The sequence below is a fragment of the Bidens hawaiensis genome, unplaced genomic scaffold (genome assembly GCF_021521415.1).
Source record: "Bidens hawaiensis isolate Kalapana, Puna unplaced genomic scaffold, B.hawaiensis_p1.1 tig00009686_1, whole genome shotgun sequence".
NCBI lineage: Eukaryota > Viridiplantae > Streptophyta > Magnoliopsida > Asterales > Asteraceae > Bidens > Bidens hawaiensis.
The window spans coordinates 365,036-509,214 of NW_027491726.1; the positions used below are offsets into that span (position 1 = coordinate 365,036).

General features: G+C 37.2%; 4 protein-coding genes and 2 pseudogenes across 8 annotated transcripts; 5 read left to right on the forward strand and 1 right to left on the reverse strand.

The window, feature by feature from the left end:
- Positions 1 to 26,859: 26,859 nt before the first annotated feature.
- On the forward strand, positions 26,860 to 31,507 carry LOC143533397 (uncharacterized). The gene is made up of 7 exons (XM_077028200.1): positions 26,860 to 26,943; positions 27,048 to 27,134; positions 29,314 to 29,722; positions 29,922 to 30,223; positions 30,277 to 30,396; positions 30,499 to 30,620; positions 30,880 to 31,507. The coding sequence occupies exons 1-7, from the start codon at positions 26,860 to 26,862 to the stop codon at positions 31,505 to 31,507; spliced, it is 1,752 nt and encodes a 583-aa protein (XP_076884315.1).
- Positions 31,508 to 66,950: 35,443 nt separating this feature from the next.
- On the forward strand, positions 66,951 to 70,222 carry LOC143533407 (uncharacterized; annotated as a pseudogene). Its single transcript, XR_013135350.1, has 9 exons — positions 66,951 to 67,086; positions 67,794 to 67,903; positions 67,995 to 68,063; positions 68,139 to 68,254; positions 68,328 to 68,382; positions 68,457 to 68,576; positions 69,289 to 69,336; positions 69,556 to 69,650; positions 69,732 to 70,222. The product of XR_013135350.1 is annotated as an uncharacterized LOC143533407 (transcript).
- Positions 70,223 to 72,537: 2,315 nt separating this feature from the next.
- Positions 72,538 to 81,234, forward strand: LOC143533406 (dol-P-Man:Man(7)GlcNAc(2)-PP-Dol alpha-1,6-mannosyltransferase-like). Of its 2 annotated transcripts, XM_077028207.1 has the most exons (20): positions 72,538 to 72,638; positions 72,748 to 72,833; positions 77,713 to 77,754; positions 77,847 to 77,892; positions 78,033 to 78,119; positions 78,196 to 78,251; positions 78,340 to 78,457; positions 78,563 to 78,621; positions 78,729 to 78,800; positions 78,882 to 78,945; positions 79,010 to 79,113; positions 79,203 to 79,274; positions 79,351 to 79,437; positions 79,526 to 79,593; positions 79,667 to 79,735; positions 79,824 to 79,906; positions 79,982 to 80,081; positions 80,184 to 80,249; positions 80,363 to 80,456; positions 80,977 to 81,234. In XM_077028207.1, the coding sequence occupies exons 1-20, from the start codon at positions 72,596 to 72,598 to the stop codon at positions 81,055 to 81,057; spliced, it is 1,497 nt and encodes a 498-aa protein (XP_076884322.1). In that variant the 5' UTR covers positions 72,538 to 72,595; the 3' UTR covers positions 81,058 to 81,234. The 2 variants fall into 2 exon arrangements, 1 of the variants encoding a protein (XP_076884322.1); XR_013135349.1 differs by lacking the exon at positions 80,977 to 81,234 and having other exon boundaries at positions 79,824 to 79,902; positions 80,363 to 80,432.
- Positions 81,235 to 81,290: 56 nt separating this feature from the next.
- LOC143533398 (pentatricopeptide repeat-containing protein At1g02150 pseudogene) lies at positions 81,291 to 94,940 on the forward strand (annotated as a pseudogene). The gene is made up of 3 exons (XR_013135346.1): positions 81,291 to 81,353; positions 91,975 to 92,274; positions 93,569 to 94,940. The product of XR_013135346.1 is annotated as a pentatricopeptide repeat-containing protein At1g02150 pseudogene (transcript).
- A 4,165-nt stretch (positions 94,941 to 99,105) lies between these two features.
- On the forward strand, positions 99,106 to 103,566 carry LOC143533412 (uncharacterized). Its single transcript, XM_077028210.1, has 7 exons — positions 99,106 to 99,195; positions 100,450 to 100,627; positions 101,422 to 101,501; positions 101,587 to 101,742; positions 102,630 to 102,740; positions 102,913 to 102,979; positions 103,109 to 103,566. Exons 2-7 carry the CDS (start codon positions 100,507 to 100,509, stop codon positions 103,393 to 103,395), a joined length of 822 nt encoding a protein of 273 aa, XP_076884325.1. The 5' UTR covers positions 99,106 to 99,195; positions 100,450 to 100,506; the 3' UTR covers positions 103,396 to 103,566.
- Positions 103,567 to 129,533: 25,967 nt separating this feature from the next.
- On the reverse strand, positions 129,534 to 143,811 carry LOC143533414 (eukaryotic translation initiation factor 4G-like). Of its 2 annotated transcripts, XM_077028211.1 has the most exons (11): positions 143,616 to 143,811; positions 143,337 to 143,492; positions 143,135 to 143,253; positions 142,890 to 143,036; positions 142,718 to 142,791; positions 142,573 to 142,629; positions 135,771 to 136,523; positions 134,260 to 134,511; positions 131,509 to 134,171; positions 131,219 to 131,413; positions 129,534 to 129,928 (listed from the first exon to the last, which is right to left on the reverse strand). In XM_077028211.1, the coding sequence occupies exons 2-11, from the start codon at positions 143,450 to 143,452 to the stop codon at positions 129,601 to 129,603; spliced, it is 4,704 nt and encodes a 1,567-aa protein (XP_076884326.1). In that variant the 5' UTR covers positions 143,453 to 143,492; positions 143,616 to 143,811; the 3' UTR covers positions 129,534 to 129,600. The 2 variants fall into 2 exon arrangements, with proteins under 2 accessions (XP_076884326.1, XP_076884327.1); XM_077028212.1 differs by lacking the exon at positions 143,616 to 143,811 and having other exon boundaries at positions 143,337 to 143,581.
- Between the last annotated feature and the right edge of the window lie 368 nt (positions 143,812 to 144,179).

Consider the following 144,179-nt stretch of genomic DNA (forward strand, 5'->3'; position numbering starts at 1 on the left):
AGATCCGAACAGGAATCATACTAATTACGTGACTGTCACACAGATCCGTGTTTAGCTGTATTATGACATAAAGAAACAGGTTGTGAGCATGTAAATAACTTAAAATGGTTTTCATCGTTTCTGTGATACGAGTTAGGTTCAATTGTGTCTCAAAATTTAAGTGGGTAACAACTCAGAGATTATGATGCCTCCTATCTATTCTCAAAGCGTATTTGGCTTTCCCCAAGTCACCCCGAATTGACCTTGACCCATAGTGTCTGATTAAGGTTGTAAGTGTCTTCATCTGCTTCCCGTTTTCTTTCTTACTCCATGATTGAGAAGTCTTGACATTGTTAACTCTAGAATGTTTCAATCACTCATAAGGTAAAAAATTTTTATTTTTATTATTTTTTTTTTTTATTATTTTTTTTTTTTTTGAATGTTACATAGACTTCAGAGTAGTAAACAATTGCAAGTCCCGAATCTGGATCACTGCAGTTTCTTCACACACTATCTTTACGGGAATCAGAACACTTATGGGCTCGTGTATGACTGGGTAATCGCTTTTCTGCCTATCATTCGGAAAGATATATATGAAGACATACAAAACTCTTAAGGAGTTTCCACGTAAAATCGAGTAGATTTAGTTTGTATCACATCTACTTTTACGCACCATAAAAAGCTACCATGACACACAATGACCGTTCTAAAGCCTTTTAAGCCTAATAACTTCACTAGTTAAGCTCACAGAATCAGTGTATCTATCATTTTCCAAGGTTGGATCAATTTCTCATTTTCTGAATATATATGAATGTCCTTTTTTTTTTTTTTTTTTAAAAATAACGTTTAAATTATTTCGCCCCGATCAAGTCAAAGTCTTCAGGTAAACGGCTATCCTGAAGATCCAATGGATCAACTGGACCGACCACATACGAGTATGTGTCCTTCTAACTAAGTATAACCGACTATTTTTCAGCGAAAGAATAAAAAACCCATCAAAACCCGCCCCGATCACTTTCAGTCATCTGGTTAATGGCTATCCTCATAATCTACTAGTAGAAGTAAGGACCAAAACACATCCGAAAATGTGTCCATCAAACTGAGGTAACCGACATAATTTTAAGCGATAGTGATGTATAAAAATTTAATATAAGAAAAATGAAAATAAGCTGTACAGAAATAACAAATCTTTTTGATGTCTCAGTATGATAGCGTCTGTGTACTATCACCTTTCTTGTAACAAGATCAACTTCTCAAAATTTTGAAATTTTTTTAATGTTTTTGGGTTTTTGTATTTTATATTGTTTTTGGTTTTTCTTGAAACCTTTCTCCCCCTAGAATTTATAAAAAACAAAATCTTTTTGGATTTTTCAAATTTTTAAGAAAAGAAAAAATGAAAACAATTTAAATGATATCTTCAGGAACATCATCTGATATACGTTTAACGCCGTTGATCTCTAGTAAATATAAAAACCGTGGTTTATCAAATGCTTTAGTGAAGAGATCAGCGCGTTGTTCCTGAGTGGGGATTTTTATCACATCGATTAACTTCTTTTCGTAGCAGTCACGAAGGAAGTGATATCGAATTTCGATGTGCTTCGTTTTGCTAAAATGGACCGGATTTTTGGTAATTGAAATTGCAGCAGAATTATCAATATATATGGGAGTAGTAGAACATTCAATACCGTAGTCACGCATTTGTTGCTGAATCCAAATAACTTGAGAACAGCAACTGGCAGCCGCAATATATTCCGCCTCAGCTGTTGAAGTGGAGACTGACGTCTGCTTTTTGCATTGCCACGTTACTAAACGACTTCCAAAGAACTGACATCCTGCTGTTGTTGATTTGTAATCGAGTTTACAACCACCATAATCCGAATCACTATACGCATGAAGATCGAAGTTGTCATCATAAGGATACCAAAGACCCCAATCTGGAGTACCCTTCAGATAACGCAAAATTCTTTTGACTGCAATCAGATGGGAGACCTTCGGCTTTGACTGGTAACGTGCACAGAGACACGTAGCAAACATTATGTCTGGCCGAGAAGCAGTCAGGTACATTAGAGATCCGATGATCCCTCTATAGTGAGTTGGATTGATCAATTCACCCTTCTCGTCAGGATTAATCCCGTGATTAACCTCTAAAGGAGTTCCCTGTGAAGAAGAACTCAACATCTCAAACCGTTTCAAGATGTCATTGACGTATTTTGTCTGGTGAATGAAGATACCGGAATCTTTTTGATCAACTTGAAGTCCTAAGAAGAACTTCATCTCACCCATGGAGCTCATTTCAAATTTTTCTTTCATCACTTGTTCGAACTCCTTACAAAGTGTTTTATTCGTGGACCCGAAGATGATGTCGTCCACGTACACTTGTACCATAATTAGATCTCCTTCTTTTTCTTTTGAGAATAGCGTGCAGTCAATGGTTCCCCTTCTAAACCCGTTGTTCAGAAGGTGTTTGGATAGTTCTTTATACCAAGCTCTCGGGGCTTGGTGAAGACCGTACAAAGCCTTGTTGAGCAGATAGGCTTTGTCCTTGTGATATGGGTCTTCAAAACCTGGAGGTTGTGCCACATATACGGTCTCTTCGATGTGACCGTACAAAAAGGCACTCTTGACGTCCATCTGATATACTTTGAATTTCTTGAAAGATGCATACCCCAAGAACATCCGGATTGCCTCCAAACGAGCAACCGGAGCATATACCTCATTGTAGTCTAGGCCCTCGATTTGCCTAAACCCTTGGACCACCAGGCGGGCTTTGTTGCGAACAATCACTCCACGATCGTCACGTTTACATTTTAGTACCCACTTAGTGCCAATTTTCTTCTGTCCTTTGGGGAGATCCACCAGCTTCCACACACCAAGTCTTTTAAACTGCAATAATTCCTCTTGCATGGCTGAGACCCAGTTGGGATCTTTCAGCGCATCGGTGGTGCTGTGTGGTTCTTCTTGTGCTAAGAAGCATTCATGGGCATTAAGAGCAACTGATCCTGACTCCATCATTTCTGTGTAGAGACCAAAATTCAGCTGTCGACGAGTTTTGACACCCTGTTGAATGTCCCCTATAATGTTGTCTTGTGGATGATCACGTTCAGTCCTAACAACCGGATTGTCAGGAACGACAACATTTTGTTCCAAGTTAGTTAAGTTCGGCTCAGGAACTGGAGCGGATTGTGGTGCCTCTGAAGTAGACGTTAGAGGCTGATCTGCATTCGACACTTCTTGATTTGACGATGAAGGTTGTGAAGTAACCTGAGTTGGTGCCGATTGTACATCATCTGCTGGAGATTCATCTTCAGATTCAGATTCGGAAGATTCTTGAACTTGATCGCTAGACTCTGTGGAGGAAGATGATGACGGACCAGGATGAGTTGAAGATTGCAAAGATTCATCAGGAGGTGCATTTTGCGCCTCATACATCATTTGAATAGCAATCTCATACAGATTGAAAGACTTGAACAATTTGTCATAATCAAACAACCAGTCTTCTCCTGTCCCCTTGGCTGGTTCTGTGTAGCGTTGAACATCGACATGGTACCATTCTTCAACTAATTTTGTTGTTCTGTTGAAGACCCTTTTGAGAGGTACGCTGTAACCCAGAAAATAACCCTTGATAATCTTCTCCTCGAACTTATTATCAACGTGCCTTTTAAGTAACGTGCAAAGAGCTCCGAATGGTTCCAGGTGCTCTAAGTTAGGCCTTCGTCGTTGAAGAAGCTCGAAACTTGTCTTGCCGTGGCGCTTGACAATGCCTACCCGATTTAATGTGAAACAGGCGTTGGCAATTGCCTCACTCCAAAACGTAACAGGTAACACTGAGTCGGCTAACATTGTTCTTGCTGTCTCGATTAACGTACGATTTTTCCTTTCAGCAACCCCGTTCATTTGTGGAACATATGGAGCACTGAACTCCTGAACGATCCCTTTTTCTTTGCAGAAATTTTCAACATTCGCATTTTTAAATTCTGTACCGTTATCTGACCGCATTCTTCGAACCTTCAGATTGTATTGAGACTCAATAGTTGTAACCAGCAGTTGTATACATCCAAACGTTTCTGATTTTACTTTCAAGAAAAACACCCAAGAGAATCTAGAATATTCATCAGTAACCACTAGACAGTATGAGTGCCCAGAGATACTTTTGACGCTTATTGGGCCAAAAAGATCCATATGAAGGAGTTCCAACGGAATATCAATCGAGTGGAAACTCTTAGACTTGTGGGACCTTTTTATTTGCTTTCCTGCTTTGCACTGCACACACGAATCAGGGAGACGAAAGCTTCTCAGATTAACTCCCTCAACTAGTCTGTTGTGCACAAGCTTGTTCATGTTCCTGACATTTATGTGTCCCATCCGTCTATGCCATAAGACAGTATCACGTTCGGATGCCTTGGACACAAAACATGTCGCCGTTGGAGACGATGACCCTGCCTTAGCCATATCCAGAATGTAGAGATCACTCTGGCGTGCAGCTGACATTAAAACCTTGTCTTCAGGAAAGTTGAAATCCTTAGCCAAGATGTGGCAATCTCGGTCGTCAAACATAACTTTGAAACCTTTGTCGCAGATTTGACTTATCGACAACAGGTTGTTCTCCAACTCTTTGATGAAATTAACTTTCTCAAACGAAATTCGCCCATTAGAGACAATTCCTTGGGCCGTGATATAACCTCCTTGATTTCCTGCAAAGGAAACTGCACCTCCTTTTATTTGTCTGACACTTGAAAGGAGATTCATGTTTCCAGTCATGTGCCTGGAAGCTCCTGAGTCTATGATCCACATGTTGAATCTTGGATCATATAGAGCAACCTGCACACAAAAACAAAAGGGTTTAAATATCATTGGAAACCCAAGCCCTTATGGTCTTGGGTTTTCCATTTTCATCACGAATGTACAATTCAATCCATTTACCCTCATTAACACTGTTTTCTGGTTTGACATTGTTGTCAACAGTGTTAGTTTTCTTTGGTTTCCAAAAGTCAGTCTTCTTCTCAACATGTTTGAGATAGATGGTTGAAGACTGAGTTTCACTTGTCGAAGTGGAAACATTTGGATCTGAGGGGTTTGGGGATTGGTGTGGTGAGGTTGGCTGAGGTTTCCGAGGAGAAACCGACCTCGGTGTGTGAAACCGTTCTTGACCTTGAACGTCAATGGTCGGTCGCCTCCTAGGAGGTGACTTGGCATACCTCGGATCCGGAGTCGATATGTACTGCTTAGGATCCATGTACTTATAGCAAAATCTTGCTATATGCCCTACCTCTCCACACGAAAAACAGTAGTTTCTCCCCCTTTGACTTGGTGGAGAGAAATAACTCTGGTTTTGTCTGTTATCATAGTACCCCCTGGATTTGACATTTTGGGGTGTAGTTTGTCTAGGAGGGTGTTTTGGGAAATTATGTTTTTCATTAACGTTACCCTCCTTTACAAACTGGGTACTATGTTCCACATAGACTTTCTCAGATTTAGGATTAAACTTTTTCTTCTGAGAATTTCTTGTTGTTGTTGCCTTTGACTTAGATGGTGGTGGGCCCGACTTAGTTGTGGAACCTAAGTCTGTGGCAACAACATTTTGTTTGGACTCAAGAGCCGGGTCAATGACTTCTTTTCCCTTAGACTTAGAAATTTGGTTTGTGTCCTCGGGTATATAATCATTTGATTCATCATCCGGCACAGCTCCTGGTGTGCTTGCAAATTGATTCAGGATCGGGGGTGGGACATAGTTATATCCCACGCCTTTTTCCTTTTTGCCTCGGAACTCGGGAATGATGTGTTCTAATAAATAAGATGAATTTGAGTAACTTTTTAATTTGAAATTCAATGATTCAAAATCAGCTTTCAAGTTTTCCAATTCTTTTTTCAAAACATTATTCTTATTTATGTGAAAATTGATAGAATCTTGTTGATTCAGAACACATATTTCAAGTTCCTTGTTCTGACGCTTAAGGCTATCAATCTTTTCTTTAAAAGCAGACTCTTTCTGCTTCCAAGCCTTATTCTGTGCAAGCGCGTCAGTCAGTTCCATTAAAGATCTTGAGGCTGCTTGTTTGTAAGCCTCGAGATCTTCAATTCTCTCTTTTAGAGATTGAATTTCTTGTTCATACAATTCACATTTTAAACATTTAACATTTTCTGGTTTGGGAGTTGATGGGTTAGAACTTACCTTGGCATTTGATGTCTCTGCCATGAATGCAAAGCAAAGATTCCCAGCTTTTTCCAGAAACGATGCAGAAGTTGCTTTAGACTCTACTTCGTTGACTTCTTCAACTTTAGCAGCCTCTGCGGGAATTGTCGAACATGGAGATATTTGAGGAACATTTGACTCTTTATCGTGATCCTCCTTAATCTCCAAAGATACCACTTCAACCTCAGGTTCTTCTTCATGGACTTCAGCAGCTGGTTCATCGACAATATATTCTTCATTGGTCGAGGAAACAACAGACTCGGTTTCAGAGTTTCCATCTACTATTGTGACATCAGCCATGTTGATGCTGAAGTTCCATGTCTCGCCTTCATCCCCTTGAACTGCAAGAGCAGTTTCATTGTTGATGTTGACGTTGTTTGCTGCGGTTTGATTTTGAGGTACCAGTTGTCTCTCAAGGTTGACAGTTGCAACAGCTTCAGCAGGAGTGGATGATGATGCAGTGGTTCGGAAGGGATATTGGTGACCTTCCCTTCTTGGCTTCGAACACTCCTTGGCAAAGTGACCAAGTTCGCCACAGTTGTAGCATTTTACTTTGTTTTTATCAAAGCCGAACTTGGATTTGTTGTTTATTGAGAGGGCCTGACCTGTTTTCTTCGTCCACTTTCTGGCCCTTCGGAACGCACTGCCAAGAGCCCACATAATGTCTATGCGTTCCATATCATCTTCGTCAAGCTGTTCATAGTCATCACTGTCCAGATGACTATTTCCTAGCTTACCCGCCACCATTAAACTGTAGGACTCAATTATCGTGCCTAGAGTTGCCATGTGTTCTTTGGCAACCTCCACTGTTACTGTTCCCAAACCTTCAGTATTCAACGTTGCTTTCTCCGTTGACTTGGGTCCGGAGTTAGTACTTGAATTTCCAGAAGTTGATGATGGGACGGAAGATCTCGTTTCAGTCCCCTTTGATTGATTTGACGTTGAGGAGACAAAAGCGGTCTTCATCGGAGCATGATCAGTTGAATCTGACATAGGAGGTTTTGACATGTAGAGTGATTTGTCAGAAGTTGATCTCGGTTTTCTGGAGGAGGCTCTTAGTTCAGCCTCTTCTTGTCTGATTTCTTTAATAAAATCAGACAGGAGAATCGTCTCCAGCTGATGACTTCTTCTCATTACTGTCAGGAAGGTGTTCCAGCTGGTTGGAAGTCCTTGAGCAAGACATCTAACCTTTTCAGTCCCTGTTGTTTTGACATTATAGGACTTGAGTTCTGACATTAGATGATAGAATCTCGACAGTAACGATTCAATGTCTTCTCCCGATTCTGGACCAAACAAATCAAATTCACGCTTGAGCTCCCGTGCGTGAATTTCTCTAAGTGAGTCAGATCCTTCACATCGTTCAACCAGTGCGTTCCAAAGAGTTGACGCTGTTGTAAACTGGTTAAACTGATGGAAGAGATCGCTTGAAAGTGCTTGTGACAGTAACGAGAAGGCTTTCTTCTCAGCATCAAAGGCTATCCTTTGATCTTCAGACAGCCTAAAGTAACTCAAAGTCTCACCATCATCATTTGTCGGATGCACCCAAGTTGTCTGAACAGCTTCCCAAAGTCCAGGATTCACACCTGTTATATGAATTTGAAATCTTGTCTTCCAGGTTGTAAAATCGTTTAAAGTCATTAGCTTTGGTGGCTTGTTATAGCTTCCCGATTCAGAATCACTTTCGAGAATCGATTGAATCCTCTTGTTGGTACTCGAACTTGCAGCCATCTTTGTTTCTTTGCTTTAACGTTGAACTGTTGATCGAATGGGTTTGATTCGATCGGATGAGTATTCGATCGAATGTGTTCTGGTTCGATCGAATGTCTCTCTGAAATACTGATCTGATCTTCTGAAAGTTATTCGATCGAATGTGAATCTGGTTCGATCGAATGGGTTGAGAGGTTCGATCGAAAGAGTTTCTGGTTCAATCGAACGGGTTCTGACAGTCGAATAAGACAAAGATCGAATCGGCGGATCGAATAAAAGACTTATTCGATCGAATGGTGACTAATTCGATCGAATGAACAAATCTGGTTCGATCGAATGAACTAGGAGTAATTCTCGGCGGGAAAAACTGATTCGGTCAAAGTTCAAACTTGTTCGATCGAACAGGAAGGCTATTCGATCGAATGAGTTCCAAAAATAGACTGGTTCGATCGAAATTTCTGGAAATTCTAAAATTAGAAGATTTTGACGGATTTTCGAATTTTGAATCAAAAACACGAATTTTGAAAGATCAAGAGGCAAATTAAGATCGAAATATGACTTTTAACACAAAAACAACTTAAGACCAACCAAAAAACGGATCAAAACCACCAAAAATACGAAGAACACGAAGAACGCGAAGAACGTTCTTGACAAAACTCGAACTTTTAACACACAATTCTAAGATCAAAACACCAAAATATGACAATTTTAACAGTTTTTGACAAGAACACGACGAACACCAAGATCAAAAACACCAAAAATTCGGAATTTTCCGGCAAAAATTACGATTTTCGCGAGAAAAACACGAATTTCACCACGAATCTAACGTGAATCAAGAACCAAAGGCTCTGATACCACTTTGTCGGACCGGTGCGGGACACGGTTTCCCAACGATTCACGGGGCAACGTGTTAGAGTGCGGAATCCTCTAACACGGGGATTCGGTGGTGATCAACAACACACGGTTACGATTCCTAAGACGGTTTGACACCTAGGGACGGAGGAAAAGACCGACACGACGAAGATTGGCAGAGAGGATTTTCGGCAGTAGCAGGTTCGTGACTGTGTGTAATGTGTGCTCTCTCTTGTGAAATTTCCTAAGTTTCGTTTATATATCGTATACTGATTCGATCGAATGAGTATCTCATTCGATCGAATGAGTCCTGGTTCGATCGAATCAGTCACTGATTCGATCGAATCAGTTTCTTTTGACATTTTCAGTCCGTTAACTTGATTTCACGATCGTTATTTTCATATCGAACCATCCTGATAGAACTGGGGACATACACATGACATTTCATGTCCTAACATTATTTAAACGAGAATGCTACCTTAACTATAGTAAAACCTAACCATGGATCTAATGCGTCTAATTACATGGTTATCGACTGCCCGAATAAGTTAGTTTTGAACTCCAGTACCCGTGTGAATCCTTGTAACCAGTTTGATGGTCCTACATCCGGTTTTAAGTTTTACTCATTCAAGTCAGTTATTGACAAAGAAATCCCGTTGAAAGCTACTATAGGTATTATTTACATAGTTTCCTGTTTTTATTATTTATGAAAATTTTATGTATTTCTAATTGTTTAATCGGATGTCTTCCAGATATAATTGGACATGTTGTTCATGTTTTTAAAGATAACAATTCCAATCTGAGATATGTCAAAAGAAATGCAAGATTAACTATGGAGGTTTCTAATATCAGGTACATGTTTTTCATAATTTTATATGGCTGTTTATTTTATTCTTTCTTAATATTTGAACACTATAAAATTTTAGTTCTAATATTAGTTATTTTTATAGCGGTGACAGTGTTTACGTCACTCTTTGGGGGGATTACGTATCACAGTTCTCTAAGTATGTTGTTGAGCATTTTGATGAATCACATATGATTATCCCCATGCAATTTGGTAGAGTTAAATACCATAAAGGTTTGTTTTAATATTTTTTATATGTAATTCCTTTTTTCTAAGACTTGATTATTTGAATATCATAATGGCTGTCTTGTGTTTTTTAGAGAAACCCTATGTGTCTAATTCCTACGGTTTTGACGTTACTCGTGTGTTCATCAATGATAATATTTCTGAGATTGAAGATTATAAGACACGGTATTATTATTATTAAATGTCCTGATTGTTTCTTCAATTATTATTTTCCTTGAATTTCTGTATTTATATACTTTTAAAATTCTTTTGCAGTTTGTTTGAGTTTTTGGACTTCAATGTTGATGGTCCTGTTCGTAGGCCGATTCTTGTAAAATTGATGTCTACTCTTGATGAAGAGTTTCTGATGGCTACATCATTTTTCAACATTTGTGAAATTTGCACTATATTGCATGTACTTTTTGACGTTTATGAATGCAAGAATCAGAGTTGTAACACTTTGGGTGTTACACCTACTCCTAGGTATATTGTATAAATAAATATTTTAGATAATAACTGTTGACATGTTGATTAAAAAAATTACTTTAGGTATAAGATTAAGCTAAGAGTTCAAGACAGCAGTGGTGTTGTTTCGTTAACACTTTTTGATCGCGATGCCTAACTTCTTATCAACAAAACAACATCTGAATTGCTTACTATTAAAGATCATGTTATGTTATTATGTAATCATATTCAACTTCTTAGTCTGTTATTTATATGAAACACTATTTCTATAACACATGCTTTTCTTTCAAATATTTTAGGATGATGTCGCTGATAGTGGATTTCCCATTGAGTTGAACTCTTTGTTGGAAAAGAAGTTTGCTTTTAAAGTTGAGATTGCCGATTTCAATTTTAGGAATAATGTAGAGGTATACGGTATATCAAAGCTAACATATGATCAAAAAATTATATATGCGATTGAGAAAAGACTAATGCTTGAGTTTTTAGTGGTAAATTCATATGCATTTAATTTGTATCAACTACATTATAGCCTTATATTCTAATTTTTTGTATTATATTTGTAGCCTTCTGATTCCGGATCTCTAACATTTGGAAATTCTTTAACTGATTTTCAATACACAAGCTGTGCTTCTTTAAAGGTTTTTTCCACTTCTTTCTATTTTACATTATTTTGTTTTTTTGGTTTGTTTTTATATTTGTTTTTAAACCTTTTTTTTTTTACAGATTTCTGAGAATGAGGATAACAAAAATCCAATTTCTTATCGTTTGGTTGATGAGGAGGTGAATGAGATCAAGTTGTCAAGTAGTGATTCCGATGACAAACTGAAGCGTAAACTTGTGGATGTTTTTGATGATGATCAACCATCGGAATTTTCTTCTACTAAGTCGAAGACAAGCGATGTTCAAGGTGATTCTGAGTTGGTTAGCGTTGTTAGAACAAGCAAGGACGGTGTTAAACTTCTTACTCCTAAGGTCGAGAAGTGACTTCAATATTTCTTTCAAATTTTAATAATAAATACACCTGAGTCTGTTCGGTGTTATTTTTATTTTAATACTTCAATTTGGTGGTGTTTTTATTCAGTTGATTGTTGGGTTTTTATTTTGTTCACATACATTTCTTATTTATCATGATGGTTTTTAATTTATTTATATTATCATTAACCTTGTTTGTGTCTATTGTTTATTGCAACTCACAAATTTTAGTTGTATTGTTTTATGTTAGGTTTTCTAAATTTTAATTCTATAAATTTGGGATAACATAATTAAATATTGAATGTCAAAAATGTAGTTACCTTCTCCCAATATTAAAATTTAATATAAATATAAATATCATAGATATGCTATTTAGGTTATATTATTTTAAATATATTCCAATAATTAAATGTGATGATTATATTCTCAAGAAACCCATTTACCATATAATGAGCCTGGTTAAAAACCGACTTTTTGTATAATTTATAACCAATTTTAAATTGTTTTTAATCTATTTCTCCCATCCGATCAAAATCATCATCAGTCTTTGATTCTTCTTCCATGTTTTGAAGGTAAGTTCGTCCTTTCAACCCTAATTAGTGCTTGATTTTGTCCGAAATAATCCATATTTTTTTTATTTATCTTCATTATTTCACATATTGTTCATCATTAATGTCAATTTCATATTTTTGTATTACTTACCATAAACCTATTTAGCATTGATATTTGCTAAGCAGATGTATTATCCTTCATTAGCTGCGTTTAATCAACCATCCCTGGAAGATATGGTGAGCATCTACCAATTATAAGTAGTCGTTATTATCATGTACTTCAATTTTTTAGGTTAATATATGCTAATAGAGTTTCTGTTAAATTTATAGAAAATTCCGAAAGATTGTTTTAAGATTCTTTTTCCACATGAGTCTATCCATGAGACTGTTACCATTACGCGTCTAAATCAAGAATGGAGGGTTGATATTGATTTTAGCATTGATAAGTATGTATTTGGCAATGGATGGTTCCCATTTGTCATAGACAACGGTTTTGGATTTGGTGATGTTTTTGTTTTCTGTCCCACTCACCCACACGAGTGGAGATTGTTATATGTTTCAGATTATCCGGATTGGCAGCATAAGGTTTTTGATGTCTATGTCTCTTATCCAACAATGAATAAGTTGGTATGTTAAACCGTATTATTATTCGGACGTTTTTATAAATTTTAAATTTTTTAATATTTATTTGTTTAATTCTTAAAATTGACCTTTTACAATTTTTTATATTAATAATGTTTATTAAACTTGTATATCAGCAATTAAGGGACGATCAGCTTGTACGTTACCTTCCATATCTCCTTCGTGGAAGATCACATGCCAAATGGGATGTTTCTGCAGTTGATGGATGTAACAACTCGGACTTTTCGGAACTTATAAACCCAACCCATTTCGAGTTTTGGGATATTTTATCAATTTATCAAGTTAATTTAACTATTATGATATCATTATCTAACTAATTATAATATATATATATATATATAACTCTCATATTTTGGCAATTATGACCCTAAACTAAAACTATTATCATAAAATGTTTCCATCTTCTAACTACAGGGGCCTAATAGCAAACTCTGTATATAATATTACTTTAACCCATTAACCCATGGATACACCCATACCCGTTGACCCATATCGGAAAACCGTTTACCCATTTGATAGCTTGCACCTTAATTCACGCCATAATATAGGAAATTGAATCTCTTACCATGTTATATATTCCATAAACGGATTAACTGACTGTTTATTATGTTAATTCGATCGTAATTGATATGTTATTCCTAATTAACCTAGCCGACACCCTTGGATCATCAAAGTATATCATAACGCGCATATTAATTCAATTAGACCCGTCCTCTCCACCCTCTGTTCATCGCGAATTGAACCCCCTTATTCAATTAGATTACTTTGGCCTGCAACAGTGGGTTCGTAACCTATCACCGTCGGAAGTTATCGAGTTCAATTAACCCTGCTACGATCTTCATTCGAGGTAATTAATTGTATGTTTAGGTTTGCAATACCTTGTTGTTCAAAACCCCTATGATTAATCAATTCAAAACAAACGATTTAAGCAGATTTGGGTTTTAGGGTTCTTAATCAATAAGGATCTCTTACTATTATGTTTATGTTTAAACGTTTCCATATTTACAACGAATTGGCTGCCATCTCAGTTGGCTATTGTAGGAACGTTAAAGCTTTGGTGGCTGGGGGACGCAGGTTCGATCACCCACCATCCCGTTTTTTTTGTGATATTTTGTTATTGTTCTTATTAATCAATACTAAGTAATAATAATAATTAATGGTAAATAAAATTATTTTATTAAAAATCCGGATGTAATACTTGTGTTTCTCGTATCTCTCGTCCGTGTATGTACGTATATGTGTAATTAGTTATACATATATGTATATATAATATCACGTAAACTAATATTTTTGGTTTAATATATATATATTTATATATTTTAACAAACTAATAATATTTTTAAAGATGTATTCTATTCATAAAATATTTTTATATATTATATCAAATTTTATAATATACTTTTAAACGGATTAATAAACTAATAATATTTTAAAAGTTGTGTTTTATATAATATCTTTTTATATAATTATGATTAAGAGTATAATAGTGACTTAATAATGATTATAATTATCGAGCTCTCATAATCGATCTAGTTCATTAACTTAGCGTATCCGTATTTCTCTTTTTCCTTATTAGGCTTATCGTCAACGCGAGATTTCCACGAATCATCATTCTTAATATTTCTCCTTTCGCTTTTGTTCGTCTATCGAGGTGAGTACCACATTCCCCTGTTTTACTTGTTTTCCACGTTTTGGGGGCATATGCGTAAATTATATTTCTTACATATACTTATACTCAAAACTGCAACTATTGTCTTATGTGTTAACAATTTATACCTTACTTGTTTACATGCTTATTTGCTTTGTATGCTTTCGCATTCGGAGAGGTCCAACATAATCTCAGTCTAGTATGATCATACGCCAGTTGTTAGCCTTTGTGCTTCTCGACATCTCAGTTATACTTGCTCATTTGGTTATTTGTAATTCTCATATGACTTGTTGCAGCTACGTATTTTGTTATATATACTATATGTACAACTAAAATGGTGTGTTTCTCACTAAACATTTGTTGATGAAAAAAATTCTATTTTATATGCATATGCAGGTTATCGCTTGAATTAGCTGCAAGACTTTGTGAAGATTTAGTGAAGAATTGTTAGAAAAGATAAAATCAAGAATTAATTTTGTGTTTATTGTTTGTTTAATGAGTTGTATTTTGTATTTGATTTATTTGAAAATTGAATAAAATTAATAGATATTGTCATTTAAATATTGCATGATAGTACCTTGAGAGCTGTGACAAATCAGTTCGCGGCCCGACATTTCCGCCGTAGGTTGGGGTGTGACAATGGACTCTTGTGTTTAAAAGTTTCAAAAGCAGTATTTCTGGATATGCATTTGTTGGTGAATGACCCAGTTTAGCAAGGCATGTTAACTTACAAGTTAATGATTATATTGTGTTTTACCGGTTGATGAGAATACACTTAGGTTATATGTCTTTGATAGTCGTGGTGTTGAGCGTACATGATTTGTTCAACAAAATTTGTTTGTTGGTCGCTCGGGCAATGTTGATTTAGTTACTATTTCAGGTTAGTTTCCCAATATTCACATAATTTGTATATCAAAATATAATTATTTGTTAACTTTTGTTCTATGGTTTTATAATTAGATGATGAAAGCTTTGGTGTTTTTGATCTAAAAGGGGAGCATGTTAGAATTCAAGATGAGCATGTCGGTAACAATTTTGTTGAAGTTGTTGTTAGGGATCGTTTGGTAAGTTTTTTTCCCATGTCATAAATTGGTTAAGGTATACAATTTTTTTTTTGAATTTAAGTATGTATTATTCTAAATACGAAATAATTTTGTTTATATATTTACAGCGTTTACTTTTTGAATTTGCACGTGACAATGGATTGAATAAAGAGACTGAGTTGGTGTTGATAAACCCAAATGGTGAAGATGTGATGACTAAAATCCACATGAAATACAATCTTGGTAATTACAAGTTTAGAGTTCATGACTGGCCAGAATTTGTTCGTCTTAATGCACTCGATTTTGGGAAGAAATGTCTACTCGAGTACAACCGTGCCACTCATTCTCTAATTATGTCCCAAGTATTTAAATAGGTTTAAACTAAGCTTTTGTGGTATCAATGTTGGATTTCAAGAATATTATCTTTTTGTTGTTTAAGTTCTGCTACCATTGACACTTTTACCTTTTTATGTGTAATATCTTTATTAATTATTATGGTTATGTATAAACTTATCATCTGTTGTAAAACCTATGTTTATCATAGTTGAGATTCGTCATACATGTCGATGTGGTGTTATTGTTATTATAAATGTTATAGTAACTTATGTTTAGTATATATTAATTTTATATTAAATTTACTTATTTACTAGATGTTTTATATTTTCATAGTTTATTGTTTCCATATTTGATTTTAACTAACAAATAAATGTGTTTAATTTCTTAATTTATCATGATTCTTCTAGAATAAAGTTTTCTTCAATACCCACCCCTCTGATTCATTTTATGTTAATTTGTATCCTTATGATATTACCACCTATAACTTAAGTTAGACTATTACTTTAACTAGTTTTTATCCCCCCGAATTACGGGGTTATTTACATTATTCGTTTTCAATATTTATATATTTTTTTGGATTTTAATTTTATTTATCGCAAGGAAGTTCATAATATACTTAAGATATGATGATGAAAAGGTTCATAAATAAATGAGATATTATAACTCGGTTTAAAAGCTATCTATTTTGGTAAGACCTATGACCCGCTTACTTTTTTACTATAAAATTGTCTCTTAATTATAAATAATATCTTATTAAAAAAAATCAGATATTAAATTTTTGTATATCCTTATTTTATAGGATTTTCTTATCAAATATTTGATGAGATTACTTTTTAATTTAGTTAGATGTTATAACCTGACGTTTAAGAACTATCTGGGTTTGGTGAGACCCATACCCGTGAATTCGAGTCAAATACATGAGAAACCTCATTTGATGGCTTGATAAAATGTAGAGAACAACCAGGGACTATTAAAGGTTTCGTTTATATATATTTAAGATTTAATGATTAAAAAAATTGCTTCGTAAAATGAGAGCATATTAGAGTTTTTTATTTAAAATCTTTAACTATATACATAGTATAATATGTTGATGATAATATTTATAATTATATTTCTTTCAGTGTTTAACAAACACGATTTTTTGTTGATTTTTGGATTTCATCAAGTATTTTGTGAAATATATATTCAACCAACGTATATATTAGTATAATATATAAATATTTAATTTTATAAAAATGTATAGATATAATATAAATAGAGTTTAAAGAAAAATGAATAATTTAATAATGTTATTGAAATAATATAAATTGAGTGTAAAAGGAAACTAAATAATTAATGATTTATTACATATATTAGTTTTGGAAGGAAAACAATTATGAGGATTAACCACAAACAGATACGTGTCCCCAATTATTTTACTTTATTATAATAGGTAGAAAAGTGTTATAATCCCTAAACATCTTTTAGGTTTAACATCTTCTTATTCATTATGCCAGCCGTCATTCATGTATGTCTCCATGCCTTAATTTTTATTTTACTATTTCTAATGTATAATTAACTTTTGACGATTCTTATAGAACTTATATTTCTTAGATTAATACGTCAATAACTAATATATTATGGTGTTTGATGTAAAAATATTATTTTGGTAATGACAACTTCTTTTGTCATGCTTATCAAAGATCCGAAATTTCCTATTCATGTATTTTTTAAATTCTGTAATAATATTTTTCTCTAAACATTCAATATCTAATTTTTGCAAATCTTAATTTTGTTATTAGGAAATTCCAAAAGAATTTATCCTGCAAAATTCTTTGTTGTTTAACGTGTTGCCTAAAACAATTGAAATTCATCATTACAAAGGATCATCGATAGTGGAGTTAAAAATGCATGAAAAAACCGTTTGTTTGGGTGATAAAGTTACTGATCTAATGCGTTCTTTGAAGATTCGTCCTTATCAGAGGATTATTTTTATTTTAATTGAAGATGAAAGTAAATGGTTAGTTAGAACTCCTTTGAAGAAGGCGATTTCTATTGGGCATTGACAGGCATTCGTTTTATACGACCATAACAGAATGAATGATAAATTGGTAAAATTCAGATTCTTTGTTTTCACTTAATAGTCAGTGTTAGAAATATATATTGAAATGGTTTAACATATAATATATTTTCCTATTTTCCTAACAGGTGTTTCAAAGAAGAATATTGAATCCCAGTTTCAAGAACGCTTTAAATCAAAGTAATTAAATTCATTCTTTATCATAACCATTCATGGGATATCAGTTTTAAATTTTATAAAAAAAACACTATTTGTTTGGTGACGGTTGGAAACAGTTGGTTTAAGATTTGTGTTTCAAAGATGGTGACGTTCTATGGTTAAAGTATGTGAACAAGTCTACCATTGATTTAAGAGTGTATGACAAGAACGGTATTCCTTTATTGTTTCCACATCTAGCATCAATTATTTGTCATCAATTATCAAACTTCAATCCACATGGTGAACATACCGTGGAGTTTCCAAATTGTCAATCAGTAGTTGGTTATTCTCACAATCCCGTTTTTAATCATGGTAATAAAAATAAGGCTGAAAACTCTACTTGTTATTTAGAGTTCCATAAGAAGATTGAATATCGTATGGTAATAAATATAATACTCTTTTATGCTTCTGTTATGTTTTTGTTACTTTAAAAATAATCATATCAACTTTCTATTTTTTTTTCTTAGCGATTACCAGCTGAAGTCGGGAGACTTGCAAATCTAAAAAAGAAACGCTTAATTAAGTTCAGGAGTTTAGCTGGGACTGAAATAATCTTCAAAGTTAAAAACGGAGCCGAAAACGAGAATGGTCGTTTTTCGTTAATTGGATTGAAGGATTACGCAATTAACAATCGATAATGTTTTGGCCAGAGTTTAGTTATTCGTTATTATAAGGACGATGATGTTTTGGGTATGGTTAAAGTTCATTAATGATGAATTTTAGTTTTCTTTTATTTTTTTATTACTTTTGTCTATATTAAAACTTTATTATAAGAACTATGCTATTTCAATTTAATTTTGTCTGCTTTTTGAATAATGTGTTATTGTATTGTTATTTTTTTTCGTTCATTTCTCTTGATATCCAACTATTTGTTAACATAATGACAATAACCAAAAGCTGTATGTAACCCTAATCTATCACGATTTAAATATTATATTATTCGTCTTTTATACTTATTATCTTTAAACATAGTCAAAATATATGAATATTTAACATTTGACTTACATTATGTTATTTATGTTAAACCTAATACTGATTTCCTAAATATATTCATAAATTTAATAATATAAAATCGTATTTCATGATTTAAGACACTTTTCATTTTCTTATAATAATCACATATCAAAATATATTTAATATAATTAAATATTCTATTATAATAATCTTTCATATTTAGCATTTTGTAGAATTTCTAAAGATCTCTTCTACCATTTTTCTATGTTATTTATCTAACCATGTCTTCATCTTCAAAGAAACGTAAAGCTGTTCCCTCCACCTCAAAGATCAACAACAATCGAAATTGTATTTGAATTTTTGTTTAAGAATCTATCAACCCAACCGATTGTTTACAGTTATTGCTTTTCTATTTAACCTGGATTTTATATATTTCATTTAGGTAATCTTCCAAGAAACCCATTGTCTGATGTTTCAAACACACCACAGTCAAATAATATTCAAAGTGTTCACGTTAATCCTCCTAACACATATTTCTTGAACGGATACTCATCTCCAATCTATCATTTCAATTCATACGGTAAAATCTGGAGGCCTTAACATTTTAATAATAAATTTAATCAAGTTGAATTTGTTTGTTTTGTAGTATTAAAATTTTATTTTACATTTTTTAAATTTATTTTCGTATTGTATAATTGTTGAAATACAGGTCAACCTCAAATCGGGAAGTTAGGTAATGTTTCAAACAATACTCCACTTATTATATCTCAAAACTACCCACCAAATAATTATGCTTGTAATTCTTGTGCAAGTAAGTTTTATATGTATTAGGTTTTTTTATTTGTTTAAATTTATTGTTAATAGTTTGTTCGACTTATGTAAAACTTCTAAACGCAGCTTCTAATAATATAAATGTTACTCCCTATGAAGTTCGAAGCGGTTCTTTTTCTACGATTTACAGTGGGAAGGAAAACTTATATCCGTCTACACTACCAAGTGTAAACAATAATTTGCTATATAACAAACGTACGTATCTATTTGCATCAATGATAAATATTGTAATGTAACATCCCGAAATTTCCTAGAATAATATTTAATACATTATTTAATTATGGCATAATAGTTTCCTCAGATTAATAGAGAAATAATAAAGAATTAATAAAATAATAAAGATGGAAGGTTAAGTAGTCTAATTAAATGGAATAAGTATGGACCAAAAAGGAAAGATGGGCCTTGGGTCCAAGGGCTTAAGGGAGTATAAATACCCCTTAAACCCTAATTCTTTCCATTTTTATCCATCTCTACACCATATCCTCCCTACACACTCAAAACACACACACACAAACCTTCATTACGGCCGTGAGAAGAAAAAGAAGATCCAAGATCGAACCTAGCCTAAATCTTGATAAATCTTAACCTTACAAGCAAGATACAAGATTTAAGTTCATCACCAAGCTAAACCATAACCTAAAAACGAGTAAAGGTATGTTCTTGATCTTTAAAGTTTATGTTTTTATGAACGGTTAGCCACGAAATTAAACCCTAGAGTAGATCAGGTCTAGATAAGTCATAAAGTTGCAAACTTGATGAATAAAATGTACTTAATGAGCTTACGGTTATGAACGGCTCCTAAAAGAAACCTTAGAACTAGTTTTGAACATCCTTAGCCATAAAGATCCAAGCTTTATGGTCACTCGGGTCGAGAATTGGCCGAAACGGTTAAGGAAAACATTTATGGATGAATACCGAGCCATAATAAGAGGTTAGGGTTAAAACGAGTAAATATATTGATTTTAAAGAACCAACCCGTGATCAAGTTACCCAGCTCATTCGAATACAAACCCTAGAATCACTTACAAGCTTATACTCGCTTACAATTGAACCAGTCGCTTATAATGACTCGTTTACAATGTGTTCATTAGCTTACAATGTGGTCATTAGCTTACAATATGGTCATTAGCTTACAATGTGGTCATTAGCTTAGAATGTGATCATTACCTTACAATGTGGTCATTAGCATACAATGTGATCATTAGCATACAATGTGATCATTAGCTTACAATGTGTTCATTAGCTTACAATGTGATTAATAGCTTACAATGTGATCATTAGCTTACAATATGATAATTAGCTTACAATGTGATCATTAGATACAATGTGATCATTAGAATACAAACATATTCTTATACCATTCAAATACAAGGTATGCAAATATTCTAAGTAAATGTATTCTAACATAAAACCATTAGATTAGACCAGACTTAGACATTTTGGCTGAAATATATGAATAATGTGATAGGACGAGTATTAATACACGTGATTAATATACAGTTAGCAGAGCTCAGTTAATGAGAGGGATCACGATTAACGGAGAACGTAACAGAACCCAGGTGAGTTTCTAGCCCCACTTCCTTGTTATGTTTTCGGGGCTGTGTGTATACTCGATGTGATAGTTGATACACTTACCTTAAATGGCAAGTGTATGCCATGTATGATTTACATGTTAAGTAATGTATGTCTTGAATGTGAATGAAAGCTTGTCGGTGCGTGAACGATCTTCGGATATTTCACGTATTGACACAGAAGGTTATTATAGTTGTGCGCATGGTATGTGGAAGCAAGTGTATGAACGGTATGCGGGTTCTATGTCTGATATAGTAAGTTAGGACGGAAAATCCCTCTAACCTCTATTAGATATATACCCGGGGATTGATAGTGCAGATAAGGTCTCTAGATCTTATTAGTGTTCCTTAAATGGATATTTAATAATAATATATATAGTGTTCCTTCTATGGATAATGAATAGTGTTCCTTATATGGATAATATATAGTGTTCCTTCTATGGATAATTTATAAAGTTCCTTCTATGAATAATGCAATTCGCTCCTTCTATGGATAATATATAGTGTTCCTTCTATGGATAATTTATAGAGTTCCTTCTATGGATAATATATATAGATTGTTCCTTCTATGGGGAATATATATAGTATGGGTAATAGTAATGGTTCTTTAAATAGATATTAAGTGACGTTCCTCTTATGGATATTTATACAAGGTCAACGTATTAATACGTGTCTTCATATACGTGAAGGAATGTATGAGAATGAGTTGTATGTTGCCTGATTAACTAGAACTCACTCAGCGTAGCTGACTTTTGGTATGCACACAAGTGAGTAGAATGAAACGGCTGGCTTGAGAGAAGGACACATGGCATGGACTTAAAATACTAGCATCAGAAGAAGAAGTGATATGATATTCTACGTTATATGTAAAGACATGATTTGAAAAAATTGTAATGAATGATTTATGTTTTATGTTCCGCGAAATGTTTTAATTAACTCTGATTTTAAAGAACTGTGCTTATGAGTAAATCCGACGTTAAAGTGAGGCACCGGTAGCGGGGTCTTACAAGTTGGTTTCATAGCAAAGTTCGAGAGATTTAAGCATCCTACATGCTTAGACTCGAATAGAGAATGGGATTTAGTAAGAAAGATGCCAGTTCATGATAAGTCATGTGTCACTCAATCAAGCTCAGTAAGGTAAAGTGTATGGTTAAATAAAATGTTAATGTTAGCTTAATTGCCAAAGGAACGATATGTGAATATTAGGGATAGGATTAATTGATTATTCGATTGATTAATTGTTTAAAAGTAGAACCTAGCACAAATAGACTCATAAGGGGAAGTGTATAGGACACAGAAAGTAACGTGATCAGCTAATCACAACTGGCCACTGTTATTACCTGTTAGCCTTACTATCCTTATACTAAATAGTTCCTTGAGTGATGATGTTTGTGTTTCCTTATAGAGTACAAATGGCTGGAGCTTGGGAAATTGTTGGGACAGGGGTCGCTCCGGGCGTCGTGGTAGGCCACGTATGGTCAGACAACCTTCTGTGGAGTCAGCGTCTAACACAGGGGAAGAAGGAAGCGCAGATGGATGAAACCCAAGCAACAATGAAGGGTACCAGCTTGACCCTGCAGTTCAAGCAGCCATCGTTCAAGCTGTAGCCGCTGCTGTGAAGAACTTGACTCCTGAAGGGTCTGCTAGAAGCCATGGAAGAACTGCTGAAGGGGCAGGAGGAGATGTTAAGAAGGATGATGAGAGAGAGAAGGGTGACTCGATGTGACTAAGTCGGTGAAGGTTGATGATAGGAAGAGGGGCCGAGGTGGGTGGAACTACAAGTCATTCAAAGGTTGCGACCAGCCGAAGCTAATTGGTTTGGGAGATGCGATCGCTACTCTCCAATGGATAACTGCGATGGACAAGGTTATCCGAATTAGCGACTACCGTCCTGACCAAGCTGTGGGTTATGCTACTCAGTCATTTGGTGATGAAGCTATGTATTGGTGGGAAAGTGTGGAGCAGAGAAAGACTCGGGATGAGATTAGGGCGATGAGATGGGATGATCTGAAGGAGTTGGTGATGAACAGGTTATGTGCTGATGCCGAAGTTGAAAGAGCTGAGATGAAGTTCATGAACTTGAAAGCGGGAAAGATGACACACCGGGAGTATACTACTTAATTCAACAGCATGTCTAGGCGGGTACCTGACATGGTGAACACTGAAGCTAAGAGGATCAAATGTTACATCAGGAGACTTCCGCAGAATGTTTGCACTTTGGTTAAGGCTAGTAAACCCGCAACATTTGACTCGGTTGTGGAAATAGCTGAGATGGTTTATGAGGACCTTGCCGTCAGTGAAGAGGAGAAGACTGAACCGAAGAGAAAGAACCCAACCCCAAAACCAAATGAAGCTAACGAAAAGGGTCCGCGTAAGAAGAAGGCAAGGCATGGGGAGTTCACTGTTTGTGAAAATGTCGAAAGAAGCACCCGGGAGAGTGCATAATGGGATTAGGTGTTTGCTACAGTGGGGGAAAGCAGGACATTCCTCCTAGGAGTGCAAGGATCACCATAGGTGTCATAATTGTGAGGGCATGGACACCTAGCAAGGGACTGCAGGAAGCCAAGGGACGAGCGCGGAGGAGAGAAGAATGTTTGAGGCTTAACAATTTCCTCCGTTTTCTTAGAAAAGACTATTCAAGAAGGCTAGCTACTAGCCATAAGTTTAATTTATGTTTGACTTATTAATGACTCAATGCGTGTTGTTTTATATTAAAGTTTAGACGGGTGTTTATTAATTACGATGTGAATTGTCTTGAATGTATGTTGGTTATGATGAATAGTTGTGTTATAATAAAGCGTCGTCTTAGGCGTTAGCATTAATATAATCTGAAACAAAGCCCCACAGAGGGACAAGACGAGACTTGGTACATCGAGGGCCTCATGGATAAGCTACCTTAATAGCTAAGACACATGAACACCACTCGGTGACTGCAAAGTCAGGAGTAAGAAGGATAACCCAGAAAGCAAAGACGATTCGACAAGTGTGCGTATATTAGAAATGTTCCTTTTTGCAAGGAATGAGCTATGTTTCGGGGACGAAACCTATTTAAGGAGAGAAGACTTGTAACATCCCTAAATTTCCTAGAATAATATTTAATACATTATGTAATTATGGCGTAATAGTTTACTCGGATTAATAGAGAAATAATAAGGAATTAATAAAATAATAAAGATGGAAGGTTAAGTAGGGTAATTAAACGGAATAAGTATGGACCAAAAAGGAAAGATGGGTCTTAGGTCCATGGGCTTAAGAGAGTATAAATACCCCTTAAACCCTAATTATTTCAATTTTATCCATCTCTACACCATAGCCTCCCTACACACACATAAACCTTCATTACGGCCGTGAGAAGAAGATCCAAGATTGAACCTAGCCTAAATCTTGATAAATCTTAACCCTACAAGCAAAATACAAGATTTAAGTTCATCACCAAGCTAAACCATAACCTAAAAACGAGTAAAGGTATGTTCATGATCTTTAAAGTTTATGTTTTTATGAATGGTTAGCCACGAAATTAAACCCTAGAGTAGATCAGGTCTAGATAAGTCATAAAGTTGCAAACTTGATGAATAAAATGTACTTAATGAGCTTACGGTTATGAACGGCTCCTAAAAGAAACCTTAGAACTAGTTTTGAACATCCTTAGCCATAAAGATCCAAGCTTTATGGTCACTCGGGTCGAGAATTGGCCGAAACGGTTAAGGAAAACATTTATGGATCAATACCGAGCCATAATAAGAGGTTAGGGTTAAAACGAGTAAATATATTGATTTTAAAGAACCAACCCGTGATCAAGTTACCCAGCTCATTCGAATACAAACCCTAGAATCACTTACAAGCTTATACTCGCTTACAATTGAACCAGTCGCTTATAATGACTCGCTTACAATGTGTTCATTAGCTTACAATGTGGTCATTAGCTTACAATATGGTCATTAGCTTACAATGTGGTCATTAGCTTAGAATGTGATCATTACCTTACAATGTGGTCATTAGCATACAATGTGATCATTAGCATACAATGTGATCATTAGCTTACAATGTGTCCATGAGCTTACAATGTGATTAATAGCTTACAATGTGATCATTAGCTTACAATATGATAATTAGCTTACAATGTGATCATTAGATACAATGTGATCATTAGAATACAAACATATTCTTATACCATTCAAATACAAGGTATGCAAATATTCTAAGTAAATGTATTCTAACATAAAACCATTAGATTAGACCAGACTTAGACATTTTGGCTGAAATATATGAATAATGTGATAGGACGAGTATTAATACACGTGATTAATATACAGTTAGCAGAGCTCAGTTAATGAGAGGGATCACGATTAACGGAGAACGTAACAGAACCCAGGTGAGTTTCTAGCCCCACTTCCTTATTATGTTTTCGGGGCTGTGTGTATACTCGATGTGATAGTTAATACACTTACCTTAAATGGCAAGTGTATGCCATGTATGATTTACATGTTAAGTAATGTATGTCTTGAATGTGAATGAAAGCTTGTCGGTGCGTGAACGATCTTCGGATATTTCACGTATTGACACAGAAGGTTATTATAGTTGTGCGCATGGTATGTGGAAGCAAGTGTATGAACGGTATGCGGGTTCTATGTCTGATATAGTAAGTTAGGATGGCAAATCCCTCTAACCTCTATTAGATATAGACCCGGGAAGTGATAGTGCAGATAAGGTCTCTAGATCTTATTAGTGTTCCTTAAATGGATATTTAATAATAATATATATAGTGTTCCTTCTATGGATAATGAATAGTGTTCCTTATATGGATAATATATAGTGTTCCTTCTATGGATAATTTATAGAGTTCCTTCTATCGATAATGCAAGTCGTTCCTTCTATGGATAATATATAGTGTTCCTTCTATGGATAATTTATAGAGTTCCTTCTATGGATAATATATATAGATTGTTCCTTCTATAGGGAATATATATAGTATGGGTAATAGTAATGGTCCTTTAAATAGATATTACTTGACGTTCCTCTTATGGATATTTTTACAAGGTCAAGGTATTAATACGTGTCTTCAGATACGTGAAGGAATGTATGAGAATGAATTGTATGTTGCCTGATTAACTAGAACTCACTCAGCGTAGCTAACTTTTAGTATGCATACAGGTGAGTAGACTGAAACGGCTGGCTTGAGAGAGGGACACATGGCATGGACTTAAAATAGTGGGATCGGAAGAAGAAGTGATATGATGTTCTACGTTATATGTAAATTCAAGATTTGAAAAGAATTGTAATGAATTATTGTTGTTTTGTGTTCCGCGAAATGTTTTAATTAACTCTGATTTTTTTATAACTGTGTTTATGAGTAAATTCGACATTAAAGTGAGACACCGGTAACGGGGTCTTATATGTAATTATCTAAGTTCTATTATTTTCATTATTCATTTTACATTATATATATATATATATATATATATATATATATTATATTTGCAAATGATACTTCTACGCAACTTGAAAGTTCTTATTCATCAAAACGAAAACAAAGAAAGAATATTGTAGATGGGAAACGAGATAAATTAAAACATTCCTTAAACAAAAGTTCCCAAAGAAGCCCGTCTTCTTCAAGTATCACCTTTTTTCTTTGAATCGTTTAATTATTTTTTAGTTTATTTCTTGTGTTAGTAGTTTTATAATATTTTTTGTCAGCATGTTGTGTTATTTCTTCTAACATCATCCCTAATCCAACTTCAAATGTTAGCGCTTCTATTTCTACCTACATAAATTCAGGAAGTACCTTATTAACAATGCGTATTAGAAGACCAAGGAGAACAAGCAATACTACTCCTATACCTATGCAACTATTAAACGATTCTGAGTTTTTTGTTGATGTATTTAAAGGCATATCATCTGGTTATTATTTAATACATTATATAAGTCTACATATTATGTTATAAATATATGTCATAACGTATTTTTATTTTCTATTGTATAGATTACGTTGATCTTGGTAATCAAAGTTTCCAATGTGAATCTTGCAACACCTGCTTATGGGAAGCCGAATCTTGGAGAGGAAAAAAAAGTAGTGTCGATTCAAATTTCTCTTTATGTTGTCGCGGCGGAAATGTTCAACTTCCTGATTTAAAAAAACCTCATGAAAGTTATGTTAAGTTATTTCGTGGTGAAGATCCTGTAAGCAAGTATATTTTGAAAAATATTAGACGATTCAATTCAATGTTCTCCTTTATATCAATGGGTGGAAAAATTGACTATTCCGTTAATATAGGAAACGCTCCATACACGTGTAGACTCAGTGGAGAAAACTACCGTTTTATAGGAACTCTTCTTCCATTAGATGGTAAGAAACCTCAGTTTGCTCAACTATATATTTATGATACAGAAAACGAAATTTCAAACCAACAGGGAGTTTTTGGTTAAGACTTACTTTAAACAGTATATGTTTTTAATTTTTATAAAGTTAATATTTTATCATACATTTCATTTATATTAACTTTAAAGTGTATTTTTTCCTTTGTTTTTCCTACGGTCAATCATCATCAGATGCCCAAACTTTTGATGATTATATTATTAATTATCTGAATGAAATGTTAGACTCACAAAATTCATTGGTTTCAGGCATATCGGATGGTACGTGATTCTTTTAAAGAAAATCCTCATAATGATTTAAAGCTCCGCATTGTTGGAACAAGGAAATAATATGCTAGGACCTATAACTTACCAACGGCCTCTGAGGTTGCCGCTCTTATTGTTGGAGATATTGGTGATGCCTTGGACAATAGAGATATAATAGTTAACTCCAGGTCTGGAGGCCTTCGACGAATTAGTGAACTTCATCCTTCTTGTACTCCTCTCCAATTTCCTTTGCTTTATCCTTTTGGTGAGGATGGTTATAAGGTAGACATTCCTCATAAGAATGTCGATCCTTCATCTACGGTTGCTCGTAAGAAGTGCACGATGCGAGAGTTCTTTGCATATAGGTTACAAGATAGGCCGAACCAATTCTCACTCCCTTAAATGGTAGAAGGCTTTTTAAGCAGCTTTTGTTAGACAAATACATCATGGTTGAGAGTCAAAGGTTGCATTTTATACGTGGTAAACAGAGTGAACTTAGGTGTGACACATACGAAAGCCTTCGAAACCTTAAGACAGCAGGAAATTCAGATGTTTCCACATCTGGGAAGCGTGTAATTCTTCCATCATCTTTTACTGGTGGAAGTAGATATATGATGCAAAATTATTTGGACGCTAGGTGTCTTTGTAGTTGGTACGGTTATCCAGATTTTTTCTTAACCATTACGTGCAATCCAGGTTGGCCAGAAGTCAAACGTTTTTTTAAAGGATATCAATTTAAATTCTGAAGATAGGCCCGGTATATTATGTCGTATTTTTAAGATGAAGCTTGATTGAATGATTAAATTGTTGAAGGATAAGTCTTTGTTTGGGAAGCAGGTTCGGTTCGCAATTAAATATTTTTGTTCATATTTTTTCCAGCTAATTTTGAAGCTTTTTACTTAATTATTTTGTTCTATTTTTTTTGTTTAATTCCAAATGCAGCCATTTACATAATTGGGTTTTAGAAACGTGGTCTACCTCATGCCCATATTTGCTTATTTATTCATCCAAATAATTAAATTCATAATCCATCACATACAGATAAGTTTATTTCAAGTGAAATTCAAAACAAGGTCACCGAACCAGGCCTATACCAGCTTGTGTCCGATCATATGCTTCATGGTCCTTGTGGTGAGGCTAACCCGAGCTGTAGCTGCATGATTGATAGAGAATGTTCCAAGAATTTCCCAAAAAGATTTCAAAGTGAGACAAGTCTAGATTCAAAAGGTTTTCCAATTTATAAAAGAAGAGACAATGGACGTTACGTCGTTAAGAAAGGTATAAATTTAGATAATAGAAGTGTTGTGCCTTACAATAAAATTCTGTTAAGAAAGTATCAAGCCCATATAAATGTCGAGTGGTGAAATCAAGAAGGATTAATCAAGTATTTGTTTAAATATATAAATAAGGGTCCAGATCGGGCTACAATTTCCCTTGTCCAAAATAACAGCCCCGAGAATGAAGATCCTAATGCAGATGAGATTAAAGCATTTTACGATTGTACATATCTTTCTGCATGTGAGACTGTTTGGAGGATATTTGCTTTTGATGTTCATCACAGGGTCCCGGATGTTAGGAGACTTCCTTTCCATTTACCTGGTTAACAACAAGTAATTTATGGTCCTAAGGAAGATATTGAAGATGTTCTTACCAAGACTTCCAATGCAGCTTCAATGTTTACTGGTTGGATGGAAGCCAATAAAAATTATAGGCATGCAAGGAAGCTATCATATGCTGAGTTTCCAACACAGTTTGTGTGGAAAAAAACAATACCGCCGAAATGGGTACCAAGGCTAAAGGGATTTGCTGTTGGTAAAATTCATGCCGTTCCTGCATCATTTGACGAGGCCTGCTACTTAAGAATACTTTTAAACAAGGTTGAAGGACCCGAATGTTTCGAAGATATTCGCATAGTAGATGGTGTTGTTTGTGATTCTTTTAGAGATTCATGTTATAGAAGAGGTCTTTTAGATGATGATAAGGAGTACATAGAAGCAATAGAGGAAGCAAGCCATACCGCAAACGTATATTATCTACGTAATTTGTTTGCAACTATGCCTATAACATTCTCCTTATCAAGACCAGATTATGTTTGGGATAATACATGGCATTTCTTAGTCGACGGGATTCTTTATTATCAACAAAAGAAACACAAGAATCCAGGTTAGTTTTGTTATATATGTGAACTTGTGTTTTTGTAGTTTAGTTGAAGTTAAATGAATTATTTATTTTTCAGGTTTGTCTCTTAGTGACGAGCAACTAAAGAACTTGGCATTACTTGAGATTGAAGAGTTTTTGGTATCAAACAATTCCTCTCTACGTAGGTATTCACACATGCCGTTTCCATATCAGGAATCTATATCTACCTCACTAAATCCTCTTATGATGGAAGAACTATCTTATGATACCGATGCTTTGACAAATGATTTTAAGCATTTGTACATATCTCTAACTTCTGAACAAAAAGGACTTTACAACGAAATATTTAACTCATGGAAACGTAAAAAGATGGTGTTTTTTCCGTTTATGGTTATGGCGGTACTGGAAAAACATACTTATGGAAAACTTTATCGTCCTCAATTCGGTCTAAGGGACAAATTGTTCTTAATGTTGCTTCAAGTGGAATAGCATCTTTATTATTAGAAGGCAGTAGAACTGCTCATTCAAGATTCCTCATTCCAATCAATCTGACCGAGGACTCCCAGTGTCAGGTAACTATTATAAATTTCATTAGGTAGTGATTATTTCATAGTTAAATTTATGTTTTTTAATTATATTATTTAATATAATGTTTACATATTCAACATTTTCAGGTTAAGGGAAATACTGATATTTCTGACTTATTGAAGAAAACATCACTAATAATTTGGGATGAAGATCCCATGATTCATAAACATGCATTTGAAGTGTTGGACAGAAAAAGATGTTATGAAAGGTGATTTGACCAACACTTCTGAATCATTGTTTGGAGGTAAGGTAGTTGTTCTTGGTGGTGATTTCAGACAGATTTTACCTGTTATATAGAATGGAACAATAAACGAGTGTGTGAATGCCACAATTAGTTCTTCTCACATATGGTCAAAGTGTAAGGTTTTGAAACTAACTAAGAACATGAGGTTGACTGTTGGTTCTCAAATGACAAACACTTTAGAGATTAAGCAATTCGCTGATTAGTTGTTGGATATTGGTGAAAGTAATCTTGGTGGTCTGAATGATGGTGAAGCAACTATATCAATTCCAGATGATCTTCTAATAAAACATTCCCTTGATCCTATGTCTGATTTAATAGACTTTGTTTATCCTTCTATGTTAGAAAGGTTTAACGATCTTACTTGCTTTCAAGAACGGGCGTTGCTTGCTCCCTTAAATGAGGTGGTTCAAGAGATTAATGATCATATGTTAGCATATTTTCCGGGTCAAGAAATGGAATACTTAAGTTCAGATATTATCGACGAGGTTGAAAGTGTCTCAGAGGATTTTGATCCCACGTTGTACTCTCCTAATTTCCTTAATGGTATAAAGATGTCTGGAATGTCAAACCATCGTTTGTTACTTAAGGTGGGAGTTCCTATTATGTTACTAAGGAATATTAATCGGAAAAAAGGTTTGTGCAATGGAACTCGACTACAAGTTATTAGTTTGGGTAAACGCGTCATTGAAGCTAAGGTTGTTTCTGGTACTAGTATCCGTTTTTGTACTTTAATTAGCCGAATAAGTCTTACACCGTGTGATAAGAAGCTTCCATTCAAGTTAAAGAGGAGACAATTTCCTATATCCGTTTGTTTTGCAATGACTATAAATAAAAGTCAAGGACAATCGTAAGCGCGTGTTGGACTATATTTAAAAGACCCGGTTTTTACACATGGTCAGCTTTATGTTGCTTTGTCTAGAGTTAAGACTCGAGAAGGTATTAAGATTGTTTTATTAGATAAGGAATCCAAGCTTATTAACGAAACAAAAAACGTTGTGTACAAGGAAATATTTTGGAAACCTTCTATGAGTTTTTTACATTTCTTTTTCATATATGTTTGTATGTTTTAATTACCTTTAACTTTTTTTAATAAAATAATTTTATTATTTTATTTTGTCTAACTATAGGTATATGTTTGTATATTAATTATCCATTAATTAGTGTTTTTTATGCTTCTTTTTTATCTTGTATCTTTTACAAATTTAAATTTCAAAACATATCTTTATAGCAGAAATTATTATACTTTATATCTATAGCCTAATATATTTGATATAGAATATATAACTTATAAATTTACCAGATTTAAAAAAATATAAACAAAAATAGGTATAATGTTCAAAAACAGTCTGAAATTATAGGGTTAATAATGAGTTTTCTTGATTGAATAAACCACCATTACTAATTTAGATTAATTTATACGGTTTGGAAGATGAACATACACATCATAACTTCTTCAATGAAATACAATTATTTTTTCATTTTCTTCCACCATGGCCACCATTATTAACTGGAAATTTTCCACCGATTAAAATAGATATGAGTTTGTTCTTAGCGATCTCTTCGTAATCCACAAGGATAACATCCAGTCTGTTATGTCTTTTTAGTATTCTGAACAAGTACCAAATACACGCCGTCGGGAATCGCAAAGAAGTTCTAACCAATGAAGAGAAGGCACTGATGAATGTTATACATGAAAATATTGAACTTTGATGGGTGTTGGGCGATGGGCGCAATGTGGCGCTTTGATGGCGCACTTTGCACTTCGCACACTCGCATCGCCGCAAGCCGCCTTAGTATTTTTGGACAATGGGAGTTAAGCCTAGAAGTGACAAGCTATCAAAGACAAAGGACTAAAAGTGAAAATTTGAGTTCAGGGACCCATCAAGCTACGCGACGAGCCCAGAACTCAGGTCATCGCGATACGCGATGGACCTTGGTGAGTCAGCGGACACGTGGCAGCTTGTGGTATGGCGGCGAGGAATTGCGGCGCCGCGATACGCGACGGGATCACCAAGACCCATCGCGTACCGCGATGGGTTACAAAATCAGCTATAAAAGGGAGGGGTCACGGCTCATTCATTCTCACACCAAACTTGCTCTCTCTAGAAATTACTCTCTCACTACCTCAGTTTCCGTGCCCCGACCCGACAAACGTCGCCTCGTAATCCGTGCCATACACTGACAAAACCTCGAAGTGCGTGCTACACGAGAATAACCCGACATTCTATCTCGAAGTACGTGCACATCACGACGACCACTATATGTTGCCTCGTTTTGCGTGCCAACCTCGAAGTTCGTGCTAAGCCCCGAAGTTTTGATAATCTAAGCACCAGTACGCGACATAGAGTAGAAGTGCTGCTCATACAAACTTAGGTATCTAACTTCGAATACCCGTGTAAGGTAAGGGTTCTGACCTAAGTCATTATGGTATTATTATTATATGGCTTAGACCATAGTTAGGGATATAGGCCAAACCTTGATCACAATTATGTTTACATAAGCTTTAAACATACAAAGGATTATAATAGTGCTTCTTTACAACTAAGAAACATCAGTTTTACATTCATAAGAAAATATAGTTTCTTCACGATTAAGAAACATAGCATTCGTATACAAAGAATATATTTAAAATATTGTTTCTTCATGTGTAAGAAACATAAGATTTTACATGCATAGCAGTCAATGAATATTTTTTCTTGAAGAAGAAACAGATTATAGATGTTTCTTCAAGAAGAAGAAACTCATCATATGATTTGGTAAATAAACAGAAAGACTACGGGTCTAAATATTTTATTCAAACAAATGATCAATCAATGTTTAAAGCTATTTAAACTAGACTAAAGGTCTATAGCCGGATCAAGAGACGATCCGGATATTTATATACCTATTTTATTATAGGTCAATCAATCAGTCAGTCAATCAATCATTCATTCACAGTCAAGGTTTCAAACAAAATCACCATATCATTCAGAACAGTCAATCACAGGTGAATACGTTCAAACCTTTTATAACGTGAATACGTTAACCTTTTTAATCAGTCAAAACATATTCATACTCAATAAGATGAACGGGTGTTTGTCTTAACGAGTCAATCAATGTCTACATGAGATCTTTTGATCTCTAAAACATTATAATACAATATAGAAAATAAAAGCAACTCAGACCGAGTACACATGTGTCTGGATCCAAACATAACTGTTTAGCCTAATCAGTCAAAGGCCTGGTGGCCGTGGGCTAACGGTCATGACTAGTTCTCCTTGCAGGGGCGCCATAGCTCGGGAGAACATTTGTGTGTGTGTAGGGTAGTGGTACAAATCTCAGATGTGGCCGTGCATCTGCTGAGTGTACAGAAAACTATAATTGTATTATAATCGTCATTCAAAATGTTTTATTGAGTCATACTTGTTCGCCAGCATATAGCTGACGTGTTTTTGCCCACGTTTCAGGAAAACTTATTAGCACAGGTACCAAGGAATATAGTCATTCATGAAGATAGACGCTCGCAAGGTAGAGATGGATCAGTTTTAAATTATTAAAATATCATAAACAAGATTCGAATATAATATATAAATCAAATACTCAGATATTTATTATCCGAGAAGTTTTTAAATAAATTATTATTTTATTATAACCAAAAGTCTTCCGCTAAAATAACCGCAACTCTGATGTATTTACAAAACATGTACCAACTATTGGTCATACGCCTAGGCCCTAAGCCGGTGTGTGACACTTGTACGAGCAAGGAATGATATCTCGGGAATACCAGAGCATGATTTGATGTCTTGGGAAGTGTTACAAGGATTCGGGAAGAGTATGGATGAGAAATCATAAGCCGATACTAAAACTGAATAAGATGGGTTGACAAAACGCGACCAAGAAGTAAAACGGGCATATCCTGGGCTAGAAAATGAGTTACGGGAACCATAATATATGAATTTTGGGTTTATCGACGAGAGGAATCTGAATATGAGGTTTTCTTAGGTATTGATACTCGATGGGATGGCCATATGGCGATCGCATATCGCGATGGACATAAAAAATAAGAAAAAACGGGTTTTGACCTATATCTTCTATTTGGCGAACCCTAAACCATTATTACGACTTCCAGCAACTGTTAGGCGATTTTGGGTGAATTCAAGGGCTACCAATTATCTCTTGATCAATCCTAGTGGCCTTCCTCATCATAATTGAAGATCTATCGATGACGATGCTCGGCTAGTCTTCCCCGAATCATACCTGGGATGTAAAGTTTGTAACAATTTCAGTTTCCTCATGTGACTAAGAACATTTATGTATAATTGTTTATGGTTAATCTATGATTATTGATGTTTAGTATTTATGTGTGTTCAATCGGTTTAGGTTTATGTTGATCTGAACGATTAGTTACCAGTTGCTATAATAATTGATCATAGGGTTGTTTGATTAGGTTGAATACGAAAAAGCATATAATTGCCCTTAACTAAGTCACACTGGCAGGGGCCGTTTGATAACCAATGTCGTGTGTAAAGCGATTACTGTTGCCTAAGGTTTTGTCTAGTTGATCAGTCTGTAGTTAACCGTTAATGATTAATCTGTTAGGTTGCATGAGATTACTGCAATTGTTGCTTTTATTTATAGTTTCATATACGAGTTGTGGATTTCGCCTCATATTATATATACTCAAAACTATGAAATTTCTCACCAACATTCATGTTGACAAACATTATTTTATGCATTGGTACATGTTTGATTATTGGTTGATTGGAGTTTGTAGATGCTATTTTATTTTTGAGACCGTTTAGGTTACTTAGGTGAATGAACAATTTAAATTCTTGCATTTGGATGTTATTTTTTATGAATGATGTTGTGTTACTTTTGATGATTAAATGAAGTGAATGAGTTATTTAAATATGTCACTTTAATAGTGTCTTGTGTTCTTGAGCAATCCGTTGCACCCCGGCATGTTTTGCTGCCTTTGATCGGGGTGTGACATTATTAGGTATAACAGTCTAACTCTTAACCACTAAGGTAATCAGAATCTGGCTCTAGCCGACTGTTGTCATTCTAACTATTATGGATTGGGTGTTTATTACTAAGTTTATGTTTTTCGTTTATTACTAATAGCAACCGTAATCGAACAACCAAATCACGCCAAATTGAATACGATTATGGTCCGAGTTAGTTTTACGCTTCTTTTGAATTGTTGTATTAAGTTATGCTGGTTTATTATTTGATTATATACGTATAAACAAAGAAGAATATGTTGTTTAAATTTTAGCATTGTAGTTTTTGATTTTTTTTTTGTTTTCTCGGATACTCAAAACCAGAACCCGAATTATCCGAATGATGTGTTGAATAACACACTTATATTTCCTTACAATTTTATGATGTTTTAATGATTTAATATCAAATTTATGTAAGTTTAGGTGGTTAAGTGCAAAGTTTTACAAAGTTGAAATGTTTTGTGTAGGTTATGGAAAGATGTGGAAAAAAGGCAAGAAAAAGAGAACTTGGAGGGTTTAATTGTCAAAGTTTCAAAGTTTAATCAAGGACCGGTCCAAGCCCACATCTTAAAAGCCTTATCGTATATTATATTATGATAATAACACTTGGATTCAGCCATTCATTCAGCCAATACCCGAAATCACTAAACCCTAACCCCATATACCAACAGTCCGATCGGACAGGCTGCCGCCAGCAAGAAAAAGAAGAAAAAAAGAGAAAAAAAGGCGGCTATAGGGGCTGTTGGCGGCTGGAAATCAAAGAGGAACCCTTGGGCAGCAGCTAGGGGCTTCAAAACACTCACAAATCTGAGCCATATTGCTTAGTATACATCCTTAAACTTTATATATCTTTCAAGAACCCTAACTATCTTGATTTGGTCTTTTGATTTGAGTTGTTTTGCAATTGTTTGATAGTTTGAGTTATAATTGATTGAGTTTGGATCTTGAATGAGTTTTATAATGTTTATGATGATGTTTGTGATGTTTTTATTAAGTATGCATGGCTGTCCAAAAGTGATGAGTAGCTAAACTTGTTTGTTCTACCTAGGATAGATGATTGTTGAGTGGTTTTAACTTGTTTAATGGATTGTTAATGTTCAAGACTTATATTATTGATGTAAAGTTTAACTAAACCATGAATTAGATTGTGTGTGATGGCTGTGTTTTATTTGTTATTGCTTATAATCCTCTTGCATTAGTTAATTGAATCGGTTTTGATTAATTGATTGCTTGTTAAGCTCTTTACTTGGTGTTTTGGGTTTATTTGCGGGATGCGCAACCGTAGGGATAAGTGGGTAATATATCATCTAAAATCAGTTAAAATACACCTTCTTTGAGACCGAGAGGTGATAAGAAGTAACATTGTCTCATTGCTTTTACTTGTTAGAATTAAGACCGCGCGAGAGCGTGTTTTTGTCTTGTCAAGTTTGAGTGTTTATGTGAAATTAGTTGGTTTAATTTGGGTTAAGTTAAATTGTTCCTCTATCCTTGGTTGCGTAGTATTCGTCTCCATTAGGATAGTGTGTCGGTGAGACCGAGAGGTGAGTCGTCATTTGAACACGTTAATAATTGTTTTTCCGGTTTGTTCTTTAAAAATCAACTAAAATAAGTTAGAGTTTGTTAGAGAGACTGAGAGGTAATTTGACTTTCTTAAACAAGTTTTGGTTGTGTCATCTTTTATAACCGGTGTCTTGAATATTTTCAATCCGTTGTCTTGTTATTTCTTTCAACATGATTCATTTCTAGGTAGACGTTTTTATTCATTGAATTTAAATCATAGTTTTCTTAAAGAGTTTTGTTAACAGTTTTCTCTTAATTAAGTTAAGTAGTTAAATAAAATCTTAGAAATTAAATAAATATTATTTTGGTAAGTCTTGGTTAGAGTTTTCTTAATCATAAACGTTTTCACGTGTCTTTGAGTTCGACATCCGGACTTCCTTGATGCTATACTATTTATGATCGGTACACTTGCCGGTTTTGTGTGGTTTCTATAGGATTTTTGTTTTTATAAATTTAAAGCTTAATTGTGATTAGTTCTTTATTTGTATTATACATTTTCACACATCAAGTTTTTGGCGCCGTTGCCGGGGACACGGTTTGAAGCGTTTTAAGAACGACTCGAGTCAAGATTTTCCTTGTTTATTACTTGTCTTTCTTATTTGTTTTGTTTATTAGTTTAAAATAGTTTAGATAATTATAATTTCTTTTATTTATTTTAAATAGTTGTATGCGACGTACTCGATCTCTAGGACCATCAGAAGTTGAAGGATTTCCGGAACCAGAGAGAGAGCTTCTTGAGAGACGTCGTATAAAACCGTCTTCTAGTTCATCTACATCCGTCGGTAATACATTCTTTTCTCCTACTTTATCTGAACCCATCGTTAGGGATAGGATTATGGCCGACGCACCACCGAGGAGGACAGTCGCAGACCGGGCCCGTCCGGTCGATGCTGGCGCGAGATCCAGCATTGCTCCACCAGCTATAGGAGTTCAAACGACCTGGCAGATTCCATCGAACGTTCTGAACACCATTTCCCATTCTGCTCAATTTCACGGGTTGATCCACGAAAACCCGCATTCACATCTCACTCGCATCGCACGTATTTGCGACACGTTTCATCTTGCCAACGTATCCGAAGACGCCATCAAACTCCGCATCTTTCCGTTCTCACTCGTTGATCAGGCGAGTCTATGGCTTGAGTCCCTCCCACAGGGATCCATTTCTACTTGGGCCGCCATGCAGACCCAGTTCCTGGAAAAATACGATCCTCCGGCTAAGGCCGCTCGTTTGCGTAACCAGATTCATTCTTTCCAGATGGAGGACACTGAGAGTTTCTACGAAGCGTGGGAGAGATTCAAAAACCTACTTGCTTTATGTCCGAACCACGGCTTGCAGGACTGGGCGGTTGTTGAAAAGTTCTATAACGGAGTGACGTACGCGACTCAGAATATGCTTGACACTGCTGCAGGAGGCAATTTATTGACGACAAAGGATACCGATGAGTGCATTGCCTTATTTAACGGTTTAGCCATGAGTGGATACCAGCGACCACCTTCTAAGAGCACCAAAACCGTCGACGCTTTATCACGCGGTATGAATTCAGTCGACACGAACACCGCCCTCGCGGCACAGGTTGAGGCGTTAGCGAAGATTGTGAAGGACCTGCAGGTGAAGAGTAAATTGTGCGAGATCTGTAGAGGAGGGCATGATACCGTTCAGTGCCCTGTAGGTTTCCAGGAGGAGGCAGTCGACTATGTTAACAATCCAAACCGAAACCCTAATTCTTTTAATTCTTATAATTCGGGTTGGAGAGGTAACCAAAATCCTAACTGGAGGAACGGAAATCATTCCGGCTTCCAGCCGCGTCAGAGCCTATTCCAGGATTCCGGTGAAGGAGCGAGTGGTGGGGAGAAGAAGCCCATGCTCTAGGAGATGATGGCACAGCAGACTCAGATGCTGTCGCAGCTTATGACTCGAGAGGATTCCCGTCACAAGGAGACTCAAGAGAAATTTCGGGAACACGAGTCATTCATGAGAAATCAGGGGGCGTCAATTCAAAATCTTGAGAGGCAGATGGGAGAGATAGCGAATCGTCTGAATGAGAGGCCGCCAGGTACACTTCCGAGTAACACTGAGCAGAATCCGAAGGCCTTCGGGAAGGCGGGGTGACGACGAGGAGCGGTGCAGGAGCACATAGTAAGCCAGTGAATCAGGGGCCTGCGTTAGATGTAGAGGAGCAGGTAGACGAGGAGATTCAGATGGAGTCTCCACCGGCCAGAGTGAATCAGAGGCGAAGCCCAGGAAGTACAGCACACGCCGAGGACCAGCCATTACCCAGCACACCACCGAGAGTCTACAAACCTAGACTCCCATTTCCCGGGAGAGTCCGCAGGGATAGAGACGAGGAACATAACACTAAATTTCTTGATCTCCTGAAGCAACTACACCTTAACATTCCATTCCTTGAGGCACTAACTCAAATGCCGAAATATGCAAAGTTCCTTAAGGATATTCTTTCTAATAAGGAGAAGTTAGCTGAGGTCTCTTCCATCCCGCTGAGTGCTGGTTGCTCTGCAGTTTTGCAGAGAAAGTTACCCGAAAAGATGTCCGATCCTGGGAGTTTCACAATTCCCTGCATCTTGAGTGATAATACGGTCATTCATGCACTGGCAGATCTTGGTGCCAGTATTAATCTCATGCCGTATTCCGTGTATCGCAAGTTGGGACTAGGCGAACCGAGGCCGACCCATATGAGTATCTAGCTTACTGATCGTTCTGTGAAATACCCCCGAGGGGTGGTCGAGAACATGCTTGTTCGTGTCGATAAGTTCATCTTCCCGGTGGACTTTGTCATCCTGGACATGAACGATGATGATAGTGTCCCACTTATCTTGGGCCGACCATTCCTTGCCACTGCACAGGCGTTGATCGACGTCTGCGAGGGTAAGTTGATTCTGAGAGTTGGGGATGAGAACGTCACCTTTGACGTTCGACAGTCACTGAAACACCCCAAGTCTGCTGATGACTCCTTATACTTCATCGATACCATCATGGAGCATGTTGGGGAGTTTCTCAGCGAAATTTGTGGAGGATCTGCCTCCGACACCCAGATTCTTGATAGGGAGATTCCGGAGATTGAAATGGTTGCCGTAACCAATCAGTCCTTAGATGACGACACCGAGTCGCATACCCCTGAATCTGGCGTGTCTGCCGAGATCGTACGAGACGATCCGATGGACCGACCTTCGGTCGAGAGTCCTCCTTCTTCCTTAGAGCTTAGGGATCTGCCAGCCCATCTTGAGTACGCATTTTTAGATGAAGAGAGGAAGCTTCCAGTTATCATTGCATCTGCTTTGACGGAGGTCGAGAAGGAGAAGTTGTTGAAGGTGCTACGAGAGCACAAAGAGGCTATTGCTTGGAAGATTATCGACATCAAGGGTATCAACCCTTCGTTTTGCACTCATAAAATCCTCATGGAGGATAATTTCAAAACTGCCGTCCAGCCGCAACGGCGGCTTAATCCGAAAATGCAAGAAGTCGTAAAGAAGGAGATCATTAAACTCCTTGATGCGGGGATCATTTTCCCCATTTTTGATAGTGCTTGGGTGAGTCCAGTCCAAGTGGTTCCTAAAAAGGGTGGCATGACTGTCGTCACCAACGAGCGGAACGAGCTTATTCCCACTAGGACTGTGACGGGATGGCGAGTCTGCATCGACTATCGCCGACTGAATGATGCCACCAGGAAAGACCACTTTCCTTTACCCTTCATTGATCAAATGTTTGAGCGTTTAGCGGGTCAGCAATACTACTGCTTCTTGGATGGTTTCTCCGGGTATTTCCAGATTCCCATAGCTCCCGATGACCAGGAGAAAACCACTTTCACCTGCCCTTACGGTACGTTTGCCTACAAACGTATGCCGTTCGGACTTTGTAACGCCCCGGCCACATTCCAGAGGTGTATGGTGGCCATTTTCATGATATGATCGAGGACTCCATGGAGGTGTTCATGGACGATTTTTTCGTATTTGGGAGTTCCTTCGATCAATGTTTATCAAATCTTGAGAGGATGATGTCCCGATGCGTTGACACCAACCTCGTCCTCAACTGGGAGAAGTGTCATTTTATGGTTCGTGAGGGCATTGTTCTGGGACATCGGATCTCGAGTGCGAGGATAGAGGTTGACAAAGCGAAGGTCTAGACCATTTCTAATCTTCCCCCGCCTACTTCTGTGAGATCGATTCATTGCTTTCTAGGTCATGCCGGGTTCTACCGCCGGTTCATTAAAGATTTCTCTAAAATCGCGAGACCCATGACCAAACTTTTGGAGAAGGATGCTCCATTTGTTTTTTCCGAACAGTGTATCGAGGCGTTTGATCTTCTAAAAGACAAACTAGTTAACGCCCCGATCATGGTTGCTCTCGACTGGTCGTCACCATTCGAGTTGATGTGTGACGCGAGCGACTTCGCAGTCGGAGCGGTTCTTGGACAACGGAAGGATAAACATTTCCATCCGATATATTATGCGAGCCGGACCTTAAATGGCGCACAGGAAAGCTATACCAACACCGAAAAAGAGCTTTTAGCTGTGGTGTTCACTTTCGACAAATTTAGGTCCTATCTGGTTTTGTCCAAAACGATTGTTTATACGGATCATGCTGCTATTCGTTATCTCTTCAGCAAGCAGGACGCCAAACCTCGTCTTATCCGTTGGATCCTGTTGCTTCAGGAGTTTGATATTGAGATCCGTGATAAAAAGGGGGCCGAGAATGTTGCGGCCGATCATCTTTCACGTCTGGAAGGTGCTGAGTTAGGAGATTCGGGGGGCAGGATCAACGACCGTTTTCCGACGGAAAGTCTCATGTTCGTTAAGGCACAGGAGGAGAGTTTTCCATGGTTCGCTGACTTCGCAAACTATCTTGCTGATGGATACCTCCCGAAGATGTCCTACCAGCAAAAGAAGAAATTCTTTGCTGATGTTAAGTTCTACCTATGGGACGACCCGTATCTTTTCCGTGTTGGTGCTGATCAATTAATTAGGAGATGTGTAGATGCAAATGAGGGATGGCAGATTCTGAGCCATTGTCATTTGGGACCGACAGGAGGTCACCACGGTGCGAGTTCGACAGCGAAGAAGGTATTTGATTCTGGATTCTATTGGCCTTCTATTTTCAAAGACGCACATGAGTTTGTTAAAAATTGTGACTGATGTCAACGTGTTGGTAATATCTCATCCCGGAATGAGATGCCCCAAAATGCAATTCAGGTATGCGAGGTTTTTGACATTTGGGGTATCGATTTTATGGGCCCGTTCCCGTCGTCTAGAGGGAACAAGTACATTCTTGTGGCTGTTAATTACGTTTCCAAGTGGGTCGAGGCCAAAGCATTGCCCACTAACGACGCCCGAGTTGTAGTGAGATTTTTAAAAGGTTTGTTTTCCCGTTTTGGAGTCCCGAAGGCCTTGATCAGTGATCGAGGTACTCACTTCTGCAATGCGCAGATGGAGAAGGCGTTGCAGCGCTATGGGGTCACCCACCGGCTTACGACCGCCTACCACCCACAGACCAGTGGGCAAGTGGAAGTGAGTAATCGTGGAATAAAACGTATTCTTGAGAAAACAGTTGGTTCGAATCGTCGGGATTGGTCCGACAAATTAGATGACGCTCTGTGGGCCTTCCGTACAGCTTACAAGACTCCGACTGGTTCCACACCATTTCGGATGATCTATGGGAAGGCCTGTCATCTTACAGTTGAGTTAGAGCATCGTGCTTCATGGGCCCTTCAGAGGGTTAATCTTGATTTATCCGTCGCTGAGAGTAATCGTTATCATCAATTGCACGAGTTGGAGGAGCTCCGGGATCACGCATATGCACAATCATTTCGGTATAAGGAGCGGACGAAAGAACTGCATGATAGAAAGCTGAAGGGTAATAAGCAGTTCAAGTGTGGGGATAAGGTTTTATTGTATAACTCCCGGTTGAGGTTATTCTTGGGAAAGTTGAAATCCCGATAGTCGGGACCGTTCACGGTCACTGAGGTTTTCCCGTATGGCACTATTGAGATACAAGATCGAAGCGGGAAGTTTAAGGTGAACGGCCATAGATTGAAGCACTACATTGGAGAGCCGAATACTGATCAGACAGTCGAGGTGTTCTACTTTGACTCACTCACCGAGGAATAGGCGTGATAGATGCATCACTCGGGAGACTGCCCGAGTTGTAGAGTTTGTATTATGATTCTCTTTATTATCTGTTTTTTATTTGTTTTATTTTTAGTTATATTTATAAAAACATAAAAATACAAAAAAATAAATATTTAATAAAATCAAAAAAATTAAAAAAAATTCAAAAACACAAAAATATGTTTATTTCTTATGTTTTGTTTTCTGTTTCGTACGCCGCTACATGCGAGTGAGTTTGAGTTGTTACAGGTATTATTATGCGCATGGTAGCTCTGATGGCGTTTTGGAACTGGTTCACCCGAGGTTGCGGCCGCGAATGAAATGCTATACGGTCGTTCGTTCGATTCATACACAGCTAATGAAGAATTTGCATCTAAACCAGGGGAGTAACCCGTTCTCTATTTTAATTTCTGTTTTTTTTTTTTGTTTTAATTTTATGCTTTACGTTTTATTTTTATTTTATTTCTTTTCCTTGTTCTCATCAAGGACGATTTTCGTTCTAAGTGTGGGGATGGGAATTTATTTTACTTAGTTGAAAAAAAAATAAAAAAAATAAAAAAAATTTTCACTCGTTTTTCGTTTTCGTACGTTGTTCAAGTTTGATAAAGTTAAAAAAAAATAAAAAATAAAATAAAAATAAAAAAAGAAATAATGTCCCTTGTTTTTAGTTTCTTTTGCGTTAAAGTCGGAGATGATGATTTTATTCGGAAATCGGTTTTTCAAACTATTAATAATATGAGATAAATAAAAGAAAACACACTTAACTTGGGATGTGTCGGTAGGCTCAGCCTTGAAATGAAATGGCAAATTTGATAAAACGGTTAAACGGAAATCTTTTGTGGGTAAAGCGTTTTGTCCGTGGAAAATAAGTAATGAAAGGTCGGGCCATACTCAAGCCTCAAATTTTGGTATGAAAAAGTGAAAATATCATGAGTTTTAAAAAATCTGAATACGTTATCATATGATGCTTGGGTAGATTTAACGTTAGAGTATGCCGTGTAGCCTGTGATATAAATCTTAAAATGATAGTTTAGTGTTTTACACCTCATCGGCGTATGGTTTTATAACCTTAAATCCTGTATTGATGGGATGCTTCGGGTCCGGAGACCATGGGTCTGTATGCAATCTATTTAGCTGGGTATTCACAATTCCTAAGTGGGGTTGTGGATATTTAAAATAAAGCCAAAGAGCAAACCCTTTTAAGTCTATAAACATGATCACAACAGTACGAAAGTACAAATACACTACAGACTTGATCATCCACGCTGTTAGTCATGTGGGGTCCCCTTGCTCGCGTCTCATTACCATTAAGAAACGGACCACAAGGGACACGCTACATGTAAGCCCTACAGATAAAATTTTGCATACTCACCTATGGTTATGGATTTGGGTTATTGCTTGATAACGGGGGTATGTCATGTTGTGGGGAGCATTGGCTATAAATAATTGAACCTTAATCATATCTAATGGCTGCTTGGTAGACTTTGATACTTAAGTTTAGGTGGATAAACAATACCCTTGATCGTCTTAACTATTCATAAATATTGAGCAATAAAGTTTTAATTCTGCTAATTTTGAGGTTTAAGTCAAGTTGGGGTGGTCTGGTCCGGTAAAAGCAGAAAATAAGCGGGTCTTAATTGTGTAAACCACAAAGTAATATTATTGTCGGATCTTATTTGTCCCGGTAAAGATTAAGGCATGGGTTTAGGTGGACAACATGGTTTTTGCGTTTTTCTGAGCTTTAAAATATAACTTATATGTTTGATTTAACTTTGATTTTCCGATTCTGATCCAACTGCATTAGACTTTTTCAGGGACGAAAAAGGTTTAAGTGTGGGGATGTTTGATGTGTTGAATAACACACTTATATTTCCTTACAATTTTATGATGTTTTAATGATTTAATATCAAATTTATGTAAGTTTAGGGGGTTAAGTGCAAAGTTTTACAAAGTTGAAATGTTTTGTGTAGGTTATGGAAAGATGTGGAAAAAAGGCAAGAAAAAGAGAACTTGGAGGGTTTAATTGTCAAAGTTTCAAAGTTTAATCAAGGCCCGGTCCAAGCCCACATCTTAAAAGCCTTATAGTATATTATATTATGATAATAACACTTGGATTCAGCCATTCATTCAGCCAATACCCGAAATCACTAAACCCTAACCCCATGTACCAACAGTCCGATCGGACAGGCTGCCGCCAGCAAGAAAAAGAAGAAAAAAAGAGAAAAAGAGGCGGCTATAGGGGCTGTTGGCGGCTGGAAATCAAAGAGGAACCCTTGGGCAGCAGCTAGGGGCTTCAAAACACTCACAAATCTCAGCCATATTGCTTAGTATACATCCTTAAACTTTATTTATCTTTCAAGAACCCTAACTATCTTGATTTGGTCTTTTGATTTGAGTTGTTTTGCAATTGTTTGATAGTTTGAGTTATAATTGATTGAGTTTGGATCTTGAATGAGTTTTATAATGTTTATGATGATGTTTGTGATGTTTTTATTAAGTATGCATGGCTGTCCAAAAGTGATGAGTAGCTAAACTTGTTTGTTCTACCTAGGATAGATGATTGTTGAGTGGTTTTAACTTGTTTAATGGATTGTTAATGTTCAAGACTTATATTATTGATGTAAAGTTTAACTAAACCATGAATTAGATTGTGTGTGATGGCTGTGTTTTATTTGTTATTGCTTATAATCCTCTTGCATTAGTTAATTGAATCGGTTTTGATTAATTGATTGCTTGTTAAGCTCTTTACTTGGTGTTTTGGGTTTATTTGCGGGATGCGCAACCGTAGGGATAAGTGGGTAATATATCATCTAAAATCAGTTAAAATACACCTTATTTGAGACCGAGAGGTGATAAGAAGTAACATTGTCTCATTGCTTTTACTTGTTAGAATTAAGACCGCGCGAGAGCGTGTTTTTGTCTTGTCAAGTTTGAGTGTTTATGTGAAATTAGTTGGTTTAATTTGGGTTAAGTTAAATTATTCCTCTATCCTTGGTTGCGTAGTATTCGTCTCCATTAGGATAGTGTGTCGGTGAGACCGAGAGGTGCGTCGTCATTTGAACACGTTAATAATTGTTTTTCAGGTTTGTTCTTTAAAAATCAACTAAAATAAGTTAGAGTTTGTTAGAGAGACTGAGAGGTAATTTGACTTTCTTAAACAAGTTTTGGTTGTGTCATCTTTTATAACCGGTGTCTTGAATATTTTCAATCCGTTGTCTTGTTATTTCTTTCAACATGATTCATTCCTAGGTAGACGTTTTTATTCATTGAATTTAAATCAAAGTTTTCTTAAAGAGTTTTGTTAACAGTTTTCTCTTAATTAAGTTAAGTAGTTAAATAAAATCTTAGAAATTAAATAAATATTATTTTGGTAAGTCTTGGTTAGAGTTTTCTTAATCATAAACGTTTTCACGTGTCTTTGAGTTCGACATCCGGACTTCCTTGATGCTATACTATTTATGATCGGTACACTTGCCGGTTTTGTGTGGTTTCTATAGGATTTTCGTTTTTATAAATTTAAAGCTTAATTGTGATTCGTTCTTTATTTGTATTATACATTTTCACACATCACCGAACCCAAAAAACTCGTGAGAGATTTGGATTGAATTTCGAGTCAACATTTAAAACTTTGAAATCACACCCGAAACACGAAATTGAAGAACACCCCTAATTCAGTTTATCACATTCCAACTTCTTTAACAAATTAATAAATCAAATAAATGTTTCATATCTCCTTTGCTATATTCTAATTTCCTAAAAATATTCCGTTGGCCAATTTTAATTCAATGTCCCTGGTGGGATTGTATAAAAAAAAATCTATGAACCAAACAGCCCTCAAACTTATTTTTTGTTTATATTTTTATGTTTTTAAATTAACTTTTTTTATGAATTTAAATCTGTGTTTTTAGCCAATGTTATGAATTACCTTTTTTATTTTGTTAGATTAGTTCTTTTATTTTGGTATAGGATGCAAGGGGGTTTTCGAGATTTTTAATACCTCGGTCGAGCCGAAATAAAAAGACTCTCAAGCTTTAACAAATATCGAAATATAAAAAGTAGTTTTTATAAATGACAATTAATGTTATAACAATAAATATAAAAAATATATAGTATTAACCTAATACCCCCAATTTTTGAAAGCCTTGAATGCGTATACGATTTATTAATACAAAATTTATGAGAATATATAGTTATTTTAATATAAAATTAATTTTTGAACTTATGTTTTTGAAATAAAAGTTATTAAGTAATGAAGTATAATTAAAGCAAAACTAAAAGGATTAAATATGTAAATAAATTATGAAATAAAGATCAAGAGTCATTCTGAGTGTCATTCTGTCATTTTCTCAAACTTGAGTCACCAGATTCAAAACTTGATTTCCTTTCCGGTGATGTATTTTCCGACGAGTTTTAAACATCAAATTTAACGACCGAATCGACCAATGGACGATGCAGATTAACTCGGGATCCTTTACTGAAAAAGCTATATACATATATAAAAGTCCCCCCCCTCCCGAAAATTACGTGCCCCGGCCAAAGGTGCGGCTCGCACACCCTCTGGGCCGGCACTGAATTAGGATGGGGTGCATCTGCTTTATTACGTGTATCAGTGTATGTTTTGTTTTTTAGAAAATATCTAATGAAGGTAATTCTGAACATCTAAACCATTTATAATCCGGACCTAATCATCGAAGTTAAAGAATCGAATAGAGCACGGTTTAAAAGGACGGGCTACTAATGTCAAATGAACAAACAGCCAAAAAATAGTTTTAGGCAAATCATGGTGTCATGGCTCCGAAAACAAATGAGTCGGAAATAATTAAAAGAGAGATAGCTTTGAAAAAAATATACTATGTTTGGCACCCTTAATAAAGAAAAAAAGCACACTTGATGATATGATAATATGATATGGTAGTTTCACATAAAGAAACAGTTTATTCGTTTTACAGAATTCGTGGAAATTCAAAGGAACTGGAATTAAAATCTCATGACATGACGTGTTCATTTAGTTGGAATTGGAATCTTAATTCCATTTTGGTGTGTTCGGTTCAAATAATTGGAATTCAATTCCTTCAAATTCCTTTAAATACAGGGATTTCAAATTCTTCCAAAATGTGAAGAAAATTAAAGAAATTCATTGGAATTTTATCTCGAGGCTTTTTTTTTAACAAGGACAACGAATAAAACATTTTAGCTTTTTTACTTTTTTTTAAATTTATATTTGAGTTATGAATTATTTATTATTATTTTTGAATATTTTTAAGGGTTTTTTTATCATAATAGAAAACCCATAAAAAATCATAACGCAAAATATAAATAAAAAACAAAAAATCTAAAAAAACTAAAATATTTTCGCCGTTATTATTGTAAAAAAAAACAAAAAGAAAACAAAAAAAAACTCATTGTTTTTTATTTATTTGTCAAACGAACACATTAAGAATGTATTTGAATTTCAATTTTCCCCAATTTCAATTCCTATTGGAATGTTCAGATTCCAAATTCAATTCCTTCAAATTCTAAATCCTATGCAAATTGCAATTCCAATTCCAATTTCATTCTATTCCGTAAAACGAACGCGCGTGAGAAAAAAAAATGAGGGTTCAAAGAGAAAATGTGTAGTCAAAGAGGAATAAATGGTTTAATCAATAGACACAAATTTTTTTTACAGAAGCATGGTCAAATTTATGAGCGCTAGACAACATGTAATCGATCTCTCGTGTTAATAATGATTAATGTCTAATGACATAGTTGATGACCTAAGTGCGATTGTTGCGAGGTCTATACATGGTTGGTAAATTATAAAATGCCACCATCTAAATGGCATATTGTATGTGGTAAATGAAGCTCAATTAACAACTAATTCACGATCGACCATTAAATATTAATGAGAATATATAAAATAGTTATCATAATTTACAATTTTACAATATATCGGAATCTAAATGATAGTCTGGTTTAAATAAATAGAAGAGTTAAGTTTTGTGTTAGTACATTTCGTTATACGTTAAACCATGTTGTAATTATCCAAAATGTCAGAATTTATAGATAATCTTATCAAACAAAAATGATGTAGCAGCGAAATAAAGCGACAAAGCTTTATTAGATATTAACCCAAACCAAATAAAAACTCTCCCAAACCTTTAGAACTCACAAATATTTCATCAACATTACAAACAACCATCTAATGATACAAATCGGTTGATGATGAAAGAAAGATGAACAATAATAAAACCAGACTAACCAAATGAAACTCTAATACAAAAGATGAACTCGCATAGAGAAAACCAATAATTGCGATGAATAATATGTCTGCCTAAATATCCGGTGTAAGACTTGTTTCATATCATCAAACACAAATGGGCTTCATCCTTACCTTAATCCTCAAAGCCAATTGCAGCCCACTAAGCTCATGGCCCACCAACACGTGTTCAGCCCAGCATAAGTTTTAAGTTTAGCCCGTATTGTTCTTGGTCCAATCCAATATACAAAACAAACAAAATTATATTACAACAATATCCTCTTTAATATTTTTGATATTATTTACTACTTTAGAATTGAAACATCCATATATTTCAACACAAAAGACTTGTATTCTACAAAATTATCATTTCAATTTACTAGAGTGATGCATCTATATCCACTGAATATGTTAAAGTTTGTGTCATCAAACCAAAATCATTTATTAAATAAAAACAAATAAAAAATCTTCTCTCCTACTGATCTAATGTTCCATTTCCTATGTGTTTGATAACTTATTGGTTAAAGTTCATTCAAACATAACTTGTTGCTTGTTTACATGTCTTTATATTGTAGCTAGATTCTTTTGTTTCATTAAGAAAACTGATGAAGGTTAATATTTTTATTAAAGACTATTGTTCATATTCTCTAGTTTGTTCATTTGTTTGTTGAACCCACATGCAGATGGTCCAATAACCAAAGTGTATTTAAGTGTTAACAAACACTATAGGTATATTTATCAAAACATGTATGTGGATGTTATTGGTGATTTGTGACATTAGCCTGTTTTGGATAATCGAAATTATTTGTAGTTTATGTATAAAAATAGGTTTTTTAAGAGGTGTTTTTAACCTTGTAGCTAGGACATCTAATCTACATGTACAAGAAGATATGTACTTGACATATTGATATTTCGCTTTTACATATATGAATTTATACCCTTTCAAAGATTTTAATTTCTTCTTGTTACTTCATTTTATATGTATTTTCTTTTCTAATAAACAATAAATTTTTAAAAAAATTAAAGTAAAATAACATAGCTAATAAACATATTACAATACAAAAAAATTTGTATTAAACTTTTAATTTAATATAGTATTCAGATTTATGTAATATTTTAGTGTTTTTAAATTATTTACGACATCATCCGGTTGTAAATTCAATCCGACTACTGAATAGGTAAAATGTTCGGTTCTCCGATTATAAAAACATTATTATTAGATAGAGAAGCTATAGGTGGTATGAATCAGCATAGACTGCTACTAATTTCAATTCATCCGACATAATTGGCGTTCTCACCCTTAAAACAAGTTATTATGATTCGTTACTTTTAATATTGACAACGAACAAATCTATAGAATATTAATCGATGGTTATTCATGAGTTAAAAAGTTGAATAATTTAAGTATTCTAAAAAGAAATATTAAAGTCGACATTTCGATGAAAATAAGATTCGAGATTCCTAACAAACACCTTTTCCAACCAAACAGCCCATATACTTGAAACCAAACACAAACTGAATGAACACTTCCCAATTCCCATCATGACCCTCCTTTGCCAAACATCACCATTGTGTTTTAGTTTAATGATTGCATCTTCCTTTTTTAATGGGCCTAAACTTTATCTCCTATTCAATTTAATCTTCTATATTTTGTTAAAATTTTTAAATAGTTTTAAAGTTTAAGAAGGATGTTCAATAAAATTCAAAAAGTCAGTATGAATGTTTAAAAAATATATAATATTATATTCCAAAATGTAGAAAAAGTTGTAAAGGGATTGACCGGATCTTAAACTCGAGTTTGATTTATTTAATTTAAAAGAGCTCGAACCCGAATTGCCAAGGGTTCAATTTCTAAAGCTCAATCTTTAATCGGTGGTAGTCTTTTAAACTCGAAAGACTAGTGGAACTTGGTATATGAAAATTGGGTTCGAAGTAGTTTATAAAATGAGCTCCAAACTCAGGTTTGTTTTAAGCCCGGTTCAGTTTAAACTTTTAATGAATCGATCTTAAGTTGCTCGCGAGTAGCTTGAGTCATTTAAACGACTAAGAAAAACATATATAGCATTGCTCTCAAGTGGTGGTAGTCCATAAAGCTAAGTTTACATATAAGTCGGTCGATTAAAGAAACATAATAATGGACAAACATATTTTGACACGTGTATTGTGTAATTGCACACTAAAAATATGTATTTTTCACCTAGAGTGATATCTTTAATTTGCATAATGCTTTCTGATGCTTAATTTTGAAGATATCTTCTTAAAAAAGAAATATAATATATTATGCAATGGTGACTTATAGTACCTGATGACATCAATATCTTGACCATGTGTATAATAACCCGAACTTTAGTATCATATAGCAATATTAATAATAAAAAAATTTGGATATAATGAAATAGTAAATGTCGAATAATCGAGTCACTTATCAGAAGAAGTGTTGTTCCGTAAAATCGATAAAACATAAATGGCGGATATATAATCATCAAACATTTCAGATATAAATATCACTTTTACTAACTTGTTATAGTGGGTTTGTGTTTCGTGAGATTAATATCTAATATTTCAAAGTTAATAAATATTTAAACTAAAATGAAAATATCATCTCATGAGAACCGATCTTGATCTGTTGGTTCAATAATATATTTGGATCAAAGTTTCAAAATTTCCACCCTTATCCGCTACCAACTAACCATCGAAATTCAAAAGAATCTGGATAAAAAAAGATATGCATCCAGCAAACCCTATATATATATACCCACGAACCCACCGAAAATTCTGTACTTAGGAGATACCATCATAATCCGCCACCTCTGCCTCAGTTGGAGCTACCGCCGCCTTCTGTCGCCTTTCGAACGCCAATCACATCCATCGCCGCAACCACCGGTCACAACCTCTATAGCCGTCGCGTACCGTCGCTGTTTCCCACTATCCGACGTCTTGTTCCGCCTGTTCAGTCACCGTTACACACCCGTGTTCTCTCACCGTTCTCGCCCGATTATACGTTCGGTTTTGTTCGGCTTGTGAGGTAAAAGTTCTGATCATTCGCTTTTGATTTGTATATGCTCTTAACATATTCTAATATGGTACGGGTTTGTTGATTGTTCCGGCGATGAAAAGTTTTATAATTATAATATGCATTTGAAATTTATGAGGTTTTCAAAAGAATAATATTTAAACAAAAGAAGTCTCCCGTCGGTTCGTTTTGTTCTGTTCGTTAACACTTGAAATTGGGTTTGAGTTTCTTGAAGAAACTTTTAAAGCTTTACGTTTGGTGCTGCCTCCAAAATTAAAATGAAGAAGATGTATATAGAGTAATATTATTATTATACTTGATTGGCTAAACCCACCAGGTAGCCTTCTATTTTATAATTAATCAAACCAAATATGTAAAGTTGAGATCACCATATAACATGGATAAATGTATTATGTAAAAACTATTGATCCCATGAAAAACTTGGTGTCGGTTAACGAACAGTGCAATAAATTACAATAATGAGATTTCAACAACTTGATAAAAATCGTGAATTCTAAAAGCGTCCGTCGTCGGAAAAATCCGTAAGTTAGCAAATCACCAACATGATAAATTAAGTTATGTAAATTAATCTTACAAGAAACTAAACCATAGGTTCTCATACAATTGGCGGACAACATTGACTTTACTTTGGTTTTCGCTTTTGATTAAGGTACGGATTCTGTTTTTCTTCACTCATAGTATTGGTTCTAGTCCATTTTATATTCGATGTCCGTCACTTCGTTGTGCGGATTTTTGTTATCTAGTTCGGTTTATTCGTATGATATGGTTATATTAATTTTATAGCATGCAATAGGTTATATATATTTTGAATTCATTATTGCATGTTCCTGTTTAAATATCTTTTAGTTATACGACTTTAGTTCAGTACTCTGTTACCCGAGCATTTCTGACTTGTCGTTGGGGCGTCAACGACATGGCACTTATCGTGACAGTGCGTAATCAAAGTTCACGGCGTCTCTGAAAGTACTCATGTAGTACCTTGGCCACTTAGAGGCGTATAGATCGATCTTAGCTCCGACTCCTGACTCCTGTTTGAGATGGAACAATGTGTGCACGCCACCCACACCGTCTCATTGGTGCATGGACTAGCTAGCTGTGTACCCCTCTGTTTAGGCTCTGGGTGCTTCCATATTACACGACCTATTTATTTTAACATCATCGTCGTGTATTTTAGTAATTATATTTTGTTTCGCTATATTTCTGGTCCGTTTTGATATGTGTATACGCATTTGGTTAAATTTGAGTATATTCAGATTACGTCCCGATCGTGTATCGATTTATGTTTCGCATCTAATTATAGTTCGGTCTAAAACGTGGTTTTATATCCGCAATAGTTTCAGTTTTATTTCAGTATGTGTTTTGTCTTATGTATGCCTTTACCTGTACTATTGTTCTCTCCGTTACTGGGCAATTTTTGGCTCAGCCGTATTTTCTTGTTTGTGTCTGTCTTATTTGCTAACAGGTAATTCGGGAAATCGGGGAGATCAGTGATGAGAGTAAAATGAAGCTCAAGAATAAGGACTTGATTTAATTTTCTTTTATTTAAGCATTTAATAAATTTGACTTAGAATTTCTTTCAGTGTTTTTAACTCTTTTGGTTGCCATGGGATTCTTTTCATTTCATTTAAATGGTTTTTGTTTGGTCTATGATATCTGTAATAGTGACACGTCAGCCTGCTCCGGGGTGGGGTGTTACAGTTATGGTATCAGAGCCCAGGCTCTTTCTTGTAGAAAACTTAAACGAAAATAATTAAAAATGTGAGTTAATGGGTAGACGTCGAGTTAGGATTTTCCTTTTCGTCTTCCGCGTATTCCGTAAATCCTTATCGTTCAATTCATACGTTATCTTACTTTCAGATGCCTCCTAGAAGACGTGTTAACCGCCAAAACGGGAATGATGCTGGAAACGACCCATCTCTTGTGACCCTTGTCGCTAACGCCGTCAATGCGGCTATTGCTGCGGCAGTCCCTAACATCATACAACAGTTGCAGCAGAACAATGCCGGTGGCAACAATGTCGGTGGTAACAACGCCGGTAGCAACAACGCCAGTGGAAACAATGCTGGAGGCAACAATCCTCCTGTTGGTATTCATGTCTGGCTTGAGCGTTTTCAAAAGCAAAAGCCAAAATCCTTTAGTACTGCTAGTTCTCCAGTAGAAGCTGAAAACTGGATCGCGCACATCGAGAAACTGTTTGAAGTGCTGGGTGTTGAAGATGTGTTTAAGGTTCGATTAGCTACTTACAAGCTCGAAGATGACGCTCACAGATGGTGGATGACACTGAAAGCTGCCCGTGGTGGAGACAATTATGCTGCTACACTTCCTTGGAATGAATTCCGTACTTTGTTTTACCAATAGTATTTCACTGATGCTGATCGCAGTGAATATTTGAGAGAATATTCTTCAATTATTCAGGCTAATGATGAGCCCATCGTTGAGTTTAAAAATCGTTTCAGTCGATTGGTTAGTTTTCTTGGCCCAACTGTAGGCACGCAAGAACAACAGACCAACCATTTCAAGTGGGCCATTTGTGACCGAGATAGGAAGTTTATCTTGAACCTCCGTTTTAATGACATAAATGAGATAGTTGATGCGGTTAAGAACCTTGATAATGATAAGAAACACCGCCAGAAATCTTTTGATGAAAGTCGTAAGCGGCCTAGAGAAAATAATCAGGGTCAATCTTCTTCTCAAGTTGGAACCGAACAGTCCCTTGTACCCCGAGACCGTAGACCGCGTACTGATACGAATTTCAACAATCAGCCACGAAATGGGGGAAATCGAAATCAGAATCATAGGCCCGCACAGAATAATATGCAACAACATCATAACCCCACCAGAGCTCAACCACTTAATCAACAAAACCGAAATACTCCTCTGTGTGGCACGTGTGGGAAACGTCATGGAGGTGCTTGTCGTCGAGCTGAAGGTCGTTGTTTTAGATGCGGAGATGCAGGACACATGATCAGAGACTGCCCTCAGCGGGACCCTAGGGCTAATACTAGGGAAGATGCTAGATCTGCTGCAGGAGGACGAGTTTTTACACTTACAGCTAATGATGCAGCTAATGCCCCAGGTATGGTTTCCGGTAATTTACAAATTGGTGATCGTGATACGTATGTTTTATTTGATACTGGTGCGACACATTCTGTGGTATCACTCTTATTTGCTAAATATTTAATGACTATGCCTACTGCCTTAGAGTACCCTTTAGTGATATCTACTCCTCTGAGAGACACCACTGTTATCTCTCACGTTTATAATGAGTGTCCAATCCGAATCAATTCAGTTATCCGTGCCGCAGACTTGTATCCTATGCATATGAGCGACTTTGATGTTATTCTGGGTATGGACTGGTTATCGCAACATAATGTTACGATCGAATGTCAGACTCGTCGTGTTTTATTTGGAAATCCTCAGTGTCCCGAAATTATCTATCAGGGGACCCAGCCTCGAAAATCTTTAAAAATTATTTCTGCGCTTAAGGCTCATAAGTTTCTATCGCACGGTTGTGCGGGATTTCTTGCTTCGGTTAAAGCTACATCTTCTAATGAACCCAAAATCTCTGATTATCCGACTGTTTGTGATTTTCCGGACGTTTTTCCTAAAGAATTGCCTGGACTTCCACCAGATCGCGAGGTAGAATTTACTATTGATCTTGTCCCTGGTGCCGAGCCGATTTCTAAGGCACCCTATCGTATGGCACATTTGGAGCTTAAGGAGCTCAAAGAGCAGCTACAAGAATTATTGGAACTGGGTTTTATTAGACCGAGTGTCTCTCCTTGGGGCGCACCGGTCTTATTCGTGAAGAAGAAGAATGGTTCATTAAGACTCTGTATTGACTATCGGGAGTTGAATAAAATCACCATTCGAAATCGTTATCCCTTGCCTCGTATCGATGATCTATTCGACCAGCTTCAAGGCGCCAAATGTTTTTCTAAGATTGATTTGAGATCTGGTTACCATCAGCTTAAGATCAAAGATTCAGATGTTTCTAAGTCAGCCTTTCGTACTCGTTATGGCCATTATGAATTCTTGGTGATGCCGTTTGGGTTAACCAATGCCCCCGCCGTTTTCATGGACTTGATGAACCGAGTTTTTCGAGAATTTCTTGATAAGTTCGTGATAGTCTTCATCGACGATATTCTAATTTATTCTAAAAGTAAAGCGGAACATGAGGATCATCTTCGTATCGTACTCGAGATTTTACGTAAAAAGAAGCTTTATGCAAAATTCTCAAAATGCGAGTTCTGGCTAAGCAAGGTAGCGTTTTTGGGTCACATTGTGTCGGCCGAAGGCATTACAATGGACCCGGCTAAAATCGAGGCAGTCACTAATTGGCCTAGACCTACCTCAGTCTCAGAAGTCAGTAGTTTTCTCGGACTTGCCGGTTATTATCGCCGATTTGTTGAAGGTATTTCCGCCATCGCCCTACCCCTCACGCAACTGTTAAGGAAAGGGGTTAAGTTCTCCTGGAATGATGATCGAGAGAAAAGTTTTGAAGAACTAAAGAAGCGATTGGTTTCTAATCCGATTCTTACACTTCCTTCAGGCACGGGTGGATACCAAATTTATAGTGATGCTTCTAAGAAAGGTCTCGGCTGCGTTTTAATGCAGCATGGTAAAGTCATTGCATACGCCTCACGACAGTTGAAACCTTACGAGGTTAACTATCCGACGCATGACCTCGAACTCGCTGCAGTTATTTTCGCGTTGAAAATCTGGCGTCATTATCTTTATGGAGAGACTTGCGATATTTTCACTGGTCATAAGAGCTTGAAATATATCTTCACTCAGAAGGAACTGAACATGAGGCAGAGACGTTGGCTAGAACTTCTAAAAGATTACGACGCTATCATACAGTATCATCCGGGGAAGGCAAACGTTGTAGCCGATGCTCTTAGTCGGAAGAGTTCCGGAACGATAAATTCTTTTCAACTGCAACCTCATATCCTCAATGATCTGGATAGATTGGGTATTGGTCTCTATTTTGGTGATACCAATGGATATCTAGCCAGATTTCAGATTGAGCCTGATCTAATTTCTCGAATCAAGAGTGCGCAATATGAAGACGGAGAAATTTGGGCAATTATACAGAATTTGGAGGTTGGTAAACAGTCAGAATTCAGAGAAGACGAGCATGGCGTAGTTTGGTGTGGGAAACGGTTATGTGTTCCTAGCGATTCCACCCTACGGGAGTCGTTGTTAGCCAAGGCTCACAGTTCACCGTTCTCAATCCACCCCGGATCCACAAAGATGTATCGGGATCTTCGTCAACATTTTTGGTGGAACGGTATGAAAGAGGACGTGGCCAGTTATGTCAGCAGATGCCTTACTTGTCAGCAAGTTAAAACTGAGCATCAAAGAGCTGGGGGTTTACTTCAGACACTTGACATTCCGGTATGGAAGTGGGATGATATCTCAATGGACCGGACTACCTAAAACGTTCAAAAGAAATGATGCTATTTGGGTTGTAGTCGATCGTTTGTCAAAATCGGCTCACTTTCTTCCGATTCAAAAAGGATTCTCAGTCAGTAAGTTATCCGATATTTTTACTCGAGAGATTGTGAGACTCCATGGCACCTGTAACGATTCCGGCAAATCCAGGTATACCCTAGCCGGAATATACTATTTACGTGTCATTTAAATATTGATTATATGTGTTATAGTACATATATACGAGTATATATGATTCATAGTACGAATCATACTCGATTATATAGTGAATCGTATTGGGATTACAACTAATCAATGATCGGTTATTGAAACCCGAACGGATCGGGAATTACATTATAGACGACGTATATAATGTTTAGTGATATATACGAAGTATTAATGCTTCGGGATAGGTGAATTATAGCACAGAAAAAGGATTTCGATTTAATGGTACGTCGGTACGCTAAACGAAACCTTTAACACCAAACCAAGCAAGAGACGGTCAATCAAACCGAAAAAGATGCACAAATACCGATAATATGATGTTTTAATGTCAGGGGTTAAGTTTTTAAAGTTTTTAAGTCGGTTGTATGTAAATTTTATTTTAACCCGAAAAACGACCATATTATGCTCGTTTTAAGCCGAATTACGAGTTTAAACGAGAAACGAACTGAGCCAGATTATCCACAACATTATCCGGATTGCGTAATCCGAATATGTGGCTTAGAATTGATGTGTGGGGCCCACCCCCCATCCACCTTATGGACCGATCGGTCCTTGTGTTATTATCATTCATATCATTTTCTTTTTTCTTCAACACATTTCACACAAACTCTCTCAAATCTTCAAACATACAACCAAGATCATCATTTTTAACCAAGATCTTCAAGGTATAACTTATGTTTTGAAGCTTGATTCTTGTTTCTAATTTCATAATTCTTGAGAAAAGGAGGTTTTCATGTGAAAAATGGGTGAAAACCCGAGATGAAACCGATTCTCGTGTGATCAAAGGATGTATACAAGTTATACAAAGGATCTTGATCCAAGTAATTAGTTAAAAGTGTTTAGAATGAATTTTTACGGTTGAAATCTTGTCAAATGAATTTTCCATGTGAAAGACGGGTGAAAATCCGAGATGAAACCGACTCTTGCATGACCAAGAGATGTATACAAGTTATACAAGGGATCTTGGTCCAAGAAATGAGTAAAAAGAGTCGAGAATGGATTTTTACGGTCAAAATCGTTGTTTTGATGTTTTAACCGACACTAGGAAGGAAATGGCTTGATTGTGGGTATAACTTGCTTGGTGCGGTGTTGATGTGCTTGTAAGTGTTGTATCTAGCGGCTAGCAAAGGCTAGAAACCGAGATCCTTGCGATCTAAAGCTAGAAAACACAAAATAGTTCGGTTTTCGTGTGTTATGAAAAAATGGACAGATTTACGTGTGCTTAGAGTCGGGTCACGAAATTTCACAGAGATGATCTACACATGAAAATATGAGATCTGTGAATTTTTGGTAATTTTTGGATAAAAGATGAATATTTGGTGAATTTAATGCTCGGTTTTGGCCAAAAATAGTGAAAAATAGCAAAACATGATGAAAAATTCCGTAAAATTTAAGATAAGCTTTTTATAACATATAAAAGTCACCCACAAAATTTGAGCTCAGTTGGAAAAGTCTAAGTAGGCTTTTCGGTGAAACGAGTTCTAGGGCTTCCTAGCTCGGTTTTGGGTGAAAATGGCTTGAAAAATAAGTTTTAAATTCTGGAAAAATTCCAGGGAGTTATGAGGATGATAAAGATCATCCCAGAAAAATTTGGGATTTTTCTAAAGTGTTTTGGTATTTTTGATATATTTAGTGTTTTAACAAGATTTAAAAATAGATAAATAAATGTAAATGTAGGAAAATAAATCTGGGAAAATTCCAGAAAGTTATGAGGATGATAAAGATCATCCCAGAAAAATTTGGGAATTTTCTAAAGTGTTTTGGTATTTTTGATATATTTAGTATTTTAATAAGATTTAAAAATAGATAAATAAATGTAAATATAAGAAAATAAATCTGGAAAATTTTTATAAAATTCCTTACTGTCAAATTAAGTTTTGTGCAAAATTTCAAGACCCGAGATTAATCGGGTAATTATTGGTGCTAAAAAGAACATAAAAACAAGTTTTTAAAGCTTAAAACGTGTAAACCGGCAAAGTTCGCATAAGCGAGCTGACTGGTACATGAAAACCCTAAAAATAGACTATTTCATAAATCTAAGTAAATTAAGTAAAAATAAATCATCCGAAAATAATTCGGATGATTTGGGTAATTTTACCCGATTTTACCGTTTCCGGCACCGAAATACCGGAAACGGGCCCCGCGGCCAAACGGGGTGTCAAACCGAGCTATAATTTCATCACCTTAACTAAATTGACTGTCAAACTCTAAGCAATGTCAATCTGAGTCCTTAGAAGTGTCACGGGGTTAACATTGTCCCCGAATCGAGTACAGTACTGGGTTAACAATGTTCCCAGATGTACCGATTGATATGTATTTAAGTTATGGGAATTATATAGTAACGACTAGATATTATATTACAGATCCAGGCACGTAGCTGTTCCTTATATTACTCACCAACTCACAACAAGGTGAGTTTTCACGAGCCCCTTTTAATGAATTGTTTTAATTATATTTTCCCGGGGCGGAAAACATGTCTTATTTAAAGTATTTAAGTACATACCGATCGTATGGAAATACTTGTACATTTATATATATATGGGCTGATGCATAGAATATATAAAATGTTTATAATGTGTTATTGTTCTGGGGTAACATAGTTCCTAGGGGTTATTATTGTTCTGGGGTAACGTAGTTCCCAGGGGTTATTGTTGTTCTGGGGTAACATAGTTCCCAGGGGTTATTATTATTCTGGGGTAACATAGTTCCCAGGGGTTATTATTGTTCTGGGGTAACATAGTTCCCAGGGGTATTTATTGTTCTGGGGTAACATAGTTCCCAGGGGTTATTATTGTTCTGGGGTAACATAGTTCCCAGGGGTATTTATTGTTCTGGGGTAACATAGTTCCCAGGGGTTATTATTATTCTGGGGTAACATAGTTCCCAGGGGTTATTATTGTTCTGGGGTAACATAGTTCCCAGGGGTTATTGTTGTTCTGGGGTAACATAGTTCCCAGGGGTTATTATTATTCTGGGGTAACATAGTTCCCAGGGGTTATTGTTGTTCTGGGGTAACATAGTTCCCAGGGGTTGTTATTATTCTGGGGTAACATAGTTCCCAGGGGTATTTATTGTTCTGGGGTAACATAGTTCCCAGAAAGTTATTGGAAATGTTCTGGGGTAATAAAGTTCCCAGCATGATTATATTGTTAATAAATGATTATTAAAATGATTTGTCAGTGTTTATTTAAATTAGTGAAACTCACCAACTATTCGTAGTTGACCCGTTTTCTTTACATGTTTTCTAGGTATGCCCAAGTTGGATTGATTGATGTTTGCTTAACTATCTGTGCTACCTGTTGGAAGCTTGCTGCTCTTTGTTTTGTAATGAATTTATTAATGTCTTATCGGTAAAATATGTGTGTAACACCTAGACAGTAATGAAACTCGCAACAATGTAATATGTTATAAATTAATGTAGTGATATTTTCCTTATAAGCAATGCTGTTGATATCAGATGTGTCTGTTGCATCCCGTGTACGTTTCCGCTGCGGTTACGGGGTGTTACAGCACCCCCGTCTCTATTGTTTGTGATCGAGACCCACGTTTCACTTCGCGTTTTTGGAAGGGGTTGCAGGCCGCATGGGGTACTAGATTGAGATTCAGTACCGCGTTTCATCCTCAGACTGACGGTCAGTCAGAACGTACCATTCAGACACTCGAAGATATGCTTCGAGCATGTGCTTTAGAGTGGAGTGGAAACTGGGACGAGTATTTAAGTCTGGTTGAGTTTGCCTACAATAATAGTTGGCAAGCTAGCATCGGTATGGCGCCATTCGAGCTTTTATATGGTCGTAAGTGTAGAGCCCCTAATTGTTGGGATGAGGTTGGTGAGAAAATTATTGAAGGGCCCGAGTTGGTACAGATTACAAATGAGAAAGTTACCATTGCTCGTGAGAAGCTAAAAGAGGCTCAGAGTCGACAGAAGAGCTATGCAGACCGACATCGTCGAGCTTTGGAATTTAATGTCGGTGATCGGGTATTCTTGCGAGTTTCACCTTGTAGAGGCGTTCAACGTTTTGGAATCAAGGAAAAACTTAGCCCAAGATTCATCGGACCGTTTGAAATTCTTGAAAGAGTTGGTGAAGTCTCTTATCGTTTGGCTTTACCACCTCAGTTATCTCATGTGCATAGGGTCTTTCACGTATCTCTTCTTAGGGGGTATAATTATCACTCGTTACATGTTGTTACCTATCCGCTCCATCAGATTCGCGAGGATTTATCTGTTGAAGAAGAACCTGAAGCTATTCTTGATCGTCAAGAACGCATTATGCGCAAGAAAACTATTCCGTTCGTTAAGATTCTTTGGAAGAACCATTCTGAACGAGAAGCTACATGGGAAATGGAGGATACAATTCGTTCCCAATATCCGTATTTATTTCCGTTTTAGCACTTGGTGATTTCAGTTTGGATGGTTTTGATTTCATATGAATTCTGTTTTATATGTCCTAATATTTGTTTCCAAGACTTCGCAATTGTCATGTTTGAATTTATGAACGTTTAAGTTTGTTTCGTTTCCGTTATATCCGAAAGTATGTGTCCCTGTCTTACAATTTCGTGGACGAAATTTTTTTAAGGGAGTATAATTATAATAACCCGAACTTTAGTATTATATAGCAATATTAATAATAAAAAAATTTGGATATAATGAAATAGTAAATGTCGAATAATCGAGTCACTTATAGGAAGAAGTGTTGTTCCGTAAAATCGATAAAACATAAATGGCGGATATATAATCATCAAACATTTCAGATATAAATATCACTTTTACTAACTTGTTATAGTGGGTTTGTGTTTCGTGAGATTAATATCTAATATTTCAAAGTTAATAAATATTTAAACTAAAATGAAAATATCATCTCATGAGAACCGATCTTGATCTGTTGGTTCAATAATATATTTGGATCAAAGTTTCAAAATTTCCACCCTTATCCGCTACCAACTAACCATCGAAATTCAAAAGAATCTGGATAAAAAAAGATATGCATCCAACAAACCCTATATATATATACCCACGAACCCACCGAAAATTCTATACTTAGGAGATACCATCATAATCCGCCACCTCTGCCTCAGTTGGAGCTACCGCCGCCTTCTGTCGCCTTTCGAACGCCAATCACATCCATCGCCGCAACCACCGGTCACAACCTCTATAGCCGTCGCGTACCGTCGCTGTTTCCCACTATCCGACGTCTTGTTCCGCCTGTTCAGTCACCGTTACACACCCGTGTTCTCTCACCGTTCTCGCCCGATTATACGTTCGGTTTTGTTCGGCTTGTGAGGTAAAAGTTCTGATCATTCGCTTTTGATTTGTATATGCTCTTAACATATTCTAATATGGTACGGGTTTGTTGATTGTTCCGGCGATGAAAAGTTTTATAATTATAATATGCATTTGAAATTTATGAGGTTTTCAAAAGAATAATATTTAAACAAAAGAAGTCTCCCGTCGGTTCGTTTTGTTCTGTTCGTTAACACTTGAAATTGGGTTTGAGTTTCTTGAAGAAACTTTTAAAGCTTTACGTTTGGTGCTGCCTCCAAAATTAAAATGAAGAAAATGTATATAGAGTAATATTATTATTATACTTGATTGGCTAAACCCACCAGGTAGCCTTCTATTTTATAATTAATCAAACCAAATATGTAAAGTTGAGATCACCATATAACATGGATAAATGTATTATGTAAAAACTATTGATCCCATGAAAAACTTGGTGTCGGTTAACGAACAGTGCAATAAATTACAATAATGAGATTTCAACAACTTGATAAAAATCGTGAATTCTAAAAGCGTCCGTCGTCGGAAAAATCCGTAAGTTAGCAAATCACCAACATGATAAATTAAGTTATGTAAATTAATCTTACAAGAAACTAAACCATAGGTTCTCATACAATTGGCGGACAACATTGACTTTACTTTGGTTTTCGCTTTTGATTAAGGTACGGATTCTGTTTTTCTTCACTCATAGTATTGGTTCTAGTCCATTTTATATTCGATGTCCGTCACTTCGTAGTGCGGATTTTTGTTATTTAGTTCGGTTTATTCGTATGATATGGTTATATTAATTTTATAGCATGCAATAGGTTATATATATTTTGAATTCATTATTGCATGTTCCTGTTTAAATATCTTTTAGTTATACGACTTTAGTTCAGTACTCTGTTACCCGAGCATTTCTGACTTGTCGTTGGGGCGTCAACGACATGGCACTTATCGTGACAGTGCGTAATCAAAGTTCACGGCGTCTCTGAAAGTACTCATGTAGTACCTTGGCCACTTAGAGGCGTATAGATCGATCTTAGCTCCGACTCCTGACTCCTGTTTGAGATGGAACAATGTGTGCACGCCACCCACACCGTCTCCTTGGTGCATGGACTAGCTAGCTGTGTACCCCTCTGTTTAGGCTCTGGGTGCTTCCGTATTACACGACCTATTTATTTTAACATCATCGTCGTGTATTTTAGTAATTATATTTTGTTTCGCTATATTTCTGGTCCGTTTTGATATGTGTATACGCATTTGGTTAAATTTGAGTATATTCAGATTACGTCCCGATCGTGTATCGATTTATGTTTCGCATCTAATTATAGTTCGGTCTAAAACGTGGTTTTATATCCGCAATAGTTTCAGTTTTATTTCAGTATGTGTTTTGTCTTATGTATGCCTTTACCTGTACTATTGTTCTCTCCGTTACTGGGCAATTTTTGGCTCAGCCGTATTTTCTTGTTTGTGTCTGTCTTATTTGCTAACAGGTAATTCGGGAAATCAGGGAGATCGGTGATGAGAGTAAAATGAAGCTCAAGAATAAGGACTTGATTTAATTTTCTTTTATTTAAGCATTTAATAAATTTGACTTAGAATTTCTTTCAGTGTTTTTAACTCTTTTGGTTGCCATGGGATTCTTTTCATTTCATTTAAATGGTTTTTGTGTGGTCTATGATATCTTAATAGTGACACGTCAGCCTGCTCCGGGTTGGGGTGTTACAATGTGTCTTAGCCTAATGGGTTAAGACTTAAGAGTAGATGGTCGAACCTCAACTTTTCATCCAGACCAAATGTCTTACCGAACCTCAACTTCTCGTCTATATCAAGTGTGTGGTCTAACCTTAATCTCTCGTACAGACCAAGTGTCCTACCCAACCTCAACATATCTCATCAAAGTCACGTACACTTCCAACAAAAACTCATAACTTATTGGTTTTAACTATCTACAACTACAAGAAGAATTTTTAAGATCATAAAATTATAGTACAAACCCAAAAAAATTTACAACTATGAATATGCAACAACAAAATATTACGAAAAAATAACTAAGACAAATTTAAAGTGCACATGTATAAGAGAAAATTATGAAAGTAGTCATTTTCCGGATATGTTTATATAATCATGTCATACAATATTTGCACGTATGATTTTTAGATATGTCATTCATATGCATGATCAAATATTTATTTTCATCCGTGTATCTAACCTAAATTTCATAAAAATTGCATGTTATGTCCGACGTGAGCTACCTTTTCTATATCATATATGAATCAATAGTCGTATTTATTTTTGTTTGCATACCGTAAGTTTTCAATGCAAAAATGAAGATAATTTTACTTGGTTTGTATTTGTTATGGTTTAATAAACCTTTCTTTTACTTAGAATTACTAATTAGAAAACAATGTAAGGGACCTTTATTTTATAAAACACAGTAAATGGATTTGTACTAACATACAAAAGGGTTAAAAATGAACACAAGATTTATAGTCGTCTAGATGAGTGTTAATTGAGTAATTAACTAAACTATCATTACATCCACACAAAGTTTCTTTTTCTTTTTCTTTTTCTTTTTTTTTTTCACTAAGCACTTGACACTGAAAATGTGAATATTACCTTTTAGAGTTTCTCACTAACAAGGTAGTGACAATCTCTTACGTAGTTATGTTCTCACTAATCTAGGTCATGACACCTTCTTACTAATCTTGCTTGTGATCACATGGTAGTGATCACTTTATCTTACCATTAAAAGTGATGGTGACCACCTTTTAAAAATATAATAAATGTTAGTTGGCACCTTCTTTTTATTTGTTTTGATGAGCTATGAATGAAATATCAACCTGGTGATTTCCATCTCACATACAATACACACACCGTAGTAAATGATTTGTAGCTGGAATCCATTAATCAAAAATGTTATATATGTAAATCTAAAAACGAAAGTATCTTATAGATAATTGGTATTTATTATTATTACTATTATTATTATTATTGAGTCGAGCTGAGTTGAGTCGGCGACTCAACATAGCACGAAATTAAACGAGGCATGTCCCCTCAGCTCGAGCTCGAGTTTAAAATTAAACGAGTCTAAGAGAGGGCCGACGAGCCGGATCATGAGCTGAACCGAGCTCAGATCAGTTCATTTAAAGTCAAGTTTTTTAGCTAACTTTATTCAAACTTTTATCGAGCAATCCACGGGCCGGTACATGAAATTAAAAGAAATGGGTAGTTAGTTATATAAATAAAGGTAGATGGGTTGTCAGTTGTAATCTTCGTGTTTCCCACTCACAGATATACGTACACGCATATACATACATACTCCCTTGGAATATGCAGAAGAAGATATAATAGATATAGAAAGAGAGAGAGGAAACTAAACAAACAAACTCAACTATATACATTCATTCACATACTAATTACACACACAAGATCCTTTCAATTCCCCTAGGGTTTACTCACAGTTGTTGAGTTTTGAAGTGATTTGAATGGACGATAGAGGCGGTGGATCATTTGTGGCGGTCAGAAGGATTTCACAAAGTCTTGATCGAACCAACACTTGTCAATCAAATTCAGGTATATAATATTAATATTCCTTTTTTCAGATAACGACATTCATTTAATTCTTTCTTATGTATGTGCTGAACTGACTAACTGTATTAATATTATTATCATTTTCAATTTCATTTTTATTATTAGTAAATTGTTGTTTCTCTGTCAGGAGTTAATTTCTACAACTTTGGATCTACTGTATATTTATCTATCTCTTTTACATGATTACTTGCATTGATTTTTGTGGTGAGTCTGTATCATTTTATGCTTCCATTGTTAGGTTAATTAGTATTGTCAACAACTTAGGTATGGATCTGTTCTTGCATAAACAAAATGATTCAGTTTTGACTCCAGTGATGTTGAATATGCCTGTTAGCTGCTTCATTTGATTGTTCAATTTTATGGCATGTCTAATCTGTTCATACTAGATGTTTGTTTTTTTGCTTGGAAACAAATTAGTACTGTGCGGTGTTGGCCTACTTATTAATATCAACCACATTCATGTACCTACATCTCTGACTTCTCACTCATATCACATGTTCAATAATTATTTCTATGGATAATTCAACTTTGATTTCTGTTGCTTTTAAAAATTTGTTTCATGCACATGTGGATCAAGATTAGGGTTTGGATGGGATGATTAAGGGATTATGAATGGTTTACTTGATGAAGATATGTAAAAGATATATAGCTTTGGTTGTACATAAAGCGTAAGTTTTCTTTGATTACAGCCGAGGTTGTAGCAGGATCAGCAGCATGGCTTGGTAGAGGCCTTTCGTGTGTTTGTGCTCAGAGTCAAGAAGATGATTCTCGCCAGTCGTTTGATTTGACTCCTGCACAGGTCAAATTTTAGACCGAATAATATCATATAAACATAATATCTTAATTTAGTTTGGGAAATTTTACACTTAAATTTTCTTTGAAACTAACAGGAGGATTGCTTAATGAGGTTGCAAAACAGATTAGACATTGCTTATGATAGTTCAGTTCCTGAACACCAGGTACATGATATATGATTTGACAAGCCGTATAAAACGGGCCGGGTCGGCTAACGGGTCAAAATGTTGTTGATTTAGGAATCATTGAGAGCATTGTGGAAAGCTGCATTTCCTGAAGAGGAGTTAACGAGTCTAATTACTGAGCAGTGGAAGGAAATGGGATGGCAAGGAAAAGACCCATCCACTGATTTTCGGTAAAAATTACATTTTTTTAAGATTTATTATATATTATATGCATTTTGATGACATGGAGGTCTGTTGTAACAGGGGTGGTGGGTTTATATCACTGGAGAACTTATTATATTTTGCAAGAAATTTCCCAGTATGTTCTTTATTTCAGTACATGTAATGGCTTTTGATTTATTTATTTGGTGTTAATTACTATGTTTTATGCAGAAATCGTTTCAAGATCTTCTTAGAAAGCAAGAGGGTGATCGGTCCATGTGGGAATATCCTTTGCTGTAGCTGGTGTAAATATCACATTCATGCTTATTCAGATGCTGGATCTTGAAGCAGGTTGGATAAATGTAAATTGTACATTTGGTCCAAAGTCAAAACCGCTAGAAATTGCAAAATTCATATTTTTTGGTATTTTCACAAGTCGTGTTTAACCTGGTCCCATTGGCCCTAGGGTATAAATGAGCCGAACCAAGCTGAGCCTGAGCTCGTTTAGGCTCAGAGTTGGTTCATTTTAATTTAAGACGACTCGAGCTTGTTTTAGCTCGGCTCGATTCGAGATTTTAATGAGCCGATCTCGAGTAGCTCACGAGCGGCTAGGCTTGTTGCAACCGCTTAGCAGGGTGTTAGTTAGGGTATAAACTAGCCGAGCCTGAGCTCGTTTAGGCTCAGAGTTGGTTCGTTATAATTAAGAGGACCCGAGCTTATTTAAGCTTGGCTCGATTTGAGATTTTAATGAGCCGATCTCGAGTAGCTTACGAGTGGGCTAGGCTTGTGGCAACCGCTAGCAGGGTGTTGGTGGGACCCATGAGTTTCTGGTGACGGGTTATCACATTTATAAAAATAATTGGGTACAGCCTGTTTTATTTAATATTTAAGTTTCTGTAACTAGTTTCTTAAAATGAAGTTGTTAGTTATATAATTTATAAATTTCGATTTCTTTTACACATTTGGTTTTTAGATGCAAAGAAAGATATGAAATAAAGATAATTCTAAAGAGGTGTTCATGAGTTCTATTCTTTTGTGAGATAATAGTGTTTCATATGTGCAGTAAAACCTCGGACGTTGGTTGGAGCAACCTTTTTGAAGTTTCTTTCAGGTATACATTATATGTCATTATAACAACTATATAATTACAATAGTAATCTTGTTTATTTTATAAAACAATTTGTGAGTTTAATACATTTTGAATACACTTTTGACCCGTTTGACCCATTGGAGAATATATAACCCAAATTTGTAATGGTTCTCTTTTTGTTGTAATTTATTTATTTGTTTACTTATTTATTTATTTTGTGCTTTTCTATTTAATGAACAGATAACGAATCAGCATTTGATCTCCTGTATTGCATCACGTTCAAGTTAATGGATCATCAGTGGCTTACTATGCGTGCATCTTACATGGATTTCAACGTACGCACGATCATCATATATTTCTTGTCCATTTTAAAAAGATATATTAATGGGTAACTTTTGTCCCGTTTTCTGATACAGGCGGTGATGAAATCAACCCGACATCAACTTGAAAGAGAACTTCTGGAAGAAAACGTAACACGGCTCGAAGACTTACCCTCCTATGCACTCCTTACTAGGTAACAGTTAGGCTGTTTGCTTCAAGATTTATTAGTTGCAAGGTACAGAGATTCACACGGACCATGATTAGACATGGTGAAAGACTGCGTCAACATTGTACTACCAATGGTCTGGTCTGGGCCGAGTCCCTAGAGGTCTTGAGTTTTCCTGCTTAGTTCCTAGTCAGTGTGAAAATATGACAAGAGGTGTCTACTTTATGATGTAAAATGTTTGTATCGGCTTTATCATGTCTAAGGGGTTGGCTTTGCCAAAAACTTGTAGTGGTGTACTTGTTAGATGTGTTGAAGTAATGACATATGATGACAGGACTAATGTTGTGTGAACTTATAGGGTTACATACAAAGATAAATGACACCAGTCATATATCTAAGTATGATTTGAATATGCTCAATCCAATATTACAAGGGTTATTTGGGTAAAATAATATAATGTTGATGTTGAACACTGCGTGAGTGTGTGTGAGTACCACTATTAAAAATTATTAGAAATGCTAAAGATTTTGAATTAACTTTAAGCTTGATTTCTCACCATCAAATATCTCAAAGACATGGATATTTAACAGTGAAGAGGAAAATCCTAAGGTTCACTCAAATTTTCAGAAATCAAACACATGCTAAGTTCAGTTCACAAAGAAGTTAAATAACACAATTATGATTTTTAGATATGTAGCTCGAAAACCTATATTTACAGCACCACTTGTAAACGTCCGTCCTTGAACTCTTGAAGAATAACGTTTTCACACAAATTTGCTGTAGACTCCTCCTTACTGACCCCTTATGCATAGTTATTCTAATCCATCTATATTGTCTTATATTTTAACATAATTAGATATGAGAAACTAGCGAGACATGTAGGTTCTGTAATTCACTCTTTTAGTTCATATTTCTATCTTTAGGATAAAGTAGGTTCGTCCATTTTTCTAATTCACCTATGACTAGTGGTCTAGTGATATGGTGTTTATCATTTACATGTTATTTTATAAGGCCATGTGTAGTGGATGAGCTACAATTAGGGGCGAATTGTGACACGTGACGCCCAGTCAGCATGGAGTGGAAATTTGTTTTTGGGGTGTAATGGTGTAGGGGCTACAAGTTGGGCCCACAGTGTATATTTTTTATTATTTTCTATTTATAACTAAACTAATTAAATAAAAACCAATTTATTAAAATAATAAATAAAAATGCATTAAAATTAAAAAGAAATACAAAAAAATTAAAAAACATAACTAATAATGAATTAAAATTAAAAAAAAATGCATAACTAAAAATATTAAAAAACATAACTAAATAACATACTAATATCCATAATATTTGCGCATTTTTTCAATTCGTTGTCGTTGCAATAATGCGGCCTCTTCGTGTAACCCGGCTGCTTTGAGGGATTCGTATTTTTCACTCAATTCCCGCAATTCCAACATTTGGTCAATCTTTTCGTGTTGTTTGTTGGTTTCTTTCATGACATCGTTGAGTTCCTCGACACATTTTTTTGTTTTTTGATGATTTCTCTCATGGTAGCGGCGACTTCCACGAGTGTCGGTTGGTTCGGGTTGTTTGTAGGATTCATTTTGTTAGATTTTTTGAACAATTTGGGTATGAATTGTGTATGAAATGGAGAAGAAGGGTGTATGTTTATATAGATATTTATATATTGTTTTAATTAATTAATTTTTTTATATATTTGACCGTTGCAACGGTCAAATTTAATATAATAATATTAATCTTCAAACAATCCGGCGACAAAAGAACCCCGCCCCCGCCCCATTTCGCCCACATACCGCGGGGGGTGGGGGGGGGGGGGGCTGTGTTCGCGCCCCTTCTAGCCCAATTTCGCCCAAACTCCCACCCCACTACGTTTGGCCTAAATCAAATCTTTCATAAGTTTAATTTTATTTGATAGATTTCAACTTATACTAATTAAAAATTTTTAATTTGCTTTTTATAATCGGGATGCAATAACATTCTTTTTGTTTATATTTAAACACTTAATATAATTTTTTTTGGTTATTTTAGATCACTCTAGTAAATAGATCATCATTATGTCACAAGAATAAAATGTGGTGACCCAGTCCATTCTCCCATTAAGAAACCCGCAACTGAGAAGACCCTTTTGTCAACTCGGAACAAATTGCTATAGGCGAGACTTGATCTCACGATTATGATAGTCATGGTGCTGCCGAACGTGTGGGAAAACCCCATGGCTCATTCATGAACAAATTGCTCCAGACGAAACTCAATCTCACGACCTCTAATAAGGAAAGTCATGGGCTACAACTAAACCAATTGGCCTTTAGTTATATGAATCGTTTAAACTATGGATGAGCTCAGTAACTAAGATTCCAATCCCAATTTTTTCAAAATCTTGGTATCGGTACCGATAACGAAAACATTGGTTTGGTATGGGTATGTACCGGTAAAGTGTAAATTACTGGCAACTCCCTGTACTAAAGACAAAAGTTTAGAAATTACTGGTACCGGTATTATTCCGCTTTGTACCGGTAACTCCCTAAAACCTTTTTTTAGGTACCAACGGTATAGCACCGATACCATACCAACCCTAAAACGTCAAAAAGTCATGGTTTAATATCGTACCCGTTTCGGCCCGTTTGCACATCCCTGGTTTAAACTACCAAACGAGCACAAGTAGATGCAATATTTACATCATTCTGATTATAAATTAGTTTTATTTAAATAAAAAAATTAAAATACATTAGTACTAGTCGACTACCCATCAAACTCCCCTTGCCGGAATAATATTATACTCCGACGATGCCTCCATCTCGCCGATCTTCCAATTTCACAGCAATCTACGGTTATTACTTCTTCATCTTTTCAATTTTATTAACTTCATCAATGCTTGTACTTTCTTTTTTACTTTTACTGGTCAGTTAAGTTGAGATTTGAAGTATGAGATAATTTAGGTTACGATGTGCTTCTTGGATCAATTGCTGCGTTTTACGTGTTTACGGTGCCATTCACGAAAGTCGAAGAAAGCTTCAATGTTCAGGTTCCATTTAATCATTTCTATTCACTTTTATGTTTGATGCATTAAAGCAAGCTAGGGTTGTAACCGAACCGAATGAGACCTTGTTTATCTTCGTCCGTTAAGCTAACAAAATTTATTGTTAGTGGTTGTTTGTTAAGGAAATGAACTTGTTTGTAAACGGTTTACGAACACAGATGAACACAAACGATGTTTTATTTGATTTGGCTAATCGAGAATGGTCAGTGACAACCGTTTGGTTCGGCTATCAAGTTTGTGTTGGACTGTTGGTGTTTTTTTAACGTTTATATTCATATGTTAATGTACATATAAATTAATCACATAAATATATCAATCAATCAATCAAGCCCTGTATATCCCACCGCATAGCACGCTATCGGTAGGGTCAGGGGAGGGTGGGATGTAGGCAAGTCTTTCCTCTATCTGAGAGAATAGAGAGACTGCTTCCAGAGAGACCCCCGGCTCATAAAGCTACATACAGGTAATCATAGTAAACATACATCCTATAAGCAAAAGACACTTAGCAATACATAGATAACAAACTACCAAAAAAGTAAGGAATCTGTAACCTACTAAGAAAAGGGCATAAGAAACAAAAAGCAGCATCAAAACAAAAAAATATTCATAAACAACAAGGATCAAGGCTAGCCAACTAGACCCTAAATAGAAAGCTAAGCTAACTAGGTGCCTTCTCCTAGAAGTCGCTAACCTTAAGCCTACGTCTCCACGAATCTCTATCCTGGACCATGTCCTCAGAGAGGTGCAACTCTGCCAAGTCATGTCTAATTCTCTCATCCCAAGTCAATTTAGGTCTGCCTCTAGTCCTCTTTCCTTCCACAATGAAGGCTTCCACTACTCTAACTGGCGCTGTTGTCGGTCTCCTCTTCACATGCCCAAACCATCTCAATCTCCCTTCCTTTATTCTCTCTAATATGCTAACTATTCCTAATCTTTCCCTAAAGACCTCATTTCTAATCGTATCTAATCTAGTGTGTCTGCACATCCACCTCAGCATCCTCGTCTCTGCCACCTCCATCCTGCGCTCTTGTGTCTTCTTAATGGCCCAACAGTCTGTTCCATACAACATTGCAGGTCTAACTGCGAGTCTATAGAATTTCCCCTTTAATTTAGATGGGAACCAGTTGTCGCACAAAACCCCAGTGGCTGCTTTCCACCTACACCATCCAGCTTGTATGCGGTGGGTTATGTCACTGTCTATCTCTCCATTGCTTTGGACAAACGATCCTAGATATTTAAACTTTGTTATTTGCGGAACCACCTGGTCCTCGATAATGATCTGGGTGTCCTCGCTATCACCAAAACCACTGAAGTCACAACAAAGGTACTCTGTCTTAGAGCGACTAATTCTTAAACCTTTATCCTCTAAAGCTACACGCCACTCCTCTAGCCTTTCGTTCAAGCTTTGTTTAGTCTCAGCCACTAACACAATATCATCCGCAAAGAGCATGCACCATGGGACAGGCTCCTGAATCGACTTGGACAGCTCATCCATGACTACCGTGAAAAGAAACGGGCTTACGGCGATCCTTGGTGGAGTCCCATCTCCACCGGGAAAAAAATCAGTATCTCCTACCGGCGCACGAACACTAGCTTTAGTCCTGTCGTACATATCTTTAATTAAGTCTATATACTTTCCAGGTAACCCTCTACCTTCTAAACTATCCCAAATTAGTCTGCGTGGCACACTGTCATAAGCTTTTTCATGGTCGATGAATACCATATGTAGGTCCCTCTTTTTCTCCCTATACTTCTCCATTAATCTTCTCAATATGTGTATCGCTTCCGTGGTTGACCGTCCTGGCATGAAATCAAATTGGTTAATCATAACCTGCGTTTGTCTCCTAATTCGGGTCTCAATTACTCTCTCCCATAATTTCATAGTATGACCTAACAACTTAATTCCTCTGTAATTTCAACAGCATTGTGCGTCTCCCTTGTTCTTGTATAGGGGAACTACTACACTACTCCTCCACTGGTCTGGCATTTTTCCATTCTTGAAAATAAGGTTGAATAGAGTAGTGAGCCACTGAACTCCTTCATCCCCTAAACACTTCCAAGCCTCAATCGGTATGTTGTCTAGACCAACCGCCTTAGCCCTTCCCATCTTCCTCAGTGCTATCCTCACCTCTCCCTGTGTGATACCTCTACAGTAGGAGTTATTCCTTTGTTGTCTCTGCGCAATTGGGTTGTCTGTTTCTCGTTGGTCGGTCTGTCTGCCATTAAAAAGACTGTTAAAATAATTTTGCCATCTTTGTTTAATGTCTTGTTCCTTGATTAGGACATGCCCATCCTCTCCCTTTTATATATTTCACAACTCCTAGGTCCTGTCTTCTACGTTCCCTGGATTTAGCAATCTTGAACGTATGATGCTCCCCCTCCTTTGTTTCCAGACGTGCATACATCCGTCTATACGCTGTGTTTTTTGTCTCTGTCACCGCCTTCTTCGCCTCTCTCCTAGCGTTTTTGTATTTCTCCCTCAACCTCCAACGCTCCCCCTCGTTTGTGCACCTTAAAAGATCCCTAAGACTCTGTTGCTTATCCTTGATCTTGCTCTGCACATCCTCGTTCCACCACCAAGATTCCTTGTTTCCAGTTGTCCTGCCTGTCGTTACCCCTAGTGTCTCCTTTGCCACTTGAGTGATGGAAGCTGCCATATCCTCCCACATCTGGTTTGCGTCCCCAACAGGATGAATTGTTGTCGTCGAGATGACCTTGTCCTTGAACAACGTAATGCTTGTGCCCTTCAAATTTCCCCATCTTATCCTAGACCGCCCTTTTCTCTCCATCATAGTCAGTTTCTCTCTCAGTACTACATCTGCCACCAGTAAATGGTGCTGCTGGGCTGCTGCGGTCTCCCCCGGAATCACCTTGCAGTCTCTCCACCGTCTTCGATCGTTTCGCCTCATCAAGATATAGTCGATTTGTGTATTCCTTCCCCCACTAGTAAAAGTGATTAGGTTTGAATCTCTCTTCCTAAAGAAAGAGTTAAGAATACCTAGGTCATGGGCCACTGCAAAATCTAAAAGATCCCTACCAGGTTCGTTCCTATCCCCAAAACCAAAACCTCCATGAACCATCTGAAAGCCATCACTATCCTTACCGATATGACCATTGAAATCACCTGCTACGAAAATGGTCTCCTCCCTAGATACGTCCCTCACTACTCCATTTAGGCAATCCCAAAACTCCCTCTTTTCTTGGTCTCCTAGTCCCACGTGTGGTGCATAAGCGCAAACCACAGCCACTACTTCGACTCCTAACACTAACCTTAATACCATCACCCTATCGTTGTATCTTTTCACCTCAATCACATTCTTATGCAATTCTATAGCTAGTAGAAAACCTACTCCATTTTTAGCTCCATCCGCCCCCGAATGCAATAGCTTGTACCCATTTCGTTCTACCCCTCTCTGCCCCTTCCACCTAGTCTCTTAGAGGCATGCTATATGGACCTTACCTCTCTTAAGAGCATCTATCACTTCTAACAATTTACCACTTAGAGTTCCTACATTCCATGATGCCACTCGCAAACTATACCCCCTACCTTTTCCCTTTCCCGCACCCCTCATCCTTGGACACGATCTCAGCGGACTGACATGACTACTGTCGTCTATGTTTACAATTAACTTTAACTATTTAAAGCAATAAAAAACACATAACACCAACGCAAACACACCACGAACAGACGTTGATGAAAAAGTCTTATAAAAATTCGCCTAACGTACACTTAACAAATAGGTAATAATTGCGCGCACACAAAGAGACATAAACTGCCTAATGCAAAAGTGTATGTTAAACAGATTATAATAATTAAAGTTAATTGTAAACAAAGTGACATACACTTAACAAAGTGTATGTTAAACAGATTATAACAATAATAATAATAATACCAACAATAATAATAATAATAATAATAATAATAATAGGAACAGAGACAAAAAAAGCTTATCTTTATTCCTGTGTACGGGAAGAGTGACCGGAGATGGGCGGCGGCCGTATCTAGGTCGCCGGAAATGTGTCCTGGAATGGTGGTCGCCTGAAAAAAACAATGAATGCTACCTCAACCTTTAACGAGTCTATTTGCCGTAGATGACTCTATTCCCTACGCAAAAACGGAAAACGGTGGTGGTCGCCGTTAACAGCTCAAATTCCGTCGCCTCAGATGTTGAAAACGGTGGTGGTCGCCGTACATAAGCTAGCGTTCGTTTCCACCACCTCAGATGTTGAAAAAACGTTACAGCGTACGCAGTAGGATTTGTTTCCACCAACAACAATAAATATGATAAACAGACCCAGCAAGACTGCCTGTTTCAAGAGTTCGGCAACAGAAACCAATAGATGCTCAGATCCGGCCTCAGCAGCTTTCGAGGTGATTCTGCCGGAGAAACTGCCGGCGTAAAACTTGTACGGGATGTGAACGTTGGTGGCCGTTGGGAATAAATATGATAGCTAATAATAATAATAATTTAATTAATCACATAAATAGCCATATGTATTTGTGTTTTATAGCTAATAATTTTGCTTAAATCTATATGAAAAGATTGGAGAAGTCATTAAAAGGTATTAAAAAACCTTTAATGAACAGAAATAAACAAACAAACGTCAATGGACATAAACGAACACATTATTGAAGGTTTACAAACACAATTGAACAAACATGGCCTCTGACGTGTTTGTTTATTTAGTTGATTGAAAGTAATTCCTTGTTCATGTTTGTTCATTTATCAAATGAACGAACATAAACGAACTTCCTGCCCAACATTTGGTTCGTTTACAGCCCTAGTTGTAAATGTGTATGTCATCATTAACATAGAAACTTTTGGAATTGAGCTGACATTATTAAGCATTTTGGTTTATTCAGGCGATGCACGATATTTTGTATCACAGACATCATATTGAAAATGTAAGAATGCTACTCTCTCTGCACTTATTTAGTTGAACACGCATTCTTTTCTTTAATGCTCCTGTTCATTGCTACTGCCACATACATAACAGTATGACCATTTGGAGTTTCCCGGGGTTGTTCCTCGCACGTTTATTGGTAACTGCTTTCTTTATGTAAACTTCTCTAGATAATAATAATGTATCTAATGTGGAGGCTTTCATATAATACAAAATACTGTCTGATTTTGATAGTAGAAATTGATTATGTATTTATGTTCCCATTTTATCCTTTAGCAGGCGCATTGCTAGTTTCCATTTTAGCATCTCCAATGGTTTTAGCTATCAATTTGCTGCATTTACCAAAGATTTATAGTCTTTTAGCAGGTTAGTTCATTAATCCTTTTCAAACATGTATACAATAATAATCTTATTGCCAGATTATTTGTATCGTTTTGTCCAGTTCGTTTGGCTCTAGGGTTCTTCATATTGGCTACACTTAGGTTTCTACGTGTTCAGGTGCTAACAACTTTCTTCTTATTACTTGTTTTATGTTTACATTTTCTTTGACTGCAGTTGACTTCAAATTGTTATCTTTTATGAGCAGATCAGAGATAAGTTTGGTCCACAAGTTGAAGCTTTCTTTGTGATACTGGTAGCTATTCAGTTCCATATGTTGTTCTATTGCACACGTCCTCTTCCTAATATTCTGGCATTAGGATTAGGTGATTAAACCCTAAAAGTTTTGATCTTCAATGTTTTTTTTCTTATAACAATTTAGTTCGCGAATTGTTGTTCTTCTAACAAGCAGTGTTTTATTGACTTTGTAGTGAATTTATCATATGGCTACTGGTTGAAGGGAAGCTATTATGCTACACTAAGATGTCTGGTATGCTAACTATTATTATCACATTTGTAAAAAGTTTGTGTAACATGTCTGTTATTACATCTATGTTTCACTGTGTCTTTCTCATTGTATGTTATGTGAAAGTTCAGATTTTTGCTACCATTGTCTTTAGATGTGATATGCTGTTGCTTCTTTGTCCTCTCGGGTTGGAGCTGTTGCTGGTATTTCTTCTTATATTAAACTGTTTGTATCATTCTTTCATAATTTATATTATAACCTTGTTATTTGGTTATCATTGGCAGACAAAATCAATTTCAATTTGGAAAGCCATAAAGTGCTGTGCTGGTGCTGTGTCATTCAGCATAGGTTTGTATTAAATTTTAATATACCCTGATATATTTGTTTTTAATATTTATATTCTTTATTTCAGGTATTACTATCTTAGTTGACTCAATAATGTGGCAGAAGCTGTTGTGGCCTGAATTCAATGTTTTTTGGTTTAACTCTGTGTTAAACCGGAGTTCAGAGTGGGGTGTATCCTCTGTTTTAAGTAACTGAATATTTTCATAAAAAATATTATATATTATTTATGTTTACGCATTTCCATAACATATGCTGTCTAGACACAACCGTTTTACTGGTACTTCACTTCTGCTTTGCCTCGCTCGTTACTGGTTGCATATCCTCTCTTTATGGTAAGTTTTAACATTTAATCTGAAACAAAACAAAACAAAGTTTATGTTTTATATATTAAATGATGTGATTTTGCAGTTTGGAGTTATACTTGATAGAAGAATAGTATTTTACGTGCTTCCTGTTTTGTCATTTGTTATACTCTACTCCAAGCTTCCACACAAGGTATCTTTCTTGCACTATAAGAAATCAATGGCTGACTTGATCTTGACTTCTTAAAGGCATACACAATCATGCATTTACCAATTTGTAGGAGCTGCGTTTCATTATTAGTTCGGTTCCAATTTTAAATTTGTCAGCAGCAGTTGCAGCTAGTCGTATGTATGTATCTTCTCTCTTTTGTTAGTTGGTATCTTTTTTGGTATCTTTTATGTAACATTGTTTTCTTTTACAGATACAACAATAGAAAGAAGAGTTTCTGGAATCTTATGTACATTGGTCTCTTGGGTTCGCTTGTGATCAGGTTGAAAGATAATTCTTTTTTTTTAAAGAGAATACTGAATTATTTGGCACCTCATTGGTCAACAATGTTGATATCGTGATTTATATAGTCTAGGAGGCACTGCTGTCACTTTCATGGCTTCATATGAGAATTATCCTAGTGGCTATGCTCTAAAAACGTTGCACAGAGTAGGTAATCTCTCTCTCTCTCTCTCTCAGACACACACACACACGTTTTAAAAGTTTGTAATTAAATATTTTCTGATAGGTGACACCAAGAACACTACCAGTGAAATATGGGTTCATATTGATACCTTCTCCGCGATGAATGGAATTTCTCGGTTTTGTGAGAATGATAATGGGTGGAGGTATGTTTGATATCGATTCACAGTGGTTTTTATATCTTTTATGATTGTCACAAAAAAACGGTAATAATCTGTTCTATTAAGTATCTTATGTTGCTGATTCAGGTATTCTAAAGAAGAAGACATACCTTTGGAACATATTTGGCAGCGAAACTTTACTTATCTTTTGAAGTGAGTGATCGATTTTTGATTTTTTTTTATTATACTATTACTTATCGTCTGAAAAATGTTACATTGCTTTATAAATTATAAACACACTAAATACCCTTAAATCTTTCTTATAGTGAACACTTGAGCATTGAGGGATACAAGTGCTTGTTTAAGGAGGACGGTTTCTCTAGGGTCCGTCTTAAGGTTGGCTTCCCGCCAATTTCGATGGTACGTTTATTTAGCATTAAATTCTACAAGAGTGGATTTTCGACGTGACTTGAACATAACATGAAGTTTGCAAGTTTGGGTTTAGTCGAAACAAGTTAGGGTCGGTTTCATGTCGAACGCGCAAACGCGTTTAGCTAAATGGGTAGTCCTGACGTGTTCGCAGGTTGACCCATTTAATCTGTTTGCTTTCATTAAATATCTAAAAAAATATCATTGTGCCATAACTTAAGTATTTATGTGTTTTTTTATTTTATATCAAAATTTTTAAAGATAAAAGAGAAATAAGCATTATATTTTATAGTTTAAACATAATTATTTTGTATAAGTTTGTATTTTTGAGTGCAAACAATTAAAATAAAATAAATTTGTTGGGTTGAATGGGTTGTGTTTGTTTCAACCCGTGAAAACTCGTGTCGAGTTTGGGTGGGTGCATGTGTGTGACACGATTTTGGGATTTGTGTCAAATTTTCTACATGTATTATCAAGAATACATTTATAAAATCCGTTTGTATGTTGACAGGTCAAACAACCGAAAGTTTATGTACATGGAAATCTTGAGAACACAGATATCATGCATAGAGTTTGGCCAGGTTGTTCATGAATCTATTTACCCTCAGAAATATAACCTGTTAGATTTTTGTAACGGATCATTTGAGCCGCTAACATATGTATCCGAGCATGGTCATATCGACATCTTGTACATCTTTTGTTGGAAAAACAAAGTTTTGTTGTGTAATAGTATAAAGTAGAACCCTTTGTTAGTAACATCATTTGACTTTGAGATTGCATGGAATATGTAGAAATTAATTGGATAATGCCTAAGTGGCTATGTCTATGGCTCTATGCTATTATTGTCAAATGACTGAGATCAAGAGTTTTGACCCGGGTTCAATGAAGGTACAATCTGGGTCACTAGGTGGGGGTTTGAGGTTCCGTTTCGGTTCGTACAGTCGGTCAGTTTTGATGAAAGTTTCTGGCCTGACTAGTTTAAACGGATTGGTGGTTTGGTTTTGATTGTTTTAAACCTTGTTTTCTTTTCAAAATTGTTAGTTTGTATTAAGTTGTCTAAAATGATAATGGTGACGTATGAATACTATAAATATACATGTTTGTTTATTTAAAGATAAAAAGAAAACTAAGTAATAAAGGTCAAATGGTATGTTCAGTTTTTGTGGTATGTTTGTTCACATGGCGGGTTTCAAGTTGTAATAAGATGGATAGATTGTTAAATCGTGGGATATTCAAAACATGTAATGAATCAAACATTAATTATCACTGGTTGAACCTTGTTGAATGGTTTGGTTTGGTTGTTCAAATGATTTATAACACAGCTAGCTATAGGCTATATGACTATATGAGCATCTTTGGTGGAGCCGTGGATGTCTTCAAGGATGGCAAAAAAACAATGTCACGTCATCACATTTTACATCTGACATCTATAGAGACATATGCCTTTACTGTCTCTCGTCTTGGACCTCTCTCCTTAACATAAATGACATGACACATCACCAAGGATGTTTAAAACCGCCTCCACTAAAGCATGTCTCAAAAACGATGTCACATATACAACTGACAAAAACCAATAAAACTGTCATTAATCCTCAAAACCGGTCAAAGACACTTTTTTTCCTCCTTAATTCACTTACATAAAGCCCGTTAGAAGAAAAGTTTGATGATAAATGAAAATCTCATTGGGAAAAAATTAATAGCTAATAACTAACAGGGTTAGATTCCGTTAGTTTTTTATGATGTGGATGATAGCGTGTACAATGATGTGACAAAAATAGTGACATGAACTGCTTATGTGGTAAAAATATTTTTTTAAATTAAAATTTTCTAACCAAAATAAACGAACCGAACCACTTTTTAACAAAAAATAGTGAACCGAGCCACTTTTTTTTTAACAAAAATAAGTGAACCGAACAACTTTTTTTTAACAAAAATAAACGAACCATACTACTTTTTTTTAACAGAAATAAACGAATCAAACTAGTAAGTTTAGATTATAAAAAATAAAATATCCCATTTAAAAAGGCACAAGGACTAATATTAAAATTCATATATATAAAAGGGTGTCAAAACACAAACTCAAAACTATAAGTACCACCTTTAACCAACACTCAAAACACAGTACTAAACCACTCTTATCATCTTCCAACTCAACTCAACTCAACTCAACTCCTAAAACCCTAACCCACCCAAGAAAAATGTTACTCCAAAAACCACCATCACACCTCTGCAACTCTCTCAACTTCCCACATGGGTCTTGTATCCCACCCTTCAAAAAGCCACAATTCAACCAATTTATCATCAAGAACCACTCCTCCTCCTCCTCATCATCATCATCATCATCATTGAAGAAACACTAACCGGACCCCGGGCAGGTTACTGGTAACCTAGGGGTTGGAGAGCTGTTTCCCACGAGGGGTTAGACCCTTGGAAGATGGTTCTTCTGATAACCTGCAAAACAGACACCGTGAGCTCGTCACTGAGAAGGGGGGGGGGGGGGGGTTCCTCCTTGTGACCACCCTCCGGCGTGAGAATCAGACTAGATTGCTCTTTAAATATAAAAGTATATTAAGAGATTGCTAGAGCAGATATCAGGTATATATGATGATAATATGATAAGATATGATGAGATGAGATGATCATACCATTTGTGGTATTTATAGCCGAAGGTAGGTTTCCAAGGGGTTTAGCCGGCCCAACACGCTACCAACTGTAACCTATGCACGTGCCCTGCCTGTGAGTGGTGGATAGGTAGCGGCTGACACAGAGCAGGCGTGTCGTGCACTCTTCCTCTTCTGCCAACTACAGGCTAGGCACGTGGTATGGCAGGAGTTGGTGGGTAGGCGGCGGCTATTGGTCACAGTGCTGTGGCGTGCTGTCTGCCATGCTGCTGTCAGTGAGCTGTCGCATCTCTGATCAGATCTTTTGCCCATACCTCGTCAGGTACAGTAAAAGATCCTTCAGTATACGGACTGGCTTATTTGGGCGGGAGTATTCCCCCTCCCGCCTCTGTGCGGGATTGCTCCCGGCTTGGCTCATTCCTTCAGGTGACACTGAACGATTGAGAGCTAAGTGCCTTGTGCGTGTAGCCATGCTGCGCGGGTGGCCTTCCCTAATGGCTTGTATCCGAGGCTGCGGGGACAGGCGGAGTCCTTCACCATTGGGAGGCATTTCCTGCGGGACCAGCTTGCGTACTGCGCGTAAGGACGTCACGTCTCTGAGCATGGTTGGTCCTGCGGATCCAGTTGGTCTCTGCGCAGACGTCCCTGTTTAAGGTGAGTCTTGCGGGTCCAACTGGGCTCTGCTGGGACCTACCTCTTCAAGTCCCCCCAGTCCAATGTTCTTCTCATGAGTGTTTAATGAAGTGAGGTGAACTTTTGGACTTGAGCAAAGGGTTTTGAAAAGGGTTTTGTAAGGTTTTCCATGGGGATTCTTTCCGCGGAAGTCCTTGTCACTTGCAGAAATGCCCGAGTTTCCTGCTTGGTCTTTGGGTATGATGCGGGTAGGTCTGTAACCTCCTCGCAAGTCAGGAGCATTGAGTCCCAGTTGTATGTATTTTCCATGAGGTTTTGGTAGTTTTGAACATAGTGATCAATTATGTTAAGACCACCAATTCCATCCTGGAGCTTCAAACAACGTAGTTCTCGATGTTCCCGCTATGCGGGGATGCTATTTCCGTTTCCGCAAGCATTGCCCAGAAGATCCTTCTTGGTTTCAATTCCCAGCGGAGCGCTAGGTATGTGAAGGGTTTTGCCTTAACACTGTACCTGCGCTCGTCTTACGGTTACTTTACTCTCAAGGTATTCCTGGCGTCAATTCCCTGCGGGTGCTAGGTATGTGAAGGGTTTTGCCTTAACACTGTACCCGCATCCGTCTTACGGTTACTTGTTCACCAAGGTTCTTGGCTTCAATTCCCTGCAGGTGCTAGGTATGTGAAGGGTTTTGCCTTAACACTGTACCCGCAGCCGGCTTACGGTTACTTGTTTGCCAAGGTTTATTTGGCTTCAATTCCCTGCGGGTGCTAGGTATGTGAAGGGTTTTGCCTTTACACTGTACCCGCATCCGTCTTACGGTTACTTGCTTGCCAAGGGGTAAGGGGTATTTTCCCGCTTACTTTTTAATACTTTCGAATTTTGAATTTTGAAATTCGAAGAGTTGGTGAAAAGATAAACCTCTGAAACGTCGTGCGACGGTTTCATCTGACTGTGTCAGGACGTGCAGGAAGTTATGGTGACGTGACAGAACATGGTCATTCCAGTCGCTTTTTCAGGCGCGTGGGAGCGATTTTTCGGGCGCGTGGCCGCGAAATTACTGGCACACGTCCTTTCAACAGCTGTTGCCAGCTTGCTTTTTGCCACGTGTCATAGTTTCATTGCACATTTGATTTCTCTCTCCTCCGCATTAAATTCACCGCATTAATTGCGATTACTATATAAAGGGGGAGAGGGTTATTTGCAATTCACACTTTCCACTTTCATCTCTTCTTCTCAAGTAATTTCCGGCGAATTTTTCTGTTCAGTAAAGCATTACCCTGAAATCTCTTTTCGTCTTTCTTCCACCATGTCTTCTCATGATGCTGATGACCAGAAGACTGCTGGCGAATGCCAGTGCTCTCTTCCTGTCGATCTGTACCAGTATATCATCAGGAAGTTCATGCTCGAGTCTCTCGAGCCTGAGTTTCCTGAACCCCACCATACTGTGTACGATGCCCCTAGTGGCAAGATCGGGGTTTATGCTGCATTCTTTGTCTACGGGAACCTTAGGTTTCCGTTGACAAAGTTTGTGTACCGTGTCCTAGAGAGGCACGGTGTGCACCTGACAGAGGTGCACCCCATGGCCATTGCCAAGGTCCGGCACTTTGAGTGGGTGTGCCGGATACTGGGCCTTGAGCCCCTCGTTGATCGCCTGATGACCTTCTATACATGGAGGTGCATCCAAGGGTGGTACACTCTTACAACCCGTATCAAGGGTTTAAAGATTTGTACCACCTAGCGGAGTCTTCGCTCATGGAGAAGAGAGTTCTTCTTCATATCCGCTCGCGCCATCCCCATCGCCATGAAGTTCAAGAATGGCCAGGCGCTTCCGAACCTTCCCGCCCTCAACTACGAGGAGGCGGAATGGTTCTCGAAGATTTCCCGGGTCCAGTCCCCGGTTTTCCGTTTTCCGGAGTCGGCGATGGTGATGTTGGGGATGAGCCGGGTGTGGAAGGCGGCGAATGCGGATAAGGTTCCGATCGTCCTTGAATATGGTTCGAACTCTGTCCCTTATGGTACGTCTTGTTTCATTTTGCTGACTTCGATTTTTACTAACTTTCTTGTTGATTTCAGAGGGGAACGATCTTCAGTCGCTCCTGAACCCGCGGGAGGAAGATGGTCCCGCGCGGATGGGTACTCGTGCTCTGGACGAGAATGAGTTGCCCATCTTAGAGCAGACCGCGGGTCGGTTCGTGGAGGTTTACCCGCCAGGCCAAGAGATCCTGAGCCACCGACGGCCAGGTAAGCCTATCTTCTACCCTGAACCTCTCAATGCTGTGCCTGCTGCTGGAGTTCATGACATTTCTTCTTCTGAGGAATCCGCAGAAGGTCCTCCACTGGTGCGGAAGAAAAAGGCTGCCGTCGGGAAGGGCAAGGAGAAGGTGGCCTCTACGGCCGACCCGGTAGTCCTATCTGACTCGGAGTCAGATAATGCAGAGGTGGCGGGGAAGCCCGGTGGTGAGGAGACCACCGCTCCGGAGGCTGCAGGTGTTACCTCCGGGGAGGCAGCGACGACGACGGTTACCGGTGTCAAGAGGCCGGCTCCATCGGGTTCGCCCCCGCTCGTCCGTGCGTTCAAGCTCAAGAAACCCCGTGAGTACCCCCATAATTCTTGTCTAGATTTGTTGTTTCAAATAAATTTTTCTAACACTTTTGCTTGTGCAGGTGTGGATGTTGACGCATTCCAGGGTGGAGTTGGAGCAAGTATTCCCCCGCCAATGACGGTAGGCTCGGTCAGCCTTCCCGAGGCGTCGACCCAGGCGTCTACGCCTGCTTTCGCTGGTTCCAGCCTTCCTGAGGCTGTTCCAGCTGAGAAGGTGTCTCCGCCGGCCGTGAGTGCAATTTTTACAGCATCTTTCACGGAGCCGGCGGTTACTGTTGCTGAGGAGGTGGCGCCAAACATGGCTACCACAGCGGCCGCCACTATACCTGCGCCACCGGCACCGACGGCCGGACCATCAGGTATGCGCCAGGTTTCCCGCCGATCTATGCCACCTTCCCGTCTGCCTGACCTGTTGGATGGATTTCCTTTAGGTTCAGGTGATGGGTTTGGCGGCTATCGGCCTGTTATTGACCCTACAGGTACGTAGGGTTCTTTTTCCCTTATATATTTTTATCATCTTTTCCTAACTGCCTTTGTTTCTTTTGCAGTGTCGGATTCCAATGAAGTGTATGTTCCAAGATGGAACATACGCCGAGGAACAACCCTTCGTACCCCTGTGGAGTGCGTGGACTGGGCTCGCCACGCTGCTCCTCATGGTGCGTTGGGGGAAGCCATGGCTAGCTACCAAGAGGGTAGGCTAACCAATGAGCTTCGGGTTCTCCAGGCCCGGACGCAGCCCCGCGTCGAGCTGCTTTGTCGTGAAAACGACAAGTTAAAAGCAGCTCGCGCCAAAGATGTATCTGAAGCGCGGGCTCTTCGGGAGGAGAACCGGCAGTTGGCCGCTGCCGCAGCCGAGAAGGAGAAGGCATTCAAGGCACTCGAGGTTGAAGTCCAGGCGCGACTCGAGGCCCGCTCCAAGGCTGCCCAAGCTGTGAATGAACAGCTTCGGCTGGCCAAGGAGACTGCGCGAAACTCAACTGAGAGGGCTGCCAAGGCTGAAGCTGTTGTTGAGCCGCTTCGCGAAGAGAATGAGCAGCTTAAATGCAAATTAAAGGCTCTTCAGCATGCTCATGACGCCTTGGCAATGGAAGATGCCAAGAAGCTGCAAGAGATCCTTGACCAGAGGGGGGTGCTTGACCGCACTGAAAGGAAACTCAAAAGCGTCGAAGAGGCTGCCGCCAAGGAAGTTCAACTTGCCAACCTTGATAAAAACGGAGCTGAACGTGCTTACAAAGAAAGTCAAGCTACCCTCCAATGGCTGCTTCGAGAAGCGTTGCCTCAGGTATCTTTATCTTTTTCTTTACGCTTTCCGCTCGTAATTAGAAAATGTTCTAACTTGTATTCTTTTGTAGGTTGCGCGTCGGGTCCTTTCAGAGACCTCTTATGACGATGCGATGAGCGCAGCCCTCAACGCTTCTCATGAGGATGGGGAGAAGACTGGCTTCCTGCTTGGTCTAGGGTTTGCTGAGAGAGGCTTTCCGCCCTCCAACTTCCCTTTATTCAATGTTAATACTGAAGCTGCTTATGACCAAGCTGTGAACCAGTACGCTGCCTTCCCGCATCCAGTGGTGGAGAAGGTGAATGAGGCTGCTGCTGCTGATGATGGGCTAAACATCCTTAAGGCTTTCCTTGGGCAGCCACGCTCAGACGGTGCTGGTCCAAGCGGAGGTGGCCCTGAAGCCTGATCCTGAAGATCTCTTCCCACCGCTAGGATAGACTTAGCTTTGTATAGATTTCTTTTAGGCGGGTAGTTACCCGGCCACTGTTGTAATACATCATTGAAATATTAATCTTTTTGCGTATAAGACTGTTATTTCCTTCTTTGGGTTCCTTGCTTTATAAACTTATGACTTGCATACTTAGTTTAAATTAGCAATTTTCCAAGTGTTCAGAATAAGAACCTTTGAACGTGGTTGATAGTGGGTTAAAGTTTCGCTTCCTCCTTCGTGATTGTGCGGGTAGAACCGTCACTTGCACTTGGTAGGATGGCTAAACTTTAACTTTTATCTAACCTGCGTGCTGGTTTTTCTTACTTTTTTAGGATAAGTTAACCTTTGAACGTGGTTGATAATAGGTGTGAAGTTTTGCTTCCTCTTTCGTGATTGTGCGGGTAGAACCGTCACTTGCACTTAGTAGGATGGCAGAACTTTACCCTTATCTGACCTGCGTGTAGGTTTCTCATCTTTTGAGGATAAGTTAACCTTTGAACGTGGTTGATAATAGGTGTGAAGTTTTGCTTCCTCTTTCGTGATTGTGCGGGTAGAACCGTCACTTGCACTTAGTAGGATGGCAGAACTTTACCCTTATCTGACCTGCGTGTAGGTTTTTCTCATCTTTTGAGGATAAGTTAACCTTTGAACGTGGTTGATAATAGGTGTGAAGTTTTGCTTCCTCTTTCGTGATTGTGCGGGTAGAACCGTCACTTGCACTTAGTAGGATGGCAGAACTTTACCCTTATCTGACCTGCGTGTAGGTTTTTCTCATCTTTTTAAGAATTTTGTTTTGAACCGTTCGACGCGCGGTTGTCGATAGGTTAGTGTTCATTTTCCTTTCATGATTCATGCGGATAGACCGGCACTTTCATTTAATGGGATGAACTCTTTCAACTGACCTGCGTGTAGGTTTGCCACGTTATTGGGTTCGTGCGGGTAAGACCGCCTTCCCACGCAACGACTTCACGTAATGTGAATGTCGTCACCAGTGTTGGATAGTTTTAACCGTTCGACGCGCGGTTGTTGACAGGTTATTATTCAGTTTCCTTAATGATTCATGCGGATAGACCGGCACTTTCATTTTTGGGTGCTGAACTTTTTCCCCTTCAACTGACCTGCGTGAAGGTTTGTCACGTTATTGGGTTCGTGCGGGTAGGACCGCCTTCCCATGCAATGACTTCACGTAATTATGCGGTGAAAACCGGCATATTAGTGTCCAGAAAAGTATAAATGTAAAATCATCAGCTTCGATATTCTTAAAGAGAATCATTTCCATTAGAAGTGGCTCTTGGCCTTCTCTTTACAAATTGGAATTGATTACATGCAAACTGTGTAATTGAACTCCCTTCCATGTTGGGATGGGAGTGCCATCGAGCCGATACGCACCTGGTTCGGGATATCGTTCTTTACGCAGCATGTAGTCTCGTTTTTGAAGCTGGAATTGGTTCGTGTTTTCCCCAGCTGGGGTTCTATACGCACTCGCCTGCCTAGCTTTTATTTCGCCACGAGGTGCGCGAGCGTCCCATCTCTGACGAATGTTTCGACCATGTCTTTTACGTCTATGAATTCTTCAGTGTTGTGGCCTTTTGTTCTGTGATAGTCACAGTACTTGCTCCGATCAGCATCGTGACGATGCCGGATTACTGGAGGCTTTGGCCATGGGAGCTCCTCAGTAGCAAATATGTCAGTGATGCTTTTGGTAAGTGGCGTCCATCTGGAGTTCCGGTGCGGCTTTACATTATCCCTTTCACCCAATCGGTGCTGTAAGCCGGATGAGGTGTCAAAGTTTACCCTTGACTGCCAAATGCCTTGCTTCCGTTTTTTGTTCAATCGGGCGGTGAGGACGTTGTCCTCTCTCGTCCTCTGGGTGTAAAGGTTTGTGTTCTGCGGAAGGTCTCTACCCAGTTGCTTCTCCGTTTCCGCATAGCGTTTGGCTGCTGTCATGATGCCATCCCATGTGGATGGCATTCCATCTTTACCCGTTAGGGTGCGGATAAGCTCTGGGTCTTGCGCGCCCTGGATGAAGGCTGCGCGAACAAGATCCTCGCTGATATTGCCCAAACTTAACTTCTTTGAGTTGAAGCGAGTGATGAAGTTTGGCAGAGATTCATCTTCTTCCCGTGTGCATTTGAGGATTGTCCATTGCTCCTCGGTATACTTTCGCTGCTGGCTGAAGTGTTGGCTAAACTTCTGCTGGAAGTCTGCCCAGTCGTAAATGTGGTTAACCGGTAAACGATCAAACCAAGCCCTAGCAGCCCCCACCAGCGTCATTTGGAACATGTAACACCACGTGGGTTCCGTCCAATTGCTAACGGTTGCCCCCGCTATGAACCTGTTCAAATGATCGTCTGGATCAGATAGGCCGTCATATGTGCCTATGTTAGGCATTTGTTTAGCACTTTTCGGGGCAATTGCTTCAGCAATGTCCCTTGCAAATTTGGACGTTCCTGCATTTGTAACGTTTGGTCTGAACGTTTTAGAGAAGTCTCGTGGACTTCCATCTATGCTTTTTGGTTTGAAGGCTTGTCCAAAATGCCTTTTCGGTTGGGTTTCCGTTTCTTTACGCTTCCCTTTTGCTTTATGACGAGGGTTCGCGTCGGAGTCGGATTCCTCCGAGTCATCCTCCCAGTATTCGAATTCGTCGGCCTGTTGCACGGAACGCAAGCGTTCATTTAACTCAGCCTGGAATTCCTTTTGTCGTGCCTCCGCCCATGCCTTGACTTCGTCGAGAGTCTGGCGGGGGAGTCTTCGTTTTTCAAACTGGGTATCGGTGGATCCCAGTAGGCGGTCATTTACTGCACTTGCCCCTGCTTTAGTAAGTGGGGTAGTGTTCGTAAAATTTACTTCACTTGCTCCGGCTTCGGTAGCCGGAGTAGTGTTTGTAAAAACTGTGTTGCCGGTATTCCCCCCAATAGCTGGGGTTGTGGTTACCGGAATTTCTCTAACCATCTTTTGTATAAAGTTTTGAAAAAACTGGAGAAAATTGTAGTTCTAGCTTTATGCACGGATGGCGCCAATGAAGAAACACTAACCGGACCCCGGGCAGGTTACTGGTAACCTAGGGGTTGGAGAGCTGTTTCCCACGAGGGGTTAGACCCTTGGAAGATGGTTCTTCTGATAACCTGCAAAACAGACACCGTGAGCTCGTCACTGAGAAGGGGGGGGGGGTTCCTCCTTGTGACCACCCTCCGGCGTGAGAATCAGACTAGATTGCTCTTTAAATATAAAAGTATATTAAGAGATTGCTAGAGCAGATATCAGGTATATATGATGATAATATGATAAGATATGATGAGATGAGATGATCATACCATTTGTGGTATTTATAGCCGAAGGTAGGTTTCCAAGGGGTTTAGCCGGCCCAACACGCTACCAACTGTAACCTATGCACGTGCCCTGCCTGTGAGTGGTGGATAGGTAGCGGCTGACACAGAGCAGGCGTGTCGTGCACTCTTCCTCTTCTGCCAACTACAGGCTAGGCACGTGGTATGGCAGGAGTTGGTGGGTAGGCGGCGGCTATTGGTCACAGTGCTGTGGCGTGCTGTCTGCCATGCTGCTGTCAGTGAGCTGTCGCATCTCTGATCAGATCTTTTGCCCATACCTCGTCAGGTACAGTAAAAGATCCTTCAGTATACGGACTGGCTTATTTGGGCGGGAGTATTCCCCCTCCCGCCTCTGTGCGGGATTGCTCCCGGCTTGGCTCATTCCTTCAGGTGACACTGAACGATTGAGAGCTAAGTGCCTTGTGCGTGTAGCCATGCTGCGCGGGTGGCCTTCCCTAATGGCTTGTATCCGAGGCTGCGGGGACAGGCGGAGTCCTTCACCATTGGGAGGCATTTCCTGCGGGACCAGCTTGCGTACTGCGCGTAAGGACGTCACGTCTCTGAGCATGGTTGGTCCTGCGGATCCAGTTGGTCTCTGCGCAGACGTCCCTGTTTAAGGTGAGTCTTGCGGGTCCAACTGGGCTCTGCTGGGACCTACCTCTTCAATCATCATCATCTTCTTGGTTATCAGTGTCAAAAGCCCGCACCTTTAACACAGTGGACTATGAGAACAAGCCTGCAACAACTGTCACATGGAAAGCTATTTACAAAAGGATTTCTTTGATGGGTAACCCTGAAAAGGGTGCTACTGAGGTGTTGAACCAGTGGGAAGATGAAGGCAAGAAGGTTACTAAATGGGAGCTTTTTAGGATTGTCAAAGAGATGAGGAAGTATGGCAGGCATAAACTTGCTCTTGAGGTATGTTCAGTGTTGCAGAAATCGCTAGTCGGGTGGTGGGGTATTGACTAGGGATTATTATTTATATGTAATTTTCAAATATATATATATATATATATATAAAAGAAATAGTTTCCTAGGAAGAGTAAGAATAAATCTAAGCCCTTGGATCTATGATCTAGTGGTTGAGATTGGTAGTTTTTAAACTACCAAATAGTTTACTAAGATCTAAGATCTAGGCTACATAGTTTCCTAACTCTAAATTTTATGTCATTCCTACTCTTCCTACAAAACTATGTCTTTTTATTTTAACCCTTTTCTCTCTCTATATATATGTATATATATATATATATATATATATAATTTTCAGTTTTGACCAATTTTGGACAAATGGGGATTAATCAGCGCCTAGTCGGGATTTTTACAACACTGGGTATGTTTTAATTGAAATAGGTTCACTGTGTGTGATTTTGTGTTACTTTGGATTAGTTTTTGTTAACTATATCATGTTTAGAGCAGTCTGATAGCTTCAATTGAATAAAGCTTGAATCTTTATGTATGTTTATGTATTGCTTGCTATCTTGTTCCGTAAAAAGGTCAAGTTTTAACTTTTGGGTGTCATTTGAGTTGGTTTTTTAAGGTTAAAAAATGTTAGATTTTCATCAAGAGAGTGATAAATACATTGAATTGGTTAAATCATCATCCTAATCGAAGCATCCCCGAGTTCTAAAGTTGAAACTGTTGAGGTTAATTTTCAATGCAAGTAGTAAAGTGTTGACCTTACATTATGGCAACACAAAGTTATTGTAAGCTTAGGGGTGTAAACGAGCCTCGAGCTCCTGCTTGTTTTGACTTAACAGAGCTTATGCTCGGCTTGTGAGTCGTTTTTCCACGCCCGGCTCGTTTGTTATTTATTAGTTTATATACATTTTTAATTGCTTTATAAATTTTGAGATGATCTTAAACGAGCCAAAGATGGGCTCAAGCTCGGCTATGCAGTGGGAAATTAATATATAGATGTCCAAAACTTAAAAATACACAAGGGTCGTTAAGGCTTGAGAAGCCTAAAAAAATCTTCCATACAATGATACAAAGCTCGAGCTTGGGCTCGACAACTAAACGGGCTTTATCTGAGGCTTGGCTCGGCTTGAGCTTTTTATCGATCCAATATCGTGTAGCTCGCGAGCGGCTCATCTCGTTTGCACCCCTAGTAATCTATAAGGAGAAGAGAACTTGTGATTTTGAAATTTTGATCATTACTTGTTGATAATTGGACACCATTTAAGGGTTATTAATGTTTTTTTCCCACCCGCAGATTTACATATGGATAAATAACAGAACAGAGAGGTTTATAATATCTTCAAGTGATGCTGCAATTCAACTAGATCTGGTTTCTAAAGTACACGGCATTTCAGGAGCCGAAGATTACTTCAAAAGTTTGCCAAACAATTTAGTGGACAAACGCACATATGGAGCCCTCTTAAACGCGTATGTACGTGCTCGAATGGTAGAAAAGGCCGAGTCTTTATTAGCTGAAATGAAAAATAAAGGCTATGCTGGTCAAGCACTTCCATATAACGTCATGATGACACTCTACATGAACTTGAAAAATCAAGTAAAGGTGGAGTCTTTAATTTCTGAAATGAATCGAAACAACATAGCTTTGGATTTATACTCATACAATATATGGATTTCTTCACGCTGGTCACAAGGATCTATTGAAAAGATGGAAGAAGCGTTTGAAAAATTGAAACTTGACGGGTCGGTTAATCCAAACTGGACTACGTATAGCACAATGGCTACTTTTTACATCAAGAATCAAGAATTTGAAAAGGCTGAAGGCTGTCTTAGAAAAATTGAAACTTTAATCACGGGTCGTGACCGAATCCCTTATCATTATCTTTTAAGTCATTATGGTAGTATCGGTAAGAAAGAAGAAGTTCAAAGAATTTGGTAATCTTACAACAATCTTTCCGTATATCCCAAACTTGGCTTATCATTCTGCTATCTCATCGTTCATCAGGATGGATGATATTGAAGAAAGCGAGTTTCTTTATGAAGAATGGGTTTCAATTCAGACATCATATGACCCGAGAATCGGTAACTTGTTATTGGGTTGGTATATTAGAAACGGGTTTGTCGAAAAGGCCGAATCTTTCTTAAAAGAAATGTTGAAAGTTGGAAAATCGAACTCGAGTACTTGGGAGATTGTTGCGGAAGGTCATATTAAAGAAAATAGGGTTTCTGATGCGTTATTGTGTTTCGAGAAAGCGTTAACTAGTGAAGGGGCAAGCTTTTGGAGACCAAAGCCCATTAATATATCGGCTTTGTATAAAATATGTGAACACGAAAATGATGAGAAGAGCAAGGAGGCGTTGTTTGAGGTTTTGAGGAAAGCGCGTGTTCTTGAAGATGACGCTTATATGGCGTATTTGCCTTTTTATAAACAGTCAAAACCCGAAAATGAACTGCAGAAGGTTAAAGAAAGCGAGGGTGATTTTGAAGAAGCAGACGGGGATATGCTATTGAACGAATTGCAGTCTAGTATTTAAAGTTCGGTTATAATCGGGGTCGTTGAAGGTATTTTCGAGTGATAATCTGGTGTTGGAGATTGTGGCTGAGCCCAAAGAAGGTGAACAATGTGTTTGTTCTTGTGTTATACAAGATTTTGCAGTTTTTATGGTTCTTTTATGGCTTGACAAATCTTAATCAATGTACAACTTTGTTACTAGTAGTTATAACATTATGTTCTTTTTTTTTCATATGTTGTTGTGTGGTTGAATTTGACGTGTTTCGGGTGATGCGCAACTAGGGATGTAAACGAGTGAGCTATCGGAGATATGCTCATGCTCACTAGAAGCTGGAATCGAGTAGAACTTAAAACAAGATTAAGCCTTAACTATTGAAGTATTGGTGTCTTCCTCTTAAATAAACTTGTATCAACTTTTCATTCTTGTTATCATTTCTGTGGTTAACTTTAACCAGTCTCAAGCTATGTATCAATTTTTCTGCAGAATCTACAAGTAGTTATTACAGCGTTTTATTGGTTTATTAACCCTTTTACCCACTGTATTTAATTTACTAACTAGCAGGGTAATTACCCTCGCTTCGGGCTGGTTGATTTTCAATAAAACTAGGTAACTTGGCTGGGCGGTACATTAACGTAAATTCGGTTGGCATAAACTTTCTTACAATACCAATACTAAATTGAAAAAAATTATATGTCAATGTAGAAAACAGTAGCGACGCTCATATAACTTATAACAAATAAAAATTAACATATTAAAAAAACAATTATAACTTATGATTAAAGCGACACGAATTCGGTTGGCATCGGTTAGGTATGTTTGACGTTGAACCCAAAATTTAAATTAGTAAATCCCAGAATACTTTTATAACATGTGATACATAATTAAATAACATATATAAAGCGATGTTTATTCAGTCGGTAAAATACAGACGTTACGGTGGCGGGTCGACGCGAATTGGATCGGTTTCGATTATGTTCGTTACGAACTGTAGCTTATTTAAAGCAACGTTTATCCGGTCGGGTAAAACACGGGTGTTGCGGCGACGAGTAGACGCAAATTAGGTTGGTTTCGATTACGTTCGCCACGATACCATAACTAAAACAAAAAATAATAAATATATTTTAAAAAACACCTAGGGTGATGTTGCACAACTAGTGCTACCACGTGGACCAATGAGATTCTTGTGACACCAATATTCACTTTTTTTTATCTTTATGTATAGTTTATATGAAAACATGGCTAAGAATATACTTGGTGAAAGAGTATTTGTGGAATTTAAGAGAACATAATATTGTTGTGAAAAAATAAAAAGCGATCACCCGTTAAAATCTCACTAATCGGATAGTGATCCACCCATTAATATCAAACTAAGAAGATAGTGTCGTCTTTACATACGTCTCACGAATCGGGTAGTGATCACCCATTCAGTGTCTCACTAAGGCTAAGGGGTATGGGTTAGTGATTGACCTCACTGGTCTGACATGGCTGCCCAGGTGGTTCCCCTCACGCGAGGGGTCTTCCCGGAACACCGCCCCACCCAAAAATCGGCCGCGTGTGACCTGACCGCCTGAGGACGGTCGGTAATGTCAATGGTGATTGGTGTGGGCCCTCTCTTTACCGTTGGCAACGGTCCAATTTTTTTTATTTTTTTTTAAATTGATTTTATTATATTTTAAAATCCATTAAACCATTCTCAAACCATTTCTACATATTTTAACTAAAACCATATAATTTCAACCTAAAAAATCAAAATGAATGATTCTTCTTCGTCCGATGATACATATTTTTTTCTACATGCAATGGAGTTTACGATCGAACATGTTTTATTTGGTGACGACCAAACATTGCCTCATCTCACAAGAACAGCTCGGTTGAATCGAGATCGTAAAGGTGCACACGACCGTTTGGTAGCCGGCTAATTTGCCGAAAGCGCAACTTACACATGCGAAGATTTTAGGAGGTGCTTCCGAATGAGTAAACGTCTATTTCAAAGAATAGTCGAAGATACAGTGAGAACAGATCCCTGGTTTGAGTTACATTCAGATGCGAGAGGGAGAAGAGGTTTTACTCAACTACAAAAGTGCACTGCAGCGATCCGACATATGGCACAGTTCATGATGCTTTAGACGAGTATCTTCAAATGTCCGAAAGAATGGTACGCGATAGTGTTTATAAGTTTACCAAAAATATTATTAAGTTATATAGCAAAAAAATTTCGTAGCCCGACTTGGAGTGATATTCAAAAATTATATGAATGTCATGAAACAAAATGTGGATTTCCCAAGATGCTTTGTAGTTTGATTGTATGCATTGGGAGTGGGCAAACTGCCCAAATGCTTGGCGCGATCAATACATGCGAGGTGATCATGCACACTCGACTATATCCTTGCAAGCAGTTGCTTCACAAGATTTATGGATTTGGCATGCCTTCTTTGGTGTTGCCAGTACAAGGTCCTCCATCAGTCGGGGTTTTACAATAACATACTAGAAAGAACGATGCTGGAGTCAAGTTTTTATGTTTCAAGAATCCAATACAAGCACGTGTATTATCTTGGTGACGGGATATTCATGGTCCATGTTTTTGAAATCCTTCATGTGCCCACAAGATGAAAAACGAAAGAAATTTAAGGGAACTCAAGAGGCGGCAAGAAACGATATTGAAAGATGTTTTGGGGTCATAAAAAGAAAGGCGCACATAGTGGCCAACCCGACACGAGCATGGACCCAAAAAAAAATTAGACGAATGATGTATGCAATATGTATTTTGCATAACATGACTATTGAAGACGAGGGACGTGCGATTTGCGAGTACAACGAAGATGAAGACAACGTCCAATATCAACCGGTTGACGAAACACAAAGGGAAAATATAATCGATGGCTTTGGAAAATCAATATACACATGACGCGTTACGTTCGGACTTGGTCGAACATATATGGTCTCTTCCGGCTCTTCTCGACAATGAAGACCAGATATTTCTTTTAGTTTAAGTTTATCTGATAATGTTATTCTAATGTTTTAAGTTTAAATTTAATTATTAATGTTTGAATATTATATAAATAAAAAAAAATAAAAATGGAGAATGGTGGAGAATGATGAAGAGTGGTGTATTTCCTTGGTTGAAGGGTGATGTTGAATGATGGGGGAAAGCTGACGTAGCGTCGACGTGACGAATGACAGAATGACGTTGAAGGGTGTATACCCGTTAACGTAAGATAGGTAGTGAGCACCTCTATATTTCTCAGTATTTGGGCAACAATCACTCCTTACAAATTATACAAATGGAGTTGGGAATGGTTGTTTACAATGCATAATCACACCAATTCATTTTGTTGAACCTTTTAGTCTTGAATTGTAGAGTACTCAAGAAAGAAAATATATATTATCATTTCCAGCTTTCAAGAGGTTAAGTCAAAGTATGAAAGGGGAGCTTGTTTAAATAGTCACGACAAAAAGAGATCATAAAATCTATGTGCATCCATTACAGTCAATTCACAGTCCATAATCGCACTGTGCGTCGACCATACTCTTACTCTATGTGTGCTTGTAATACGGTTTTCGCGACACACATGTATATATCACGGCTTACATATACTGACATGTTAGTTTGTTTTTTCTTATGTTTTAATAAGTTTGTTGCTTGTTTGATAAGATTTCATAAATTATTTTACAATTCACTGACCTATATCTAATGATATTTGGCCATGACATCTTTTTTGTTAAAATTAGATGACGTGTTAGTCTTTTTATGACTCTGATCTTATAAACATAACAAATAATGGAACTTTAAAATATTTTGTTTTTTTGTCAAAGCAATAACATCATTCTCCGCATTTCATTCAATTAATATTAACTGAACAATTATATGAAAAGTCTTATAAAACCCGACTACTTTTTTTACAATATGTCAATATGTGTCAGATTGACCACAACACAATTCATTCTTTTCATGTGGCCCCAAATGGTTAAATAGTAAAAAATATTAAATATCCATCATTCTCACATGTAACCCACACGTAATCACGGACAGTAGTACCTCAGGGATCAGGACTCATGATGCCACACCACCGCATATAAAGCATGCGGTTACCACATCAGCCCAAATAGCTTAGGCTTACACACACCGCTTTGCAGATACTCTTACAGTGTACCGTGTAATATTATGAGACAAAACACGTACAAAACAGATAAAATACATAAGAACATATACTTGATTTTGGGGTGTTATAACAACTTTTCAAAGTTAAAAGGTTATATATATGTATCAAAAACGAAAGATAAAGGGCTTTAACTTACCATGTATATTTCTAAACATCATTTCTTTCTGAGTAATAATAATAATAATAAAGCACGCCGCTTTTAGAACCACCGCCACCATAATTATCTCCGGCGACTGTATATTTTCCGGCAGGTGGGTGTACGATCTGTTTATTATTATATAATTTTGTTGGGTTTTGATTTCTGAATAAAGATTGTTATATATGTGTTTAGAGATATTACATTGGTATAATATAATCACTGAAAACAGACTAGAATTAGGGTTATTTGTATGTATGTGGTTAGAAAGCTTAAAATTGAAATTGGATTGATGGGAGTGAGATGGGGTTGAGGTTTTAGCTAAATCTTGTGATGGGTATAGTGCACATGAGGTGTTCGATGAAATGCCTGAATAAGATTTTGAGATTTTACCAACACGGTTAAATGGGTCGCTAATATTCAGAATTACTACAATGTATTATAAAGCTGTTAGTTGGTTCACATGCATGGTTTAGTTTGCTTTCGTGTTTATATACACTTTTAGGCGTATATAAGGAACCATGGCCGAATCCGTCTTTTTAATGTCCCGACTCTCTTACAGTGACGGCAGTGTTGTAGTAATCACTAGGCGCCAGTCGGGCAGTGGAATGGGGACTAGCGATTAATAAGGATTAACTGGGATTGCTCTGCATTTAGTCGGGATTAATTGACGATTAATCGGTTCCTAGTCGGGTTATTTACAATCATGTGTGACGGTATGACAGGGTTTTGTATTCTTTTCCTTTCTTTGTTTTAAAGATTCCCGTTGAACATGTGCTTTCAGTTGGTGTTCTTTCAGTTGGGAGACTCAGTTGGTCTTCTTGAGTTTTAGGAAACAGTATGATGAAAACGTAGGATGATAATGTGTTTGCATCATCCGCACTGGATGTTAGGATAACTGGAAACTACTGTTGTAACCAGTATATATGCCCATCTATATGAATGCCATATGCACTTCAAAGTATCTGTTTTGAATTTAAGCTATGTGCTGTGCTCTTGTGAATATTTGGTTATCTGTGGCTTATGCTGTTAATCTATGTTGCTAAATTTGATTTAATTAAACTATAGTGCAAATGCAGTCAACATAAGTGACTGATAACCACCAACAGAACTACATGTAAATAAGGGGGATATCATAGTTGTGGTGATCCATAAACTTTAATATCATTCATAAAAGGATCTTTCTAATTTTCTATTTCTTCTTTAGACTCTGATCATATGACTAGTGCAATATGTTGGCATCTCAACATTGTCAATAGCTGTATATATATTTATTGACTTTATCATCAGCAAACATGGTTTTGTTATTACTTTCTTGTAAGTTCCCATGATCCCATCAATACATAATGCTTTTGTTCTCTATATGTAGCTCATCTAAACTCATCTTGCTTGAACTCTTCGGGAAGACAGCCTTTTAGCACAAGTCATGGTGGGCTGGCATCGGCATGTACAGTCTATACTTCGACAGGTTGGAAAACGAGTGGAGAAAAGCTGTAACACACATGCCAACTTTTCCACTTCTCCATTGAAGTTCTCTCCTACTCAAGGTCAAAAACATTACATGTCTGCTAGATGGTTAGATTGGACTTTTGTTTCTAGGATTAGGGTTTGGGAAATAGGCTGGGCAGGTGGGTTGGTTGAAAACTTGTTTATTATGAAACAGATTAAAATGGATTAGGTTGGGACTTGGGTTGGCTACAGAACTTTTTGCCCAAAGAAGTTTACTTCTTTTACAAATAGTTTTTTTTGTCATATATGATTTTGAAGATAATATAATTTTGATGGTGATTTAGGGCTGTAAACGAGACGAGCTGAGCTGAGCCAGGTTGGGCTCGGGCTGGAATGTTGAGCTCAAGCGAGCGTGTGGCTCGTTGATTCAGCTCGTTCATTTTTAGAAAAAAACTCAAAAAGGTAAATTTTGTATTTTTACACAATGATACATTTAAAAAATATGTATATTACTTTTAACAAACACATAGTTTATAATTAATAAACTACAAAATTTATAATTTATATATATTAAAAGTTTGGTTATATTTTTGGGTTATATCAAGTGATCCAATGAGCCAAGCTTACCTTGGCTTGGGTCCTGCTCGTTTACAAATGGGCCGAGTTTGAGTGAGATTTTTTTGAGCAAGCTGCAAGCTGTTTGAACAGCCCTATTAAATAATTTTTTTTTATAAATATGATGATTATAAAGGTTACATGTAAATAAGATACACTTTGGTTGACTTTCAACCTATTTGGCTTTCCCTTCAAGATATGTTTAAATTTATTTCGCCCTTTTGAGCCATTCTTATACTACTTTAACCGGGTATAACCAAAATTATTTTATTTGCAGGCTTATCACCACATTTGCATGGCCTTTGGATCCCAACTACTAATGTTTCAAGACCTTTATATCACTGTTTCCAACAGTTGGTAATGCTTTTGATCTGATTTTCATTCTCTAATACGTCATCTTTGAATCTTTTATTAAATGACTTTTTTTCATTTATTGTGGCAGGGATTTACTAGTGCAAGAAGGTTACTTTCAACTGATGCAACCCCTGGTCCGTCTCCTTTGACATCAACATTGGCTATAGGCAGTGGGGAAGCTGAACCTGAGAAAGCTGTCTCGAAACCTTCAAAAGTCCAAGCAATTCTTAAAAACATTAAACAGGTTCTTCATATTTCTTTCATTGATTAATACCACCAAGTTCTTCCAAAATATTATATAAAATTGAAATAATATTAACTCCAGCTTTGAGTACCTTTATATTTTTTACTAGGCTAAATATCCGTGTATTACACTACACGGGTTGAATAAGGAAAATATTAAATTATATATCATATAGTTAGTAATACAAATTTAGGTATTAAGAAAGAGATGCTGGAAACAAATTTATTTATTTGGTGAACAAAGAGAAGCATGAAAAATAAACGCGGACAGAATTAATAGAATTGTGAGTTGTGACAAGTGGTGACCTCATTTACTTGTATATTATATATAGAGTTTTATTTAGGTGTCTTATATAGGATAACAATTGTATTGAGTTGGCGGTTGAATCTTTAAACCCTAACATGACTCATATTTATTCATGTCCTAAACATTAAACAAAACCTGGACACGCTTAATATCGTGCAACCCGGCCGTGACCTGTTTAACACGTTTACTTAAACGAGTCAAACAGGTTGACGTGTTGATGGGCTGTAATCAAATTGTAGATGTGCTTAACGGGTTGGAGGGTTGTAATAAATGGGTTAAATAGGTTGGCAGGTTGACTTGTTTAATAAAACAGGTCAACCCGAAACGACCCCTTTTGCCAACCCATTTTGTTTAATGAAACAGGTCAACCCGAAACAACCCAAAGCCTCTTATTGTTTTTGTGTCTTGTTCGTGTCATGTTTCAGGTCTTGTTAGGAATTGCCAGTCCTAGTTTTAATGTTTAATGCTCTCTTGTTTGATCTGCATTGTTCACTTCTTTTGATTTCATATTTTGATTGAGGTTTAATTAGTTTCCTATAATGACTTTTACATTGTGCAATTCATACACTTGATGAAATCAGAGTCCAAAGAAGGTGAACTTGGTTGCCACATTAATCCGTGGCATGCGTGTTGAGGACGCATTATTGCAGTTGCAGTTGACAGTAAAACGTGCATCAAAAACCGTCTACCAGGTGATCACATATTTAAATGACATATGGTTTCTAATTGGTTTTCTTAAATAAGCATATAAAATGTTATTTTCTTCATTTTTGTATCTTTTGGTTCACTTTGGTTATTAATTTTTGTTAATATGGTTCCTGATGATTAATTTTTTTTATTAATCAAATGTTGGCCTGTCTGCAGGTTATCCATTCAGCACGTGCAAATGCAACACACAATCATGGATTTGATGCAGATCGGCTTATTGTTGGTAATACACATTAAACCAGATAACTTCCAGTTTGAACATAATTACACTTCAATTCCATTTCATCCCAATCTAATTTCTACACTCTTAAAACTATCTTTTGATCTAAGTTAATGATTTCATTTACTACAGGCGAAGCATTCGTCGGCAAGGGGTTTTTCAAGAAACGAGTATCGTATCATGCAAAAGGAAGAAGTGGAGTAAAAGTGAGACCTGAATGCAGACTGACAGTTGTACTAAGAGAAATAACCCCTGATGAGGAAGCAGAAATTGCTAGACTGAAAGTCAACAACTTTAAAAAGTTGACTAGGCGAGAAAGGCGACTTGTTCCTCATAAGCTTATTGAAACGACCCCGATTTGGAACCGTAAAGGTAGAGCCAGGAATCATGGAGATGAAGCAGAGGCTATGGCTGCATGAGATTCATTATTTTGATCCCATGAAGAATAACATGTTGCAACCTAAAGACATTAGTTTATGTTTTTTATGATTTGAATATTGTGAGTTTGTGGCATTGATGGTAAGTTTATGGTACTGTTAGAACAATGTGTTATTGTGGTCAATCATCACATATCTCAAGCTTTAACGTTCAAACAATTCACATTTATCGAATATTCCAAGTTTTTAGTTTCCTGGCTACATACATGTCAATACTATATATGTGCTTTGCAACTAGGGATGAGCTTGTAACCTAACCAATACCGATCCTGATTTTTCTAAAAACTTGGTACCGGTATTGTAGGCAAAAAATTTCATAAATACCGGTACAGAAACGATTAGAGATGTTCAAAACGGTTTGGGACTAGGAACCGGAACCGGTTCCTAACCGGTTCCTATATTCAAAACCCCATTATAAACCGGTTCCAGGCTCGAAACGGTTAGGGAACCGAACCGGTTCTCCCACCCTCGGACCCCTAACCTATCTAACCGGTTCTTACCGGTTCCTAAACCGGTTCCTGTATACAGTGTAAAATTTTTTTTTTTTTTCGTTTTTCGTTTGCGATTTGGATTCTAAACTACGATTCGTATTTGTATAACATGAAAAATAAAAAAAACAATTAACATAAAATTCATTTTATTTACTTTAAGAAGTTCAAAAAAAAAAGGTTACATGTTTTAAAATCTTCAAAAACAAACTAACAAAACATTAAACTTATAAATATAAAGTTGTGACATATTATTTCTAGAAAAGCCTTCTTGTTCGTCGTAATTATTGAGCGGCGACTTCTTCCTCGGAATTACTTGTAGAAATGCCTTCTTGTTCGTCGTGCACTCGAACATCAAGTGGTGTTTCATCTTCGAGAGTGGTTACGTGTTGAATACGATCGATTGAGTCCAAGTGATCCTTTAAGCAAATGCACATCTCCACCGACTCCGAATTTAGTCTTGTTCTTCTCACCGATATTACCCTGCCACTAAGAGAAAAAGCGGATTCCGAAGCTACCGTAGAAGCTTGGACGGTTAGTAAATCACGGGCCATGGTGGCAAGAATCGGAAACTCGGTTTCCTTTACCTTCCACCAAGCCAAAACATCAAAAGTGCCATATTCCTCTTCGGATAAACCGGTAGAGTAATCATTTGCACTATACCTTCCTAGTTCGCTTGAAGGGGTGTTACCCCTTTGTTTTTTAGCCGTTACGTTGCGAACGGTGTTCATAAGGCTAATCATGGGATCTCGTACTCTAGTAGCACTTGAACTTGATGAAGACCCCCCCGGCATAGGCATGTGTATGTTTGACCCATATTTATTTAAATAAAAGTCATACATAAATTTAAAATTCAAGTTAAAATAATTTTTTGCCTCTGTTGAAAAGTTTGGGTCAACTTCATGCATATCTAAGGCTGAAAAAATTTCGTCTATCACACATTCAACCCCCGTAACATTTAACATTGGGTTTAAAGCGGCGGCGCAAGTAAAAATCGGTGGCAATTCAAGAAAGTATTTTTTTAATTTAAACTTCATTGGTAATATGATGTTTGAAAACATTGGACTTTTATATTCAAATTCTTTAAGATTGTTAACCATTAAAAATAACTCCGAAAGAACCAAGGGACTTGTCGGATAATACGTTCCCGATAGTTTCGTAGTTGATGTTTTAAAAACTTCAAGAAAAGTCAATAAGTCATTGATAATTTCCCATTTCTCATTTGAAAAGGGGATTGCCAAATCATTCTCGGCAAGACTAGAATGAAACATTTGTAAAGTTTCTCTTTGTTCCAAAGCACTTTGAAACATTATGCAAGTGGAATTCCATCGATGAGGTACATCCCAATTAGCTCCCAAAGCTTTTCTTCCCGTATCTTTACAAAATTTTCTATAATCCATTTGTCTTTTTTTACTTTTCTTAAAAACTTCATGTATCATTAGTCTAAAATCGTTTATAACCGATGTAACCTCATCCGAAGCAAGTCCGTCTTGCACGATTAAATTAATGATATGTGCAACACACCTTGAGTGAAAAAATACACCATTGCAAATCGGTGTATATTTTAATTTTAATTTATCAACCGCCGATGTATTATTCGACGCGTTATCAAATGCCATTGAAAATATTTTATTTTCTAGTTTATAAGTTTTTATAACATAATCTAAAATTTCAAACAAATTATCTCTCATATGTGGATACTCAAAGAGTTCGAAAGCAATGGTGCGTTTCATCATTTCCCACGATGACGGGTCTACCCAATAAGCGGTGACACAAAGATAAGATTCGGGTAGACCATGTGGAGCCGACCAAACATCACTAGTTAAGTTTATTCCCGTATTTATATTTTCAAAATATGCAATTAGTACCTCTTTGGCCTTCTTCCACAATTTTAAACAATAACGTTTAAGAGTATGACGACTTACGTGAGTGTATTGTGGTTGAAGCGTATCTCGAATCATGGCGGTTAAGCGAGGGTTGTCGAAGTGGCTAAACGGCAAAGCTTCTTGAATCACAAACTTCGCCATACGATCTTGAACTCGATCAATTTGGTATGTAAATATTCCGCCTTCACTATCCATTTGCGTTTGTTGCGAATCAACGTTCTTTTTCAACGCCTTGCAATACGGTTTTTCGATGTGTTTCTTCAAATTTGAATTCGAAAGTGGGTTTAAATAAACCCCACAAAACTTGCACCGAGCCTTCAATGAATGGTCACTCAATTCAACCAAATCCCAATTGCACCAAATCTCTTGATTACGATTATGAGGTACAATACGAACGAAACTTGGTTCGGCGTTGGAACCTTGACCAACCGATGATTGTGAGGCAGCCATAACAACAAATATGAATATAGAATAAGAGAAAACAAGAGATTAGAGAACTCAAAACGTTGTAATAGCGTTTTTTTGTATTTTTTTGCGTTCGGGTTTGCGTTTTGAGTGTTGTGATGAACCCATGACACCAAATACCTATTTATACTAGTAGTGGGGTGCTTGGGGGAGCCAAAAAACGGCTATTTTTGACCCCAACGGTCAAAAAACGGCCAAAAAAACGATTTCCAACGGCTATACTCGATCCAACGGCTAGAACCGGTTAGGAACCGGTTCCGGATGGAACCGGTTAGGAACCGGTTCCGGTTCGGTTCCGGTTCCTACCCGCCCCCACTCAGAAACGCAAGAACCGGTCACGGATCATCGGGTTGAATCAGATAGGGTCCGGTTCCAAAAAACGGGTAGGAACCGGTTCGGTTCCGGTTCGGGTCTACCGGTTCGGTTCCAGGAACCGGTTTGAATGATCATCTCTAGAAACAATACACTCCTTTCCAATTAAAAAAAAATCAAACTTGCTGACCTTATAAAAAATGTTACATGAGTAAATCTGGAGATGCTCCTTCACCTAAGCTATACATCAATCAACACTCATGCTTTATAATGTAATGTCACACATGTGCTAACTACTAAGGGTTTTAAACCTGAAAAACAACTAAACTTAGGTGGATATCATCATCATCATCATCATCATCATCATCATCATCATCGTACTCAGTATATCCCACCAATAGCAAAGCTATGGTAGGGTCTGAGGAGGGTAAGATGTAGACAGCCTTACCTCTACCCTATAAGGATAGAGAGGCTGCTTTCGGTGAGACCCCCGGCTCGATAGTAGTTTTGCATCAAGCCTTGGACATAAGGCACATAGCACTCAATCATCAGGACACCGGCTGATCGGTGCATGTACCATTGTCTTTCGGCTATCAACGCCACTACATGATGCCTGATTAACCGTCCGTCACTTTTAACGTTATTTTCACGAGATTAGTAAAATAACGTCAAAATTAGTGCAATTTCACTTTTGCCACCCGAGGGTTCACACATATATACATCATATGTGCGCACCACAAGCACGGCTAAAACTTAGGTGGATATCATCTTTAGAAAAGACTTATGGTTGACATTATGACGGATCAAATGTTTAAACATTGTGTTGCAACATTTGGGTTTACTAGGCTACTCCTACATACTCAACGGGTAAGGCAAGTGCACGTGCCCCATAAGCGCTTGCACATCTGGCATGCCATCACTGGTAAACAAACCAAACGTTCAACGGGAATTTTGTTTATAGGTTCAAAACGCTTCGTTCATTCTGGTTCGTGAACGCTCGTTGATGTCTACTAATTTGCTTATGTTCATTTATTAACGTTATATATTGTTATAATAATTTTTGTATTTTACACAATTTGTTTAGAAACACCTAACTAATTTTGAAATATCTAATTAACAATAATTTTATTCTAGACTTCAACTTTGATATTCACCTATATAAGATTGTCTATCAGATTGTCGTTCGACATGTAAAGATGTTTAAAAAATGTGTAATGATGATGAAATCAAAACAGCCATATTATGATTCAAAATCCCATTTGCAATATGTATTCGAAACTGATAAAAACTTGGTACATAATTGACCCAAAACCGCCAAATCTAATTCTCAGTCTGCTCCGCAAGCCTTCTGATGGTACTCCTGACCACCGCCAGTCCTGCAAAAACAAGTGTTTTAGTAGGCCCAAAATACAATACAAGTTCAAGGTATAATAAACGTAACATGTTGAAACTAAAGGGAAAATTAAACTAAACTTATCAAACCTTAAACTAATAAAGTACTTGAAATTGAATTTAAATAACTAGGATGTTCTTGAAATCGATTACTCTTTCAGATTAAATCATTTGTGCACTTACAATTGATTTAATCGGATAAGATCAAGAAGATGAAAACAAGAACCTGAATTGAATTGATGAAGAACCAATGCTTTACAAAATCCTTTGTACGTCTGAGTGTTTTTCTGTGTGTTTGGGTTGCAACATGAATTGCATATATTATCCCAAAAAACTGTCGATCATAATAGCATATTCACTCTACACCCCTTGAGTTTATTCCATGTTTTATTATTAGCCTAAAACTTAACTAATAGGTTTTATCTATAATATATTAACATGAATATGTATAAGCCATATTACTAAATTCCAACATTCCTCCCTCATTTTAGTAATATCCATGATCAACATAAACAAACTTCACCATAATCAAACTTATGCATAAATGAAATGTCCTACGGATTGAATTTCACATTAGTATATTACGCGATCCAAATATTCGAATATCAAGGTGTCGCAATGATTGAACCTATTCTATTTATTTGAATACTTGAAGGTAATACACACATAAGTTTACAATTCTGTGGTTCTAACTTGACATATTGTTTTATTAGCCTATGTCCCATCCTTCAAAGTAGTATATCAAAGCCAAGTCCAAGCTTCTTGAAACAGCTAAACTTCATACTCTATAAGTAATTCTCATCTTGCACCTGCAAATGCAATTTACCAAAGAACTATTAAGAAACCATGTTTCAACCTACTTTATCTTACAGTCTAAACACATACCTTGGGATGATTATGTTGTGTTCCAATATCTTCATGACAAGCCTTCCCATTGAATTCAGCATTTAATGTTGTATTAAATGGGAATTGGGTATCTTGACATGAGATACTAAGAAATGGACTTCAAACCCATCCCCATGGCTGATTTACTTACGAGATCTCTTCCTAACCCTTTGGTTAAATGATCAGCCATGTTTTGTTGAGATCTAATAAACTCAACAGATATTATTCCATTCATGATTAATTCCCTAACCATGCTATGTCTGACACCTAAGTGTCTAGATTTTCCATTATACACTTGACTATATGCCTTAGCCAGTGTAGCAGCACTATCACACCTTATTGAAATAGGTGGTACAGGTTTAGCCCATAATGGAATCTCATATAATAAATTTCTTAACCATTCAACTTCTTTTTCCTGCTGAAGCTAATGCTACAAACTCTGACTCCATTGTAGAGTTTGTAATGCAAGTTTGCTTTTTAGAAGCCCAAGCAATTGCACCTCCACCTAGTAGGAATACCCATCCACTAGTAGATGAATGATCTTCTAAATTAGTAATCCAACTTGCATTCGAAAACCCTTGTAGAATAGAAGGCGAACCTGAATAACACAAACCATAGTTCATGGTTCCTTTCAGGTACTTAAACAATCTATTCACTGCTTGCCAGTGATGTAAGCTTGGATTACTTGTATATCTGCTCAACCTTCCCACTGCATATGCTATATCTGGTCTTGTACTAACCATAGCATACATCAAACAACCTATCGCCTTAGCATAATCTAACTGAGCAATAGGACTTCAGCCTCGGGTAATTCTTATTCCAAGAATTACTTTAGCCTCCCCTATATCTTTCATAGCAAATTTTGATGACAAAAACTCTTTAGTTTTATCAACTTGTCCTTGATATGTGCCAAAGATTAACATGTCATCAACATACAAGCAAATTATGACTCCTTTTCTAGAAGAATCAAATTTGCTATAAACACACTTGCCAGCTTGGTTTAGGATAAAACCATCTGACAACACTACCTCATCAAATTTTTGATGCCATTGTTTAGGAGCTTGTTTTAAGCCATAAAGAGACTTAACCAGCTTACAAACTTTATGCTCTTGTCCAGACATAACAAATCCTTCGGGTTGTTTCATATATATTTTTTCATCTAATTCACCATTTAAGAAAGCAGCTTTGACATCCATTTGATGAATTACCTGATTATGTATAGCTGCTAGAGCTAATAATAATCTTATGGTAGAAATTCTTGCAACTGGAGCATAAGTGTCAAAGAAGTCTATACCTTCTTTTTGTCTAAATCCTTGTATAACCAGCCGCGCTTTATACTCTATACTCACATCTACCTTCGTTTTCCTCTTGAAAATCCATTTACACCCTAAAGGTTTACAACCTGGAGGCAAATCAGCAAGTTTCCATGTTTTATTATGCATGATGGAATCAATCTCATCTTGCACAGCTTCTTTCCAGAAATTTGCATCTCTTGAAGCCATAGCTTCACCAAAAGTCTTTGGATCATCCTTCACACTAAAGCAATATTGATAATGACAATTAATGTCATCCTTTGAACCATCTACTAAATATAGTTGAAAATCATCTTCAAAAGACTTTACCTTCCTAGCTCTAGTACTTTTCTAGGCTCAAGAGGAACTACTTTATTATCAGTATAATCACTAGTCCTACTTCGTGAGTGATGACTCATATCAGTAGGTCGAGGTATTGAGGTAAATCTCTCCTCATCAAAGATAGCATCTCTCGACTCAATGACAGTGTTTATGGACACTAAATCATTTGGTTCTATTACATAGAACCTATATGCTTTAGAGTTCTTGGCATATCCAATAAAGATGCAATCTATGCTTTTCTCACCTAGATTCTTTATTTTAGGATCAGTAAGGCGTACAACTGCCCTACATCCCCAAACATAGAACCTATATGCATATTGTGTTGTTCAAATTGACCAAATGTGTTGCAACTCATTAAATTGATCCATAATTGGCCTATTATCCAATATCTTGTAAGAGTTGAAGTTACTTACAAGAAACTTTTTACTAGATGCTTCTTCTGCCATATATTTGGCTTCTAAAGAATCCCACAAATCCTTGGCAGACTCAACATTTTGATACACATCAAAGAGAGCATCACACATCCCATTCAATATATGTCCACGACATATATAATCATCGTTTTTCCACTTTTTCAATCGCCTTCTCTGTTGTTCCAGAGTTTCATCTTCTGATGTCTCGGGCATTGGAGTGGTCTATACATACACAACTTTCAGAGTTGTTAGAAGAAAATGCATTTTTTCCTCCATTCTTCTGAAATCTTGTCCCTTAAAATTTTCAAGTTTTGAAAATTTGCTAGACATATCCTTAATCGATTCCCTAGCCATTTAATCTGAATTGAATTGATTTCAATTTCAATTAGCCACTGCATTAATTAAAATTCAAATAAATGAATTTAATGTGATGAATGGCAAATTAATTCACATTCAAATATCCATCCTGGTGACATCATTCACCATTAAAATGAGATTGGTGAAAATCAATTAATCTCAATATCAATTTATTCAAAGGATTGAATCTGAATTGAATTAATTCTTTGGTTTCAATCAATCGAATTCAATATTAATAAACTACACATTCAATTAATGTAAATTAATGCCAATAAACAAATTGAATGTAACGTAACAGACTTTAGATCCAATTATTTCATTGAATTCCAAATTAATTCAACTTTGAAATTATGCCATCGTCCAATTATGTATGTATGTATGTTGAGTTATCCACAAAATCAAATTGATCTGCCATTGTAGAATTAAATATATGCCCATATACCTTGTCCCACACACTAGTATAATAGGATGTACATCATATGAAGTTACATGTAACCAAACCATGTTAAAACTAAACACTATTATAAACTAGTGTTGGCATATCGTGTATACCCGTACATGATAAGACACAAACACGAAACATGTATGCCTGTAAAAGACACGAAATCGTATCATGTACCTGTATCCAAAATCCGAACACGACACACAAAAGTATTAATTCAATGCTTTTGGTTAAAGGCAACTTCTTTGCAGATTACAAATATGGATATTGTGGAGTAAATTTTTTTACCAAATAAGTACTGCATATCTCTCAGTATTTCCTACAAAATCAATTATAATTTTTCACCAACTGTTTAGAAGGGCGCCATTAGTGGCCGGTGGTGCCGCTGCAACTGCGAGGATGCTAGACTGCCGGAGAATCGGATATGTGTAGAGGTAGATAGGAGAATTGAAGGGCTATATTTTTTTAATTATTTATAAAAAAAATTCTAATCAGGTACTTAAACCGGTAAACGGGTATGTTTAGACACTAAAATTAACAAATTGACTTGCATCTACCTGTTTAGCACATGAAACATGTTAAGGTCATACCTAATACTAGATTCTTGTCATATATTCATGTATCGTGTCCAAATTACCAGCCCTATTTTACAAATATTACTATAACAAAGAAACTTCTATAATTATAAACCATGTACATTGCCACTCAAAAACAAACAAGTGCAAAAACACCAACCATAAAAATCTTATATATCATAACTTAAAATAACCAGTAAAAAGGAAACACAATGATACCAATCCACATAAGCAAACACAATAGACTTAAATGTCATACATGTCCATCATATTATTATTAACCATAACATGCAAAAGTTTAACTAAGTTTAACCTTCTTAACCACTGCAAGAAACCTTTAGACAGCCATGAAAACATGCTTAAGCAAAGCATCCTTCAACTTTGGTCACACTAACTGTTTGTAACGGAACTAAACCCGATCCAGCTTGACTAGTCGGCTCCATAGGGGCACGATCAGCACCGCTTGTGTTCACATAACTTTTCTCCAATTTTAGTTCCTACAAAATCAAAACATTAGACTAGTTTCATAATTATGTTTATAAAGATAAAAAGATGTTTATATATGTACCTCAACGCGAGCAGCATCAAGCTTGAGAACTCGTGCCTGGTGCAGGCGAATCTAGGCGAATCTCATTCGCCTGCACCGGCATGTAGGTGATCAATGATTGCTATTCAGAATCTTCAGACACCTCATCATCAGACACCTCATCCTCTGACACCTCATCATCAGAATCATCAGACACCTCATCATCAGAATCTTCAGACACCTCATCATCAGAATCTTCAGGCACCTCATCATAGGACACCTCATCATCAGACACGTCATCATCAGACGCCTCATCAAACAAACGAATATCCAACTGATACCGAAGAATCCCACCGATTCCACCAAAGACTTTACAAAACATATTTCCCTCATGCGATTTATCAGTAACAAACTCAAGCGTGCAACCGAACCCTTTATAACTACTCGCAAACCATTCAAGCAACAACATTTTCTCCACAACTTCCAAACCCCTAAAGCTTTCTTGATCACCCTCTTGACCCTTGTTCAAATGCTTAACAACCACTTCACCGGTCGCGATATTGCGTAAACTATATCTAACAATATCAAGACTCTCCCAAACTATTAGTTTATCAACAGCACCTAATTCTAAAGCCTTCAATGTGTCATTTAAACCATTAACATATTTATGAGTATCTTGATTTACTGGTTTCATAAAAAAGTCAATGTGTAAAATTATACCAACTGAATAACAAATTAATTCAAATGTCACCCCACTTTATCGATGTTCAAGAAACACAAAAGTGAAGTTGGTGATAATAAATTGTATCAGCCATATATTTTGATTCTTTCAATTCAGATACAATTAATTCTTTGATTATCAATAAATTGAAATCAATTTATTTAATTACACAATTTCCACAACAATATCCATAGTAACCAAAACCTTAATCAAATGGTTAAATATGCGTTCATGGTTTAATCTTTGTTGAAACTAAAGGGAAAATTAAACTAAACTTATCAAACCCTAATCTGATAAAGTACTTGAAATTGAAATTAAATAACTAGGATGTTCTTGAAATCGATTACTCTTTCAGATTAAACCATTTGTGCACTTACAATTGATTTAATCGGATAAGATCAAGAAGATGAAAACAAGAACCTGAATTGAATTGATGAAAAACCATTGCTTTACAAAATCCTTTGTACGTCTGAGTGTTTTTCAGTGTGTTTGGGTTGCAACATGAATTGCATATATTATCCAAAAAAACCGTCGATCGTAATAGCATATTCACTCTACACCCCTTGAGTTTATTCCATGTTTTTTTATTAGCCTAAAACTTAATTAATAGGTTTTATCTATAATATATTAACATGAATATGTATAAGCCATATTACTAAAATTCCAACATAACATCCCTACACGCTCACCAATGAAAGAAGGTAAGGTTTACCTTTCCACACAAGAATTTATTGTTGTGTTGACTGACTGACTTCCATCTTCTTCATCTGCTTTCTCCAACTAGCACCACAACGGGGTTCCTAAAAATCAGACGTTGCAAGTATTACAAACTACAAACACTAAACAGTTGATCAAAAAAGAAAAATTACAGCTTTAACATACCATATTTCCCGACGATACCGGCCTTGTTGGTTCTCTTAGTTTGTAACAAATTTTACAACACATGAGCATAACAACATACAACTAGCAACCAGGCAGATCAAACAAAACAAATAGAGAAACCATAATAGAAACTAGAAAAACTATTGATTTACACCAAAAGCAAGTCCCACAGTAATAAACATTGACAAATACATATAATAATTATTTCATATATGCATGGTTATTTTTACTAGTGCATCTACAACCTCTGAATAAAAAGTTTTACTTTTTTCATATAATAAATACTTAGATAGAGCTAATAGTTATTTAAATAAATATTTTGTTTTTATTATTCTTTAAAAGAGAAAATTGTCATTTGCCTCCCTAGGTAATATCGGCGGGAGCACGATTGACCACTGAAAACTAAAATGCGAAGGATGAGCCCTTGTTAAATCTGGGCAGGTCAGGGTGTGCCATTCCGTCAGATTTTACCGTTAACCTCCGTTAAGTTGGAGAGTGTTTTAGAACTTTTACAAATATAAATATAGGTGATATATCTGTGCCATTATGTTTATTTTCTTTTTCATGAGCTTGGAAAACCGGCTTGTTGGGAAAAATGGCACTCCGATCACCACCGGGTATTCTCCACACTCTTCCTCCACATCCCCTTCCTTCTATATTCCCATTACTTAATCTAATCAACATCATATAATATATATATATATATATATATATATATATATATATATATATATCATCTTCACCATCTTCCTCCACACTCCATTCTTCACCGCCGACCACCACTCCTCTTCGATCACCACTGCCCGCACCCTTCCCGGCTCCCGTCGCACCTCCTCCCCAGTCACACCCCCACCTCCTGGTGAAAAGTATATAAAAAAGTGAAATATATAGGTTCATTTCGTTGTTTTCGGGTTCAGTTTGGGTGAAAAGTATATAAAAAAGTGAAATATATAGGTTCGTTTCGTTGTTTTCGGGTTCGGTTTGGGTGAAAAGTATATAAAAAAGTGAAATATATAGGTTCGTTTCATTGTTTTCGAGTTCGGTTCGTGTGAAAAGTATAGAAAAGTGAAATATATAGGTTCGTTTGGTTGTTTTCCGGTTCGGTTCGGGTGAAAAGTATATAAAAAAGTGAAACATATAGGTTCGTTTGATTGTTTTCGGGTTCGGTTATGGTGAAAAGTATATAAAAAAGTGAAATATATAGGTTCGTTCGGTTGTTTTCGGGTTCGGTTCGAGTGAAAAGTATATAAATAGGTGAAATATATAGGTTCGTTTCGTTTTTTTCGGGTTCGGTTCGGGTGAAAAGTATATAAAAAGTGAAATATGTAGGTTCGTTTCGTTTTTTTCGGGTTCGGTTCGGGTGAAAAGTATATAAAAAGTGAAATATGTAGGTTCGTTTCGTTGTTTTCGAGTTGATTCGGGTGAAAAGTATATAAAAAGTGAAATATGTAGGTTCGTTTCGTTGTTTTCGGGTTCGGTTCAGGTGAACAGTATATGAAAAGGTGAAATATATAGGTTCGTTTGGTTGTTTTCGGGTGAAAAGTATATAAATAGGTGAAATATATAGGTTCGTTTCGTTGTTTTTGGGTTCGGTTCAGGTGAAAAGTATATAAAAAAGTGAAATATATAGGTTCGTTTCGATGTTTTCGGGTTTGGTTCAGATGAAAAGTATATAAAAATAATGGGTATTTTAAATTTTGGAGGGAATTAAGTATCAGTGGGTACACTTATAAATTATTTGGAACACAGATCTTCTAATTGAGCAGCTGAAAAGGGCATAATATTCATTACACAGGTTAACTGGATGGTCAACTGACGGAATGCACACACTGAGGCCACCCAAATTTAACAAGGGCTCATCATTCGCGTTTTTGTTTTCAATGGTCAATCATGCTCCCGCCGCTATTACCCAGGGAGGCAAATGAAAATTTTCTCTTTGTTAATATTCTTATTATCTACTAACTTTAATTTGTTTTTAATATCTTAACCTATTAAATTTAAATTTACAGAAATTCTCAAAATAGCAATTTTTCTAATTCTAACCAAAGACAAACTAAATTTCAAAATAGCCAACACATTATTTCTTCCATTGTTTCAATGTATAAAATCTTCTGAAACTTCCATACCTGCAAATGTATACTAGAAAATTAACAAATTTTAAGAAAGACATAACAAACTAGTATTAATAAATACCTCATTTGGAGACTCGGACCATCATCGCCAGAGACCGGGGATTGAGGTTTGTTCTCGACAACAGTTACATCGCTTATAAAGCAAGTCAATATGTCGGTAGTCAATCAACACATTGTTTAAAAATTTTTATTACGAGAAGTTTGTTCCAGATGTTTGTCAATATGTCTGTATACATAGAATGGTTCATTCGAGAAGTTATTTTATTACGAGAAGTATAAGAAATCAATGTGAATCATTGATTTTTCTAATCGATGGTAGATAATGGAAATGATAAACCAGTTTTTAATAATAATCTCATTTAATTGGTTTAAATATGAAAAGGTCATTTTAGGACTTTACATAGAAGTTATCTTAAATGTCCCAAATCAAGATTTGTAGAATCATTAACTCTTTTACAAATAATTATTACTCAAAAATCAGAGTCTTCAAAATTGCATTAGTGATAATCCTCCAAACCAATATTTTTAAAATCATTACTTGTTTTACAATATTTTTTTTATCAATGTCTTGTTTTGTATTATTTTTTTAACAAATTACTCGATAAATAATTTGTTTCTCATTTTCATTCATTTCTTCACAAAACATTTTGTTTCTCATTTTCAATAACTCACTCAATATCGGTTTGTGTAAAGGCACCATCATTTCTACACATGTTATCTTTTATTACTCTACACATCATCCTATACTTTAATGATTTTGGGGTCAAAAATACATAAATTAACATTTATTTTTGTCCTAAATGTTTGTAACTTAGGCACCGTATGATGTTAAAAAGTATTGTTGTGTAGGATATTTATTGTATTGTGTAGGAAATTTGGTAGGATATGTATGTGCATGGATTTGATGATGTGTAGTATTTTTAAATGGTGTGGGTTATTAAAAGTAAATGTAGGTTAGTATGAATTACTTGTGTAGGTTATTATAATCGGCGCAGGTAGTATTACAATATGTGATTGTAATCTTCACATGTGTTATGCTAGGTAACCTTCACATGTGTTATGCTAAAAGGCTATTTTAAAACTAGACTAAATTGTAATGGGCTCAAAAACTTTAAATGAATATATTAATGAATGTGAACGAAGAAACTTGAACAAATGTAAATTGTAACATTTCTAAAATGTAGGTTATTAGTATGGTTTGTGTAGGTTAATATGACTATAAGTGTAGGTTAATAATATGGTTTGTGTAGGTTAATATAAGTGCAGGTTATTATATAAAATTAGTATGAAGCAATAATAATGACTATGTTTTAAAAGAAGTTAAAAAAAATTAGATTAACACAAAGTTTGAATAATAAGATAAAAACAAACACATTTAAGTAAAAAAATAATTGATTTGTAACTTTCAATTAGTATTCAAAACTTCTAAATTTGAATACATGCCAAATAAAACAATTGAAACTTTACAAGAATAAATCAAAAGAAATTTTTGATTGGTTAGAATAACTTCTCGCATTTCTCGCACTAATATCATTTCTCGTATGAATTTGAGCTTTTATATATATATATATATATGATAAGGATCCTAAGAGAACCTTTGCAAATTGAGAACTTTGAGAACCATTTTGGACCACTAGAATAAATCTAAAAAAAATTATAAAACAAAAAAAAAAACAAAAATTTTAAAAAAGTAAAAAAACCAAAATTCTTATATTTTATTCCGGTTTCATTAAAAAAACGTCGTATTATACACATATGTATACTTTTTTAATCTTTAGTTACGTAATATACACATATGTACAGTATCATTTATCTTAAATTATACATATGTGTATAAAAAGCATGTATATGTACATATGTATATATTTGTTAGGGCACGGAAATTTGACACTGTGGATACGTTATCCTGGAATATGTTCTTGGATCAGTTATCCTTAGTCAGATCCTGTCAGGATCGAGGATCCTCAGGAATTGGTATTGTTAACGATTGTTTCATATGTGCAAATTAATATTTGATAGACATAACGGCTCAAGGACCTGGTCTACCTTATATTTCGCTACAAGGCTCCTTTATGCACGTGGTCAAAGAGATGGGAGCAGTTAGTGGATTAGTGCCATAAAAATAGGAGATTGGTTAGTAGTTATCTTTCTTTATAAACGAGTTTATGATCAGCTAGGTCACTACTGAACACTTGTTACTTCACACACATCATATTCTCCACCCTTGTAACCCGTTTTTTACATTAATAAAGTGGTGATAGACGATTTGCCATCACTCGGGGGCTTTTCCTTTGATCAAATCAAGATCAAGGGGTTTTTCCTCGCAACAAATCACGGTGTTCGTCCTTATTTCGTTCATATAATCATTATTATTATCGTAGCACTAAACCTCACAATTACAGATTTGGTTACTGGATCCTTAGTTGATTTTTGACCAAAACAATTTGGCGCCCACCGTGGGGCAATTGGTGCTATAGTCCATATTATTCCTATCAATTTTCAAATTTTCACACCCATATCACCATCAATAGCCTCTCAATCAACCTCTGCTTCATCAACCATGCCATCTTCGGTTCCTCACTCATCAAGAACTTTGCCGCCGATGCCTCCTTCAATCACGGGAGCACCACGGGCTGCTGCTGCTGGAAACAAGACGCAACTACCAGTCTTCCAGAGCTCGAAAACCACTGCTGCCACTTCGGTGGTTAATACTAACAATGATGTTTTTGCTATGCTTTCACAGGTTAAAGCATACATGGAGCAACAAAGCAAGACTAATCAGAGGATCCTTCGGGAGATAGAAGACCTCAAGAGGACTAAGAGGCCAGTGGAGGATCCGACTCCCTTGGTACCTAGGATCCTGGATTTCACCACTCCAGGATCCTTGGCTCAGTTCACGCAAGGATCATCTATCCTTCAGCAGGGATACATGGGTCAACAAGCTCACGGATCCTCAATCTTTCAAGAAGGATCATCCATCCTTAATCCGGGATCCATGGGCCAACAGGTTAAAGGGTCCTTGACTTTTCCACAAGGATCATCTATCCTCCAATCAGGATCAACGGGTCAGCAGACTCAAGGATCCTATAACTGCCATCAAGGATCATCAATCATTCAACCAGGATCCTCTGTGGTATGCTATCAAGGATCCTACAACTTTCAACCTCAAGGATCCGTCCTCCAGAATCAAGGATCCTCCGGAATTTAGCATCAGAGATCTTCGGAAGTCCATGAAGGAGATATTATCCCCATGCAGACTATCGCATCTGGTGGACCAACTCCCGTAGCAGATACTTCTTACCTCAGCCACTCTTCTGGAATGCCGACGTTCACGCAACAAAGAGGTAACTTGTATGATCCTATATACTTAAATTCTAATCGAGGTTCCATGCAGGATGCAGGTATTAACCAAGCTATGGCTAAGGAACTACAAAAGCTTAAGGATATGATATCCAATGTACTAGGGGTGGTCCGACCGATTCCTGAAATACAAGAAGGGAGCCACAAGTTATCCAGATTTGCTCCACCTATTTGTGATGCTGAAATCCCAAAGCGATTTCAGACCCCCAACATGAAGACTTATGATGGAACCACTGATCCTGAAGAACATGTTGCTCAATATAGGGAGAGGATGGAGATTAACCCAATCCCTGAAAGACTCAAGGAGGCTTGTCTATGCAAGGGTTTCGGATCCACACTAACAGGATCTGCACTCAAATGGTTGCTAACTCTCCCTCCTTACTCTGTTACTTCATTTTCTCATTTAGTTAACTTATTCAATAGTCAATTTTCTTGTAGTAGGAAATTTGAAAAGTTAACTAGTGATTTATACCGAGTTGTCCAGCCTTATGATGAATCCCTTAGGGATTTCGTTACAAGGTTTGGCAGGGAAACCCTGGAAATCCCCAATCTTGATATGGCTACCGCTGTTGAAGCATTCAAGATGGGACTTCAGAGGGGCCCCCCCTTTCTCAGTGGATACTCTTGTCACGAGATCTTGTGATGACTCCTTGCAGGTCTTTAGATGAAGTAAGGAACATAGCACTGAGGTTCATACGACTGGAAGATAACAAGAGGATCCGACATCGGTTAGGGAGTCAAACAAAGCAAGAATCTCGTGACAAGAAACAAGGATCCTCGTTCAAGAACAACAACTCAAAATCCTACTCCAAATTCAACAATCAAAACGTTCGAGCAGTTGAAAAATGAGATGATGATGAAGACTACCCGAGCATCTCAGAATACTACTTCTCAGTGGATACTCATGGTTTAATTTGTGCCATGAAGGATCTAGGTGAGAAGGCAAGGTGGCCTCGAAAGAACGAGAAAACAACATCCTTCAAAGACAAGTCCAAATGGTGTGCATTCCATGAGGACTTTGGCCATTTTACTGATGATTGTATTGGCTTAAGGAGGAAAATTGGATACCTCTTGAGCAAGGGCCACTTCAAAGAGCTCTTGGGAAGAAAAAAGTCAAGGATTCAGGATCCTGAAGAGGTTCCTCAAAAAGCAACTCCGACCCCACCAGATGTTCAAGTAATCAACGTCATCTCCGGAGGCTTAGACATATGCGGCACTTCTTCTCTTCAGCAAAAAGGCACGCCAAAATAACCAAGCTGGAGAATGGAGAACGACCAGTCATATCAACCACTTTGACAACTGACAAAAGGATCTTTTTCGATGAAGAAGATAAACCAAACATCCAGGATCCACACCATGACGGTTTGATTGTCACTTTATTTATTGCTAACCATTATGTACGCAGGATCCTAGTTGATGGTGGAAGCTCGGTCAATATCATCCAACACAATTTGCTTCAGAAGATAAATATCCCAGATTCGGAGATCATCCCGAGGGTGTCGTTGGATTCAGTGGAGAAACCAAGAAAACATTGGGGGACATTAACCTCCCAATATACATCGAAGGGTTAAATTCTTACCAAAGATTCTATGTTATTGATAACCTATCTTGTTGCAATGTTATTTTATGCAGGCCTTGGCTACATGGGATGAAGGCGGTAGCCTCTACTTACCATAAGTGCATCAAATTACCGACCCCTTGGGGAGTAGTAAGGATAGACGGTGATCAGGTGGAAGCCAAGAACTGTTATTCTTCATCTATGAAGCCGGCAACCAAACAAACGATAGCATAGCAACCACAGCAGCAACCTAGGGACGTGCTGGAAGCTCGGGAGCGAGACATAAAAGAAGTATCCTTGGATCCCGAGGATCCAGATGTGAAAGTGTTCCTAGGATCCAGTATCCCTAGTGAGATCGAGGAGAATATAATATCCTTCCTGAAGCGAAGAAAATCCACGTATGCTTTCAGACATTCAGACATGACAGGTATTTCTAAGGAGATAATTGCTAACAAGTTAGGCTTTGATTTATCTGTTAAACCCGTCCATCAAAAGCGAATAAAATTCGCTCCTGAGAGGAACATGATCATACAAGAAGAAGATGAAAAACTTCTTAAGGCCGGTATGATCAGAGAGGTTAAGTATCCTCGATGGTTGGCTAATGTGGTTGTTGTTTCTAGAAAAGAATGGAAAGTGGAGGGTGTGTGTCGATTTTACTGATTTAAACAAGGCATGCCCCAAAGATACTTTCTCCGTTACCACATATAGACTCCATAGTGGATGCAACGGCAGGACATGAGATGCTTACATTTATGGATTCTTCCTCTGGATTTCAACAAATTCAGATGGAACCATCTGATCAGGAGGATACAACGTTCATGACTCCTACCGGCATATACTGTTATATTGCTATGCCGTTTGGACTAAGAAATGCAGGTGCAACGTATCAACGCTTAGTCAACATGATGTTTAAAGACCAGCTTGGAAAAACCATGGAAGTCTATATAGACGACATGGTTGTCAAGTCCAATAGGGCTGAAGACCACCTTAAAGACTTAGAAGAAGCATTCAATATCCTTGACCAGTATAACATGAAACTGAACCCGTCAAAATGCCATTTTGGTGTTAAGGCCGGAAAGTTTCTAGGATATATGGTGACCAAAAAAGGGATAGAAGCTAGCCCCGAGCAGATAGAAGCCATCGTCAACTTAAAGTCTCCTGCGAATGCTAAAGATGTCCAAAGGCTGACATGAAGAAAGCTGCTCTCAACAAATTCATTTCCAGATCCTCCGAAAAGTGCAAAAATTTCTACGACATTCTTAGGAAAAATAAGAAGTTCTAATGGACGGAGAAGCATGAGGCTGTACTAAAAGCCTTAAAGGATTACTTATCCTCAGCACCAGCTTTGATGAATCCTGTGGATGGAGAATCCTTATATCTGTACCTAGCTGTGTCAGGAAATGCTGTAAGTGATGTTCTTGTGAAGGACCACGAAGGTGAACAACATCCCGTTTATTATGTAAGTAAAAGTCTTTTAGATGCAGAAGCCAGGTATTCTCATTTAGAAAAATTAATTCTTGCACTTATTATGGCTTTTACTAAATTGAGACATTACTTTGAGACTCATACTATTATTTTGAGAACTAACTATCCTGTTAAGAATGTCATTAGAAAGCCAAAATTATCAGGAAGGATGGCGAAATGGGCTGTGAAGATAAGTGCGTATGATATTCAGTATGAGCCCAGAACAACCATTAAATCACAAGCACTAGCAGACTTTGTGGCTGATTTCAGTAGCGACATGCAGAAAGAAGCCGACTTGGAGGTTCAACAACTAGAAGAAACCAAGGATCATTGAATCCTCTTCACAAATGGAGCTTCCACTGTAAGAGGAACATGATTAGGTATCCTACTGAAATCGCCACAGGGGGGCATATTACCCCAGCCTATAGCCTGTGAGTTTCAAGCGACGAATCATGAGGCAGGGTATGAAGCTCTGATCGCAGGTTTGAAATTAGCTAAACGCATGAGGATCAAGTATCTCAAAGTATATATAGATTCATTGTTAACAGCTAACCACTTTAATGGCTCATATGTTGTTAAAGGTGAAAAACTAATCAAATATCTAGATGTTGCGAAGGAACTAGCAAAATCCTTCGAATTGTTTAGTATAGTACAGGTACCAAGGGAAGAGAATGCGGGGCAGATGCTTTAGCAAATTTAGCTTCATCTTTGAAGATTCCAGAAGATACGAAGACCTCAATCATTCATATACTCTCGCCAGCAACAGGAGAACAAGAAGTTGGGGAGATAACGATTGACAAAGAGATTGTACTTTGTGGTCCATTATCCTCGAATAATCAAGGATTTTGGATCCTCCCAATCAAGATGTACATTCAAACTAGAGAGATTCCAGTCACGGAGAATCCTAAATCCTTCAATCTTAAGGTATCACAATACATTATATTACACAGTATTTTGTATAGAAAATCTCTTGCAGGACCCTACTTGAGGTGTATCGAAGATCCTGAAATTCCAGAGGTACTCAAAGACTTTCACGAAGGAGATTGTGGCAACCACACAGGGGGGAAGAGCATTATTCTCCAGGATACTTAGGACTGGATACTTCTGGCCGACAATGAAGAAGGATGCAGTGGAATATTCAAAGAAGTGTGATGCTTGTCAAAGGCATTCCAACATCCTTCATTAGCCAGCGAAACCAATGTATCTTATATCCTCTTCATGGCCTTTCATGAAATGGGGAATGGATATTGTTGACAAGCTACCAAAAGCACTAGGCTAAAAAGTATTCATTCTTGCAATGACTGATTAATTTTCAAAGTGGATAGAAGCAGAAGCTTTTATTCAAGTACGCGAAAAAGAGGTGATATCTTTCATTAAAAGAAATATTATTACTAGATTTGGTATCCCTTCAGAAATTATTTGTTACAATGGTTCCCAGTTTATCGGGAAAAGAACCATTAACTTTTGTGACATTTGGGGCATCAAGATGATTACTTCCACACCGGTTCATCCTCAAGCTAGCGGCCAAGCAGAATCAAGTAGCAAGATAATCATCAACAAATTGAAGAAGAAACTAGGATCCAAGAAAGGCAAGTGGCCGAAGAGCTACCTTATGTTCTTTGGGCTGACAGAACAACACCCAAGAATCCAACAGGCCAAACGCGCTTCTCATTGGTGTTTGGATCAGAGGCAGTAATCCTACAGAGATGGTGGTTCCTACAGCCAAAAAAAACATCCGTGATCCTGAGGTTAATAATGGAATCCTTCTCGAAGACTTGGATACTGTTGAAGAACTAAGAGACCTAGCCAAGATCAGAATGGCAGCTTATCAACAAAGGGTGGCTGGGGCATATAAAAAAATATAAGGATCAAAAGATTTCAAGAAGGAGATCTGGTTTTAAGAAAAGTCTTCCGAAACACAACCAACCCGGCAGAGGGGAAGCTAGCACCTAAGTGGGAAGGTCCTTATCTGATCGAGTCGGAGGCAGGAAAATGGGCATATCATTTGCTCACTATGGAAGGCAATAGGTTACCAAGAGCGTGGAATGCTATCTATCTCAAGAAGTACTTTTTCTGATCAGGATCCAGTATCCTCCGAGGATGGAGTGTCCTTATAGCATCAAGGATCCTGAAATTGGTAATATCTATCTGATCACTTATTTATTTAAGATTTTTATTTATTTAAGGATAACATATTCTTAACGTTTATTTTTTCCAAGTATTAAATAACTATGCATGATTCTAGTTAGAGGATTAATATCTAAGAGGTTGGCCACCTCTCCTTCGCATTTAAAGGTATCTTGCTATTTTCCTTGGCCTAGCCCACGATTAAGGTATGATCCCCGATGGTCATATCTTCCAAGGTTTAAAGGTTTCACCTTTCTTATAAATTAGAGTTTCTATACTCTCGTCTGGAGCGCACTCTATCTAACGTATAGTTCGGGGCAGAGGGACCAGTACACGCTTAGTGGTTGACAATTTCGTTGTCTTCGGCTATATGGAGGATCCTACGATTTAAGGTAGACGTACCGTACCACCGGTTTATAACATTTTTATGTTATCTCAAGACAAAGGTTTCTAACATTTTCATTTTTAGCTAAGGTTTTGACGTTTTCACGTCACTCACGTTTGGGCTAAATCCCGGTTTGGGCGAGTCCCCAGTTGACATCCGTATATTTGGGCCAGTCCCTAGTTTGGGCTTGTCCCCAGTTTGGGCTTGTCCCCAGTTTAACACCAGTTCACGGGCTTGTCCCCAGTTACACGGGCTCGTTCCCAGTTACACGGGCTTTTCCCCAGTTCACAGGCTTGTCTCCAGTTGCACGGGCTAGTCCCCAGATTATTTTATGGGCTTGTCCCCAGTTTATTGGTTTTAATCCCGTTTAATATCATAAGGTATTTACATCAGGTATCCTAAGTTTAACTATAAGGATCACAGAAAGATTAACATTTACGGATCCAAGATCCTTAATTTATTTTTTACAAAGATCGCTAGAGGATCAATAGTTATGGTAACTTAGGTCTAGTTAGACCTTATGGTATGATTTCTACTTATTAATTTACGTTCACTTCGCTAAAATCTTTTATTAATTCTTTTTTGTAAGGATTCAAGATCCTTAGTATACTTTTTACAAGGATATTCTATCCTTAAAATTGTTACTCAAAAACATTTCTTAAAACATTCAACAAGACTAAAGCTATATCAAACAAACTTTTAGATTAACAAGTAACAAGCGAATAGTCAATAGTTTTCAATTATTATTAACCATAAGTCACCTGGACTTTCCCAAAAACCTTAACCCGGATTTCACCATTCGAAAGATGGACCATCCACCCGCGTTAAACAGGTGTTACTAGTTGTTCATGATTTGCAGGGAGAAGGTTTTGGATATATAGCTTGAAGGGAAGTTCTCAAGGAAACTCTATAGATATTTGATAATTATATCTAGCTTGTCAAATCTCATGTTTTTGCAGGAAGTTGGAATTCAAAGGCAAAATGACAGCTGTGATCTTATCACAACTGCCATTTTAGGGGCAATTGTTAGGGCACGGAAATTTGACACTGTAGATACGTTATTCTGGCATATGTTCTTGGATCAGTTATCCTTAGTCAGATCCTGTCAGGATCGAGGATCCTCAGGAATTGATATTGTTAACGATTGTTTCATATGTGCAGATTAATATTTGATAGATATAACGGCTCAAGGACTTGGTCTACCATATATTTCGCTACAAGGCTCATTTATGCACGTGGTCAAAGAGATGTGATCAGTTAGTGGATTAGTGCCATAAAAATAGGAGATTGGTTAGTAGTTATTTTTTCTTTATAAACGAGTTCATGATCAGCTAGGTCACAACTGAACACTTGTTACTTCACACACACCAGAGAACTCTCTCTATAGCAGCACACACACTTAGATTTCGTTGTAATACTGATCATATTCTTCACCCTTGTAACCCGATTTTTACATTAATAAAGTGGTGATAGACGATTTGTCATCACCCGAGGGTTTTTTCCTTTGATCTAATCAAGATCAAGGGGGTTTTTCCTCGCAACAAATCACAGTGTTCGTCCTTATTTCGTTCATATAATCATTATTATTATCGTAGCAGTAAACCACAATTACGGATTTGGTTACCGGATCCTTAGTTGATTTTTGACCAAAACAATATTATACATATGTGTATATAATTTAGCTAAACATAGTTTTTTTATGAAACTGAGATGATAAAATAAAAATTTTGGTTTTTTTACTTTTTTCATTTTTGTGTTTTTTTTGGGTTTTTTGTGGTTTAAAATGATTCTCATAGTTCTCAATTTCATAAAAATTCTCTCATGATCCTATATATATATACATATATATATAGGGATGGGTTATCCTAAAAAACTGAGTGTGTATAAAAAGTGTAGGAAGTAATCTGGATGGTTAGATCTTGGTGGTCAATGGTCAAGATTGAAAGATGGAACAAATTGACGAGTGTTTTATTTTAAAGGATTAAATTGGTGTGTTAAAGGGTAATTTAGTCATAGTATATTTGAAATCTCCTATTTTTATGCAATCAATCTCTGATCTTCCAAAAATGGTTACCAATATAACATCTTTTTATTAGTTCAAACAATAATCAAAACACACTAATGTTCACAAACCTGTACATGATAACCACCATTCACAAAAAAAAATTACCATGTTCTTGATTCAAAAACAATTACAGAGGAACCAACAATTACGAATAAAAAACACACTCATAATTCCTCATCATACGTTCTCACCGTCGTCTTCTTACCGGCTTGCGTCGCCGATAAGACACTCTTGTTAAAAACACACTAACATGAGTGTTTTGATTACCGTCTTACCGGCTTATGTCGCCGAATTGCATCATCGGAAAATTAAAAGCACACGAATAATCAAAACACACTAATATTCACAAACCTGCACATGATAACCACCATTCACAAAAAAAACTACCATGTTCTTGATTCAAAAACAATTACAAAGGAACCAACAATTATGAATAAAAAACACACTCATAATTCCTCATCATACGTTCTCACCGTCGTCGTCGTCTTACCGGCTTGCATCGCCGTCACAACAATTCTAATTCACACTTTTTACTCTCAAAACTTATGATCTTCGCTTTCACTTTCGCATCAAGATGGATCTTCAACGGCACAATCTTCTTATTCTAAAGATCTGATTTCAAGTCACTATTATCACCTACACTTTGTCCGTTTGTCGAGATAACCGTCCTCAACGCCGCCGTATTCTTCGCCGGTAACGTTCCGTCACCGACATCGAAACAAAAACCGGGGCATGAAGGGGATGATACGGGAGTGGTTGTAGATCTGAGCCTTCGTGGCCAGAAACCTACAGTTTGGGGTTTGGGCGGCAGCATGCTTGGAGGCAGGGAAGCTTGGGGGCTCTTAAAACTTGGTGGCTCTAAACTAGATTTTATCTGGTTACAAAGAAGGGCCAGCACAGAGGGACTCATCCACACCGGCGTTATACCGTGTGTTATATAAAGGAGATCCAAAAATTTAGGAATTTAATTTAACTATAACATAATTAATAATTTGTTACCGATTAAAAAAAAACAATTACAATCTTACCCTTATGTATTATATTCCATCCAACGGTACATATAACTTCTTAGGAAAGATTGCCTTTTTATTTTAACCTTATTCTATATATATATATATATATATATATATATATATATAGTGTTAGTTTACTCACAAACACTTACTATTCATAAGCACAACCAATTGCTTTTAACAATGTAGGTAAGGAAGTTAAGCATTTATAACTAACTTTTGATGTTGACATATTTTATTTTTCTAACAAGTTTTTTTTTACTTTCTTTTCTTAAATTTCTGGCATTCCAAATCACTGTGAATACTTATTTTTATTTACATTTCCACATAAAATGCGATCAAACATTTCCACATAAAATGCGTTCAAAACCAATCTATGTCAAATATTATATACTTTTAACATTTTGTTCGAAACTTAATATTACTTTAAATTTGAATACAAACGACAATGCTTCTACGTACGCTTCGATATAAATTTGATTCATTACCGAGCTCATGCAATGCACGACCAAAACACGTATGTTTTTTAGTAAGATATAATATATTTTTGTTTTCTCCATGACAACTTGGTTTTTAGAAAGACAACCTTATTTCTACATACGTTTCGACATAAATTTATTAAAATCGAGCCACTGTAACGTGTGGACAAACTTTATTAACTTTGTGTTTTATCCGTCTGCATACCCACCGCAACGCTCAGTAACATGTAATGCCATTTAAAATACCTGTATATATATAATGATAACTAATATGGTCTTTAAAAAGTGTGAGCTGCAACAAGCCAAACAACCCTTATGTACAACCTAAACACTAATTGTATAACTTAGTCAAGCATACTCATACATAACTTACTTACAAACACAATGACATTAAGAATGTTATGGTTAGTGACACATGAGACCAACAAGTAAAAAAAAAATCCTGATGCTCGATGTAACCTTTACAGAATACAGTTAAAATCCTTTTGTGAGTTGATAAATTTAGAACAATGAAGGGTACAAACACCCCTCTAGACAATAAATATGTACCAACCTAGCTATTCAAACCCATAACAACACTTGTAAAGATATAACAAAATCGAGCATCTTCACTCTTTATGACCTCCCTACTGAATAATAAACTTATCTAACCTCAATGTCTTTTTCAGACTCGCTGATCGAAAACTCTCTAACCGAATCTCAGAAGATGCGCGTAGATCCTTCAAAAACGGCTCGCCTTTTTCTGACTTTACAATCTCTAGAATGACTCCAAGAACCTCGGCTGCAAGACCTGCTTCCACGAGGTCATCCCCGCCTTCATATATCAACCGCGATATTTGATTGTAAGGGATGACGTTTTCTATAAGTATTCTTGCAAACATACGGCCAAGAAACTCGGGTGCTTTTGGTGCATCGTTTACGGCGTCATCCAATGTGGATAACACAGACTCGAATCTGGATGATGTAACAAAAACCAAAACCAGTTTTGAGTCATCTGACCGTCAGTTAAAAAGCAAGTATAGCACTGTGAACCCATTTTGACAATCTTTTAAGTATAGCTTGTTTTAACCCGTAACCGCCCCGCCCTTTTTGACAATCTTTTAAATGTAATAATTGTAGCAGGGTGAACCCATTTTGATACTTTTTTTTTCTATAATGACCCATTTCAAGCGAGTGTTTTGCTATAATAAACCATATTATGCGAGCCCGTTTTAGTCAAAAACTAGAAATGCTCACGAGCCAAGATTGGCTCGCTGAAAGATCAAATCGAACCTAGCTTAAACAAGCCCAAGTGTGAGATTTGAGTCTAAAAATAAGCGATCCCGACCCCAATTATCAACCTTGAGTAGGCTCGCGAGCCTAAACGAACCTTTTTATTATATAATTCTTTTAAATAAATTAAATATATATTTATGTAATATTAATTATTATATATGAAAGTATGATAAAATATAACTAACTAAATTATGCTATAATAGAAATTATATTTATAAATACACATAAAGAATACATATAAATATAGATTCAGGATCAAATGCAAATAAATCTTAACTTAGAAAACGTAGGAAACCAGGTCAAACCAGCTACGATGGAACTCGTTCCAGCGGTGTTAGAACCGGCCCATCGAACCCTAATCAAATATATATATATGATTTAACTTTTTGGGTTTAGAGTTTTTTAGGGTGTATCTTCAGAGTTTACCCTTATAAGTTAGCTTTAGAGTTTACTTTTAAGGTTTAGCATTAATGGTTTTTAGGGTTCAACTTAAGGTTTAGACTTTAGGGCTTAGCTTATATTTTAGGGTCTAGCTTAGGTTTTAGCTATCGTGTTTAGCTTTAGGGGTTATAGTTATTGGTTAGGGTTTAGCATCATGGTTTAGGGTTAAGGAGCTATGGTTTCTAGTTAAGGTTCGACGAGAGTGTTCCAAAGCTGCTGGAATAAGTTCAATCGGAGTTCATTTGACCCAGTTTACTATGTTTCTTAGATTAAGGATAGTTTGTAGTTGTACGAAAACCATATATACAAATAAAAATAATAATTAATAGATAATTATAAACGATCCGAGTCAAGCCCGAGCTTGAAAAAATATACTCATCAGCGAATCTCGATCTCTCATAAGTTAAACGAGTTGAGCTCACCTAGTCAAAACCCGTTTTGACCCGAACCCAATTAAACCTGTAACCCAACCCGTCGGGTTTTCCAGGCTTATTAAAAAGTAACTATTGAGAATTTAGCATTAATTACCCTCTGACAAGAGAGTCTTGAGTTAGGATGCCTTGTTGAGGTTTAGTAAGATTTATGAGAAGTTTAACGAGTGAATCTCGGTCCATGTCTTTCCTCTCGAAAGAATCAGTGACCCAAATGGATATCATCGTTGGATAAAATCCGGGTGCATTAAGTTCTTTGATGCATAAAGCAACTTCCTTTTCATCTCTTGCACTGAAAACAAAATAAATATATATATATATATTCAACCAGTCAAACTATCAAGAATCTTATTATTTACTCATATACATAAACGTAGTAGATGGTACCTGTAAAACTCTTTGATTGCTTCAAGTGACTTATCATGTAAACGATCATCAGACAAGACGGGCAAATCTGAAGAGCCACTTTGTGGAGTAGGCACACGAGCCCGTTCAGGTGATGAGGATGGTGGAGCACGGTCAAAACCACGTCGGTTCACATAGTTATTGTTGTGTTCCTGTATATTGGACGGGTCATAAGCGGGTCGGGGAGAGAACTTCTCGGGTGTATATCTTGAAGCCAGATCATCACGTTGGCCATAACCCCCATAACCATTATTAGGACCAGCAACGCCTTGCATAGAAGGCTGGCCCCTAACCGACATCCCCCTGGCTAACCCACCTTGTGGCCCGAGGGTTATTGTCTCATCACCCATGGGTCTCAATGGAACCGACAAAGTCCTATTCTCAAATGCGTCAAATCTTGAATCTTGGTTAACAAAACCGCGATTCTGCTGTTGGGGTAATACCCGATAACCGCCACCCATTTGAGGGTTTGAAGGTAAAACACCTTGTGACCCTCTTTGACCAAAGTCCATGGGCTGACCTCCCCTCCTGAGTGACGGGTTAGAGTTAGGCCCACGGGCCAGTCTGCTAGATTGGGCCTGGCGTTCTTGATGAGCATCCCGATGCACCTCTTCAATCTTTTTTGGGCCTTCGACCTTCCTTCTTTGCTGCCACTTATTCTTTCTAAGGTCAATCGAGTCTTTTAACATGAATCGCACTCGTGAAGAAAGTGTCATATTATTTGATAACTTAAACATCATGTCAAAATATGCATCCATGTGCTCTTTCGCTTTCATGTGATCAATCATCTCCCCAATTGTACTCATCAATTTGCACAAGGCCTCGATGTTTTCCTCATCAGGCGTAGTGTTCTGATTAAACCCTAACAGTTTCTTTATGCACTCATGCATGATTCTTTCGGTCAACATTCTCTTCTTGTATAACTCACCAATAAGTCTAATATTACCTAACATACGTCTTCGGGCCTTGACCCGTTTCTCTTCACGTTCCTCTTCACTCTGCTTAATCTCGCCTTCTTCTTCTGTTCGGTTTGCTTCTTCTTCCTCTCTCTCCCCTCTTTCAAACTCCTCTTGACATTTATTTAATAATAATCTCTTAAAAGTAATCTTCTCATTATCTTCACCAAAACCGGGTAACTCAACAGCCAAACGAGAGCAGAAGTTGGCATACATCTCAACAAAAGTCGGTTCCATCAAAGCCTTGTCAAATATTTGACCGATCACACCTGACAGGGTATCCGCATTGTCGATATTAACTTGCTTGACTTGCTCAAACAGTTTTTCAAAGTTTTGTGGGGTCAACTTGTTCAAAATACTTTTCAATTTCCTTTGTTTAGCTTGCTCCTCATCGGTTACTTTCCCGATTTCATACTTCCTTTCAGCTTTATGCATCATTGGAGTGTGCGGAGACGGCATTAAACCCTTTTGATAATTAGTAGCACGTTGCCACCTGTCAGAATTCGAATTATTACGCTGCATATGTGGCCCAGGAGACTGCATTGGTCCAGACAGAATGCCACCAGGGTACTGACCAGGCGGCTGACCACGTGGGGTCCTCAACACACCATGGTTCCCTCTTACCGGGTAGCCCATGTTGGGGTCCCATCCAGGACCGACGGGTCCTCCTGACCCTTTATTCCATTTGTCATCAAGACCTACATTACTCGGCCGCCGATCAAGCCGTGACCCCGCCCCTGACCTATCACCACCACCTCTACCCGGGCTCGGGTATGGCTCACGAGCCATATTGCCACCTGCTGCTACCAACACTTCGGTTATATCATTTGTTATCTCGAAACCTTCCGGAAGATCAGTACATTGGTCAGAGAATTTCAGTAGGAAGTCTCTGGAATACTTTTTAGTCATTCCATCATTGTCATCCTCACTGTCTTGTTTCTGCTTCAAACCCGCTCCAATTTTGGGAGTAGAAATGTCTACAGCATCCTCCCAATCTTCTGGCTCAGTTTTGGTGGGTCCCCGTGACAAAACGGTGTCTTTTTCAGAAGTAGCATTAACAGATGTGTTCTGGTTTTCAACAGCCTCAGTAGCAGATAAACTTTCTTTCTTTTCTTCAGGGCGCTTATAAGCATTATAAAGGTCAGAAGTTGTCCCGCGCGCATCAGCATTTTTCAAGATTTCTTTTATTTTATTTTTCTTTTTAGCTGTTGTAGTAGCCTTGGCCTTACTACTAGAAGTTGAAGGATGAACCGAGCCTGCAGACTCTACTTCTGAAGTCAAAGATGAGGTCTCTGAAGCAGAAACCGAAACAGGTTCATTATTAATGATTTGCTCAACTTCAGACTTGCTTAATTGATCATCTTTCTTATCATCAATATCTGAAGTGGAAATGGATCCGGCAATATTATTTACAGTTGCATTCGGGATCGTGCTATCTTGATTTTGGTCAACAGAATCTTTGACTAGTTCTTTGGACCCCACATCAGATTCTTCAACTTTAGGGTTAAAGTTAGCGTCTTTTTCGTTATTATCATATTTAGAAGATGACAAGTCAGAAACATGTGAAGGCTCTTCAACTTTGTCGCTAGTTTCTGACACATCCTTGTTGACTTCCGAGGAAACAGTCAACAGCTTTGACTTTTCTTGAACTCCACCATCGTTTGAAACAGATGTTGTTTGCTCATCAATCTGTGAATAACAAATAGTGCATAATCTAAGTCAAAGATTGTGAACTAATAATGCCACTAAAATAAAAACTGTAAGTATAAATAAATACCTTGTCTTTCGTAATACTAGAGTGGGCCTTTTCTGCAGGATGCTTATTAACCATTGTATTTTTTGCAACTTCGGCCTCAATAGCAGCTGAAGTATTGGTCAATTTCTCAGATTGTGGTAAAGAGCTAGCAGTCGTCTCTGAATCTTTATGAGGTTGACCTCCACCTGCTTTTTGACTTTTGTTTGTCGAGTCCACAACCTTTTCTGCATGCGAAGTAATTGTCGGTTGTTTTACTGTTACCTGTTTAGAAGCCTGTGGATAACAAGATCACAACACCCCCTTAGTGACACACACACACACACACACACACACACACACACACACACACATATATATATAAATATAAATATACATACGCGTGTACATATCCACATACATCATATACATATACATATGCATGTACATGTACATGCATCTACATACACACATGTACATCTATGTGCATGCATATACATATATACGCATACATATAAATAATTAAATATACGTATCCACATACAAGTATATAACTAACTATATACATAATGTACATATATACACATACATATAAATATGCATAAACATATCCACATACATGTATATACATGTACATCTATACACATAATTCCTAAATATAGTATCCATTTTTCTTTGAAATATATGTGGAGCATTTTTTAATCCAAAAAGCATTACACGCCATTCGTATTGTCCTTGAGGAGTAGAAAATGCAGTGTAAAGGATAGATGAGTTTGATTTTAATAATTTAATATACTTAAACTTAAATTTCATTAATTATACTTTTACAATTCAAAAAGAAGAATTTACCGAAATTTTAAACTCAGATGATGATTTTTATGAAAATTATCTTTGAAATGAAGACTTCAATTTTAGTGGATAGGAATTCACAAATTCTGAATATTTTTATGATGATAGTGATTGGCAATACCCTTCACCGTAATGGAAAACCATATAAATATGCATATGCATGCATGCATCCACATATATTGCGAGAGCATACACGCATACATACATACATACATACATACATACATACATACATACACATGCATATGTATAAATACGTATACGTATATATATAGACATATACACACATATTTAGAGGGGAGGGTTCTAAGCAAACCACAGTTTTTGGCTTTTTGCAAGAATACGGAGAGCAAAATTAGTTACTCGTTTATTCAATCTTAAAAAATAAAAATATAAAACACTGGCTGAAATACAATACAATACTATACTTCTAAAATTCAACATATGCATATATATAAACAAATTTTGTTTATATATAGAATCTACACGTGTAAGGAAACGATTAGAATTTAAAAAGAAAAACATATGAAGAAATTAGTTTGATGGTATTTTATGTACATAACGTATACATTACACAAATGTATTTTAAGTACGAAAGTTTAAAAATGTGAACCATTGATCAAAAAATTAAGCAATTCAGGTTTGTTCTTCTGGCAATAATAGTGTTCTGTAACGAACCTCGCCTGTATATATATAAAAAAGCTAACCTGATTATAAAACCTTGGTGGCTGAGAACCAGGGTTCGTCTGTGAACTAGTCAATGGGTTAGAACCAGGCGGTTGGGGAAAATGGGGACCAGCATTATAAGAATTAGGATAATAGTTCATGGGATGACCAGCAGGGGGGAACCCCTGAGACTGAAGCATGTGCGGCCTTGGACCTGAAGACCCATCGGTCCGTTTACCAAGCTGCAGCTCCTCGTGAGTGTCTGGGTGAGTAATCTTGACAGCCCTTCGCGTGCCACCAAAGTTAATGTTACCCATGTGCTGTTGTGGATACTGTGGTCCTAACCCCATCCCCATCCCCCCCATGTTCCCGAGCTGAGGACCCGAGAAAGTCAAACCTTGACTTTGATGCATCATTCCTTGATGGTGTTGAATACCCGGGACAAATACCTGTGGCGGCACTTGTGGCGGTGGGTTACCGACCGGTAAATGCATGGGAAGTGGGACGGTATTGGCGCCCATGTTTTGGGGTTGTAGTGGCGGATTTGGGCTGCCAAATGGAAGGTGCATTTGAGGTTGGTGAAATGGCATTTTCATGGTGGGCATAGACGGCATAGGAGGACCGATGGGTTTTTGGGCATGGGCTGGAATGGGTCCAGGATGTGTGGGAAGCACGTCTTTTTTCTCTTTTGAAATGGGACAGGGCTCAACGGGCTGATCAACAGGCCCTGGATCTTTCCTTGGTATATGTTGGTTTGGAATAGGTTGATTTTTGTTTAACGAATCAATACGAGCCTGCAACATAACAATAACATTCACACAATGTAAAACGAGTAACAAGTTCCTTAATTATGACCCATTTGAGTTATGTTTTATCTCAAACAGGTCCAACAAAAAAAATAGGTGAAAAGCAAAACAGTGTCGATCGGGTTGGAAGTAGCCCAAAGTCTGCATAAAACCTCCTAACTTGCTTGTATTCAAAGATTTTGATCACTATAGTAGTAATAGACTAATAGTATTTTTATTTAATACTTAATGCATAATGCATTAGTTATTTATAAAAATTTTAAAATGAACGAATATGATGTCATGGGCAATGCAAAAGTTATCTTTTGCAGTTGTTTGCTTTCAATGTGACAATTATGCTTGCAAAAAATTTTAAAAAAGCACAAAGCTTCTAAAAGAATACCCTTTGCCCAATGTTTCTAAATATGCCATCTTGTTCTTAATTTAATCCACTTTAGGTTACTCTTTTTCATGAAAGCAAACTCTCTTGCTAGAAGTAATTTTGTCATATTAGTTTTGCTGCTATTTTATTATGTTAAATTAACACAAAAACTTTGTTTTCTCTTAACACAAAACTAATTAAACTCTTGGGCAAAAAAAAATAATAATAATAAAAGTAGAGTTTTTTCAAAGCCACTATAACTTTTAGAGATCTGTGGAGAAAGTCACATCGTTAAATTAGCAAGTTGAGCTAATAGCAATGACACTGCGCAGTACAAATAAATATCATTTTTTTCAAAAAATGTTGTTTCTCAGTTTTCATAAATAACAATTATTCTTAAATTTACTCCCAATCACACTAAAGTATAAAGCTCACTACACTTCATTTCAATATTCCCCTTTACCTTGTTATGTTGTGGTCTCCGATCCATCATGGGTCGGGTCCGGTTTAGACGAATAGACAGAATTAGGAGATTAACCTGTTTGAGTTTTGGCCAAGCCCAAAAGCTCTAATCAGGCCCAGTTTAGTTAAAGGGTTAAACCCTAATTGTCTAGTCTATATATTCTCTCCTGTACTTGTAAGTTGGTATCACTCAGTAATAAGAAAACCCTAGTTATCGACAGTGGACGTAGGTCATACACCGTGACCAAACCACTTAAATCCTTGTGTCTCTTTCGTTTATTCTTTCGGTTTTACTATTGTATTCGTGTTTGTGTGTGACTCCGAACCTAACAATTGGCATCAGAGCCTGGTTCTCGATTATACACACAGTTCCGCCGCCGCTGCTCCGCTGCTACAGTTCCACCGCCGCTACAGTACCGCCGCCGCTACAGTACCGCCGCCGCTACAGTACCGCCGCCGCCGCTACAGTTCCGCCGCCGCTGATTAGGGTTCCGCAGTTGCTGGTTCGTTTTTTCTGATCAGTTTCCAGTCCTTTTATTCCTTGGGTAGTTTGGTTGTTTGCTGTAATCAAAACTCAGTTTGGATAATGGCTGAGGACGGAAAGATCAAGATTGAGAAGTTTGATGGTCAGGATTTTGGATGGTGGAAAATGCAAATTGAGGATTTGCTATGTCAGAAAGACTTAATGGAAGCACTAGAAGAGAGGAAACCGGAAAGTATGAAAGATGATGAGTGGAAGGTACTTGACAGAAAAGCCATAGCTGTTATTAGACTCTCACTAGCTAAGAATGTGGCATTCAATATTGTAAATGAAACTACCACGTATGGTCTTATGAAAGCCTTGTCAAATATGTATGAAAAGCCTTCTGCATCAAACAAGGTATTTCTAATTAGACAGCTAGTTAACACCAGAATGAAGGAAGGGGCATCTGTTACCTCTCATGTTAATGACTTCAACACTATTATTTCTCGTTTGTCTTCTGTTGATATCAAGTTTGATGATGAAGTTCAAGCGTTACTCTTGTTATCCTCGTTACCCGAAAGTTGGTCAGGGACTGTCACTGCAGTTAGTAGTTCTTCTGGGAATACTAAGCTTACTTTTGAAGGAGTCCGGGATTTGATTTTAGGGGAGGACATAAGAAGAAGGAATTCTGGTGAGACATCTAGTTCTATATTGAGCACCGAAGGAAGAGGTAGGAGAAGAGAGAAAGGTAATGGCAGGGGTAGGTCAAAGTCTAGAAGAAGAAGTCAGTCAAAGCCCAGAAAAGACATTGAGTGTTGGAATTGCAAAGAAATGGGGCATTTCAGAAACCAATGCCCTAACCCCTCAATTTCAAAAGAAAAGAAAGAATCTAAGAAGGAAGTTAATCTGGCCACCGGTTCAGATGATTCAGAAGGTTCAGAAGAGACTCTTATCTGCTGTGTTGAAGAATCAACAGATTCATGGATTATGGATTCTGGTGCATCTTTTCATGCCACTTATAGCACGAAGAAGATGAAGAATCTCCGAACAGGTAATTTTGGTAAAGTTCGTTTGGCTAATAATCATGCTGTTGATATCACGGGGATGGGGGATATTGAACTAAAAACTTCATTGGGCACCTCATGGACTCTAAAGGATGTTCGGGTCGTTCCTAGCCTTAGAAGAAAGCTAATTTCTGTTGGGCAGTTAGATGACCAAGGATATGATATTATGTTTGGTGGGGGTAAATGGAAAGTTGTGAAAGGGAATCTTGTGATCGCCAGAGGTAAAAAGAAGGGCACTTTATACATGGTTGAAATTCCAGCTGATGGGGTAAATGCAGTGACCAGTGGACCGAGTCAGTCTAGTTTGTGGCACCAACAACTCGGCCACATGAGTGAAAAAGGGATGAAAATGCTCGTTGCTAGAGGAAAAATTCCAGAACTGAAGAAGGTTGAATCTGAATTTTGTGAACCATGTGTTTTCGGTAAAAAAAAGAAAGTATCTTTTGTGAAGACCGGAAAACAACCGAAAGCTCAGAAATTGGAGCTTATTCACTCTGATGTCTATGGACCAACTTCAGTCTCTTCTTTGGGAGGATCGCACTATTATGTCACCTTCATTGATGATTCGACACGCAAGGTATGGGTTTACTTTCTTAAAAATAAATCTGATGTTTTTGATACTTTTAAGAAATGGAAAACTGCTGTTGAATTGGAAACTGATTTGAAGGTGAAATGCTTGAAGTCGGATAACGGTGGTGAATACGTTAGCAAAGAATTCCGTGATTATTGTGAAGAGTACGGTATTCGGATGATCTTTACAGTCCCTGGCACTCCTCAACAAAATGGAGTGGCAGAACGAATGAACAGGACGTTAAATGAAAGGGCAAGAAGTATGAGACTTAATGCCGGGCTTCCAAAGACGTTCTGGGCAGATGCAGTTAACACTGCAGCTTATTTAATTAACCGGGGATTGTCAGTACCGTTGGGTTTCAAGACACCAGAAGAAGAGTGGAAAGGTAAAGCTGCAGATTATAAGCATTTGAAAGTCTTTGGGTGTAGCGCTTATGATCTAGTGAAAAATGACAAGCTTGATGCTAAAGCTAAAAAATATGTTTTCATTGGATATGGGTCAAACGAAATGGGCTACAGGCTTTGGGATTTAGAAAGCAGAAAAGTAGTCAGAAGCAAGCATGCAACTTTTAATGAGGCTGAGTTATACAAAGATAGAAACACTTCAAAATCAAGGGTTCAGAAAGAGCAGGTTGAATATGAAATTGATGCTCAGAAAAAGACAGTTGAGTCAGCTACCGAACCCGAGACAGAAACTGAAGAAACCACAGTTCCTGAATTTGAAGATGATGATATTGGTGGAAATGAAGAGTCAGAGGGAGTCTCTGACAGTGGGAGTTCAGAGTCTGAGGATGAACAGTCTCCACAAGAACCTGACCCGCCTCAGCACTGGGTTAGGAGGTCCACTAGAGTTTCTAAACAGCCGGTACGTTACAAACCTTCAGTTAATTATCTCCTTTTAACTGAAAATGGTGAGCCAGAGAGTTATTATGAAGCACTTAAGTTGAAAGATTCGCTCCAGTGGGAACATGCTATGAAGGAGGAGATGAACTCTTTGAGTAAAACCCAGACATGGGTTTTAACCAAGTTTCCACCAGATAAAAGAGTTCTACAGAATAAATGGGTCTATAGAGTCAAGGAAGAACATGATGGGTCTAAACGATACAAAGCTCGTTTAGTGGTCAAGGGTTTCCAGCAAAAGAAGGGAATTGATTATAATGAAATATTCTCTCCAGTTGTGAAGATGACCACCATCAGATTGATCTTAAGTATTGTTGCTGCAGAAAATTTACATCTAGAGCAATTAGATGTTAAGACAGCATTTTTACATGGTGATCTTGACGAGGAGATCTATATGGCACAACCTGAGGGATTTCAGGTTGCCGGGAAAGAAAAATGGGTCTGCAAATTGAAGAAAAGCTTGTATGGTCTGAAGCAGGCACCTAGGCAATGGTACCTAAAGTTTGATGATTTTATGGTGAGAACTGGGTACAAGAAATGCGAGGCCGACCATTGCTGCTACTTAAAGAAGTTTAAAGGCTCATATATCATTCTACTTCTTTATGTAGATGATATGTTAATTGCAGGATCTGATATGAAGGAGATTCGCAAGTTGAAGAAACAGTTGTCTGATGAATTTGAGATGAAAGATCTTGGTCCAGCCAAACAGATTTTGGGGATGAGTATATCCAGAAAGAAAGATGGCTCCATAACACTATCCCAAGAGAAATACATAGGGAAAGTGTTAGAAAGATTCAGGATGAATGATGAGAAGACTAAACCGAGAAACACACCTTTGGGAAGTCATTTCAAACTTACCAAAGACCAGTCTCCCAGAACAGAGGAAGAAAGAACAGAGATGGCTAAAGTTCCGTATGCATCTGCTGTTGGCAGTCTCATGTACGCCATGGTTTGTACACGGCCAGACATTGCTCATGCTGTCGGGGTAGTTAGTAGTTTTATGTCGGATCCGGGAAAGGAACATTGGGAAGCGGTGAAATGGTTACTCAGATACTTAAAGGGTACTTCCAGTTTGGGGTTATGTTTTAAGGGGAAAGATACAATTCTCAGGGGTTATTCAGATGCTGATCTGGGTGGATGTAAGAAGACGTTTAAAAGCACTACTGGTTATGTTTTCACAGTTGGGGGAACAGCAGTATGTTGGATGTCCAGACTTCAGAAAAGTGTTGCTTTATCAACCACTGAGGCAGAATATATGGCAGCAGCCGAAGCAAGTAAAGAATTAGTATGGTTGAGAACTTTTCTTGAAGAGTTGGGAAAGAAACAGGCAGAGTTCTTCTTATATTGTGACAATGAGAGTGCAGTGAAACTTGCGAAGAATCCAGTCTATCATTCGAAGACTAAGCACATCGGGAGAAGATATCACTTTGTCAGAGATTTGATCAGTGATGGTGTTTTCAGTTTGAAAAATATCTCAGGTGCTAAGAATCCAGCAGATATGTTCACCAAGCCGGTGATGCTGGATAAGCTGAAGCTGTGCAGAGCTTCAGCAGGCCTTCAGGAATAATGTTGAGAAGGCGAAGGGTAACTAGGAGGTGCAAAACCAGATGGGTTTTATTTTACATGTACAAGGCAATGCAGGTGAAGACATTTTACGTCTCCGAATGGGAGCAGGTTGAAATGTTTGACGCATCCAAGTGGTGGTTTAGAGAAGATGTCTCGAAGCCCAAGTGGGAGATTGTTATGTTGTGGTCTCCGATCCATCATGGGTCGGGTCCGGTTTAGACGAATAGACAGAATTAGGAGATTAAGCTGTTTGAGTTTTGGCCAAGCCCAAAAGCTCTAATCAGGCCCAGTTTAGTTAAAGGGTTAAACCCTAATTGTCTAGTCTATATATTCTCTCCTGTACTTGTAAGTTGGTATCACTCAATAATAAGAAAACCCTAGTTATCGACAGTGGACGTAGGTCATACACCGTGACCGAACCACTTAAATCCTTGTGTCTCTTTCGTTTATTCTTTCGGTTTTACTATTGTATTCGTGTTTGTGTGTGACTCCGAACCTAACATACCTGTCTCAAATGTAAAGAAAGATCTTTTAATATGCTTTGTTATAAGTAAAGCACATCCATTAACAAAAAAGGTATCTTTTTGTTAAAACAAAAAGTTAAGTACTTCTTTAACGAACATGTGTGAGCAAATAACAACAAAAACATACCTGGGCCCGTTTCTGCTCATCCAAATTTGGTGGAGCGGAGCTTGTCCGAGCAGGCACCTACAAAAACATGATGCTTATAAAATATAAATAGGTCATAAATCATGATTCTAGAAAGTGTTCTTTCTATATGGCAACAAATACATACCTGCATTCCATTAATTACACCGGGACTAATTGACCCAAATTGAAGTGGAAACGCCTTAGACGCATCAGCTGGACCTAATCACAAACAAAAGCATCATCATACAACTTTTAACTTAATTCAATATTCAAACTTAATTTTAAATTAAAAAAAAAAAACAAAAAAAACATGGTACCCTTAACAGGAGTAGAAGGACCCGTGGCTCCAGCACCAAGAGGAACCGCGTTACTCTGTGGAGCTTTCGGGAGGCCCGGTGTGCTTTTCTGGACCGATGCATCAACCGGCCTTACATTAGCACCGGCAGACGCTGCATCATGTGTTCCTACAACAATTATACAAAAGAATATATTAAATTCAACAAAAAAATAAAAAACTAAACAAATTGTGTTGCAAATTGCAAAATGCAAATATGGAACATACCTCTTACTGGCGGTTGAACATGAGCGCCATTTTGCGGGCCTCTATTCGACGATCCCGAACTCGGGTTACCGGTTACCCTAGCATGTGGTCCTTGTGCATTACTCGCCACTTTCTTGAAGCTATCAAATGAACCCAAATTAAAACAAACCCTAATTGGCTAATTCACAAAAAAAAACAACAAACACTAAAAATTTTGTTATACCTTTTACCGCCAGCGCCACCGGAAAAGTTCCTCGGCGAACCGGGGTTACCAGATCGAGGGGATCTTCTGTAGTGTGGCGGTTCATTTCTATCACCTCTTGATTGATTGACGGACATAAATCCAATTCCACACGAAAAACACAATCTTTATATGACCCTAATCAATACCCACCAAATATAATAATCAGATCTCCAATCTAATGAGCTAAGAACACAATTAGGAGGAAATGAATGATACCCAGATGAAAAAGATTTGATTTTAATGATTATTAATACTTACCAGAAAGAAGAGTGATGAAGGTGAAGGGTAAATTAGGGTTTAGTGAATGTAATTGGGAAGCATGATGATGATGATGGGAATGAGAGATTGTGAAAAAGATTGGTTTTTTAGGCGAATGGGTCGGTAAAACATCGAAGAACACTTCGTTGGTTGTACTATTAGATTAGATTAGATTAGATTAGATTAGTTAGTGATGATGTGTTGTGAGTGAGTTTCCATTTTGAGACACTAGTAATCTTAGGTGTTAAGGATTGGTTTTTAACTTTTTAAGGTAACTTTAACTTATGTTTATGTTTGCAATATACATAAATAGATACAGTAGTTTGAATTAATTTATCTAGGTTGGTTATTTAATATAGAGTTTTTTTTTTGTTTCCTTATTAATTAAATTTAGGGGCTTATAGTTTATACGGTTTTAGATTATTCATCCTGTGATTTTATGAACTTGAAGATCTATGTTTGGGTGCTTCATGATCATATCTTACGAGACAATAGTATATGTTGTATGGACTATGATTATGTTTTGTATTTAGGTCTGTTTTTGTTAAACGGTTAATAGCTTTG

What these genes read in the sequence shown, in the direction of transcription:
- LOC143533397 (XM_077028200.1), top strand. Translation starts at nt 26,860, where the DNA reads ATGCGTATTAGAAGACCAAGGAGAACAAGCAATACTACTCCTATACCT. An exon ending in ATTCTGAGTTTTTTGTTGAT is followed by an intron (nt 26,944 to 27,047) that starts GTATTTAAAGGC and finishes TCTATTGTATAG; the next exon opens with ATTACGTTGATCTTGGTAAT. An exon ending in TTCCGTTTATGGTTATGGCG is followed by an intron (nt 30,224 to 30,276) that starts GTACTGGAAAAA and finishes ATTCGGTCTAAG; the next exon opens with GGACAAATTGTTCTTAATGT.
- LOC143533406 (XM_077028207.1), top strand. Translation starts at nt 72,596, where the DNA reads ATGCCTCCATCTCGCCGATCTTCCAATTTCACAGCAATCTACG. An exon ending in AAGAAAGCTTCAATGTTCAG is followed by an intron (nt 72,834 to 77,712) that starts GTTCCATTTAAT and finishes TGGTTTATTCAG; the next exon opens with GCGATGCACGATATTTTGTA. An exon ending in TTGGGTTCGCTTGTGATCAG is followed by an intron (nt 79,736 to 79,823) that starts GTTGAAAGATAA and finishes TGATTTATATAG; the next exon opens with TCTAGGAGGCACTGCTGTCA.
- LOC143533412 (XM_077028210.1), top strand. Translation starts at nt 100,507, where the DNA reads ATGGTGGGCTGGCATCGGCATGTACAGTCTATACTTCGACAGGTTGGA. An exon ending in GAAGTTCTCTCCTACTCAAG is followed by an intron (nt 100,628 to 101,421) that starts GTCAAAAACATT and finishes TTTTATTTGCAG; the next exon opens with GCTTATCACCACATTTGCAT. An exon ending in ATCACTGTTTCCAACAGTTG is followed by an intron (nt 101,502 to 101,586) that starts GTAATGCTTTTG and finishes TTATTGTGGCAG; the next exon opens with GGATTTACTAGTGCAAGAAG.
- LOC143533414 (XM_077028211.1), bottom strand. Translation starts at nt 143,452, where the DNA reads ATGTCCGTCAATCAATCAAGAGGTGATAGAAATGAACCGCCACACTAC. An exon ending in GTGTAATTAATGGAATGCAG is followed by an intron (nt 142,630 to 142,717) that starts GTATGTATTTGT and finishes ATGTTTTTGTAG; the next exon opens with GTGCCTGCTCGGACAAGCTC. An exon ending in CAAGACTCTCTTGTCAGAGG is followed by an intron (nt 129,929 to 131,218) that starts GTAATTAATGCT and finishes TACATCATCCAG; the next exon opens with ATTCGAGTCTGTGTTATCCA.